A 144179-nucleotide genomic window follows, 5' to 3' on the forward strand; every position below is an offset into this window, starting at 1 on the left:
CACACACACACCTCCCCCGCGATTCTCGGCACCCCACCCCGTGACCCCCCCTCCCGTGATTGACGGCACACCCCCGCGACTCCCCCTCCCATGATTCGCCGCAACCCCCGCCCCGTAACCCCCCTCCCGCGATTCGCGGCACCCACCCCCGCGACCCCCCCTCCCGCAATTCGCGGCACCCCCCCCCCCCCCCCCGCGATTCGCGGCAGCTCCAGAATTAAATTGCACATGGAAAACACTGACATGGCTATGGTCGACAATGAAAAAGGTTGACATGAGTTTTTGAAGGTTTTTTTTCATTTTTTGAATGTTTTCATATTCATTCTCATGTGTCGACATGGACACCAATGAAGTGCCACACTTATGTCAACATTTACATGTGTTGACCTTTCTGTGTTGATTTTTTCTTGTGGCGATTCGCGTCACACACCCCCCCCCCAAACCCCCACTCCCGCGATTCACGGCACACACACACCCCCCGCGATTCTCGGCACCCCACCCCGTGACCCCCCCTCCCGTGATTCACGGCACACCCCCCGCGACCCCCCCCCTACCATGATTCGCCGCAACCCCCGTAACCCCCCTCCCGCGATTTGCGGCAACCCACCCCGCGACCCCCCCTCCCGCGATTCTCTGCAATCCCTCCCCTCCCGCGATTCGCAGCATCCACCCCCCCACAACCCCCCCTCCTGCAATTCGCGGCACCCCCCGCGACCCCCCCTCCTGCAATTCGCGGCACCCTCCGCGACCCCCCCTCCCGCGATTCGCGGACACCTAAGTTGCAATACAGGGCATCTTTCATACAATTTTAACCATATTCTCATATACAAACGTTCACAAATTAAGGGGGCGCAGCCCCTTACGACGGTGTGAAGAGCGCCCGTAGGGCGCGATGAATCACCTAGTATATATATATACACACACATATACACACATTTATGGTTCAGCCCGGCACTCGCTGATATATGCAGCCACCCTGGGTGCCCTCTGGGAAGATTTGTAGTCCTTAACAGCAATACAGGCAGCGGCACTGTGCTTTTAATGGTGCTCGGACGTTTCGGGGTGGCGTGACCCCGTTTTCAAGGCATAAAATAACATATATATGTAAAGTCAGCCTGGTGTAAGTGTCGTGTTTGGCTCTGGTCTGGCAGGGTAGGGGGTAACTGGTTGTTGTAGCAGCAGTAGTTGGTCAGGTCAGAGAGCTTATTACAGCAAGCAGCAGTCAGACGTGTTGTTACTGCAGCTGGGATGGATTAGACATGGAAGCGAGAGCACTGTAATTTGTTCTTCGGGAGGCTTGCCACCTAGCAACAGCAGGTGGGTTAGGCAGCAAGCCTCCCGAAAGTGCTGAGGGATAGAAAGTGAAAAAATTTTTCACTTACCTCTCCCTCTACAGCTACAGCGCCGCTGGAGGCGCGCGCGCGTGCGCGCGCACGCCGCGTCACGTGCACGCGCGCGCACACGTGAGCGCGCCCCCCAAGCGCTGGTCAGATTTTTTCTGTCAGCATGGAGGAAAGCGTTTCTGTGTCTGCCACAGACTCACTGGATATGTCCTCCATGCCTGGCAGTAGTAAAGCGGAGAGAGCCCACAAGAGGGCACTCTCTCATTACTCAAGTGATTCATCCTCTTCTGAGGAAATTCCAGCAAAAAGGAAGAAAAAGTCAGTCAGGAAAGTGGTGCAGACTGACTCAGACTCTGAGGTAAATGAGTCTTCCCATGAAGAGGCAGGGTCACCCTACACCTCAGGGAGCCCTATTCCACGCAGGAAAAGTCTAAAAAAGACTGATAAAATTAAGTCTGCCAAAAAAGGGACCTGTTCAGGTGAAAAACCCCTTTTTCCTGGCATTGCCCGTAGCAGGCAACCTGATAGTGCTCGGAGCAAGCACACATCCCCTGCCCGTAGCTGGCATAACTTTCCTGCCCGTAGCAGGCAGCATGAAGGTACCCGTTTACAGCACAAAGGGTCACCTGCCAGGTCGTCACAGTACTCCCGCAGGAGTAGCCCCCCTCCCCCAGTGGACTGGGAGTCTGAAGAAGTTACCAGAACTTCGGCTTCTTCAAAAAGGGGGGAATATAGTGACATCCAAATGGCCAGAGTGGCGCTAGCAGGAAAGACCCCTCCATCTAAGCTCTATGCTACCCACTGGGCACTGAAGCAAAATTCTGAGGTGCAGAAATTCGCTCAGTTAGCTTTCAGAGCAGCACTGGTTAAGGAGGATGAGTTGGTACTGCGCTCTCATACAGGGCTACCAGACATTCCTGCGCTATTTGCGCCTGGCATTGACCCAGCGCTAATGTCTATTGTGGGTGACAAAAGGCAAAATGACACCACAGACCGTACCCTGAAGAAGATTCAGTACAAGATAGCAGACGCAGCTGGTCCGCTACTATATGTCCTAGACAAGGCAGAAAGGGAAGGTGAAGCTAGCGTCTCCCTGGACGCACTGGTAGCATCTAAAATGGCTCTTCTGAAGGCCATCAGTAGAGCAACACTGATTATAGGACAGACCTTCAATCACATCACAAATACCCGCAGATCCAGATGGCTCACGGCAGCGGGCCTGGCAGACTTAGCCCCTAAGTCTCTAGAATTCCCCAATCTAGAAAATGCGGACTTGTTTGGGCCCCAATTCATAGAAGAGGTCAAGATACGCCACAAGGCAAGGAAATCCTTTTCCGACCTCAAGAAAGGGGGTGACCACTTCAAGAGGCCCTTTCTCCAAGGGGGCCGGACTTCGAGACCCGCGGGTCCGTCCCGAGAATACCAGGGAACAAGAAGAACCCAGACCGGAGGGGTTCGGTAGCAGACCAGCCGATAATTCCAGAACATCGGCAGGAAACAATTGGAACAGCTCCAAGAGAGGCCGAAATTTCGGTAAGTGTACCCACACACACCACATGCCACAGAACTCTGGGCCAAGCCTATGCAGAATGGGAAAGCATTTCCTCAGACAAATGGCTACTAAAGACCATTCAATTCGGGCTGAAGCTCCCTCTACTACGGTTCCCACACCAGTTCAGCCGCATTCCTTGTTCAAGGAAGTGCAGTCCTCAACTAGACGAGGTCCTGGCATTAGCATTAAGCCAGGGAAAAATAGAGCCAGCGAACCCAGGGCTTTCGGGCTGGACAAGTCACTTGTTCCCTATAGCCAAACAGGATGGCTCCGTAAGACCAGTATTAAATGTCAAAGGTCTAAACAGGTATCTCAAGACCAAGAGATTCCGTATGGAGGGCATAGCAGACATTCCATACATCCTGACAAGGGACTGCTTCTGTATAAAGATAGACCTGAAGGAAGCTTTCCATTCTATATCGGTTCATCCCAACCACAGACGTTTTCTCAGATTCGTCTGGAGAGGCAATACATATCAGTGGACTGTCATGGTATTTGGCCTCTCATGTGCACCCTATACATTTACACGGGTAATGAAAGCAGTCATATCCCATCTACGTCAGCGGGGTATCCTGTGCATCATTTACTTAGACGACATATTACTGGTGCACCAGGACAGCGAGATTTTAACGAAACACAGGGACATGACTTTATCTCTCCTGTCCGCCCTGGGCTTCACTCTAAACACACAGAAGTCCGTCCTCGGCCCCACAAAATCAATAACATTCTTAGGGTTCAACCTGGATACCCATTCTTTTTCACTGGCAGTCCCTCCAGAGAAATGGCGGGACACTCAATCATTTATCCACAAGACATTAGGGAAACGCAGACTAACCCTGCGGGACCTAGCCGCAATCATTGGCAAGATGATCGCCATGTCACCAGGCTTTCGTCATGTTCCTCTGATGTGCAGGGAGATGCAGGGTCTCCTCAGATCGCTCCTACACGCTCACTATGCATGGAAAGATACAATATTCCTGTCCAGGAAAGCAAAGACAGAGCTGTCCTACTGGAACACTCTTCCTATCCCTCCTCCTCGTCCCCTGATAGACCCCCCACCGTCTTTGACAATCACCACAGACGCTTCCTTAACGGGGTGGGGAGGCTTCTCACAGGACAAGGCAGTCCGGGGAAGCTGGTCGGCAGAGGAGACACAGATGTTCATAAACATCCTAGAATTGCGAGCAGCGAAACTAGCGTTGAGAGCTCTAGTTCCCAATCACATGACCAACACCCGCATACAGCTGTGCCTAGACAATACAACAGCGGTGTCATACATAAACAGAATGGGGGGCACGAAGTCCATCTCCCTATGCAGGGAAGCCCTAGAGATCTGGGAGTGGGCTACACAGAGGGATATTATCCTAGTAGCATCTTATGTCCCAGGCCAGCTAAACGAGCTAGCAGATTCGCTATCTCGCGAAAGAATCTCTCTAGACTCGGTGGCTCTAAAAAGCCAGGTTTTTCAAAAGATAAGAGAAGCATTCGGGGACCTAGAAATAGATCTCTTCGCCAGTCCCACAAACGCCCAGATCCCACGGTTCGTGTCCAGAATATGGACCGAGGGAGTCTGGAGGATGGATGCAATGTCCTTCCCTTGGACAGACCTTCGGCACCCTTACGCCTTCCCTCCCCCAGCCCTTCTCCTGAAAGTCCTTCAGAAGATCAGGGAGGACCGGGTACCCCACATAGTTCTGGTATACCCTGTTTGGCCATCCAGAGTGTGGTTTCCCCTAGTCAACCAACTTCGGATCGGCCCGAAGATCCCCCTGGGGCTGTCCAGGGATTGCTTCCAGGGAACCTCAGACATACTAGAGACCCTTCCCCAGTGCATGTGGATGGCAATATTATTGGGTTGCTGACCGACCGAGCCCTAGCATCTCCCACAAGGGCACTAATTAATGCGTCTTTAAGACCGCGAACTAGATCCAGATACGGGGCCATTATCAAGGAATTTGACACATGGAGAAGCCAACGCAGCCTACAGACGCGGGGCTCACCTCTCCATCTAGCCCTAGACTTCCTAGCATCTAAATACCAATCAGGGTTAGCCTCTGCCACCATAAGATCATACGGCTCGGCCTTGGCTATTTTAGTTCCTAATCTAACGAATAATAAACTTTACCTCCGACTTCTGAGAGGCATCCACCTTTCCAGGCCCCTCACACCAAAGTATTCTAATACCTGGGACATAGAGCCATTCCTTACATTCTGGTCTTCCCAAGATACAGTGGAGGACATAATCTTACTCTCCCGCAAGTTAGCATCCCTATTAGCCCTGGCCATAGCAGCAAGAGGGGCTGAGCTAACTCTAATCCACATAGAGGACCCGTGGTTATCACGTACCCCAACAGGTTACCACATCATCCTGAAAGGGCATACAAAAACTTCGTCCTTTAATACACCAATAGTGGAATTCGACATCATTAGGGATCCCACCGACCCCAATATTTGTATATCTACATGTTTAGAACTGTACCTGGCCCGAACGGCGCTCATTAGAGAGAACATCTCCCAACTTTTCATCACCTGTAGGAAACCCTACCGCCCTGCTAGACCATCCACCATCAGAGGGTGGATAGTAGCTTCCATGAAACAGGCGGGTATAGACACGGACCAATTCAAAAGCCATTCCCTGCGGGAAGGAGCGGCTGCCACTAGAGCGGCCGCGAAAGGCATCCCCCTGCATGCGATTATGCGAGCAGCAAGATGGTCCTCCTCCCGTACCTTTGCAAGACACTATTGGAGACCAACCGATCTTCAGAAGATCGAATTTCTCAGAGCAACCACCAGGTATGTGGTAGTCTGCCCACCTGCTGTTGCTAGGTGGCAAGCCTCCCGAAGAACAAAACACTGGTTTGCAGGAATCTATGACCTGCAAACCGGATTTGTTCTAGGGAACAGGATTGCCACCTAGCAACAGCTCCCACCCACCCACCCTTGGTTGGCACCAAATGTCGCTAGGTCTGGCGCTTCCTCTGTTAAATTAGTTGGTCCTAAAGATCCTTCTCTCTTCCCATCAGGCGCACCGAGGGACCAAAAGAAGCCACAGGCACCGGCCAATAAGGATCAGAAGTGACCTCCATCACTCAGTCGGCGGCTAATCCTCAGGCTGCAATCAAGTTTCTTATACACATTCAGCTCAGGAAGCTCAATCTCCCTTTCAGAGAGATAGTCCTATTATCTAGTTAGCCCAGTTTCTCAGAAGGGCTCCCGGTTTCATGTTAATAAACCTTTTTCTGGTTTCAAGGCATTACGGGTTTTTGAGTCTTTGTTACCTAGGTACCCGTTAGGAGTAGACCTACCGGGAGGTCATCTTACCTTCCCATATTCTGGAAGGACAGGTTGCCACCAGTAACCTTCCGAAAAAATCTGACCAGCGCTTGGGGGGCGCGCTCACGTGTGCGCGCGCGTGCACGTGACGCGGCGTGCGCGCGCGCGCACGCGCGCGCGCCTCCAGCGGCGCTGTAGCTGTAGAGGGAGAGGTAAGTGAAAAATTTTTTCACTTTCTATCCCTCAGCACTTTCGGGAGGCTTGCTGCCTAACCCACCTGCTGTTGCTAGGTGGCAATCCTGTTCCCTAGAACAAATCCGGTTTGCAGGTCATAGATTCCTGCAAACCAGTGTTGTATATCAGTCATTTACATGGTGCAGGGTATTGCCTGAGGCTGTAATTACATGCTCACCTGTCCCACTACGGGAGGAATGCAAATGGCCGTGCCCTCCTTGTGCCACGCTCAGGCTGGGCAGGAATATGTGGCAGAGTCTGGCTCCCGTGGATGTCCGTGCTGTGCAGCTGCCGAGCTGGTTGGGGGAGGTGGGAGGCAGAGGAACCTCTTCAGTCAGTGTGCTACAAGGCCCAGAGCACTGGAACAAGGGATTGGGGCATGGGTGGGTGGCTGCTTCATCTGCTGTATTAGAGGAAGTGACGCGTTTCCTCTCTTAGGCAACCAGAGACTTCGTCAAAACCTGCTGCATGGGGGGAGGTGTGAGTCATGCTGCACAGGGGGAGAGAGGTGCTGGGGTGCAATTAACACACTGTCATGGGAGGAGGTGTGAGGCATGCTGCACGGGGGGGAGGTTCAGGGGTGTAATTAATACACTGTCATGGGGGGAGGTGTGAGGCATGCTGCACGGGGGAGAGAGGTGCTGGGGTGCAATTAATACACTGTCATAGGGGAGGTGTGAGGCATGCTGCACAGGGGGAGAGAGGTGCTGGGGTGCAATTAACACACTGTCATGGGAGGAGGTGTGAGGCATGCTGCACGGGGGGAGGTTCAGGGGTGTAATTAATACACTGTCATGGGGGAGGTGTGAGGCATGCTGCACGGGGGAGAGAGGTGCTGGGGTGCAATTAATACACTGTCATGGGGGGAGGTGTGAGGCATGCTGCACGGGGGGAGGTTCTGGGGTGCAATTAATACACTGTCATGGGGGGAGGTGTGAGGCATGCTGCACGGGGGGAGGTTCTGGGGTGCAATTAATACACTGTCATGGGGGAGGTGTGAGGCATGCTGCACGGGGGGAGGTTCAGGGGTGTAATTAATACACTGTCATGGGGGGAGATGTGAGGCATGCTGCACGGGGGGGGAGGTGCTGGGGTGCAATTAATACACTGTCATGGGGGAAGTGCTGGGGTGCAATTAATACACTGTCATGGGGGGGAGGTGTGAGGCATGCTGCACGGGGGGGGGAGGTACTGGGGTGCAATTAATACACTGTCATAGGGGAGGTGTGAGGCATGCTGCACGGGGAGAGAGGTGCAATTAATACACTGTCATGGGGAGGTGTGAGTCATGCTACACGTGGGGAGAGGTTCTGGGGTGCAATTAATACACAGTCATGGGGGAGGTGTGAGGCATGCTGCACGGGGGGGAGGTGCTGTGGTGCACTATCATTGGTGGAGATGTGAGGCATGCTGCTTAGCATGGGGGTAGGTGCTGGGGTGCAAATAATACATTGTCATTGGGAGAGGTGTGAGGCATGCTGCATGGGGGAAGGTGTGAGGCATGCGGCATGGCAGGGGGGGGCAGGTGCTGTGGTGCAAATAATACACTGTCATTGGGAAAGGTGTGAGGCATGCTGCATGGGGGAGGTGTGAGGCATGCTGCACAGGGGAGAAGTGATGGGGTGCAATTAATACACTGTCATGGGGAGGTGTGAGGCATGCTGCATGGGAGGCAGGTGCTGGGGTGCAATTAATACACTGTCATGGTAGAGGTGAGGTGTGAGGTATGCTGCATGGGGGAGGTGTGAGGCATGCTGCACAGGAGAGAAGTGCATGGGGAGGTGTGAGACATGCTGCATGGGGGGAGGTGTAAGGCATGCTGCATGGGGGACAGGTGCTGGGGTGCAATTAATACAATGTCATAGGGGGAGGTGTGAGGCACGCTGCATGGGGAGAGGTGTGAGGCATGCTGCATGGAGGAGGTGCGATGCATGCTGCACAGGGGAGAAGTGATGGAGTGCATTTAATACACTGTCATAGGGGGAGGTGTGAGGCACCCTGCATGGGGGGCAGGTGCTGGGGTGGTGTGAGACATGCTGCTTGGGGGGATGTGTGAGGCACGCTGCATGGGGTAGATGTGAGGCACGCTGCATGGGGTAGATGTGAGGCATGCTGCATGGGGGGAGGTGTGAGGCACGCTGCATGGGGGAAGATGTGATGCACGCTGCATGGAGGTAATAGTGTTATTAATCACCTATGATATTATTCAGTCACCTCTGGTTACCTTACTGATCTGATTAGGAGACTACAAGAATAAATCTGGGTACACATCTATACAATCTGCGGGCCGTTCCTCCAATCTGGGACGAACGGCCGTTTGATTGTATAGGTGTGTACGCTGTCCCGATTCCTGCTGTACGATCGATAACCGGACAAAAACCATCCATACTCGGTCGGTCGAATGTTCAGTGTTGTTCATTATTCATCCAACTGGACGGGCCCATATCGGAAAAAAGGGCAGTGTGTCCGCACGTTCGATATACTGGCCGTTCTTGTAATTATACTCCCAAAGCTGAAATGCACATGGAGCAGGGCCACTGGAGCACAGGTGCCAGGAAGCACGGAGTAGGTCCACTGGAGCACAGGTGCCAGGAAGCACGGAGTAGGTCCACTGGAGCACATGTGTCTGGAAACACGGAGTAGGACCACTGGAGCACATGTGTCTGGAAACACGGAGTAGGACCACTGGAGCACATGGGCCGGGAAGCACGGAGTAGGACCACTGGAGCAGAGGTGCCGGGAAGCACGGAGTAGGTCCACTGGAATACAGGTGTCTGGAAACACGGAGTAGGACCACTGGAGCACATGTGTCTGGAAACACGGAGTAGGACCACTGGAGCACATGGGCCGGGAAGCACGGAGTAGGACCACTGGAGCACATGGGCCGGGAAGCACGGAGTAGGACCACTGGAGCAGAGGTGCCGGGAAGCACGGAGTAGGTCCACTGGAGCAGAGGTGCCGGGAAGCACGGAGTAGGTCCACTGGAATACAGGTGTCTGGAAACACGGAGTAGGACCACTGGAGCACATGTGTCTGGAAACACGGAGTAGGACCACTGGAGCACATGGGCCGGGAAGCACGGAGTAGGACCACTGGAGCACAGGTGCTGGGAAGCACGGAGTAAGTCCACTGGAGCACAGGTGCCGGGAAGCACGGAGTAGGTCCACTGGAATACAGGTGTCTGGAAACACGGAGTAGGACCACTGGAGCACATGTGTCTGGAAACACGGAGTAGGACCACTGGAGCACAGGTGCCGGGAAGCACGGAGTAGGACCACTGGAGCACATGTGCCGGGAAGCACGGAGTAGGACCACTGGAGCACAGGTGCCGGGAAGCACGGAGTAGGTCCACTGGAATACAGGTGTCTGGAAACACGGAGTAGGACCACTGGAGCACATGTGTCTGGAAACACGGAGTAGGACCACTGGAGCACATGTGCCGGGAAGCACGGAGTAGGACCACTGGAGCACAGGTGCCGGGAAGCACAGAGTGGGTACAGCTTGTGCACTGGTGCCTGGAAGCGTGGGATGAAAGCAGCCAGGGCACAGGTGCGGATAGCTGGGATCTGCAACGGTGAAGGTAGTCCTAGGTGCAGGTAGTCACTGGTGCAGGCACTAAGACACACAGATGCAGGTGGTCACAGGTGCAGGAACTTGAGCATGCAGATACAAGTGGTCACAGGTGCAGGAACCGGAGTACGCAGGTACAGGTGGTCACAGGTGCAGGAACTGAAGCACGCAGGTGCAGGAACTGGTGCACGCAGGTGCAGGTGGTCACAAGTGCAGGAACTGGAGCATGCAGGTTCAGGAACTGGTGCACACAGGTACAGGTGGTCACAGGTTCAGGAACTGCTGCACGCAGGTGCAAGTGGTCACAGAAGCAGGAACTGGTGAACGCAGGTGCAAGTGGTCACAGGTGCAGAAACTGGTGCACGCAGGTGCAAGTGGTCACAGGTGCAGAAACTGGTGCATGCAGGTGCAAGTGGTCACAGAAGCAGGAACTGGTGAACGCAGGTGCAAGTGGTCACAGGTGCAGAAACTGGTGCACGCAGGTGCAAGTGGTCACAGGTGCAGAAACTGGTGCATGCAGGTGCAAGTGGTCACAGAAGCAGGAACTGGTGAACGCAGGTGCAAGTGGTCACAGTTGCAGAAACTGGTGCACGCAGGTGCAAGTGCTAGAGGTCACAGGAGCTGCAGCCAGGGTGGTTCAGATCTTGGGAGCCTGTTCAGGGAGAGCTCCTTCAGCATGGAGTTTAGAAGCGACTATGCACAAGCAAGGTGTCCATGCAGGGCCGGAGGATAACCTCTCAGAGCAACACTGATTGGACAGCCGGTTATTGGGAATGGCAATACCGGGAACAGTCTCTGGATGAGGCCAACAGGGAACTTGCATGATTCCATTCTACTGGTAACTATAGAGTTAATGGCTGAGTCAGAGCTCACCCAGGTGCTCATTACTAGCACAGGTTCAGATCAGATGGTAGTCCTGCTGCAGCAGGCTGAGATACACAAGACTGACAAGCAGGTATGACAGGAGAAACACACAGAGTCCAGGCAGGATTGTGATAATCTGAAGTCACTGAACAGTGAAGGTGTCAAAATTCTGCATGGAAATTCTCAGGTCTATTGTGTTAGCAATGGAACCAGGGGACTACATGGTGTATTTAGACATTCAAGACGCCTATCTGCATGTCCCCATTGCTTTGTCTCACCAGCAGTTCCTTCTTCAGAATAGTCAAGGGACTCATCCTCTGAGGTTTCATCTCCTATTTACTTTGACAGAGACCGAGTGCAATACATTACCCTAGTTCACCGATATATGTCCGTGAAAGAGTCAAACCCTGCCTATGGTATTACTCTAACAAATATAGTTGGATCCTTATTCTACAGTCAAATAATCCCGTGCTGCAGAGCTTGAGAACCTTTACTGAAGCCATTTTTAAAAGATGTGCTTAAAAAACCACCACATACAGGTCATCCAAGTCATCCACGCAAAATCAAGTTTCTAAGGATCAACATGGTAAGGCTTCCAAAACTCACAGGAACCCCAGCTCTTTGAAGTCTGTACCCAAGGATATAAGAATCGGGGTGTACATAATTATCCACTATTGATGTTCATTCGCTCAGACTTTCCAGTTCACAAGTTTCAACTTCTGCTCAATATTCCAGCTCTTCAATATGTGGTGGTTCTTCTGCAGTATGTTATCTCAGAGATCCAGCGGGAAGTTCCAGGTCGACAAAGAAGGGTTCAACTCTTTCTCTCGATCTAGACTCAGATTATGATTTTGACATCACTCCCTTCTTTGGAGGTCCTGTGATGCTTTAAAAATGCTTCTCTGATTTAAAGATTCCATCCCCCCCCCCCCCCCTGGAAAGTCAAGACGTTCTCATAAGAAAAAGAATTGTTGTAGATCTTGATTCCACTTCTAGGAAGTTCATTTTATTCTGTGATTTCCTGTTAACCCAATTGAAGGATTTCTAGATTCCTGAACTCCAATGCGGGTGTCTGGAGTCCACCCATAAGGGGGTACTATCACAGATCAGCCTCAGTCCCATGTGGTAGGCGGCGGGTGTACGTTAGCAGACCTCAGGCAAAGGGACACATGTTATAGGATGGTGGAGCGCTAATAAATGCTATGACCAATTGGGTATTACAATTTATTAATAATAAAAACTGATGTTTCACATAAAAAAAGCAATTGCATATAAAGACATATTAATATGGCTGAAGTTCAGCCCAGTAGTACATATATAAAATCAATAAGGGTGTGCAGCCTGATATTGCGTAATTGGGAAATATCAATAATTGGATGCATATAATGAACTCCATTCATCCTGAGGGTCTAAATGACCAAGTGGAGCTCAATGTATGCTTATGAATTATATTACCCTTTTGATATATTTTATCTAATTTTTGATCATTTAAGAAATGCTAGGATACGATATGAATATTTTCTCCTACTGATTATATATATTCTTCATATGAATATATATACACAATCATCAAAAAAGTCTATTAATTTTGATTATTCCTTTTTTTTTTAGTATTTACTTATATATATTTTATATTTTTTATTTATAATGATAATCCTTTTATATACCTATTCCCATTACAATCTGAATTGAATATTTGGACAGGAAACAAATCCTTTACACATTATTGTCACCCTATATATATATGTTATGATTCCTGATTATATTTCCCTTTTAAAACATGAGACTACCAAAAAATCTGTATATGTAAACAAAAAGGAATGTTATGTTGTATTGATGAGGATCCTATCCTCTATATAGACTATGACACACTCCCATGTATTCTATCATGCTCAGAGTGTGTCACGATCTATACACAAAACGGAGTTTGTTTGGTTACTATGGTAACCCGTTATGACCATATCAACGTGAAAACAAAACAACTGGTAGGAATATAGATCTCCTTATGATAACCTCAAAATTGTGCAACAAGTAAAATAAAAACTCTTTCTGCAGGCCAAATATAAGATCGCATTTTAGATTATATATACATGTTTAGAACCCGGATATCCGTTTACAATAATATGCGGTCCAAAGCCAGGAAGGACATGGTGTCCCGAATTACTGCCCCGCAAGTCGGATATGACGCGGCATAACCGGAAGCCGGAAGTCCGAGCCGCCGCCGAAGATTTAAACTATGTCCCAGTTTATGATGGACATGGAAATATGCGATATCACTGATCCTCGTTTTCATGTCACGCTATGTCTCTCTCTTCCTAATAATACTCTATTCCTCAAAACGAAGCAAAACGGAAAGATATCAATTCCGTATCTGGGAATACATGCGTTCCATATAAACCGGAAGTTGGACGCAGCGTGCGTTCCAACGACCGGAAATGGAACGAGTAAGAACTTTATGATGAAATTTTGAATGTATATTGGCGCTATAAGCGGATCCTAACATATTTGACACTGCCTCCTATTGTTTACCAACAATATATTATATGATATGACCTTCTTTATGATTATATATGCATTATTTTTTATATTTTGAGTGGACCAATTGGGTAAATGTATGAAATGTCAAATGTTTCACTTCCTGTATGGGGGTATATAAACCCTGACTATCCCCATGCCATTATGCCTTTGATAAAGTTACCTGTGGGTAACGAAACGCGTTAGGCAAGGTGTGACAGCTCTGTTTTACCTGGGACTTCAGACAAGGACCATCTCACTTGGACCAACTCTCTTTTGATTCCCCACCCAAGCGACCCCCCCCCCCCTTGGGTTACAAGCAACTGGATTATACAAAGGGACACCACCACCTGAGAATCACCGGAAATTTCCCTAATTTGAGGACTGAGACCACTGTTTTCATCAATAACAGGATCAGGCTACAACCATCTCCGGTCAGGTTTATGGACACCCGCCATTCCAGCTCTCCCTACAACATCTGGGAGCATACCCCCTTTTTCCCAATTTGAGAGTCGAACTTCTGGAACAAGTGAGAATTATTGTCTTAAAGTTATTGATATTTCCCAATTACGCAATATCAGGCTGCACACCCTTATTGATTTTATATATGTACTACTGGGCTGAACTTCAGCCATATTAATATGTCTTTATATGCAATTGCTTTTTTTATGTGAAACATCAGTTTTTATTATTAATAAATTGTAATACCCAATTGGTCATAGCATTTATTAGCGCTCCACCATCCTATATATTGTTTGTTTCTCTTTTGCTTGGGGGCCTGACCTCCCCACGGTGGTAGCAGCTTGCCAAATCGCTCACCTCAAAGCGCCTGTCATATTATTCCACCTAGGTGGCGTAATAATTAAAAGGGACACATGTATACACATAATAAATTACAATACATAAAAATACACAAATACCAATGTTTATAATACAGAGTTGGACAATAATAAAACCAAAGACAAATACAACAAATATGAACTGCAAATTACAGAAACATAGATTCTCAGGATAATGCAAAACTACGTGATGCGTCATTTAATTTACATTAGTGTGTTCCATGCTATCCTTTCATTCAACCCCTTAGGGGACACAGTGTTTAGCTTATAAATCCACATTGCCTCTAACTTTAGAAATTTGTTATTGCGATCACCACCCCGGATCGTTTCAGGTACCTGGCCAATGATAAGATACCTTAATGTACATAATTGGTGGTTATTCTTTGAAGTGTGTCTCTACTGGCCGGTCATTAGCTTTGCTAGTCAGTGTACCTTAATGGAAGACCTATGGAACGCATGGCATGTCATTTTCCGTCCATATTTGTTGTATTTGTCTTGATTTTATTATTGTCCAACTCTGTATTGTAAACATTGGTATTTGTGTATTTTTATGTATTGTAATGTATTATGTGTATACTTGTGTCCCTTTGCCTGAGGTCTGCTAAAACACGCCCCCCGCCTACCACACGGGACTGAGGCATCATGTTGCTATGCAACATACAGCTGATACGGCCGGATGATGTGATCTGTTCGTGCCGTGTACACCTGTAGCCGGTTTCGTGATTGCTGGGCGTGGAGGGCGGTGGATACAGACTCGGGTGCACGTACATAAGGTGGTTTGGAGTCATTGTGTATGCCTGTTCTCCTGATGAAGGGGCGAGATACCCCAAAACGTAGAGAAATAAAGTTATCTTTTAACAAAGTCCTGCAGTGCCGTGCTTGGATCCATTCTGCGGTGTGGTTCCCTACTATATATATATATATATATATATATACTTGGAAGGGCCGGGCACAACCACCGAATATCCGTTGCTCGTCGGGTGCCCTCGTCGACGGGGGTATGTAGACGTTTCTTGTAGTAACGCGGCACTCCAGACAACTTTCCACGTGCAATAAAAGTTTTATTGAAGCATCTCAGCAACGTTTCAATACGACAGTATTATCATGATAATACTGTCGTATTGAAACGTTGCTGAGATGCTTCAATAAAACTTTTATTGCACGTGGAAAGTTGTCTGGAGTGCCGCGTTACTACAAGAAACGTCTATATATATATATATATATATATATATATATATATATATATATATATATATATATAGTAAGCTTGCAGCAGGGCCCTCTAACCTCCAAGTCTGTATGTCGGTCCCCAGTTTTTTTAATCACTGCCTACTATTGTAAAGCGCAACGGAATCTGCTGCGCTATATAAGAAACTGTAAATAAATAAATAAATATACACACACACACACATATATATAAATATAAGAAACTGTAAATAAATAAATATACACACACACATACATACACACATATATATATATATATATACATATACATATACACATACACACACACACACACACACACACACATATATATATATATTTGGCAGACAGATCTACTTTCCATTCTGACCAGAAACGGAATCTTCTGTTCTGCCTTCTGCGTTTCCAAGGGACCATTAGATATTGTGGACCCCTATCATTGGACCGGGTCCAACACAGAATTTTCCTCATTAAACCTAAAAACTGAGCAAAACCCCAAGACCCTTAAAGATTGGGAACACACCGGGGCTACTTTGACCCTACAAAAGGGATAATTCGGTTAATCATTCCTGTGAAGAGAAGACTACTACAGCCCTCACACAAGATATTAGACGCCTGTATATATATTGAATTTTCCTTAGTACTAAACCCCTGATGAAGTCTTTTTCAAGACGAAACGCGTCGGGTTGCTTGTATTTCCGAAAAGGATATCATTTCCAGATGTGAAAATTATCTAATAAAAAGCACACTGTTTTTTTAAAAATATTTGTACTGTTTTTGTATTTTGACAATCTATTGGTGGTTAAAAAGCGCTCTCTATACCTCCTTTCTTTCTATATATATATATATATATATATATATATATATATACATATATACACGTAGTGTGTTTTGTACCTTGCTGATTCGTGCTTACGGCGTGATCCGAGAACCGTGGGACCCCGGGGAACTATGCAGTGCTGTAATCGCTGCCTTTCTCAAGGTGGAGATGACCACTAGGCAAAATTAATTACACGCATGACCCCGGGATCCTCACAGTCATAGCAACTGATTTAGTCTGAGTTTCATCTGGAGGACAGCAGACAAGAAAGGACCACAGCAAGCAGGGAATATAATGTATCTCTCCTTGTACTGAGCAATCCCTGATTGGCAGGTAGACTCTGTGTTTGTATTTCAGCACCAGTAATAAAGATATATAAAGAATATCAGTAATCCTTTTGCAGAATGAAAATTAATTTTTTTAAAGTCTTTTTTTATTATTGGTTACCATTACAGGACCACCTAACTATCTGTAACATGTAGAAGAATGTACAAAGTATTATAGAAAAACAAAGTCTATAGTTATACAATCGGTAACAGAATCCCATTTATCCAGATCAGCTTCTATTCCCCTGTTCTGGGGACAGCTACTAGTAATATACATGGTTATTACAGATATTGTTATATCACCGTCCTTCAGTCTACATGCAGGTTATATCGCTATATAGTGTGTCATAGTAACGTGTATACTGTTACTGTGCCGCTATATATATATTATGGAGGATGTTAGTATCGTCTATTACACAATGTGCTCTCCATCAGACCTGGTTAATAACATGATGTGAGAAGCAAGGATGTACTGTAACCCATAGCAACTAGATATCCTCTATTAGTATAATGTCAGAAACCTAACAAATGTTAGTAATCAAAGGGAAAAGGGGAAGTTTGCTGCTGCACTAAATATTATATCTAAATAAGATATATATATATATATATATTATCCACGGTATAATTTCCCGTCAACAGGCATCCAGCTCTGTCTATGGTTTGAATGGATAGGATCCATGGCAACCGGACACCGCACACAGCGTCCCACAGGTATCTATGTCGACTGCCCGCTCTGCTGGCCGGACGTCATCCCAGAGCACGCACCCGGAAGTGGTGCGCGGGGAGGACCCGGAAACACTCTCCGGTGCGTGAGGGAGATGCCGGGACACCTGAAGCTGGGTATGTGTTTATTTCCTATTTCAAGTCACTTTGCATTCATTGTTTGCCCTGTTCACACCTTGAAAAAGAGGCCCAGTAGCCTTGAAACGTTGGATTTTTGAGACACTTTTTCACTAAAGAATTATCTTCACTTTTAAACCCGTGAGTGCCGCCCTTTCATTTCCTTGCTTGTATATAAGGATATATATATATATATATTTATAGTATCCTCAGTATAATATATGTGAAACAATCTTATCAGTCACAGACAAGGTAATGTAGATAGACCGAGAACAAGAGGAAAGTACTCTCTTTTTTTGTGGGGCACTCTTGTGGTTTTGTAGTTTTTAAAACATAACTTTTAATTATTATGCGATAATTAAAATATTAAGCCAACAAACAAGACAAGAACATAATGTATACATAAAAGAAGAGTTGAACCCCAATAATTTGTGACCCAATAAGGTCAATTTTTTATAGGGTTAGGTATTTACTGTGAGCTTGCAAAAATATCATCTATATAATAAGTTCAATAGTGTGTGTGTGTGTGTGTCTGTCGCATTGCGGACACACCGTGGCACTCAGGGCTGCCAAATTTGGCAACAAGGTACCTCTGGACCCCCCTTCGAAGCCATTTTTGGGAAATTTCATTTAGAAATTTAAAAACACCAAGGTTCAATTTACCTTGATTGATGATCTGGAAAAACAGATGACGAATGAACACCACCACACTTAGGGCCTTATTTTGGTTCACTCTTTCTGACAAAATACTTCTTAGATGGACAAAACCATGTGCACTGCAGGGGGGCAGATGTAACATGTGCAGAGAGAATTAGATTTGGGTGAGTAATTTTGATTCTGTGCAGGGAAAATACTGGCTGCTTTATTTTTACACTTAAATATAGATCTCACTTTGAAGTAAAACCCCACCCAAATCTAACTCTCTCTGCACATTTTGCATATGCTCCCCTTCAGTGCACATGGCTTTGTCCATCTAAGAAGGATTTTGTCAGAAAGAGTGAACCAAAATAAGGCCCCTGATGTCATTGCTGGTATTGAGTATGAACATTCTTACATTATGGTGGAGACTTTATATACATACAGTATACCTGTGGTATACACGTTTACATTCTACACACACAGTACACCACATACATACACAAAGGGGGTTATTCTGGTTGATTTGCAAGGATGCGGCCCCGCACCCTTGCGAGTCCATCAGAACCTGCCCTGCAAATGGTGGTACGCCTGCCCACCCTTCGCACGCCAGGGTTCATTTACATGTGCAGAAATACGGCTGCGCACTTGACAAACATCGGTCCCTGTGCGAATGAACAGAGCTGAATAAGGTCCACAGCCCACCACACACACACACACACATATATATATATATATATATATATACGTAGCACACCTCACACTTTTACAGATTTGACAGATACCCACAACACAACGCACACATACATAACACACCACATGCAGTTTAATACACACCCACATACACTACAACATACACCCCAAAACAGTACAACACACACAAACTTAAAAACTGGACAGATACAGGAACACAGACACACACATATATACGTAGCGCACCTCACAGAATTACACATTAGACAGATACACACACAACACACACCCAAAAACAGTACAACACACACTTAAACATTGCACAAATACACAAACACATATATATGAAGCACACCTCACATACTTACACATTGGACAGATACACACAACACATACACAATCAGTACAACACACGCACAAAAACATTACAACACACACAAATACACAGAACACAAAAAATAAATGTATCATAGGTGCTAAACCTCAGGAGCGGATGTGGAATTCCTCAACACACACAAGCTATGAAGTCAGGAGCTCTGTGTTTCATACAACACCGCCCCTGCTGTCATTGAGTATCAATGCAAACACATTCTAACATTATGGTGGAGCTTTCAACAAATTACAATCTTGGCCCATTGGTGCAGCATAAGACGAAATTTTACAGCAATTTTGTAAATTCAAAAACCCCCAAGGTTTTCCCAGGACACATCGGGCAGGTCACCTAAAGAACAATATTGCACATATCATGTGATAAATATAACCTGAATCTGTGAGCAGTAAATTAGCTTATGGTTTCACTCCTGACACTTGTCTGGGAATCATAGAGAAATAATAATTCATATTACAGTGATATCTACGTCTCAGTTGTTTGCCTTGGAGACACACGTGGTGACCGTCATTACCCGGCTCCTGCATGATGTCATCCACGTGCACCTGGGTCTGTGTATTGAACGGAGGTGAGTACGTCGCTGGTTGGACAGGTGAGCAGGTGTGTCCGGTTTCCCTTAATTGTCTATGCCATATATATCTGATCCTGGGGCCAGTTTATTCATGCTCCTGACGACGGTGACAGACAACCGAAACGGCCGTCGAGCATGGATAATCTACCTATGGACGTCCATCCTGTGCTGCTGTCGATTATGGTATACTTGTGAATACTTGCATTATGGATTCTGCTATAACAGACTGCACCTTTTTGATGTAATGGACTGTCCACTTATTTGAAATATAAAAGACTTTTTTCATTCGATGAAACAGAATGTGCTTGCCTCTGATTCTAAGTCTACCATATTACAGTGATACAAATGTAAGAATGTCTGTACTTAGGTAGGGCTTAGTAATTGGAAACCTAAAGCACAGATTAAATATAATCTCATTCTCAATGAAATAACAGCAATAATTGCTGCAATTTGAATGTCTGTCACCCATTAGGAAATATAAATACTACTGCATGGTTTCTAATAACCGGTAGTTCTTTACCTGCTCAAAGAGCAGTGGCACACGTGGGGAAGGGGGGGGGGTCTGCGTAGGAGTCTAAAGGTCCTAAGCTGAAAGCTGAGGGTCCCCTCTTTCCATAGGTACAAGAATTTTAAAAATCGGCCCCTGGGAACCGGAGATATCTGACTACAAAGCAGTGGTCCCCATCCAAGCCTGTTAATTGCTCAGTGGCGGAACTCCCGGAGGCAATGGAGTCATCTGCCGCTGGGCGCCAGCCTTAGGGGGGACACTGGTCTGGCTCCATTGCCTCCTGAAGTTCCAAGCCAGCAGGGCTGGAGACTCCGCACTGCCCCCCCTCCCCCTCCCTTAGCAAACCGGTAATTGTAAGCTGTAGCTGCGCTGGGTCCCTGATATGCAGGAGCGGTGATCCAGGCAGCAGTGAGCGGGTCCCCGCCCCTTCAATATCGCCGGGGACCCAGGCCGGAAGTAGTACTTCCCTGGCTGCCGCTATCTTCCTCCAGGGCTGTGTGGGGATGATGTGGTGGTTGGCACTGTGCAGCAACAAAGGAAAGACAGACCCCGCTGGCGCTTTGGGGAGCCAGTGCTGGCAGAGCGGGGAGCGCCTGGTCGGAATGCTGCTAACCCCACAGGCATCTGCAGGAGCTGCCTGCTTAAGCAGCAGAGACGGTCATCAGTCCTGCGCCTCCTTCCCTCCCACCCAGCTTAAGCACCTTCTCATTATGTGTCCCCAATGCTTAAAAAGAACACTTCCAGCCTGTCCCCTTAGCTGGCAGCTCCACTGAACTTCACTTAGGAAACGGCCGCCGCGGAGCTAAGGTGTGTAGCTCTCCTATGATTAGCTGTGTGTCGGGAGTCTGAATCAGCCAGCCCAGCACTGTGTGCAGTGCATCCCCTCCCCGTGATAAGTACGTCCTCCCTGCAGCAGCAGCATGAATCCACTCGCTGCAGAGGCAAACCATAACTATACTATGCCCTGCAGCATAATCCTGTCTCCCCCTGCAGCGTAATCATGCCTCCTCCTGCAGTGCAACCCTCCTCCCTCACACCAAACCCTTCTACACCCTGCAGCCATGCCGTCCTTGTCACTGCAGACTCAATCCCCCTCCCCCTGTAACCCGAATCCTATTAGCCCTGGGGTTTTGTAATCTGCAGCCCTGCTCCACCCTTTCCCCTGCATAAACGGTTCTACCCCATGCAGAGTTCCCTTTATGCAAACTGAATTCCCCTTGAAGGTAGAAAATGTTCTCACCCCTGCAGCCACAATATCCCCCCCCCCTCCTGTTTTCTTTCTGTACGCAGACTCCCTCCTATCCGTACATGTGCTACTGTATTCTGCGCCATAAAGAGTGAGCAACATGAGACAGACAGTGCTGGGACAGCTACTCCCCAGACCCCAGTCTTGTGGTAAGTTCAACCTGCATATAAATACAGCATGTGTGTGTGCATACAGATGACTGTATTTACAAAGGTTGCAAATTATATATCTATCTATCTATCTATCTATCTATCTATCTATATATATATATATATATATATATATATATATATATATATTATATATCTATATATAGATATATGTCTATCTACAGATAGCTATAGATCTATATCTATCTATATATAGATATATAGATAGAGCTGTTTGGCAGTCCATTGTGTTTTTTTTTTTTTACATTTGGTAGTCAATGTTTGCAATGTTGCACATTTTTTTCCCTGTGGGTATATAATTGGTGTGCTTTTTATTTTTTAACCATCCGCCTGTGCCCCCTTCTCGACACCCATCCGCCTGTGCCCCCTTCCCCCCCACATATCCACCTGTGCCCCCTTCCACTCCACCTCCTTCCTCTCCACCTGTGCCCCCTTTGTCTCCACCCTTTAAAATTTTTGTATGCGGCCCACAAAGTTCTAGTCATGCCCCTGCCGCTAGGGCAGCAGAGAGCAAGGAGCCAGGCAAGCTGTCTGCCTGCTGTGATTATTATTATTTTATATGTAGTGGCTGTGATGCGATTGCAGGGGGGGGTTATATCTGTGACTGTAGGGCAACAAATTGATTAATGCCGGCTCAGTGCATCATACTTAATAAAGTGTGGGGGGGCACAAACCAAAATCTTGCCTCCGGGCGCCTGGGACAAACTTACGCCACTGTAATTGCTCTTCCCAATCAGATAGTTCAGGTTCTGTGTGACGGAGTTTTTATGAGGGTACATTCCAAAAGCTGGGACTCTCTCTCTTTGAAGTACACTAGTAGCTTGTATCTACCAGAGATACCAGCTTTCCAGCAGCTGGTTACTGCTCCACCTCCACACACCTGGTATGTAGTTTTATATACTCATTGGCAGATTGCTCTGCCTCCTGAACTCTGATCCCCTAGTTCCTAATACCGTTTGGTAGGTGGGATTCTCTAGTTTTCAATTCCATTAAAATCTAAGAAATCTTTTGGGAACTGGAGATATCTGCAGTCAAGCAAGCTGTCCTCCCACCAGAAAATTATGAATAATAAGCCCACTCCACTATACACCCATAGGCGAATCTAGGGGGTGGTCCGGGGGTGCACCAGACCACCCATTAGCCCATTTTGTAGCTGAGGGATGGGGCTTTCCAACAAGCCCAGCCCCGTGTCTCTAGCACCCTGGGAACCGGAGATACTGCCAGGCAAATCTGGAACATTTCCCTAAAGGATAACATCGACCCGCTAATTCCGACCCCCACCCAGTTCAACGGCTGCCAGTTCCCCCTTCGGCATCACTTGAGGTTGATCTCAGTCGAACCCAAATCACTGGGCCTTCAATCTGATACCAGGCTTGCCTGGCATCATCTGAAGCAAGTCATCTAAAGCAAGCAATGAGTTAGAACTGGAATGAAGTTTTAAAACCATCTCTCATCTCCTCTGTACAGGTACATGAATGCCATTTTCCAAAACCTGATGCTTTTCATTTAAAAGAACAGTCTGCAATGGGAATGTGTTTTGTTACTGGGAGCCTACAACATCCCCCACCTTTAATCAGATAAGATGAGCAATGTGTGCAAACTCCAACCCCTCCCCCTGTACCAGCTGACCCATACTTTCCTTTAAAATGGGACATTTGGAAAAGCCTGGCCAAGGCTTGCCTGGCATCATCTGAAGCAAGTCATCTAAAGCAAGCAATGAGTTAGAACTGGAGTTTGGACTGGATTTGGACATAAACCGAAACACTTCCAAATTTTATTTTTGCTTTTCCCTATCTCAGCCTCTGAGGAAAGCTATGTATTACTCTTTGTTTTACGGTTTCTTTACCATGATCATCATCATATACCTCTGCCCCCACTGTATGCAAAGCCTGTATGCTGTACATTCTCTGGTTGCACACCCCGCCAGCAACAAGCTGGCAGGGTGTGCCAGCTTTGGAAGAAAAGTGCTACATAAATACAAATATTATTACTGCTGCCTCTGAGCAGCATGATCAAGATGGCGCTGCTGATGGCTGCCTAGGAGCTGTGCAGCTCAGCCAAATATGTTCCCTGTGTGATAACTGTACTATCTGCTTGTATTGTTACCTACCTGGCTGTTTCGGCGACCAGTGGCGGCGCTGATGGCTGCCTAGGCACTGTTCAGCTCGGTGGGTATGTGCTCCCTATGTGATAACTGTACTGTCTCTGCTTGTATTGATACCTACCTGGCTGTTTCGGTGACCAGTGGCGCTGCTGATGGCTGCCTAGGCACTGTTCAGCTTGGCGGGTATGTGCTCCCTGTGTGATAACTGTACTGTCTCTGCTTAATGTTACCTTCCTGGCTGTTGCAGCGACCAGTGGCGCTGCTGATGGCTGCCTAACTCGGCTGTGCAACTCGGTGGGCATGTGTTCCCCACATGTAATGTCTTAATGTAATGTATGTAATGCCTTCTCCCCCCCCCCTTCATCCCTGCTTGATGCTGCACTGTAAATCCACAAAAAATTCCTAGTGTACGCAAGCATACATGGCCAATAAAGTTGATTCTATTCTATTCTATATGGGTTAATTGGTTCCAGGGATATTGAGGTTAAACCATTTTTTTTCTTTTCTTAAATTTAATTTCATGACTGTTTATGTTCTTTGAGGGCAGATTTCTCTGGAACCAAACAGCTCAGTTTCACGGGACCAAAATCATTCAAAGCCAACTCAAAAGTTCTTCAATATGATACTGGTCTCATGTAAATGGGTCAGTTGGTTCCGAAGATATAGCTGGTTGGTTAAAGAGGGGTAGGGAGAGGGGAGTGGTTGTCTCTCCCCCTCACACCAGAAAATAGCAGGGACTAGGCTGGTGTATAAGGGGTCAGCCTGGGAATGTCCCTGCATGTTCCTGGGACCATATTCCTGGGTAAATCCCTTCATTTTCTGTTGTGAAAGGGGTATTATTTCAAACAGCCGTGACCTGCAGTGCTCTGAATACAGCCGGGCAGCCCCCTGCTCTCTGCCCAGCTGTCAATGACTGTCACCCCTGCAGCTTCCACTCCAATTTTTCTCCCCGCTTTCACCTCAGCCTGCCCCCCCTTTAATCATGTGGTGCCGGCGCCCGGCGTGCTCCCCCGACGTCACGCACAACAACAGCGCGCACAATATTTAAAATGTCCACTCGGCTAGAGGGGACACCAGGAGGGGAGTGGGAGTGTGCTCTGCGCTGCGCTCTGCTCCTCTCCCCATAGAAGCAGCTGCGCCGCTCTCCATCTCTCCCTGCAGCAGCGAAGGCTCATATAAAAATTTACAGTAAGTGGCACTTTTGGGGGCATTGGTTAAGGGACGCTACAAGTAGTGGTATGTGGGGGCATTAAGCATAATGTGTGGCTTAATGTGTAAGGGGCATTAAGGTGTGCAGCATCATGTGTAAGGGGCATTATGTGTGCAGCATCATGTGTAAGGGACATTATGTGTGCAGCATCATGCGTAATGGGTACTAAGGTGCGCAGCATCATGTGTAATGGGTACTATGGTGTGCGGCATGTGTAATGGGTACTATGGTGTGCGGCATCATGTGTAATGGGTACTATGGTGTGCGGCATCATGTGTAATGGGTACTATGGTGTGCGGCATCATGTGTAATGGGTACTATGGTGTGCGGCATCATGTGTAATGGGTACTATGGTGTGCGGCATGTGTAATGGGTACTATGGTGTGCGGCATCATGTGTAATGGGTACTATGGTGTGCGGCATGTGTAATGGGTACTATGGTGTGCGGCATCATGTGTAATGGGTACTATGGTGCCATCAAGCAAGAACGCCCTAGCAGTGAGCACGTAGGTGGCAAATATGTAATGGGCATTACAGTTTATTATATTGTATGTAATGGGCATCATGATGTGTGGCACAATGTGCAATGGGCATTATGGTGTGTGGCCTTATGTGTAATTGGAATTACGGCATGTGGCTTTATGTGTAATGGGTATTACGGAGTTTGATAAAATGTGTAATTGGCATTACTGTGTATGGTCTAAAGTGTAATACCACACCCCTTTTTGTGATGCCACGCCTCCGTCCCATGAGGCCATGCCCCCTTTTGGCAAGCGGCTACGCCGTGCAAAGTTCCCCCTGCTATTATTTCTAGTTCTGGGACCACCCATTACCATAATTCTATATTTCCCTATGTATACACCCCTCCTCTGCATATTAAACATCCTCTACCACCCTGGAAGTTATGTATCAGGGCCCCTTCATGTATCCCATTACCCCCTTCTCCCACATCTGTGCAGTAAAGGGGTAATTGGTGGAATTTTACTGATCCAAGCCCTACATGCTGAGCGGCTGATATAATAACCTCTACCACCCGTGGGACATCAAAGCTTCCCCCACCCCTACCTCTGGAGGATCGGTAGGGGCCCCAATACACTGCTATGCCCAGGGGTCTACTGCTGTTGACGCCCCTGTATGTATATATATATATATATTTTTTATATTATTATTTATATACATTTGGTCTATCTATAATACTTTAACTGACCCGGCATATACTGGGTCACCTAAGTGTTCATCTCTGTGCTTTGCTCTGCCCCTCTGGAAACCCCCTTCTGAAAATCCTGCGTTTGCCCCTGAACAGGGGAATGTAATTATATATATATAATCATTGCTTTAGGTTTCCAATTACCTAAGTACAGACATCCTTACATTCGTATCGCTTTTTTCTCTACCATACCCGACAAGGGTCAGGAGTGAAACCATAAGCTCATTTACTGCCCACAGATTGAGGTTATATTTATCCCGATAGGTGCAATATTGTCCATGATATTTTCCCAAGCTCGCAGCAAATACATTACCCTACAGAGCAGTGTTTTTCAGTGTTCGTGCTCCCAGATCTCGAGATGCCCAAACCAGTTTACAGCCTCCACCAGTTCAACTGATATTTACTGGTCTCTTCTTTCCATGCAAAGGGACAATGTATTTTATTTTTGTTACATGTGGGGACTAGTGTTATTGTTTTGTATATGGGGGCCAATAGGTTTGTTTTTTATCGTGTGGGGGCCAATGTGTTGTGCCCTGTGGGATCTCATGGTGTGCCTTGGTAATTTTAATATCTTATTTAGTATGTCGCAAGGTAAAAAGGCTGAAAATCACTGATCTGGACAATTGACCTTATTGGGTCACAGATAATTGGGGTTAGCTTCTTTTATTATACATGCATGTTCTTGTCTTGTTTGTTGGGTTAATAATTTAATTAATTATAACATTATAATAAAAAGTTAACTTTTAAAAACTACAAAACCACATATGTGTGCCCCACAATAATTAGAGAGTACTTTCCTCTTCTTCTGTCTATCTACCCAACAATGTAATGATGATTGGTTACTATGTAATACAGATATTACATAGTATTCAGAGAGACTGAGGTAAGGCAGCAACATAGAGGCATGAGGGAAAGAATACTTTGGTATAAGAGAGACCAGGAGAGACCTGTGGGGTGGAACAAGGTCGCATACAGGGTGTAACTACAGAGAGTGCAGGCGATGCAGCTGCTTGGGGGGGTCCCCAAAAGCAATCCCATGGCAACCTCTAAAAAGGTTTTTCATTTTTATTTGTAATCACTGCTTCCGCTTCAGATCCAGCCATCGTATGTACAGGGAGGGAGGCAGAGCATAGCAGTGTAGGTACAGGGGGGAGGCAGAGCCCAGCAGCAAACATACAGGGAGGGAGGCAGAGCCCGGCAGTGTAGGTACAGGGAGGGAGGCAGAGGCCAGCAGTGTAGGAACAGGGAGGGAGGCAGAGCCCAGCAGTGTAGGTACAGGGAGGGAGGCAGAGCCCAGCAGTGTAGGTACAGGGAGGGAGGCAGAGCCCAGTAGCACACATACAGGGAGGGAGGCAGGGCCTAGAAGTGCATGTACAGGGAGGGAGGTAGAGCACAGCAGTGTAGGTACAGGGAGGGAGGTAGAGCCCAGCAGTGCAGGTACAGGGAGGGAGGTAGAGCCCAGCAGTGTAGGTACAGGGAGGGAGGCAGAGCCCAGCAGTGTAGGTACAGGGAGGGAGGCAGAGCCCAGTAGCACACATACAGGGAGGGAGGCAGGGCCTAGAAGTGCATGTACAGGGAGGGAGGTAGAGCACAGTAGTGTAGGTACAGGGAGGGAGGTAGAGCCCAGCAGTGCAGGTACAGGGAGGGAGGTAGAGCCCAGCAGTGCAGGTACAGGGAGGGAGGCAGGGCCCAGCAGTGTAGGTACAGGGAGGGAGGCAGAGCCCAGCAGTGTAGGTACAGGGAGGGAGGCAGAGCCCAGCAGCGTAGGTACAGGGAGGGAGGCAGAGCCCAGCAGCGTAGGTAGAGGGAGGGAGGCAGAGCCCAGCAGTGTACGTAGAGGGAGGGAGGCAGAGCCTGGCAGTGTACGTAACAGGTAGGGAGGCAGAGCCCAGCATTGTAGGTACAGGGAGGGAGGCAGAGCCCAGCAGTGTAGGTGAAGGGAGGCAGAGCCCTGCAGCATACGTACAGGAAGGGAGGCAGAGCCCATCAGTGTAGGTACAGGGAGGGAGGCAGAGCCCAGCAGTGTAGGTACAGGGAAGGAGGCAGAGCCTAGCAGTGTAGGTACAGGGAGGGAGGCAGGGCCCAGCAGAGTAGGTACAGGGATGGAGGCAGAGCCCAGCAGTGTAGGTACAGGTAGGGAAACTGAGCCTAGCAGTGTAGGTACAGGGAGGGAGGCAGAGCCTAGCAGTGTAGGTACAGGGAGGGAGGCAGGGCCCAGCAGAGTAGGTACATGGTGGGAGGCAGAGCCCAGCAGAGTAGGTACAGAGAGGGAGGCAGAGCCCAGCAGTGTACGTAGAGGGAGGGAGGCAGATCCCAGCAGTGTAGGTACAGAGAGGGAGGCAGGGCCCAGTAGAGTAGGTACAGGGAGGGAGGAAGAGCCCAGCAGTGTAGGTACAGGGAGGGAGGCAGAGCCTAGCAGTGTAGGTACAGGGAGGGAGGCAGGGCCCAGCAGAGTAGGTACAGGGAGGGAGGCAGAGCCCAGCAGAGTAGGTACAGGGAGGGAGGCAGAGCCCAGGAGTGTAGGTACAGGGAGGGAGGCAGAGCCTAGCAGTGTAGGTACAAGGAGGGAGGCAGAGCCCAGCAGTGTAGGTACAGGGAGGGAGGCAGAGCCCAGCAGTGTAGGTACAGGGAGGGAGGGAGGCAGAGCCTAGCAGTGTAGGTACAGGGAGGGAGGCAGAGCCCAGCAGTGTAGGTACAGGGAGGGAGGCAGAGCCCAGCAGTGTAGGTACAAGGAGGGAGGCAGAGCCCAGCAGTGTAGGTACAGGGAGGGAGGCAGAGCCTAGCAGTGTAGGTACAGGGAGGGAGGCAGAGCCCGGCAGAGTAGGTACAGGTAGGGAAACTGAGTGTACATAACAGGGAGGGAGGTAGAGCCCAGCAGTGCAAGCCCCATAACAGCTGCATCTCTTGCATAGTATAGGTAGAGGGTCCAGCCATGTCTATATGCCCCTTCCTGGCAATCTATTACCCCATAAGGCTTCTGTCTGTCCTCCTAGTCACCTGTCCGTCCCTCTAACCTCCTTATGGTGTTCTCGCCATACATTTGCCTGTATGCCACATCCCATTCTATTTGTACATTTGTTTGTCTATGCCTCCTTCTATCCATCTATTCCCCCATATGGTGATCTGTCCCTCTGTCTATACCCCTATATGATTCTCTGTCTGTTCATGCCCACATATGGTGCTCTGTTTGTCCATTTGTCCGTCAATGCCCTAATATGTTGCAATGGTAGTCTATCCACCAATGCCCTGTCCATCCACCCCCGCCTTTCAATCTACGCCTCCACTCCTGTCCTGTGTTGTACTCAATCTCTCCTGCTCACTCCTCGACCGTCATACTCTCTCATTCTTTTTCTATAAAAACCCTCCTCTCCCTATCTAAATCGCTCCTCTCTCTCCCCCACACCCTTTCTCTCATTTCCACCTCTCTCCTGCTCCCAAGGGGCATTGTAAGGAAAATGGCTGGGGGTCAAGGAACTTCAAGATTTTGCTAAGGGGCCCACAATGTTTGTTACTCCCCTGCCTGTAATCCAGAACTATAAGCTCTGCCAGTCAGTAATTACAGTACTGTACAATAACTCTCAACTGGATAATAAGCTTTTTCTTCTACTAGTCCCAGCATAAGCAGAACAGCTGTATATTAAACAGCTCAGTACTGGCACCAGCAGAACAGCTGTATATTACAGAGCTCAGTACTGGCACCAGCAGAACAGCTGTATATTACAGAGATCAGTACCGCCACCAGCAGTAGAGCTGTATATTACAGAGATCAGTACCGGCACCAGCAGACCAGCTGTATATTACAGAGCTTAGTACTGGCACGTGCAGTATAGCTGTATATTACAGAGCTCAGTACCGGCATCAGCAGAACAGCTGTATATTACAGAGCTCAGTACCAGCACCAGCAGAACAGCTGTATATTACAGAGCTTAGTACTGGCACGTGCAGTACAGCTGCATATTACAGAGCTCAGTACTGGCACCAGCAGTACAGGTGTATACTACAGAGCTCAGTACTGGCACTAACAGTACAGCTGTATATTACAGAGCTCAGTACCAGCACCGGCAGAACAGCTGTATATTACAGAGCTCAGTACCGGCACCAGCAGAACAGCTGTATATTACAGAGCTCAGTACTGGCACGTGCAGTACAGCTGTATATTACAGACATCCGTACCGGCACCAGCAGACCAGCTGTATATTACAGAGATCAGTACCGGCACCAGCAGAACAGCTGTATATTACAGAGCTCAGTACTGGCACGTGCAGTACAGCTGTATATTACAGAGATCCGTACTGGCACCAGCAGAACAGCTGTATATTACAGAGATCAGTACCGGCACCAGAAGTACAGCTGTATATTACAGAGCTCAGTACCGGCACCAGCAGAACAGCTGTATATTACAAAGCTCAGTACCGGCACCAGCAGAACAGCTGTATATTACAAAGCTCAGTACTGGCACGTGCAGTACAGCTGTATATTACAGAGATCCGTACCGGCACCAGCAGAACAGCTGTATATTACAGAGATCAGTACCGGCACCAGAAGTACAGCTGTATATTACAGAGCTCAGTACCGGCACCAGCAGAACAGCTGTATATTACAGAGCTCAGTACCGGCACCAGTAGTACAGCTGTATATTACAGAGATCAGTACCGGCACCAGCAGTACAGCTGTATATTACAGAGCTCAGTACCGGCACCAGCAGACCAGCTGTATATTACAGAGCTTAGTACTGGCACGTGCAGTATAGCTGTATATTACAGAGCTCAGTACTGGCACCAGCAGTACAGGTGTATATTACAGAGCTCAGCACTGGCACCAGCAGTACAGCTGTATATTACAGAGCTCAGTACCGGCACCAGCAGACCAGCTGTATATTACAGAGCTCAGTACCAGCACCAGCAGAACAGCTGTATATTACAGAGCTTAGTACTGGCACGTGCAGTACAGCTGCATATTACAGAGCTCAGTACTGGCACCAGCAGTACAGGTGTATACTACAGAGCTCAGTACTGGCACTAACAGTACAGCTGTATATTACAGAGCTCAGTACCAGCACCGGCAGAACAGCTGTATATTACAGAGCTCAGTACCGGCACCAGCAGAACAGCTGTATATTACAGAGCTCAGTACCGGCACCAGCAGAACAGCTGTATATTACAGAGCTCAGTACTGGCACGTGCAGTACAGCTGTATATTACAGACATCCGTACCGGCACCAGCAGACCAGCTGTATATTACAGAGATCAGTACCGGCACCAGCAGAACAGCTGTATATTACAGAGCTCAGTACTGGCACGTGCAGTACAGCTGTATATTACAGAGATCCGTACTGGCACCAGCAGAACAGCTGTATATTACAGAGATCAGTACCGGCACCAGAAGTACAGCTGTATATTACAGAGCTCAGTACCGGCACCAGCAGAACAGCTGTATATTACAAAGCTCAGTACCGGCACCAGCAGAACAGCTGTATATTACAGAGCTCAGTACTGGCACGTGCAGTACAGCTGTATATTACAGAGATCCGTACCGGCACCAGCAGAACAGCTGTATATTACAGAGATCAGTAGCGGCACCAGAAGTACAGCTGTATATTACAGAGCTCAGTACCGGCACCAGCAGAACAGCTGTATATTACAGAGCTCAGTACCGGCACCAGTAGTACAGCTGTATATTACAGAGCTCAGTACCGGCAACAGCAGAACAGCTGTATATGACAGAGCTTAGTACCAGCACCAGCAGAACAGCTGTATATTACAGAGCTCAGTACCAGCACCAGCAGAATAGCTGTATATTACAGAGCTCAGTACCGGCAACAGAACAGGTGTATATTACACAGCTCAGTACCGGCACCAGCAGTACAGCTGTATATTACAGAGCTCAGTACCGGCAACAGCAGTACAGCTGTATATTACAGAGCTCAGTACCAGCACCAGCGCAACAGCTGTATATTACAGATCTCAGTACCGGTACCAGCAGAACAGCTGTATATTACAGAGCTCAGTACCGGCATCAGCAGAACAGCTGTATATTACAGAGCTCAGTACCGGCACCAGCAGTACAGCTGTATATTACAGAGCTCAGTACCAGCATCAGCAGAACAGCTGTATATTACAGAGCTCAGTGCCGGCATCAGCAAAACAGCTGTATATTACAGAGCTCAGTACCGCACAGGTAGAACAGCTGTATATTACAGAGCTCAGTACCGGCACCGGTAGAACAGCTGTATATTACAGTACAAGCAGCCCCATCACCTCTGTCTGTAGTTATACTGCAGTTCTAGTTCCTAAGAAAGAGACCGTCCCTAAGAAAGAGAACGTCCCTAAGAAAATGCCCCCAAGTCAACTTGTCAGACCGCTCCTGTCTCGATCAGGACTGATTTTAAAAAACACTTGTCAAAGTAAAAATTGTATTCATAGAATGCATATTGAATGCATATTGTGGTAATACCCGCTGCATTCAGGCCCTCACAGCAAGTCCAGTGATCAGTATTGTCTTTCTAGTAACACTACCTGCATTCATAGCAATTTTAGTTTCTCTCTTGTGTGACTCCTCTGATGTAGGACAAGATGTGACTTCTGGGAAAAACATTTGCTGCATTCAGAACATTTATATGGCTTCTCTCCTGTGTGACTCCTCTGATGTATGACAAGCTCTGACTTCCCTGAAAAACATTTGCTGCATTCAGAACATTTATATGGCTTCTCTCCTGTGTGACTCCTCTGATGTAGGACAAGATGTGACTTCTGGGAAAAACATTTGCTGCATTCAGAACATTTATATGGCTTCTCTCCTGTGTGACTCCTCTGATGTATGACAAGCTCTGACTTCCCTGAAAAACATTTGCTGCATTCAGAACATTTATATGGCTTCTCTCCTGTGTGACTCCTCTGATGTAGGACAAGATTAGACTTACTGGAAAAACAATTGCTGCATTCAGAACATTTATATGGCTTCTCTCCTGTGTGACTCCTCTGATGTAGGACAAGATGTGACTTCTGGGGAAAACATTTGCTGCATTCAGAACATTTATATGGCTTCTCTCCTGTGTGACTCCTCTGATGTAGGACAAGAAGTGACTTGTGCGAAAAACATTTGCTGCATTCAGAACATTTATATGGTTTCTCTCCTGTGTGACTCCTCTGATGTAGGACAAGATGTGACTTGTGGGAAAAACATTTGCTGCATTCAGAACATTTATATGGCTTCTCTCCTGTGTGACTCCTCTGATGTAGGACAAGATGTGACTTCTGGGAAAAACATTTGCTGCATTCAGAACATTTATATGGCTTCTCTTCTGTGTGAATCCTCTGATGTTGGACAAGATGTGACTTGTGGGAAAAACATTTGCTGCATTCAGAACATTTATATGGCTTCTCTCCTGTGTGAATCCTTTGATGTAGGACAAGACCAGACTTGTGGGAAAAACATTGGCTGCATTCAGAACATTTATATGGTTTCTCTCCTGTGTGACTCCTATGATGTATTACAAGTTCTGACTTCTGGGAAAAACATTTGCTGCATTCAGAACATTTATATGGCTTCTCTCCTGTGTGACTCCTCTGATGTAGGACAAGATCTGACTTCTGGGAAAAACGTTTGCTGCATTCAGAACATTTATATGGCTTCTCTCCTGTGTGACTCCTCTGATGTCGGACAAGATGTGACTTATTGGAAAAACATTTGCTGCATTCAGAACATTTATATGGCTTCTCTCCTGTGTGACTCCTCTGATGTAGGACAAGATCTGACTTCCGGGAAAAACATTTGCTGCATTCAGAACATGTAAATGGTTTCTCTCCTGTGTGACTCCTCTGATGTTGGACAAGATCTGACTTCTGGGAAAAACATTTGCTGCATTCAGAACATTTATATGGCTTCTCTCCTGTGTGATTCCTCTGATGTCTGAGAAGATGTGATTTACATGTAAAACCTTTGTCACACTCAGAGCACACATGTGGTTTCTCTCCTGTGTGACTCCTCTGATGGATGAGAAGATTTGATTTACATGTAAAACCTTTGTCACACTCAGAGCACACATGTGGTTTCTCTCCTGTGAGGCTCATCATGTATGTGGTGAGAAACAAATTAGTTGCTGAAGGTTTCTTCTATCCAGAAAATAAAATTGCCTTTGTTCCTCCTCCTGTATGGAGATATGATGTATGTAGTTGGCTTGATTGTCTCTTTCCACGTCGTCTTCGTTAGAATCCTGCTCCTTATATGTCCTGTAAGAAAGTTAATATGTAAAAGCATAATGGTTACCAGGATAACACTACTTTTTATTGTATAAGATATATATTTATACACAATAGCAAATAGTCACTGACCATGATAATACATTTGTGTATAGATGTGTCCACACACACCCAGCCTCCTTGTCTGTTAAACAGCACTTCTAGTCCCGCCATGCCATAATGGGACTGTATTATTATTGTTATTATTATTATTATTATTAATAAAATGCATCTTACATGCAAACCAATGTGAAAAGGACGCACAAGCAGATTTTGCTAATTAAAATATGTAGAATGCCTACATTGTGTCTATATAAGAATTGCTAGTTTAGTATTTTCCAGTTTTTCATACGCAGGTACAGCAGCGGTCACACACAGTGTATAGGAATGCAACATATTTTAATAAGCAGAAGCTGCTTGTGTGTCCTATTTGCATCACTTTGTGAATATTATTCATTTAACAAAAAAAGTAACACGAAAAGACACTTGCCACTTCTGAGTTATAGGGGGAAATTGACTAAGAATAGGAATACAAACATTCGTAGTCGTATTCTTAATTCGAATGCTTACAACTGGCATCGCCGTCATATTGCATTTACAAATTCATATTCTAGAGGAAAATTTACTAATCAGTTGTATTTGACAGATTTGTATTTTCCGATGGCGCATGGATATGTATTTTTGGTACTTATGTAGTAACTGGGCTGCCGATTTTGAAATCGGGTCCATCGCATCGCACCCGACCATATCGCATGCGATGCGATGCGATGCGATGGACCCGATTTTTCCATAGGATTCAATGTTAAAATGGACTGAGTCCATTTTAACATAGAATTCAATGGGAAAAGGGGTCCTTTTCATACCCCTACTATCCAAGTGGGCATGGAGTTGGATATAAACCTGTGGCGAGCGTAGCGAGCCACCGAGCCCGAAGCGTGGCGAGCGAAGCGAGCCCCGCGAGGGGACACAGAATACCGTCCCCTCGCGGGGCTCGCTTCGCTCGTTACGCTTCGGGCTCGGTGGCTCGCTACGCTCGCCACAGGTTTATATCCAACTCCATGCCCACTTGGATAGTAGGGGTATGAAAAGGACCCCTTTTTCCCATTGAATTCCATGTTAAAATGGACTCAGTCCATTTTAACATTGAATCCTATGGAAAAATCGGGTCATCGCATCGCATCGCATCGCATGGTCGTATGCGATGCGATGCGATATCGCATCGCATCGCATCTGATTGTATGCCTTAACTTAAGGCATACAATCAAAAAATCGGCAGCCCAGATACTACATAAGTACCGTATTTTTTTCCAATATGAATTTGTATTTTAAATACAAATTTGTATTTTTAAATAGAAATTCATATTGGGAGCCTGCACTGATCAGTCAGATCTGTGCAGCCTGCACTGATCAGTCAGATCTGTGCAGCCTGCAGTGTAAAAAAAAAAAGCAAATTAAATAATTTTAAAAAATGGCATGGGGTCCCCCCCCCCACGGCCTTAACCAGCCCCACGCTCAAAGAGCCAGTCCTGGTTTTAAAAATCAAGGAACAAACTGAATAGGGGTTCCCTCTATTTTTTAAAACCAGCACCAGGTCCAAGGGCCGGTCCTGGTTCCCAAAATACGGGGGACAAAAATGAGTGGGGGTCCCCCATATTTGAAAAACCAACACCAGGCCCAACTAGCCAGCAGGGTAATGCAACAGCCAGGGGGAGACTTTTTATACAATTCACCCCTGACCAAAACATTAACCCCCTGACTGGTCAGCCTGGGCAGGGGTCCTGGGGTAGTGGGGATCCCCCCAATGAGCCCAAACATACAGATACTAACCTATCTTGAGCCAGTAGGTAGCTCTGCGTCCATCTGTCCATCCCTGAAGAAATCCATACTGTACGGTACCTGTGGAAGGAAATTATACTTACAAGGCTCCTCCGTCATAGATCGGTCCTCTACCAAAGTAGCATCCCCGGGACTTGACAAAACAGAAACACGATAAACCCGAGCCACCAGACTGAGGAGAAGCAGCACAATGACTTTGTTTACTTTGTGCGGCTCTTACTCTCGAATGCCAATATTGGCCACCCAGCGGCCAATCAGGAGCCACTAGGCGGCCAATATTGTCATTGGGGAGGAGGAGCTGCAGGATATAAACACATGGCCAGCTTCTCCTCTGTCTGGTGGCTTAGGGGTTTTTTTTGCCAAGTCCCGGAATGCTACTTTGGAATGAAGAGGACTTGATCTACGCCGGAGGACCTGGCGAGTATGGATTTCTGCAGGACCGGACGGATGGACAGATGGATGCAGAGCAACCTACAGGCTCAAGATAGGTAAATATCTGTATGTGTGGGCTCTGAATGTAATAAAGTTTTATTATTCTGGTGTGTCAGTGTGGTTTTTTTTTACTATTGGTTCTGCGGTGGAACCAGTGGCGGATTCAGGGGGGGGCACCCGGGCACGTGCCCCCCCCTGTCAATTCATTTTGTAGCTGAGGACCAGGGCTTTCCAACGAGCCCAGCCCCATGTCTCTAGCCCCCCGGGAACCGGAGATATCGCCTGGCAAATCTGTAACGTTTTTTCCCCATAGGATAATATGGGACCCATCAATTCCGACCCCAACCCGGTTCCGACGGCTGCCAGTTCCCCCCCCTGGCATCACAGAAGCTTGTGGTTGATCTCATTCAATTCCAAATCGCTGGGTCTTCAATATGATACCAGTATGGTCTATATCAGTCAATCGGTTCCAGAGATATTACGTGTAAACTAATTTTTTTTATTTTTGAAATGTAATTTCATGGCTGTTCATGTTCTTTGAGGGCAGATTACTCTGGAACCAAATGTTCCAGTTTCACTGGACCAAAATCATTCAAAGCCCACTCAAAAGTTCTTCAATATAATACTTGTCTCATGTAAATGGGTCAGTTGGTTCCGAAGATATAGCCGGTTAAATAAGATAACTGGTTAAAGGGGGGGAGGGGTGGTTTTCTCTCCCCCTCACACAAGAAAATGCAGGGACTAGGCTGGTGTAAAAGGGGCCAACCTGGGAATGCATTTTCTGGAGTGAAAGGGGTATTATTTCAAATAGCTGGGACCTGCAGTGCTCTGAATACAGCCAGGCTCTGCCACTGTCAGTGGCTATCACTTCTGCCTGGCGGCTGTCCCCCATTTACCGCGAGCATGTATTCCCCTTGGAAATGAGCATGTAATCCCACATGGCAATGAGCATGGAACCTCTGGCAATGAGCATGGAACCCTTGGCAATGAGCATGTAGATAAGCAGCACTTATGTAGCATAATTTTTAATAGGCATTATGGTGTTTGACATAATACATAATGGATATAATGGCGTGTAACTTAACGTGTAATGGACATTATGGTGTAAATGTTTAATGCGCGCCTCTGGTGGACAATGTTCCTGTTTATGAAACGTATTGTGAATTTTGGCTTAATCTGTGTGGCATTATAGGAATTCTGGCTCAATCCGTGTGGCATTATGTGAATTTTGACACAATCCATGTGGCATTATGTGAATTTTGGCTCAATCCGTGTGGCTTGATGTGAATTTTGACACAATCCATGTGGCATTATTTGAATTTTGGCTCAATCCGTGTGGCATTATGTGAATTTTGGCTCATTCCATTTGGCATCATGTGTAAGGGGCAAGTATAATGGGGTCTAGTATTTGGTTGCATAATGTGTAGAAGTTGTATATGGTGTTGTAGACTACCCTCAAGGACACGCCCCCTGTTGAGTGGACACACACCCTTTTCCGGAGCTCGCCTTCGGCACGCGCAAAACTACATCCTTCATTTTTGTCACCATGGTGGGCCTGCTCACTTAAAATGCCAGGGCCTATTTTTAATCCCATTCCCACCCTCTCTCTGCCACTCTCTTAGCATGTACACTGGCACCACTAACACCGCCCCCCCCCACCTAAACCCTCTTTTATCATGGTGCCCCCCCTGTCATTTTATCCTGGATCCGCCCCTGGGTGGAACAGAGTCACAGAAAGCCCTTTTATGGGCTGCATGCTGGGACTTGTGGTTCTCCAAGTCCCAGTATGCAGTCCAGACTTGCTGGGACTCATAGTTCCACAGCAAAACCCAATAGTTTCATTCTAATTTTACACAACAATCAGCTCAGTACCCACAGCGGGGACAACGGGGGTGAGTAGGTAATTCTGTAGGGGGGACCCCTTCATTGGGGCCCCACTCCCCCAGGACCCCTGCCCAGGCTGACCAGTCAGGGGGTAATGCTTTGGCCACGGGACCTTATATAATAAGTGTCCCCCAGCCGTGGCATTACCCTGCTGGCAGGTTGGGCCTGGTGCTGGTTTTTAAAATACGGGGGACCCTTACTCATTTTGTCCCCTGTACTTTGGGAACCAGGACCGGCCCTTGAGACTGTTGCTGGTTTTAAAAAATATGGGAAACCCTTCTTCAGTTTGTTCCTTGTTTTTTTAAAGCCAGGATCGGCTCTGTGAGCCTAGGGCTGGTTATGCCCATGGGGGGGGGGACCCCATGCCATTTTTAAAAATATTTATTGTTCTATTTTCTTTACACTGCAGCCTGCACGGATCTGACTGATATGATGGATCTGACTTATCCGTGCAGGCTAAAGCCAAATACGCCTGGAAAATAAAGCATATTTTCCAGGCGTATTTTACCGCCAATTAGCAGCCATATCCCGCTAATTGCCAATAAATACCGACCATATTGAAAAATACAGTCGGTTAGTAGATTAGGAATCAGCATTCTTTTGAATGGTGATTCCTATTCCTTTTCCTTTTTTTCAATGGTGTATACATTCGTATTTGTAAATACAAATGTGTCATCAATACGAGTACGAATTGGTGTATTTTTGGCATAGTAGATGCCAAAAATACAAATACGATTAAAAAATTAAGCTACTACAAATACAATTTCTTTAGGCGTGTTTGCCTTAGTAAATTTCCCCCATAGTGTACTCACATGTTATGTGTAACCCAATTTACGTTGAATGTATGTGGACACATCTTTGAGTCATACTTGCCTATTTTTGAGACTAGTTTCAGGGAGATTATAGTTGGTAGTAGAATTTTGCACAGCGCCCCATTGAAGGGGCGTGTCATGCTCCACCCAAAGGGCGTGTATAGTTCAATATATATAAAGAGATTGTGAATGTGGCAACTAGAACCCTTGGTGTGTACTGCTACATCTGAGAGAAATCTTTTAAAATTACTTATTACTTATTTATTAGCAGTTTCTTATATAGCGCACACATATTCTGCAGCGCTTTACAGAGAATATTTGAACATTCACATCAATCCTTGCTTACAATCTATATTCCCTACCATATGTACACTCACACACAGACATTCTAGGGTTCATTTTTGTTGGGAGCCAATTAGCCTACCGGTATTTTTTTGGATTGTGGGAGGAAACCGGAATACCCAGTGGAAACCCACACAAAAGTACGGGGAGAATATACAAACTCTGCACAGTTAGGGCCATGGTGGGAATCGAACCCATGACCTCAGCACTGTGAGGCAGTAATGCTAACCAATACACCATCCATTATATGTAAATGTAGATGAGCCCCAAAGCCATTAGTAAGAAATACTATACTTGGTAAAGTGCTGGGAAATGATGATGATTCAATGTAAATGTATCTGTGTCTCATTCCTCCCCCCCCCTCCAAAATGTAACAGTGTAAAGTGAGCTACAGTAGGTGAAATGAGGGAGATTGCTAGACAAATGAGGAAGAGAGGGAGGTTTCTGCTAATTCAGGGAGTCTCCTGCACAATGCAGGAGTGTAGGCAACTATGCTTTGTGTTAGCAAATTGCTGGGACTCTATTTGCAATCACACGTGCACGGGGCCGCAGGCAGGGGGGTGCACTGGGTACAGCTTTCCCAGGCCCCGGCCTCTGGAGGGGCCCAGGCCGCTGCCCACAATGGCATGGTGCCACCCCCACCTCCCTCACCAGGCACTGGTGGCCCCCCACCCGGCACGCACAATACAAAGTGCAGCCTGCAGAGCACCGAGCCTAGGAAACAGAGAGGCTCGCCGCTCTGCAGGCTGCACTGTGCAGCGTGCGCTCCGGACCTGACCATGGAGGCTGAAGGAGTCGGAGGGTGATGCCGCGATGTGGGAGCGGTAAGTAATGAGGAGGGGGGAGGCGGGTGCGTGTGGTCACGCGGGGGTTGCCATGGATATCATGCTGTGCTGCTGGTGGCCCGGACTGTGGGTCAGTCCCGGACCCCAACATTTCTAATGGCGGACGTGCAGCACAAAGACCTCTACCCTCCTACAGTATACACGGTTTATTATTGTGTCTATAATTGTTGTATAATCTTTATCCTCTGACCTGAGATGTGCAGAACATACAATACTGACCATACACGGGTAACACATGCTAGTGATCCAGTCCCCACTGCGGTCAGCTGATGCAGCAGGATGTCACCACACTCTCCGGGCACACCATGGAGATGGGGACAAAGTGATCATCTCACAGTCACTCAGCTCAGTGTGATGTGTGCAGAAGAATCAGGGATCATGCAATTCTATCTTACAGACATACATGGCGACTTCGTTTTGGGGGCGGGGCAAGACGGGCATCACCAAGCCCCGCCCCCATGACAAATAGTCACATTCATTTGCGGGTCCGCAGATGGGAGAGAGGCTAAAATGACACAAAATTTTAGCCCCGCCCCCTCCTCGTGGACCCACGAAATTCAGAGTTTTGTACTGCAGGGAAGGGAGGAGCATGGGGCTGTGGCGTAATGCGGGAGACTTGCCCACCTTCCCGGGGGACACGAATTAGGAAGTAGGCCTTATCCACTTCCCCATATAAGGAGAGTACCTTAGTCTCCCATTTTCACTTTACACCTGCAGTGGAGCAAATCGTGTGTCCTGAGTGGTAAGTGTGAAAGTGCACGGTGCACATATGTTTATATATATATATATATATATATATATATATATATATATATAGAGAGAGAGAGAGAGAGAGAGAGAGAGAGAGAGAGAGAGAGAGAGAGAGAGAGAGAGAGAGAGAGAGAGAGAGAGAGAGAGAGAGAGAGAGAGAGAGAGAGAGATATTCTGTATGTATATTCCATTTTTGTATCCACTACTACTTCAGTTATATTATATGTGGCATTTGTTAAAACTTTTCTGTGAAATGTAATACACCTCCATTGTAATTGATTATTTGTGCGGACATATGTCCCTTTGATGTCCCTCATTGGGTCTTTTATATTGTATTCCAGTAGGATTTCACTTTCACTGCTGGAAAATTCCTGTTTTTAAATACCCACCCTTATCTTATCCTGCTGATACGGTATGTGTACACCTGTCAGACAGGTTTCTCTCCCCCTCTTTCATGGATTCTGTATGTGCCCTGGGTTTATGCATTGCACCCGGGGTTTTGACAATTATGCTAATGTCTCTTGGTATTATTACTATTTCGGTACCTGTGGGCCGATGAATGATTTTTCTTGGAATAATATTTCCTGCCACTGTTTATTGGTAGGTACATATATTCGGATCCTCTTCTTTTATTGCCTGTTCAGCTTTTTCTGATCATCTTCCTCTTTTTTATGTAATGAATATGGGCTTCAAGTTGTAATTGATTGAATTTATGTACATCCACAGAATTTTTTATACATTGTTTGATGTAAGGATTACCCTTCCGTATCAATTATTTTTATGAGTGGGTATGTATTTTACTCCTCGATTATATTGATTTATTATTTTTCATTTTGGAATTCTATGGATTTGAATATTTATAGTCTGCCCGTGTTCTTTTCTGTACCACTTTTAGCATGGCCCCTTGATGTTGACGAAACGCGTTGGGCTCTTAATAAAGAAAGATTATTCGAACGAAGTCTACGTTTTATTGACATCTGAATTACACTCCAGAATAATTGTGATATCATTGTGATTGTATGCAATTGCTAGGTGGTGCAATCTGAGCGCACTCTGAACAACCCCCTTTCTTTCATATATATATATATATATATATATATATATATATATATATATATATATATATATATATATATATATATATATATATATATATAGGCAGAGAGAAAGTGTGAGTCCACACCAACTACTGTAACCCAGAGGCTATGTGAGACAGTGAGTGATGTAAAAACCTGTCAGCAAGAGACGTTTTTACAGGGGAGCAGCGCTCAGCCTTCCAGGGTCAGCACAGCAGTGAATATGGCTGCCAGCCTCTGGGAGTGGAACTGGAAGCGCGAATCTGCAGCAAATAGGCGCCCAGCAATGAGGTGAACTGGCGCCTAAATAAGAATGAAGAAATCTGCTCCCCCAACCTAGAGGTATTGTCTCTGTAGGAAAATGGAACAGGAAGCCTATCCACTGCAACAAAAGATAATAACAATCAAAACTGAATAGATATAGGCAGAAAGATGAACATAGCTAGCACCAGGAGAAGCACAAACTAAACTTTAAGAGCTATAAGTGCAAATGCTAGGAGCTTAGGAAATAAAATCCCAGAACTAATTGCAATAATGACAAGGGATGAACTGGATATTGTGGCTATTACAGAGACATGGTGCAATGAAAATCATGACTTGGACATAGCTATACCAAGATATACTTTATTTAGGAAGGACAGAATGGGAAGAATCGGAGGAGGGGTTGCAATATATGTGAAAAAAAATATATAAAGACTACCTTAATACAAAGTATTGAAGAAAAAACTGAGGCCCTTTGGGTGACCATAGAAACAGGGGAGAAGGCGATTCTTCGTATAGGGGTGATCTACAGACCACCAGGTCAGGAAGAGGAACTAGACAAGAGCCTATTGCAGGACATCAATAAAATGGCATTAAAAGGAGAAGTGATAATCATGGGAGACTTTAATCTACCTGATGTAAACTGGGAGCTGCCTGTTGCAAGTTCCACCAGAAGTAGGAACATGCTGAATTCCTTGCAAGGAGCAACCCTCCAGCAATTGGTGAGAGAGTCCACTCGTATGGACGCAATATTAGACTTAATACTTACAAAAGGTGACAGAATATCTGACATAAATGTGGGTGAGAATCTGGGATCCAGTGACCATCAAACAGTATGGTTCAAAATAAAGACAGAGACTCACTCATCGCACACAAAAACAAAGGTGTTAGATTTTAGGAAGGCTGATTTTGTAGAGATGGGAAACTCTGTAAGGGATTCTTTTGCAGAGTGCAATTCTAAAAGCAACAGAACTTTGTGTCAAAAGAGTTAGGAAAAACACAAGAAAAAGGAAGCCATTGTGGTTTGCAAAAGAAGTAGCAAGTATTGTGAAAGCAAAAAAGTTGGCCTTTAAGAAATGTAAGCAGACGCAGAAGAATGAGGACAGAGAGGTGTATCTTGTTAGACAGAAGGAGGCTAAGAAGGTAATCAGATGTGCAAAAGCACAGGCTGATGAAAAAATGGCCCAATCAGTGGGTAAAGGAGAAAAACAAAAAGTGGAATAATTAGACTAATGACAGAGAGTTGAAGTTTTCTTAAAGGGAGACAATGTAATAGCAGATAATATTAATAATTATTTATGCTCAGTATTCACTGCTGAAAGAGAGGGGAAGGGGCCACAGTTAAGTTGCAAGTATAGTCAGAAAACTGAGGGAGAGACAAGTACATTTACAGAGGAGAAAGTCCTCACAGAACTCTCAAAACTGAAAATGGATAAATCAATGGGGCCAGATGGGATACATCCAAGGATACTAAAATAGCTTAAAGGGGAGCTGGTAAAACCAATAACCCAATCCGCACCAGATTTTTTATTTGTTAGAGCGCTGCTATACACTTTCTCTTTTTTGGTAAAACCAATAACAGAATTATTCAACAAGTCACTAGCTACTGGAGTAATCCCAGAGGACTTGAGAAAAGCAAATGTAGTCCCACTACACAAAGTGGAAGCAAGGAAGAGGTAAGCAACTATCGACCAGTGATCCTTACATCAGTAGTAGGGAATTTGATGGAAACACTCTTAAAACAAAGATTTGTAGAATATCTCAAAACCAGCAATTTACAGGATCCAAAACAGCATGGGTTTACTGGGGGAAGATAATGTCAAACAAATCTTATTGACTTTTTTGACTGGGTGACTAAAGTAATAGATCAAGGTGGGGCTGTAGATGTAGCTTATCTAGACTTTAGTAAAGCTTTTGACACTGTCCTACATCGCAGACTGTTAAATAAACTTGAAAGCTTGGGATTGGATTCTAAGATAGTTGAATGGATACGAGCGTGGTTGCAGGACAGAAAACAGAGAGTTGTAGTAAACGGAGTACAGTCAAAGGAGGGAAAGGTTACAAGTGGAGTACCCCAGGGATCTGTACTTGGACCGATGCTTTTTAATATCTTTATTGGTGATATTGCAAATGGAATTGAGGGTAAAATGTTCCTTTTTGCAGATGACACAAAGGTATGCAACAGGGTAGACACACCATAAGGGGTAAAACAAAGCAATGAAGAAGGCAAGTCAGATGCTTGGTTGCATAGGGAGAGGTATCAGCAGTAAAAAGAAAGAAGTAATAATGCCACTGTATAGGTCATTGGTACGACCTCACCTAGAGTATTGTGTTCAGTTCTGGAGGCCATATCTCAAAAAAGGCTATAAATATATTAGAGACTGTACAAAGAAGTGCAACTAAAATGGTGCATGGCCTACATCACAAAACGTACCAGAAAAGACTAAAAGATCTTAATATGTATACTTTAGAGCAGAGAAGGGAAAGGGGGGACATGATAGAAACTTTCAAATATATCAAGGGTTTTAACAAGGTACAGGTGGGAGACATTCTTCACAGGAAGTGGAGCAACAGAACACGAGGACATGCACTGAAACTAGACGGAGGAAGGTACAGGTGGGAGACATTCTTCACAGGAAGAGGAGCAACAGAACACGAGGACATGCACTGACACTAGAGGGAGGAAGGTACAGGTGGGAGACATTCTTCACAGGAAGAGTAGCAACAGAACACAAGGACATGCACTGAAACTAGAGGGATGAAGGTACAGGTGGGAGACATTCTTCACAGGAAGAGGAGCAACAGAACACGAGGACATGCACTGACACTAGAGGGAGGAAGGTACAGGTGGGAGACATTCTTCACAGGAAGAGTAGCAACAGAACACAAGGACATGCACTGAAACTAGAGGGAGGAAGATTCAGGGGAAATTTGAGGAAGAATTACTTCACAGAAAGAGTAGTAGATAAGTGGAATAGCCTCCCATCAGAGGTGGTAGAGGCATATACAGTAGTACAATTTAAACATGCTTGGGATAGGCATATTGATATCCTTACAAAAAAATAAGGATCAAATATGGTTTGAGGTAACATGTTTAAAAAAGGAGCAGACTAGATGGGCCAAGTGGTTCTTATCTGTCGTCATATTCTATGTTTCTAAAGCTGTGGGAAGGGCCGCAGGCAGGCGCCACCTCCTCCTATGCTGGACTTCCCCCACCAGTAACATGGAGCCTAATGTAAAATGGAGGACAGTTTCCCTCTCTGGAAATGCCTCCAGCCTGCGCTACCAGTCCCCGGTGGTCTAGTGGAATCACTGCTGTGGGAGGCAGTGTCCATGCCAGCGCTGTGAACTACTCCCCACTGGATCACAGTCACAACAGCGATTTGTGGTCTCACTGAGAGTGCTTACCCTCCTGCTGTCTGGCCACGCTGCCCAGGAAGAGATGCGGTGCCCAGCGGGCTGTCCGGGTCCCTGTCTTCCGTCCACTCTCCTGTGCACACCCTGGGGGTGACAGGAGGTAATGGACGCCGGTGGGTGTGTCGGAGCGGCAGCGCTGCAGGCGCAATGTCAGCAGCGCTGCCCGCTCAGTGTAAAAATAAGAAAAAATTATTATTATACAAGTTGTTACATTATTGGGATGTAAGAGGCTCTTCTCTCTATATATACCTATCCAGGAGTCTATTTAATGATGAAGACTGGCATGGATTTACATTGCTATTAAGCAAATGCTCTTCTACAATAATTGCATTGTAACTGAAAAACGCTTATTTTGGCTGTTTTGAGTGACTTTCAGTTGAAAATGTCCTAGTGTATGGTCCACCGATGGCAGATTAACGATGATTTTACAGGCATTACTAGCGATGATGGCTGGTTTCTCAGCCATCATCGCTGAGTGTGTACGCACGGCTGCCGGGCTGAAAAAGGAAACCCTTTCAGCCTGGGTAACCGTCCTGCCCCGTTCCCCTGCTCCCCCAACCCGCAGTGTACCTGGCTGGACTTCTACTCCCTCCCTGCTCCATATTTTGACACTGCACAGAGCAGGTAAAAGAGGCTGCAGACTCCGTCCTCCCCGTCCAGTCGCCCGCCTCGCAGTGTATGCTAGCAGGGCTGATCCCCTTGTGCTCTCTCCCCTGCTCCATTTTGTGACACTGACTGCATGGAGCAGGGAGGAGAAGAGGCTTCTGTTATGATTATCGGAGGTAACCACAGAACCCAGGACCCTACGTGTCTCCCCGTGTTCAGCAGGCGAGTGCAGTGCTAGGCTTCAACGTTAGAAGGAGCTGATTATGCTGGCTCCAACCTCGATACCCCCAGGTCTTAGTGTGAGACAACAAGTCCACCGAGACGGAGAGATAACAAAAGGTGGAACTAACTAAAGCTGAGGGTAGAGTAAAGTCTACGGCCTCTGGGAGGGATCTGGGAGCAAAACTCCACAGTAACCCCTGGGCAGCAACAATGCTAGAAGATGGTATCAATGAGTATATACAAATATAATACACAAGATGATAAAGTAAATAACAACAAATGCAACAATGCACAAGGTGACCCCGGAGAGAATAATAAAATAGAGACAAGTGTGGTGACAAGCTGAGGTGGTGACAAGCCCAGGAGATAAGTAACAGACTGGAAGATGAGCAGGCAGACTGGCAAGGTGGCAGGACCAAAGCACAAAGACCAGGAACACACTGACTGAGGCACTACTAAAGAAGGCACACAGGACGCTATAACCGGCGCCATACTGAGGGAGAAAGTGCCTTAAATACCAATCACCCCGCCTACAAGCGTGGGTGACGTGAGCCGCCTGCGGGAGAATCGCCTGGATTCCTGGTGGAAGTTTTGGACGTTGCTTAGCAACGTCCCCGACGCTCCTCTGCCCTGCTGCTAGATGCCGGGCGGAAGTTCGGGGGCATTGCCTAGCAACATCCCCGCAGCATCCTAGCATTGCCACAAGGAAGATGGCTGCCACCAGCTCCGGTCCCTGAGCCTGCAGCGTGATCGCTGAAAGCAGAGCTCAGGGACAGAGAAAGGATGCGGCGGCAGCGGCCAGAGCATCGAACAGCTTCCTCACGCCATCTGCCCTGCCCACTGGCCCGCCCCCCTAAAGGCAGTCAGTACAAGTGAGTAGCCACTGCAACCAATGTAACTGACTAGTAGTAGTAGTACGTTTATTTATAAGGCGCCACAAAGTGTCCGCAGTGCCGTACATAGCCAACAAAAAACAAATTACAAGGTAACGTACAGGGTGTGTTGAAAAATACAGTATAAATAGGGGTATAGCTGGTAGAACTAAAATCAGCATCATTTCAGAAGTAGGTGTCAAAATTGTCGAGGAGACTAAAGATGAAGTAGAGGAAGAGAAGAACAGGACAGGAGCACAGGTGAGGTAATGAGGTAGGGTGAGTACGTGAGGAAGGAGGACCCTACTCATAAGAGTTAACATTCTAAAAATAGGTGGGTGGACGAACGAAAAACAATAGGATAAGTAGGAACGGATGGGAACGGAGGCAGGATAGGAGGATCAAAAGAGGTTAGGAGGAGGGATAGGCTAGTCGAAAAAAGTGGGTTTTGAGGGAGCGCTTGAAGGAGGTAAGGGAATCAGAAAGCCTGATGGGTGGAGGGAGGTTGTTCCAGTGCAGGGGGGCAGCGCGAGCGAAGTCTTGGACACGGGAGTGGGAGGAGGTGATTAGGTGAGAGGTCAGTCGGCGGTCAGCGATGGAGCGAAGAGGACGGGAGGGAGTGTGGATAGAGATCAGTGAAGAGAGGTTAGGAGCGGTGGAGGAGGAGAGCGCCTTGTAGGTGGTGGTGAGGAGTTTAAAAAGAACTCGGAAAGGAATGGGGAGCCAGTGAAGAGATAGACAGAGGGGGGTCTCTGTGGGACTACCCACAATATATACATTGCTGGCACAGGCCAGCAATATATATATTTTCACCACTGCCACCAATGTATATTTATGTAAGCACCACTGCCCATCACTGTTTATAAATAATAGTCAGTAACATATACATTGCTGGTGCAGGCCAGCAATGTATACGGTACCGCCACCACTGCCCACCAATGTATATTAGGTTATGGCGGTAATGTATACATTGCTGGCACAGGCCACCACCACTGCCCACCAATGTATATTATGTTATGGGGGTAATGTATACATCACTGGCACAGGCCACCACCACTGCCCTCCAATGTATACTGTATAGAAAAACCGGTAATGTATATACATTGATGGCACAGTCCCGCAAGGTATATACATCACCAGCTTATTCCTATTATATATTGTTGGCCAGTGGTACCAGTAAATTATACATTCTTGCCTGTGTGATTAAGGGGAAAATCATTTGATAGTGAATGGTTTCTACCTATGTGTACGGCAGCAAATGAAATCGCAGCTGTGCAGATGGGAGGGATTTCACCCTGGTGGTGTGGCATGGGGCAGGGTTTACCTGATCACTGGGCTCTGAATATACACAGCCCAATGATCAGTTCTGAATCAGGCCCCAAGAACAAAAACGCACTGAATAAAATGGCCCCTGCTCCCACCCTTGGCATTCAAACCCCGCCCAAATGTAAATAGCCTTATAATAAAAGATTTTTAGCAAAGTCTTTTGCCTCTTGAAAATCTCTTGCTCTTTGGGTAAAATAGCCCAATGTGTACGCACTACTTTGGTGACAGATATATCCATCAGAGATTTTGGCAAAGTCTTTTGAAATGAAAATCTTCTAGTGTGTATGGGCCTTTAATGATATTTTGCTTACATTATCAGCTGGAAACAAATGTTTAAAACATTCTACTAACACAGACACTACTGGTGTTTCATACAACAGGGGAACCTGTCAAGGGCGGAACTACCATAGGTGCAAGGGGTGCAGCTGCTATGGGGCCCAGAGCGGCAGGTGGCCCATCTTTGCTGTTTAAGTAATATGTTTTACATATATGTATCACCATCTAGTATATGAAGACACACAAATAGCAACTTTAACTTTGAGACAGCTGATAAATAGCTGAACATTCTTACTATTAAAAGGGAAATGATCCCACACACGGTTCTCGCACACGTGCTGTTTAACACGCGCACACACACACCTCTCACTTGTTTGTCTTATATGTGTTTTTTTTTATACTTTGCTTGTTTTAAAAATGACTCATTGAAAGCTACTTTTTATTGTAATTTTCGGTACTTGTTTCCTAGCACGGCGCCCAGATTTCCTACGTACAGCACCGTAGGCAGGGCTATTTTTGTGCAGGCTCTAGCAGGAACTGTGGCCCTTATTCTAGTTCACTCTTTCTGACAAAATATTTCTTAGATGGACAAAACCATGAGCACTGCAGGTGAGGCAAGTGTAAAACCCCACCCAAATCTAATTATCTCTGCACAAGTAACACCTGCCTCACCTGCAGTGCACATGGTTTTGTCCATCTAAGAAATATTTTGTCAGAAAGAGTGAACTAGAATAAGGGCCACAGTTCCTGCTAGAGCCTGCACAAAAATAGCCCTGACCGTAGGGAAATCGCATCCTATGGCCATTGTACCCCACAAAATCGCATGGCATGGCATCGCATGTCCCGCAAAATCGCATGCGATTTTATAGGGTGTGCGATGCCATGACACTAGCTGTACAATAATATCATTGTATGTCCCAAAAATAGGTTTAACGCACTATCCACGGCACCCCGAAGCGTGGCGAGCACAGAGAGCCCCTCGAGGGGCGGCAGAACGCGTCCTCCAACTGTTTCATTACCCCACTAATCCTGTCGGGTTACTTTACATAGGATACAAACAAAATTATTTGTAAATCCACTGGCGAGTGTTAACACAAGATAAGTATGACCACTTACACAATGGTACATATACTTTAGGGTAGAGCTTCCTTAGATCTAAAAGAAAACTCAAACACAGAAAGAAACCATAGTGTAGTATTGTTGAGATATGAATGAAATGGTGCTGTTTAATCAGGTCACTCACATTTCATAAGTAAATATGCGCATATCAACAAGGTCTTTATCTCTCTCTCAATCCAACATGTTCCTCCAATTTAACGTTCCCTGGGGACTCGATAAGAAGGTATATAGTGCAACACCGTTTGTCAAAATTTAAAATAACAATTTATTGGTTACACTCACATGTGATCGATAAAAACAAGCAAAATACCCATTCAGGGTGACAGGATCCAAATACTGTGCCACGGAGATCACGCAAACAACCCTCTGGATATCCGACCAGCGGTCCTCAGTGGGGATGCAGCTCCTTCCAATGGCCTCAGGATAGGGTCCGTTCGGTGGTGTTCACTTAGCTTAAGCGCGCTTTCGGGCAGGAATTGCCCTTCATTATAAGCTCCATGTATTCCGCGTCCACTTGCCACGCTTTGGGCTTGGTGGCTCGCTGCTCTCGCCACACTATATAAATTCAACTCCACGACGACGTGGATAGTGGGGTAATGAAAAAGTCGGAGGACGCGTTCTGCCGCCACTCGCCACGCTTCGGGGTGGCGTGGAGAGTGTGTGTGTGTGTGTGTGTGGGGGGGGTGCATTAAACCTATTTTTGGGACATACAATCATATTATTGTATACCTAATGTCATGGCATAGCACCCCAGAAAATCGCATGCGATTTTGCGCGAGGTGCGATGCCATGCGATGATATGGCCCTGGGGACATAAGTGCAGTGAATAAATTAACAAAAAAAATTGCATCGCATCGCAAAAATGGCATGCGATGAGATAGCCTGGGGACACAAAAGAAGTGAATAAATTACCCCCCCCCCCCCCCCCCAGATGCCTGAACTTACTCCAATGCTCTGCAGAATGGGGTATTTTGGATTATATTTAGAAACCACTCATTACTCCGACGTCGGAATCCCAACTGCTCCCTCGTGGGGGTCCACGACCCCCATAGAGGGAGAATAAAATAGGTGGCGAGCGCAGGGGTGAGGCACACTGCATGGGGGGAGGTACTGTAATTAATACACTGTCATAGGGGAGGTGTGAGACATACTGCATGGGGGGAGGTTCTGGGGTGCAATTAATACACTCATGGGGGGGTTGTGAGGCATGCTGCATGGGGGGGGGGTGAGGCATGCTGCATGGGGGGAGGTCCTGTAATTAATACACTGTCATAGGGGAGGTGTGAGACATACTGCATGGGGGGAGGTTCTGGGGTGCAATTAATACACTCATGGGGGGGTTGTGAGGCATGCTGCATGGGGGGGGGTGAGGCATGCTGCATGGGGGGAGGTATTGTAATTAATACACTCATGGGGGAGGTGTGAGGCATACTGCATGAGGGGAGGTGCTGGAATGCAATGAATACAATGTCATGGGGCGAGATGTGAGGCATGCTGCATTGGGGTAGAGGTTCTGGGGTGCAATTAATACACTGTCATGGGGGCTATGAGGCATGCTGCATGGGGGGGCAAGGTTCTAGGGTGCAATTAACACACTGTCCTGGGGGGAGGTGTGATGCATGCTGCACAGGGGGGGGGGGGTTAGGGTGCTGGGGTGCAATTAAAAAACGGATTCACCTACTGCAAATATATATATAAGAGGAGAAAACAAACAGATGGAATATATTGCGCTGGTGAATTGGGAACAGTAATAATTTTCCTGAGTCCCTATCACGCCTCTCACAGGACACATAGGAAATAGGTAAAATAAGGGAACTTTATCAAATCGTACAAATAACTAAAAACAATCCAAAATAATGAACCAAACATATATAAAAGTACATGAATAATGCAGTTATACATCTGTGACCAGTGACGGAGAGCCGGCCACCTTTATGACTATACAGAGAGCCCCAGATGGCAATCGCAGGGTTAATAGGCTGCTATCCCAGCTCTAAAGGTGCCCATACACAGTACAATTATTGTATACAATATCACATCGCATCGCATACGTTTTGCAATGAGATGATTTGAGTTCTAGTACAAAAAGTATGTGCAGCATCTCATCGCACCCAACAATTATACCGTGTATGGGCACCTTGAGTTCTGTGATGTAATTAATACATTGCCATTTGCACTGAGAAGTTATAAAGCAAAGTCAGCCTGGTGTAAGTGTCGTGTTTGGCTCTGGTCTGGCAGGGTAGGGGGTAACTGGTTGTTGTAGCAGCAGTAGTTGGTCAGGTCAGTGAGCTTATTACAGCAAGCAGCAGTCAGACGTGTTGTTATTGCAGCTGGGATGGATTAGACATGGAAGCGAGAGCACTGTAATGTATATCAGTCATTTACATGGTGCAGGGTATTGCCTGAGGCTGTAATTACATGCTCACCTGTCCCACTACGTGAGGAATGCAAATGGCCGTGCCCTCCTTGTGCCACGCTCAGGCTGGGCAGGAATATGTGGCAGAGTCTGGCTCCCCGTGGATGTCCGTGCTGTGCAGCTGCCGAGCTGGTTGGGGGAGGTGGGAGGCAGACAAACCTCTTCAGTCAATGTGCTACAAGACCCAGAGCACTAGAGGCAGGAAGAGGGGGGGAGTGGGGTGTGGGTTGGTTTTTCGGATGCTTTGCCTGCTGTATGGGCGAAAGTGACACATTTCCTCTATTAGGCAACCAGAGACTTCCTCAAGACCTACTGCGTGGGGGGAGGTGTGAGGCATGCTGCATGGGGAGAGAGAGGTGCTGGGGTGCAATTAATACACTGTCTTTGGGGGAGGTGTGACGCATACTGCACAGGGGGAGGTACTGGGGTGCAATTAATACACTGTCAAGCGGGGAGGTGTGAGGCTTGCTGCACAGGGGGAGAGAGGTGCTGGGGTGCAATTAATATACTGTCATGGGGAGGTGTGAGGCATGCTGCATGGGGGGAGGTGCTGGGGTGCAATTAATATACTGTCATGGGGAGGTGTGAGGCATGCTGCATGGGGGGAGGTACTGGGGTGCAATTAATACACTGTCATGGGTGGATGTATGAGGCATGCTGCGCAGGGGGGAGAGAGGTGCTGGGGTGCAATTAATACACTGTCATGGGGGGAGGTGTGAGGCATGCTGCACGGGGGGGAGGTGCTGGGGTGCAATTAATACACTGTCATGCGGGGAGGTGTGAGGCATGCTGCATGGGGGGAGGTGCTGGGGTGCAATTAATACACTGTCATGGGTGGATGTGTGAGGCATACTGCGCAGGGGGGAGAGACGTGCTGGGGTGCAATGAACACACTGTCTTTGGGGGAGGTGTGAGGCATGCTGCACGGGGAGAGAGGTTCAATTAATACACTGTCTTTGGGGGAGGTTTGAGGCATGCTGCACAGGGGGAGGGGTGCTGGGCTGCAATTAACACACTGTCTTTGGGGGAGGTGTGAGGCATGCTGCACAGGGGGAGAGGTGCTGGGGTGCAATTAACACACTGTCTTTGGGGGAGGTGTGAGGCATGCTGCATGGGGTGAGGTGCTGGGGTGCAATTAAACACTTGATACCTTTTTACAAGGGTTTTAAAAAGGTACAGGTGGGAGACATTCTTCACAGGAAGAGGAGCAGCAGAACACGAGGACATGCACTGACACTAGAGGGAGGAAGGTACAGGTGGGAGACATTCTTCACAGGAAGAGGAGCAGCAGAACACGAGGACATGCACTGACACTAGGGGGAGGAAGGTACAGGTGGGAGACATTCTTCACAGGAAGAGGAGCAGCAGAACACGAGGACATGCACTGACACTAGGGGGAGGAAGGTACAGGTGGGAGACATTAGTCACAGGAAGAGGAGCGACAGAACACGAGGACACGCACTGACACTAGAGGGAGGAAGGTACAGGTGGGAGACATTCTTCACAGGAAGAGGAGCAGCAGAACACGAGGACATGCACTGACACTAGAGGGAGGAAGGTGCAGGTGGGAGACATTCCTCACAGGAAGAGGAGCAGCAGAACACGAGGACATGCACTGACACTAGAGGGAGGAAGGTGCAGGTGGGAGACATTCCTCACAGGAAGAGGAGCAGCAGAACACGAGGACATGCACTGACACTAGAGGGAGGAAGGTACAGGTGGGAGACATTCTTCACAGGAAGAGGAGCAGCAGAGCACGGGGACATGCACTGACACTAGAGGGAGGAAGATTCAGGGGAAATGTGAGGAAGAATTACGTCACAGAAAGAGTAGTAGATAAGTGGAATAGCCTCCCATCAGAGGTGGTAGACGCAAATACAGTAGAGCAATGTAAACATGCTTGGGATAGGCATATTGATATCCTTACACAGAAATAAGGATATAATATGGTTTGAGGTAACATGTTTAAAAAAGGAAAGCACAGAAGAGATGGTAATAACAATTGTGCGCGATTAACACAGCGTGCAGCTTAAATACATACACCCAAGGGTTAACATCCAAAATAAACCCAAAGTACAAACGTGAAAACAAAAAGAAGAGGGTGCATACAATAAAGCGCTCAATGTGAACCTTGGTTCCATACAGATTGTAAATGTATATTACAGACTCCTTGTAGTTATCCAATGCCAGACCAGGAGGATGTCTGTAATGATAACCACCTCCTCACACAATAGATTGTGGTTGAGGTAGTAGAACAGAAAGGAACAATAGTGCAAAGTATCTTTGATAAAAGATGGATTTAATAACAGGCAGGGCCGTCTTTTCGTATGGGCTTAATGGGCACTTGCCCAGGGGCCCCAAGTGTATAAGGGCCCTATTCTGATAGCTGAGGATCCCCTTTTTCCAGGGATACCAGGATTTTGAAAATCGGCCCTGCGGAACTGGAGATATCCAACTTCGAAGCAGCAGTCCACATCTAACCTGTGAATTGCAATTCACAGTCATATTTCTCAGGTTCTCTCTGACTAGGGCCCCCATTTACCATTGATTGCATTTACAATGCGATCTGGGTGGAATATTACCACCCAATGCAATAATTTCGCCCCAATGTATTACCTGCTAGGCGCAGGGACAGAGCTCCAAAAAGAGCCCGTCCCTGCGATGCCTGGAGCCGGAAGCCGGGGGTCTGCGCATGCGCGGTTACGCGCTGACCCCCCCCCCCCGCGACCCTGCTGACCGGATGTGTAGCCATAGGCTACAATGGGCTATCACCATATCAGAATGGCGATAGCCCAGGGGTGCGAAGCCGGGCTGCCCGATGTTGATACATCAAGCAGCTTCGCATCCCCCATAGGTTTCTATGGGGGATGCAAAGCTGCTCGATGTATCAACATCGGGCAGCGCGGCCGGCGGCGCTGCAGGGGGGGATCGCAGCAGGGATCGGAGATTTCTGCCATGGTCCCCTGTGATACATTAGGGGGATATTTAATATTTGCGGTTAACCCCCGATAACGGGTGTTTTCGGAAATTTAGCAGCAAATATTGGTTGATAAATGTGACCCTTAGAGTTTTTCAGAGAGTATATTCCAAAAGCTGGGACTCTCCCCTTTCTGTTGACACTAGCAGCTTGTCTGTATCATGCCCAGAACCAGAGATTTCAGCCTTCCAGCAGCCGGTCCCTGCTCCAGCTCCAAACGTCTGGTGTACAGTTTTATATTTTTGTCAATGGATTGCTCTGGCTCCTGATCTCTGATCCCCAAGTCCCCAGTACCTCCTGAAAGTTGGGACTCTAGGTTTTTATACTATTGAAGGCTAAGAAATCTATTTCCAGATAATGACTATATCTACAGTCAAACATGCTGCCCATCCACCGGAAAATGACGAATATTAAGCCCACTCCATTATCCAACCCTCCCCTGCGTATAAAACACCCCTTACCTCCCTGGAAGTCATTTACAAGGGACCCTTCATTCAGCTCAGTGCCCCCTTCCACATGTTAAGGTGAGTACACATGGGTGCAATTTCATGTAAAATCGCTGGGAATATGGTCGCTGAGCGACCATATTGCCAGTGATTTGGAGCGCAGCTGGTGATAAATCGCCAGCTGCGCACTTCCGTGTGCACTGCCTAATGGTCACTGGTCGCAGGATCATGCTCCTGCGACCAGCGGCTTTCCCCGGTGATCGCTGTGCCGGGAGGTCAGCGCCGTGGAGATCAGCATTGATCTCCCCAGCCCCGTGCGGCTGCTCCCTCCCTCCTCCCATCAAAGTGACAGCAGCAGCGTCTGCTGCTGCTGCGCTCCCCCTCCGCCCCGTAGCAGTGTCTCCTTTTCATCGCTGATGAAAAGGAGACACTGAGCAATATGATTGCTGGGGATATTTTGCTAGCAATATATCCCCAGCAATCATATTACCCCGTGTGTACACAGCATTAGTGTTCACCCTCCCACCTCCTGTGCAGTAAAGGAGTAATTAGCAGAAGTTACTGCTCCAGGTCCTACATGTTGAGTGGAAGATAGAGCACCCCCTGCCACCCGTGGGACATCAAAGCTGCTGCTGATAGCACCCCCACCCCTAGGAGGGGAGAATGGGTAAGGGCCCCAGTGCATTGCTTTGCCCAGGGGCCCACACTGCTGTTAAGATGGCCCTGATAACAGGTCCACACTTACAAAAGGTAGACGGTTACAACAGCATAGGACATGACTCCTACAAGGCTCAGATGAAATTTTAGGCAGGCTCAGTCTCAGGGTCCGGGCACCAGTCCGGAACAGGGGATGGAACCACCGCAACAACCTGGTGATGACCTTGCTTCTGGGGGGGGGGGAGGAGTGCATGGAACTAGATGAACTAGACTACATTATTACACACAGAGCAGGCATTGTAATACCAGCTCATTGTAGGAGTTATAGTCTTGTAAGAATCATATATATCAGATATGTTTAATAAATCAAATTATTTTAGAAAAGCAGTAAGTTATCCAGCACCCTTATAGTGACATGTTTATTGTTTCGCTCTGCAATATTAATCCCATTGTGGTTACTATTTAACTTCCATAATATGTGAGTACAATACCCAAATTCAGAGTAATGTAATGTCACTTTTTTTTGCTTTTAAAATACAGTAATTAGAAAAAAACATGTCCTTTGCCCCAATGTAACTGACCTTAGAGATAAAGGGCGGTATTCAATGAGGCAGTTTCGCCAAGTTTTATGGTGAATCTGTGATTTTTTCGTGTGTGTCGGCGATTTTTGGAGCTCCAAAAGCGAATCACGCTATTCAATGAGCTATATTCGCCGATGGCGACCGGCGAATGAAGGACAATTCGCCATATGTTATTCGCTGCAAATCGCCGGGCTTTGTCAATAGGATTTTTCATTGGGATTCGCCATGATTCGCCAATAGTGTATTCAATGAGAAGTTGGCGAATCTATTTCTTGATTCTTCTCGCCGTTCTTCACCGAGTTTCCCTCGTCATCTTTTTATGGTGAACTTTTATATGAACTTTTGAAATAATTGGTTTTAAGTGTTCAATTTAACTCTGCAAGTGTAATCTAATATTATTTGCTGCCCTTGTGTGATTTTATGGTTGTAGAAGTGCTATATAAATATGTATTTAATTTTTTCTGGTATTTTTTTTTCTCCCACAATGCATTGTTATTACCCATGATTCACCTCAATTACCCATGAATCACCTCCCCACCTCACTCCTTTGTTTGGCCTTTGAGGAGATTACACAGCTTTTGCAGTCTGCTGTATTGGAATCGTTTTTTCAGGGTAATTTGCATTTTTTTTGCATTTCACTGCAATTTCTTAAACACTGACTACAGTAATGGAGCTGTTTAGGGATACGCCGGATTGGCTGAGATTCGCCGTTAGGGTCGGCGAATCTCAGCCACGTTGAATAGGTTGACTCGTCGAGTTCCGGCGAATCCCCATGCATGGCGAATCGCCGCAAAAAAGCCGGCAAATTGATGGCAAATCTAAAAACAGTATCGCCGTGACTGGCGATAAAAGTCATTGAATACCGCCCAAAGTAGAGAGTTTGCAAAGTAACCAGTCAGCTTCTGCATACCCTCCAACATCTGAAGAATGGAAATCTGTACACACCCGAAAGGGGGTGTGGCCATGAGTAAAGTGGGTGTGTCCACTGGTAAGGGGGCGTGGCCATCCTCTTTTCGTATTTGTACGAGCTGGGCATTTAAAATAAAATAACCAGCTGATTGCTGTGATGTGTGGGCCACATCACTGCTGGTGGCAGGCCTTTGACAGGGGGTGGGACGCCCGGCACCGGCCCGCGCAATGCACGGGAACAGGTGGGGGAGAGCCGGGGAGCCGACAGCGCACCACAGGAGGCATACCACAGGGAGGGAGCCAGGAGAAGGAAGCGGCGCACATGAGAGTGACTGAGACTGTGACGCCAGCTCAGGCATGTATAAAAATCGGTACATTCGGTACTATTAGAATTTGCCGGTTCAGACTGTTAAAAAACGGTACTGTACCGGCAAATTCGGTACAGTTGGAGGGTATGCTTCTGTCATTTATCTTGCACAGTCTAAGATGTGACAGAAGCTGATTGGTTGCTAGGGGTAACTGCTCCACTTTATGTATTATGAAGGTTCATACATAGCCATCTTTGTCTTTTGGAGTAAACAGAGCTACAGTATATAACATGAAGCAGCCAGCACTGTGTCTTTGGCTGATAGCGAGTGTAGCTTGTGACTGGGGGAAGGAAACATGGCAGCATAGTTCTGCTTCATACACACAATACATGGTAGCTCAGAGGCAGAGGCGTAACTAGAACTTTGTGGGCCCCATAGCAAAATTTATAATGGGGCCCCCCCAACTCAGGTCTCTACCAGTGCGCATCCCGCCGTGTGTGGTCACCATTAGTGTGAACAAATGTGCCCCTCCAATAGATATTTTCTAAAATAAAGAATGGACACATTCTATAAAAAAGTGTTTGGCCTCGCTTCAAAGGGTAAAGCCCCTCACAAATTATGCGACACACCGCAAAGCCCATTACACATTATGAGACACACCGCAAAGCCCATTACACATTATGAGACACACCGCAAAGCCCATTACACATTATGAGACACACCGCAAAGCCCATTACACATTATGAGACACACCGCAAAGCCCATTACACATTATGTGACACACCGCAAAGCCCATTACACATTATGTGACACACAGCAAAGCCCGTTACACATTATGTGACACACAGCAAAGCCCATTACACATTATGTGACACACCGCAAAGCCCATTACACATTATGTGACACACAGCAAAGCCCATTACACATTATGTGACACACCGCAAAGCCCATTACACATTATGTGACACACCGCAAAGCCCATTGCACAATATGTGACACACCGCAAAGCCCACTACACATAATGGGACACACCGCAAAGCCCATTACACATTATGTGACACACCGCAAAGCCCATTACACATTATGAGACACACCGCAAAGCCCATTGCACAATATGTGACACACCGCAAAGCCCACTACACATAATGGGACACACCGCAAAGCCCATTACACATTATGTGACACACCGCAAAGCCCATTACACATTATGTGACACACCGCAAAGCCCACTACACATTATGAGACACACCGCAAAGCCCATTGCACAATATGTGACACACCGCAAAGCCCATTACACATTATGAGACACACCGCAAAGCCCATTGCACAATATGTGACACACCGCAAAGCCCATTACACATTATGAGACACACCGCAAAGCCCATTACACATTATGTGACACACCGCAAAGCCCATTACACATTATGTGACACACAGCAAAGCCCGTTACACATTATGTGACACACAGCAAAGCCCATTACACATTATGTGACACACCGCAAAGCCCATTACACATTATGTGACACACAGCAAAGCCCATTACACATTATGTGACACACCGCAAAGCCCATTACACATTATGTGACACACCGCAAAGCCCATTGCACAATATGTGACACACCGCAAAGCCCACTACACATAATGGGACACACCGCAAAGCCCATTACACATTATGTGACACACCGCAAAGCCCATTACACATTATGAGACACACCGCAAAGCCCATTGCACAATATGTGACACACCGCAAAGCCCACTACACATAATGGGACACACCGCAAAGCCCATTACACATTATGTGACACACCGCAAAGCCCATTACACATTATGTGACACACCGCAAAGCCCACTACACATTATGAGACACACCGCAAAGCCCATTGCACAATATGTGACACACCGCAAAGCCCATTACACATTATGAGACACACCGCAAAGCCCATTGCACAATATGTGACACACCGCAAAGCCCATTACACATTATGAGACACACCGCAAAGCCCATTACACATTATGTGACACACCGCAAAGCCCATTACACATTATGAGACACACCGCAAAGCCCATTACACATTATGAGACACACCGCAAAGTCCATTACACATTATGAGACACACCGCAAAGTCCATTACACATTATGTGACACACCGCAAAGCCCATTACACATTATGTGACACACCGCAAAGCCCATTACACATTATGAGACACACCGCAAAGCCCATTACACATTATGAGACACACCGCAAAGCCCATTGCACATTATGTGACACACCGCAAAGCCCATTACACATTATGTGACACACCGCAAAGCCCATTACACATTATGTGACACACCACACAGCCCATTACACATTATGGGACACACCGCAAAGCCCATTACACATTATGGGACACACCGCAAAGCCCATTACACATTATGTGACACACCGCAAAGCCCATTACACATTATGAGACACACCGCAAAGCCCATTACACATTATGTGACACACCGCAAAGCCCATTACACATTATGAGACACACCGCAAAGCCCATTACACATTATGGGACACACCGCAAAGCCCATTACACATTATGTGACACACCGCAAAGCCCATTACACATTATGGGACACACCGCAAAGCCCATTACACATTATGAGACACACCGCAAAGCCCATTACACATTATGTGACACACCGCAAAGCCCATTACACATTATGTGACACACCGCAAAGCCCATTACACATTATGAGACACACCGCAAAGCCCATTACACATTATGGGACACACCGCAAAGCCCATTACACATTATGAGACACACCGCAAAGCCCATTACACATTATGGGACACACCGCAAAGCCCATTACACATAATGGGACACACCGCAAAGCCCATTACACATTATGGGACATTATGGGACACACTGCAAAGCCCATTAAACATTAGGCAACAATTACAAACTTACCGCGTTAATTCTTTTTCTGTCCCACGTTGCTCTTCAGGCAGCGCGGCTCCTCTCTGCTTCACAGGTGTGGGAGTATGAGAGGCCATTCAATAACGCAACAGTAGCAGGAGTGGGGGGCAGGTGTGCGTGCTGCTGCAGGGCCACCATCAGGAGGTGGACAAATGGGACTGGTGTCTCAGGCCGAAAGACCCCCGGGCGGCATAGCAGGAGATTGTGGAGCCAGATACAAAGCTCCTGAGCTTCAGTAGACTGGTGTTACTTCCGCCCCTAGGACTGTCTGTCTCTGCTCTGACTCAAGCAGATTGAGGACTGACTGAGTCTGGCTGACAGCGCAGCAGCATTTTGAATGTGCCGCTCTCTTGAAGTCAATCACAGATCACGTACAGGCAGCCAATCAGGATGAGTGACTGCCGATCTGTGAGCAATGATTAGTTCACTCACTGACAGCAGCAAATTCAAATTGCCCCTGCGCTGTCTCCCTAAGTATGGCTGTCAGACTCAGTCCCTGATCTGCTTGTCAGAGCAGAGACAGACAGTACTACCACTACGGGCGAAAATAGCAGCAGTCTCCTGAAGCTCAGGAGCTTTGTATCTGCATCCATTGTTTCCTAGTGGGGACTGCACTATAGCACGAGGAGCCTGGAGGGAGGTGGGGGTTGTAGGCGGCGGGGAGGGTAGGGTATCGGCGGCACCCGGCGGGGAGCGGGAGGTGGCGGCCGTGTCTCTCTGTGGACATAGCCACCACCGCACATCACTGGGATGCATCAGTCGGCTGTCCATCAACGTCAGTACCACTGCCCTGCCTGCGCTAGGCAGACAGTCCCTCCTCCCTGCAAGTCTCTCTTCCGGACTAGCGCCCCCGCCCGACTCCTTACTCTGCTTGCTGCTCTCTCCCCTCCGGCGAGCAGCTTACACTAATACAGGCGGCCGCGGCTCCCTAAAAAAAATACAAAACCTAAGTACGGTGCAGGGGAGTGCTTGCTGTTTATCGGGCCCCCCAGCCGCCGGGCCCCATAGCAGCTGCATCCCCTGCACCTACGGTAGTTCCGCCACTGCTCAGAGGTACTGTACTTATTAGGGCTGTATAGTCAGAGATTAGTTCAGGGATCTGTATGAATCAGTGAACTAATTGAACTACTGAACTATTTGCAGGACTCATGAGTCATCAGGAGAATGTAGTTCATTTGGATCCACAGAGTCCAGACCATGTCTGAGCTCAGCACTGCCATCTTTGGCAGCTACCATGTACTGCCTCCTGAGTATTGCATGAGAGCTTATAACATGGCTGCTGCAGAAGCACCTACACAGGTCCCAGCAGAAGATTTAGCACAGCAGTAGCTCAGGACCCAGTACCAGAAGCAGCAAGTGTTTGGACATCTGGACTAATAGTATAGTGATAGAATCACAGAAAGGTGAGCAGTATGAGCACACATGCTCAATCACAGACACACCACACTATGGGCCTTATTCTGATCGGTGCGGCCCGATCAGGAATATGCGGCCACGACCGTGCAGGCGAATCCCCGCCTTCCATACGGATCGCCACCTCCGTCCGTACGCGGATATGTGGCGATCCGCATGAAATTGGATGGGGATACGCCTCCTCCGTCTTGGGAGCAGCCCCTGCATTCGATGGTCGCCGAACATCGAATGCAGGGCCGCACGCTCCACCAGATCCCGCCAAACAAGACCACACGGACACTTGTCCGTGTGAAATCATGTATGGGGGCGGGCAGCTGACATCCGGCGATGTCAGATGCCCGCCCCCTACACACGCGTCACAGCCTCATTACCATGCATACGCCCCGCGTTTGCATGGGAACGCCCATGAAACGCGGGGCGTATGCATAGGGTAATGAGGCTAAGTAGCCCCTCACGCCCCTCTACGCCCCCTGTGCGGCGTATAAAGAATACGTGCGGTGAAATCGCCTGCACATGCGCAGAGTGACCTCTGCACATGCGCAGACGATAACCATCGGCGGGACGTACGCATGCGGAGAAATCCGCACCGATCAGAATAAGGGCCATAGACTTTGGCTAGGCAGTGCAGATTTTTCCTTTATTAGATCTGTATTTGCTGGGCTTTGTTGTACTTTTAACTTTAGATTCAGGAAGGAAAGATACAGGTACAGTAAATGAGCCTTAACTGCTGGGCTCTGTCTGTCTGTGTGTTACACATCCCACTTGCTTAACCCCTTGAGTGGTGGGTTTTGCTGGGGCAGGACAAACCTACCAGGGCAGGTTTTTCCTGCACCAGCAAAACCCACCACAGATCATAAGGTGCTCCCCCCCCCCTCACTTTCACTCCAGCGTTAGTGCTCCGGAGCTCCCCTGCCGCCGCTTCCAAGTTCCCCCTGCCGCCTGTCAATCATCACGCAGGCGGCAGGCTCGGGGATGTTTCGCGGTGGCCCGGGAGGACTCGGGCGCCTGCGTTCTCCTGAGTCCCCCGAGCCGTCCCGAACATCCCCGAGCCTGCCGCCTACGTCATTGCTCAAAATGACAGGCGGCTACAGGCATTTTAGAAGAGGCTGAGCTCCGGCGTACGATCGCCGGAGCTCAGCTACAGTGAAAGGTAATTGGGGAGGGGGGCTCAAGAGGTGGTGCGCCAGTGGTGCACACCTGGACACCACTGGCGCACACCTATTTGATATTTGTGGTATGCCCGGAAATTTTCCGGGCAAGCCCGCTGCGGCAGCACAGCTTCTGGTCCCTATGGTGCAAGATAAGGAGTGGCGCCCCAGCTCTCCCTGTCGGCTATACTAGAGAAGTGTTTCGGGCCGCAGCATGTCCCTTTTTAGCCCCACTTACTCCCTTTGCTGTAGTTAAGTAAGCGGGATTGCAATACTGCGCCGCTGAGAGCAGCTGTAACCGTTATGAAGGTTGCCCTGTAGCAATGGCCGTGGCCCCCTTGATCTGTGAGCTTCCAAATTAAGCTTTGTTTCATTTAGAAGGAAAGGGCCATGATGTCTAGCTGTAATTGGCTGGCGTGACTGCGGCTCTCTTTCAAGCCTCCTGGATCTGCGGTGTAGTCGCATTGGACCCCCCCTGGCCATGCCGCCCTCCTGCACTTATTGCTGTGTCCTTGCTTGCTTGCCCGCCTACTGGCATACCTGGCTGGCTGTGCGCTTGGGAGCCCTGGCCGTGCTACTTACTCCCGGCCCCTTCCTATAAAGAGTGGCTGGCGTGAGACCCAGGGCAGAAATGGAAGAACACCAAAAAACCTTGTCTTACCACTGGAAGGGCCGTCTCCTGCTTGCTCTGCCTCGGCTGTCCACTCCTCATCAACCTCCTTGTTCGATTTGGATTCGATTTTCAATTCCTTCCACGTTTCCTCTAGCAATTTGTCATCTGTGGAGACATGTGACTGGTCCCTGTCCTACTGCCCTCACACTTCCCTAATGCTGTAGTTATGTTCATGCCTATATAGTGCGACCCGTGGAGGGTGGGGGGTATGGGGGGTGGGATCAAATTGATAATATGGTATTGAAACATATGGCCATATCCGCCAGATCTTTCCGCCATGGCTAGCGAATAACAGGCAAAAGGATGCTATAATCCCGATGTACGTATTCCTGCAATTGCTACTATCTAAGTGTTAGCAGTGATTCATATTGTTCCCATATTACGTAGTGTGTTCCAGGGAACCTTTTACCCCTAGCTCCCTGCCCTGGATCTGAAATCCCATATTTCCTTCCACATGGACGCATTTGCCCATTAAAACTCATTTTGTTGTCCGCACCCAATGAATGTACAAGTATGAGTGTGGAATATTATAATTGGGAGTATTGGTTATTAACATAATGCTAGCGGTTTTAGCTTTACTTATGTTGCTGCTTGCGACATAGGCCCTTATTCTGATCTGTGCGGAAATTCCCGCATTCTTACGGAGCGGTCCGCACGCCACGGCGTTTTGCCGCATGCGGCCATCGTCCGTCGAAACGCCCACGTGTCCTCCGCATTCGGACGGACTCACTCTTTAAGAACAGGGCGTGTTTACGGACGACATACAAAGCATGCGTGTGCGGGAGAAACACTCCGATTCGGCACGGTATTACAGAGTATTACAGGTATGCTCGGGAATACCGCATCCGAACGGGAGCCAAGCGGTGCTACCGCACGTAAGCGGAGTATTTACGCCAAACAACCCACTATGAAGTATCTTCTGCAATACATCACATGACCCACTTATTCAATTACCTATCCTCATAAAAAACTGCTTATTTGGAACATGTCGAATACACATGTGTATTGCTAGTATTAATATTCTGTCATGTCCATTGTTAGCAGTTTTAAAGTGTCTGACAAGTACAGCATATGTGGGGGACTAGTAAGGTTTCCTTGAAGCAGCAATGGTTTCAATTAAAGCACTGACAAGCGTCCTATTAGTGAGTAATGAGTAAGAGTAGATTCTATTGGGTTCAGGTGTTAATGGTTGTAGTCATTAGGCGTACGTTCGCCTAGCGCATGAACGAGTGGTGTCCGCAAAGCAATAGTACACTTGTGGACACCGCACATTTCTGCCCTTTTTGATCGCGTGCATTCGGAGTGGTTTCCGAATGTACGCCCCCCAACATAAGTGTACTCCCCCGTGTCCGCCCATGTTTCCGCCCCGTTTTGCCCACTTTGAAACTACGCCCATGTGTCATTCCGCATGACGCCCATAATACGCCCCTATTTCCCGACAGATAGCGGTGAACAGTTTTGGACGGGATTTGGCCGAACTGGTACCGAGTCAAGGCGTGGCACATGCGCGTAGCGTTCTCCACGCATGCGCAGACGCCATAAAGACGCGATCCGTAAGTACGCGGTAAAGTCCGCGTCAATCAGAATAAGGGCCATAGTCGGGAAGCAATAGCGAATATCTGAGCGGAAAACTAACTACTCTATGTCCATGCACATAACTTCTGTGTTTTGCTGCAAAACATGCCATCATTTTTTGCCATTGCTCTTAATAATTGTAGATTTGAGAAGCAGATGGCATGTCTTCTAACCTAGAATATAGCTAATCTGACCCTTCAAGGCTGTTGCTCTTAAATAACTCATTATGCATTGCCCTTTGCTCCTACCGTCATAGTATGTAATCTATTTATCATGCCGTTATAAAGACGCAACTTCCAGACCGATGAGTGGAGAATGGTGATCCCTGAGGCCAACACCTTTTACTGTATGCCTAGGGATTGCGGCTGATCTTATTGAGACATAAAACACCAAGGGCAAACATGTCCATTATAGAAAGCGAATGCTGATAGTGGGCCATATGACAGAATATCTATAGATTGTAAGCTTGCAGCAGGGCATCTGCTGCGCCATATAAGAAACTGTAAATAAATAAATAAATATGCAAACTTGGCAATTATAGAAGGAAATTGCAGTTAGTGGGCCATGTGACAGCATATGGGCAGTAAGGTGGTACAGTGTATAGCATCACTGCTACTAGCAGGGCCATTGAATAGCTGACATTCCTTGTCTACCCCTTTAACACCTACTGTATCAGCATGTTTTCCTGTTTTATAACTGTAACAGTATATAAGTCTAAGGCCAGCTGTCTTGTAGGTGGGCTATTAAACTTGGAGCCCCCTATCTGCATATACATCTATGTGGTCTCAACCAGTGGTGACCCTCTTGCGATTGGTACTCTGGGACAACTAGGCTACTTTTGAGAACTAGTTTCAGGGAGATGATAGTTAGTAGTAGAATTTTGCACCCCCTGAGGCGGCGTGTTGTGCCCCATCCAAAAAGGGGCATGTCTAGTTCCATATACGGAGAGATTGCACGGTGCCCCCTGAGGCGGCGTGTCATGCCACATCCCAAGGGCGAGTCTAGTTCCCTATAAGGAGAGATTGTGCACGTGGCACCTAGAAGCGTGGGTGTGTACTGCTACATCTGAGGGGAATCTTTTAAAATGCCTTGTAATCTAATGTAGGTGAGCCATAAATCAGTTATTTTAGGGCCAAATGTAACAGTGTAATGTGTGCACCCAAATGAGGGAGACTGCTCGTATATAATTTAACAATGGCTTTACATATAGTGCATTTTCCTCGTTCTGTTGTGTCTTCCCGTGCCACGGAGTCTGCTGCGCTATATGAGAAACTGTAAATAAATGAATATGCCTGTGTGGGGTTTGCCTACTGTCACCCCCTGCCTGTGAGGGCCTCCTGCGGGTACTCAGGCACAATCTAAGACATGCTGTTTGGTTAATTGGGCAGACAGGATGGGCGAACGGATGTGTGTAATACCTTAGCTACCCCTGGGTCAACCAATAACTGTAACAGCCTCCTGAGCACCATAAACTGCACCCTCCGAAAACATGTTGGTATGTTAATTGGCAACTAGATGGGCCATCAAATAACTGTACTACCTTAGCCTCCCCCTTAACACATACATATTAGCATGTTCTTGTTCTCTAAATTGTAAGATCAGTCTCATCGCCATAGGGCACTCCAAAGGGGTTAATGAACCACCCTTGCTGCTGCATGTCTACTTTAGGCACCATTTACGGTGGCCCAGTGGATCCTGCTGGGGGACCGGGAGCCCTGACCTGATCCCCCCAAGGCTCACCCCTATAAATATAGGCTTCCTGTATTACATTGCATTTTGCTGTACCTCCCCCCTCCGGCTCCAAGTTTTCCTGCTAAGTGCCAGCAAACCGGAGCTTGCTGCTCCTTTTCCCTGTGGACGTCTGCATGCTGCCTTGCATTCCTCCTCCCCGCCTTTCCCCCTGACCGTACTCGTGGCCCAGAAGCAGGCGGAGTACCTGGGTGCCCGTATTCCCCATGCCCCCCAGCCGCGTCTCTGACCTGGTCACAGTAGAATGTGCCACTGCCCGAGGTCTTGGGTTGGAAGGAGCAGACAGTGTGACCATGCCTGGCGCGGACTTCCTGGTGCCGTGCGGTGTGCCGCTGCTGCAGCTCCGCTCCCCCACTGTCGACTGCCGCGAGAGCTCTCCCATTTCCCGATGCCACTGGCCTGGCTGGTGACTGGCGCCCTCCTCCTCCCTGCCGCAGCCGGAATGGCTCTCCCATAATCCGGCCAGGGAACGGAGGTAAGAGGGGACATGGAGGCAGCGACACCGGTGATGTGTCCGTTGCCGCAGCACTGCCCGATAAGGTACGTGGAGGGGGACGCTGTATGCCAGCAGTGGGACGATGCAGGGGAATCTGCGAAGGCTGCGAGGGTGAGCGGACAGGCCCGGCCTCCCCAGCAAATCAAGCGAGTGGCTGGGACCTGCACTGCGGGTGGATTGCCATCGTTCAGGGGTGCAGGCGGGCACACAATTAAACAGTTGGACTAATCAATTTGGACTGAACAATCTGGGCACGCAGACTAACAACCAAAGTTCTCCCCCATATGTTTTGTAATCCTGAGTGTAAAGCTAGTGTATAACCCCTTGTCCCTAAAGGTTAGCTAAACAGTCTACCTAAATAACCAATGTCTATAGATCAAAGGCTAGTTACATAGCCTAGGGCTATATTCTACAGCAGGGTCAGGGAGGGGGAAAACAAAAGCTTCCACTCACCAGAAATTCCACAGGGAAAAGAGGAAGACTCCTCCTTCCCTGTCCCTTTTATCCCAGCTAACTGCCCTCCCCTGCTTTCCTATTGGCTCCGAGTCACATGCTCCGTGGTGTACACACAGCCTTGGATGTTTAATTCACTCCTTTCCTATGGCAGTCATTGCGTTATTCTTACTTCTTGGTGAACTAAATGAACTAATCTTTGGCAGAGCAGTGATCTGCACCATTTCGTTCACTTTGAAGATTAGTTCATTTCGAACTAATCATTCATGAACTACCCATCACTAATATACACTCCTGTTATATTGCTCATATATTGAGCTAATATACATCCCCTGTTCCGGACTGGTGCCTGGACCCTGAGACTGAGCCTGCCTAAAATTTCATCTGAGCCTGTTGCTGTTTTGCCTTGTAGGAGTCATGTCCTATGCTGTTGTAACAGTCTACCTATTGTAAGTGTGGACCTGTTATTAAATACATCTTTGGTACTTGTGTATTATCACAGCTCCCACGATTTCCTTCTTATGGGATCTTATACAATTTAAAATTGTATACCATTGTATATGGCACGGGTGTCAAACACAAGGCCCGCGGGCCAAATCCGGCCCGCCAGACCTCGTCATGTGGCCTGCGTGAGGAAATAGCACGCAGGGGCAGTGTGTCTAAAACAGGAGTGCTGCGGGCCGCATCCACGTCCGTGGCCGCCTTACCTGTTCCTCCACTGTCGGCGGCCATGTTCCTGTAGGCACATATGTATGCGGCTACAGAAACAAGGCCGCCGGCCTCCACGGCTGCGTGGAGGAGGGCCCGGCCGCCTGTTCCCTCTGATGCCCGGCAGTGACAGACACTGGGTGGGGACGTCATGACGATGACGCCGCCCGCCCATGCGTCTGTAGAGAAGTAGGAGCAGGCAGGGAAGCTGGACCGGGAGTCAGGGACAGTGTGACAAGCTGGAAGCCGCAGTAGCTGCAGGACAGACGGAGAAACAGTAAGTGAGGATGAGGATCACACTCACAATAAAAAAAATATATACATCTGTTGTTTCCTGAGTTGTCCCTGTGTATAATAATAATAATAATGCCATGACACCACAGGCTGCTCCTTCTGTATAATCACTTATGTGTCATGGCATTACTTTTATTATATTATACAGGGGGAGCAGTCTGTGGTGTCATGGCATTATTATTATACAGGGGGAGCAGCCTGTGGTGTCATGGCATTATAATTATACAGGGGGACCTACAGATACAACCGGCCCTTTGAGGGTGACCAAACTGCTGATGCGGCCCCCGATGAATTTGAGTTTGACACCCCTGGTATATGTCATATGATGAGATTTTAAATTGTATAAGCACACTAATGGGTGCTTTCCAGGTCAATTGGCCCCACTATAAGATTTGTAATTGTATAAGCACCCTAATGGGTGCTTACAATGTTAAATGCACCCCCACGCCACCCCCACTATCAACACCAACCCGAAGCGTGGCAAGCGCAGCGAGCCCGGGAGGGGCGGCGGTACGCGTCCTCTGACCTTTTCATACCCCCACTATCCATGTCGGCGTGGAGTTGATTTTATATAGTGTGGCGAGCCCGAAGAGTGGCGAGCGGACGCGTAATACTTTACATGTATTACGCGTCCCCTCGCCACGCTTCGGGCTCGGTGGCTCGCCACACTATATAAAGTCAACTCCACGCCGACATGGATAGTGGGGGTATGAAAATCTTATAGGGGACCAATTGACCTTGAAAGCACCCATTAGTGTGCTTATACAATTTAAAATCTCATCTCATCTCATTGTATGCCATATACAATGGTATACAATTTTAAATTGTATAAGATCGGGTCCCATCGCAGCACATCTCATCGCATACCATCTTAAGCCTTATGGTATGCAATGAGATGGGAGCCGTGATAATACACAAGTACCACATCTTTTATCAAAGATAATTTGCACTATTGTTCCTTTCTGTTCTACTACCTCAACCACAATCTGTTATGTGAGGAAGTGGTTATCATTACAGATATCCTCCTGGTCTGGCATTGGATAACTACAAGGAGTCTGTAATATACATTTACAATCTGTATGGTACCAAGGTTCACATTGAGCGCTTTATTGTATGCACCCTCTTCTTTTTGTTTTTATGTTTAAAAAAGGGGCCGACTAGATGGGCCAAGTGGTTCATACCTGCTGTCAAATTATGTTTCTATTGGAGGGAGGTGTGAGGCATGCTATATGGGGTGGGTTGAGGTGCTGGGGTGCATTTAACACATTGTCATGGGGGGGTGCGAGGCATGCTGCACGGGGTGGGTTGAGGTGATGGGTTTCAATTAATACACTGTCGTGGGAGGAGGTGTGAGGCATGCTGTACGGGGCAGGTTGAGGTGATGGGTTTCAATTAATACACTGTCATGGGGGAGGTATGAGGCATTAATACATTGTCATGGGAGAGGTGTGAGGCATGCTGCACAGTGGGGAGAGAGGTGCTGGGGTGTAAGTAATAAACTAACATGGGGGAGGTGTGAGGAATGTTGCATGGGGGTAGGTGCTGGGGTGCAATTAATACACTGTCATGGAGGGGAGTTGTGAGGCATGCTGAATGGGGGGAGAGGTTCTGGGGTGCACTTAAAACACTGTTATGGGGGAGGTGAGAGGCATGCTGCATGGGGAATGTGCTACAATTAACATACGGTCATGGGTAGAGAAGAGCGTGTCCGGATTCAGGGAATCCGAACACCCCCCTATTCGAGCACGTTCACGAGCCTGTTCAGGTTTTCCCTCCCCGACTTTCCCTCCCCACGTCTTTCCGGCGCCCGCAAGATCCCGCTGTTGAATCTCGTAAGATCCGGATGTCACTACAACATCACTATATGTAAATAAGGATGGCCGTGCTCACTCTCCCGCCCCGCTGTGCAACCCGTGTGGTGTAGTAGTTCTACGCTGCTGTAGTGACTCCCTGCGTGGTGTAGTAGTTCTACGCTGCTGTAGTGACTCCCTGCGTGGTGTAGTAGTTCTACGCTGCTGTAGTGACTACCTGCGTGGTGTAGTAGTTCTACGCTGTTGTAGTGACTCCCTGCGTGGTGTAGTAGTTCTACGCTGCTGTAGTGACTCCCTGCGTGGTGTAGTAGTTCTACGCTGCTGTAGTGACTACCTGCGTGGTGTAGTAGTTCTACGCTGTTGTAGTGACTACCTGCGTGGTGTAGTAGTTCTATGCTGCTGTAGTGACTACCTGCGTGGTGTAGTAGTTCTACGCTGCTGTAGTGACTACCTGCGTGGTGTAGTAGTTCTATGCTGCTGTAGTGACTACCTGCGTGGTGTAGTAGTTCTACGCTGCTGTAGTGACTCCCTGCGTGGTGTAGTAGTTCTACGCTGCTGTAGTGACTCCCTGCGTGGTGTAGTAGTTCTACGCTGCTGTAGTGACTCCCTGCGTGGTGTAGTAGTTCTACGCTGCTGTAGTGACTACATGCGTGGTGTAGTAGTTCTACGCTGCTGTAGTGACTACCTGCGTGGTCTAGTAGTTCTATGCTGCTGTAGTGACTCCCTGCGTGGTGTAGTAGTTCTACGCTGCTGTAGTGACTCCCTGCGTGGTGTAGTAGTTCTACGCTGCTGTAGTGACTCCCTGCGTGGTGTAGTAGTTCTACGCTGCTGTAGTGACTCCCTGCGTGGTGTAGTAGTGCTACGCTGCTGTAGTGACTCCCTGCGTGGTGTAGTAGTGCCACGCTGCTGTAGTGACTCCCTGCGTGGTGTAGTAGTTCTACGCTGCTGTAGTGACTCCCTGCGTGGTGTAGTAGTGCTACACTGCTGTAGTGACTCCCTGCGTGGTGTAGTAGTTCTACGCTGCTGTAGTGACTCCCTGCGTAGTGTAGTAGTGCTACACTGCTGTAGTGACTCCCTGCGTGGTGTAGTAGTGCTACGCTGCTGTAGTGACTCCCTGCGTGGTGTAGTAGTTCTACGCTGCTGTAGTGACTCCCTGCGTAGTGTAGTAGTGCTACACTGCTGTAGTGACTCCCTGCGTAGTGTAGTAGTGCTACACTGCTGTAGTGACTCCCTGAGTGGTGTAGTAGTTTAAACTACTACACTGCTGATAGTCTGACTGTGTTAGTGTAGTGTGGTTGTACACTGACAGTCTGTACTGTGCTGTATATTATTTAATTATCCATGTAGTCTGTGCCTGATATAGATTAATTTACCTGTCCTCCAGTGTCCTGAGCTCTTGCAAACATAGAGCACCTCAAGGGATCTGCAGGAGGCACATTTGCATACGTGGGACATCAATATCCTCCAAATCGTCTTCAGACCCCATCAGCCAGTACAACAATATGGAATGGTAATATACAAACATTAAAATCTTGGTACTTATGTAGTATCTGGGCGTCCGATTTAGAAATCGGATCGCATCGCATCGCATGCGACCAAATCGTATGCGATGCGATGGTCAAGATTTTTCCATAGGATTCAATGTTAAAATGGTCTGAGTCCATTTTAACATAGAATTCAATGGGAAAAAGGGGTCCTTTTCCTTTCCCCACTATCCAAGTGGGCATGGAGTTGGATATAAACCTGTGGCGAGCGTAGCGAGGCGAGCGTAGCGAGCCCCGCAAGGGGACACAGAATACTTTTTAAGAAAATATGCGTTCGCTCGCCACGCTTCGGGCTTGGTGGCTCGCTGCGCTCGCCACGCTATATAAAATCAACTCTATGCCCACTTGGATAGTGGGGAAATGAACAGGACCTTCTTAACATTGAATCCTATGCAAAATCGCATCGAATCGCATCGCATCTGATTGTATGCCTTAAGGTAAGGCATACAATCACAAAATCGGCAGCCCAGATACTACATAAGTACCAAAATCTTTATTCAGTTGGAACAGTGTCACCTCATATAATTTTACAGCAAATACAGCTCAAGTTTTGACTTTATTGTATTCTTTTGTTTTAATTATTTTTTAATTGTGGTTCATATTAGTAATACATTTTTTTCTTTATTCACATTTTAAAATATTTTTAATTAGAACGGTGTATTGATTCAGCCAGTGCTGGCACATCTTTTCTTTTTTTTACATATACCTGTATTTAGGTATATGTTAATTGTTAACATATGTTAACAATCTTTCTTATTTCTTTCCGGGCCTGAGGACACTTCTGCCCTGGCCTCCTGGCCTGAGGTCCCTAATGCCCTGGCCTCCGGGCCTGAGATCCCTGATGCCCTGACCTCCGGGCCTGAGATCCCTGATGCCCTGACCTCCGGGCCTGAGATCCCTGATGCCCTGACCTCCGGGCCTGAGATCCCTGATGCCCTGACCTCCGGGCCTGACGTCCCTAATGCCCTGACCTCCGGGCCTGACGTCCCTAATGCCCTGACCTCCGGGCCTGACGTCCCTAATGCCCTGACCTACTGGCCTGACGTCCCTAATGCCCTGACCTACTGGCCTGACGTCCCTAATGCCCTGGCCTCCGGGTCTGAGGTTGTTCCAGCCATTCATGTTGTGCCTTATTTACCTGAGACACCAGTCTTGCCAAAAATGCCTAAAGTTACTGACTAGTCGAAGCTTTCCAAAGTCCCAGTTTCATCACAGTCATCTGAGCATAGTCACAGGCAGAGTTAATTCCTTCTTCAGAATCGTCAAGGGACACATTCTCCGAGGTTTCATCTCCTATCTACTTTGACAGCAACCTAGTGCAATACAGTACCCTAGTTCACCAATATATGTACATGATAGAGTCAAATCCTGCCTGTGGTATTACTCTCACCAATATAGTCAAACACTTATTCCTGGCCTTCAGGAGTGAAGCTTCAGAATGGGCAAATAGAGTCCAATGATCCAGTGCTACAGACCTTGATGACCTTTACTGAAGCAGTTCTCAAAAGATTCACTTCAAAAACTCCCCATACGGGTCATCCAAGCCTTCCACACAAAATCACGTTTCTAAGGATCAACATGGTAAGGCTTCCAAAACTCACAGGAACCCCAGCTCTTTGAAGACTGTACCCAGGGATATATAAATCGGATATACATCCTTATCCACTATTGATGTTAGTTCACTCAGACATTCCAGGTCACAAGTTTCAACTTCCGATCAATATTCCGGCTCTTGAATTTCTACAATATGTGTTGTTATTCTGCAATATGTTAGCTCAGTGATCCAGTGGTAAGTTCGAGGTCGACAAAGTGTTCAGCTCTAACTCTAGATTTAGACTGAGATTCTGACTTGGATTAAGGGCCTTATTCTGATCGTAGCGGCCAAACGTGCGTATGTTCAACAGAAACAACGTCAAAGGGGAGTGGCGTACAATTGAGCGTACGCCAACGTACACGGACGGGCCAGCCCTTACACTCCGACAACTGGCGTACAACTGAGCGTACGCCACCGTTTACGGACGTCTCTCGTCCGTCTTCACGACGACTTCTTGCGGAAATCTGAGCGTACGCCAGCTTGCACGGACGGGTCTCTATTGTTTTCAATGGAAAACTCAGCTTATGTCACCGCTCGTGAGAGTGAGCGTACGTCCGTGTACGCTGGCATACCCTTCACATATATGGACCTGCAAATCTTGCCTTTCAACTACAATTCTGTCAATTAATTAATTATTCTATTTGTTATTCAATTATTGTTTTCTATTAACTCAATTGTCTACCTTAATAAAGACCCTAATAAAACAACATTTTAACCCTCATTACATGTATATTTGTTATGTTCTAATGTGGCATTTTAATCACTATCTATGTGTCCCCATATTGCTGTTACTTTTAAATCAAGTAATGTTGGTGTTTCTGTATATGTACTAAATTATGTCCATAATTAGTTTGTCCAAAATGTGTAACATGTATACCTACCCTGATGTTATGTGTGATGTTTTAATCGAACAACATTAAACATTCATGCATTTTCACTATGTGTTATTTTACTCAAAAACACACACATTCACACATCAATCATTACCCCTTACCTCAAATTACAAATATAACTTACATTACACATCTGTATGTACCTACCCTTACAAGCCCTCTAACATATTTATTATTAAAAACACAGGCAATTTCTAACAGAATTTAAACTTTTATTTGTAACAAACATAATAAGGGGGGGGGATAAAAATAAATTAAATGAGGGCCTCCAGTTGCCCAAAAAGAATAAATAAATAGAGGAGGGTCAGGAACATTTCCCTCATGATTCTGGCCACCTCCTCCTGGTGCTGTTCAGTGTCTGTAGTGAAGGGATAAAAAAAAAAAATTAATATATAACATACACAAATGTTTGTTGTATTTGTACATAATAAAAAGTTGTGAGTTATGTGTGAAGGCCACATACATTTTTAAACTACATTGAAGATGGGTCTGCTGTAAACACAGTACTAAAAAATAATATGTTAACACACACATACTGTACATAGTAAATAACATTAATTAAATTACTCCTTCTTGGATGAATGTATGCTGTATCCCAATTGGTAGTTTGGTTTTGGGGGACTCTCCTCTAACCTCACAATTAGGCTGTGCTATTTAAGGGTTATGACATTGTTGCGGCTTAAGCACTCCTTACTATTTGAAATTTAGGACATTGCTGTACAAATTATAGGCCTAAAGCTATGTTTGTAAAGCATGCATCCGCATGGCCTCACACACTATTAACAAAACAATCTATAAATTTATGTTGCACATCATGCTGGGAACTGGAGTTACCCAACACATGGAGCCACATAACTACAACACCACTAATGTCGGATATCTCATTGGATGTACTGTTATGTCAATTATTCAAGGGGTGAGGCATGGCCACACTCAAAAAAACCACCAAGGGGACCCTTGTTCCTGGAGAAGGACAGGCCACACCTCATGGTCGCCCTGCAGTGATATGTTGCAACTAATGTTGATGTTGGATACACATATGTGGTTGTTGTGATTGTTTATGTGTAGAAATGTGTAGGTAAACATTAGACACATTATTTACTTACGGCTACTTGAGCCATCCTGGTCGCCGCTGGTTGGGTGTGCGAGTGGGGATTGGAGAGGTTTGGGGGTGGGTGGTGGAGAGGTGTAGGGGGGTTGAAAATGGGGTGGGGAGGGGGTGGGGGTTGGGGAGGGGGTGGGGGTTGAGGAGGGGGTGGGGGTTGAGGAGGGGGTGGGGGTGGGGGTTGGGGAGGGGTTGGGGGTGGGGGTTGGGGAGGGGGTGGGGGTTGGGGAGGGGGTGGGGACATTTGGTGGGCCCCAGCTTGACCCATTGTCTCCTCTTCTTCCTCCTCCTCTTCCTCCTCCTCTTCCTCCTCCTCTTCCTCCTCCTCTTCCTCCTCCTCCTCTTCCGGCTGCTCCTGGGCTGCCTGGTCACGGGCTGCCTGCTCCCGGGCTTCTATGCGGGCTCTTGCCCGTGCTGAAATGTTCATGTTGATGGCATAGAAATCGAAGATTGGGTTTCATAAAAAAGGGGGAAAGAAAAATTCACATTAGTCATGCTCATAACCTTCCACATTATCATTGCTGTTATATTTCAGACATTTATCATGCAAACTAATTGATATGCTACACCCAAAAACTGAGCAACTACTTAACCCCCCCCTATACACCCCCTATACACCCCCTATACACCCCCTATACACCCATATACACCCCCTATACACCCCATATACACCCCCTATACACCCCCTATACACCCCCTATACACCCCCTATACACCCCCATACTCAGGAACATATTTTTAAAAAGTACAGAAAACATTGCAAAAAAACGCAGTCATACTAGTAAATAAAAACTTACATCGGGCAATATGGCGGCGAAGTGAGCATAGCAACACTGGCTGCCGCCGGCGCAGGTCAGACCAGCGCCGCTCAAGTTGGCCCAGGTTTCTGTTGACGCCGGTCCGGGCGAAAATTAGCCGGCGGGCAGCATTATATGCCCGCCGCTTGTCAAGATTTGACACATAAGGGCCCCTGGGCCCCAGGCGGCGGTCCATGACCTCAACCAAGGCCAATAGCTCCTGGGTAGAAAACGCCCTAGCCCTGGATGAAGTCATAGTGGCAATGGCGCAGTTATTAATTGCAGGTACATATATAACTTTTGGTGCTTGCTGATTGGTGTAAAAAATTGTTTGTTTAGTATTAACTTTATTAATCCTTCTTACATGAACAAACTGGATGCGAATAGAAACTTACGCGGACCGTTCCGATATACACACACCATAACCAACAGCATGCATTCAATGTATAGAGAGGAACTGTATATACAGTGTGCGAAAAAGAATACACGCAAGCGTCTACTAATAAATACGCTGCTAAAAGGGGCCCAATGCAACATGTTGGTGTATGACAATTTCAGACTCATTACATATGTAAGGAAAGCATTATAACGTGATGTTTTGAAATGTGACTCACAAAGCATACACGAACTCAAACAGATACCAGCTGACAACACTCATCATTGGAATGACAGGTGCACACATTTCACGATGTAGCACACAATGCTCCACAACCTGTGTATGTGCATATACAGGTGATTGATCAGGTGCGTGGAGACCTGCGTAATTTAAGCGGCAATTATCGGCGGGAAATATCGGCGTAAATTAGCAAGTACATTGCGGGGAAAAATATACGCCCCCTTGTTCATGGCGGGAGATTAACATATAAATATTCAGTCAGATGCAGGCCAGAATTGCTGCAAACATGTCTAACTCAGACGATTCCGCAGCTGAGGACGCTCTGCAGAGAGCACAAGCAGAATCCCTGCTTGAAGCGTTACAGAAGAGGGAACAGGAGCGGAGAAGGAGGGCTCAAGAGAGAGGTAGCCTGCCAGACCAAGCGGGCCCCTCACTAACAGGCCCTGTTCAACCTCCACCAGCTCCACAAGGGCCAAGCAACCAGCCAGAACAAGAGGTTGCATCTCTCCAAACAGGTGTGACCCAGCAGGTGCATGGTGAGAGAACTGGGGCCACCAGAAAACGAGCTGCAACATCTAGGGTGAGGACTGAGCAGGATACCACCTCCAAAAAGAGAAACCCTGCATTTGTAGAGGCAGAATTAAGAATTTTAGTGCCCAGAGCACGTGAATGGATAGAATTGCCAATCAGGAAGCCGGGTGCCAGTGCAAGGAGAAACCTTTGGGACAAGATAACAGAGGAAGTGAACCAGGTGTCACCAGTGGTCAGAAAAGGCAAGTGTGTTTGTCCCCCTGATAATGTCATATGTGTGTACATATGTTACATGTATGTTTTGAGAATAATAGAAAGGTGTGTTTGTAGACAGTGCTACACTTCAATGTCACATGTGAACACAACCATGTCTAATAACCCACATTGATATATGAAACATGCACCATTGGTGTGATGTGAGGTTATGGGCACAGTTCTGCTCATGTGAAGTATGTGAAGTATGTGATGGGACAAGAGAAAGTGTGTTTTGGAAAGAGTTGTTGTAAAGGTGCCCATACACGTTACAATTATTGTATACAATATTGTATACAATATCGCATCTCATAGCATATCGGTTTAGCGATGAGTACAAAAAGTATGTGCAGCACATACTTTTTGTACTAGATCTCATCTAATCTGATCTCATCGCAAAACCGATATGCTATGAGATGCAATATTGTATACAATAATTGTAACGTGTATGGCCACCTTTACATGTTCCATATGATGCAACTGAAACAAGAATGAGCAAACTGTGCACATGTAGCTGGTGAGAAACTACACATCCCAGTATGCCATCCCATAGTTAAATGACTCCATAATAACCACACTGTCAAGCTATGGTGGAATGTGTAGTTTCACAACAGGTGGAGGTGCCTAATTTGGCCAGGGATGATGTCATTTCTGCATAGTGATCTATGTATGTGCATTTAGTGGCCTAATGAATGAGATGAGACACTGAAATGCCTCCTTATGGAGACATTAATGTGTGTGTGGGACACATATGGATAAAAATCATAAGATCACCCACACTAGGAAATGTAACGTAGTCATGATGTTCACTAGCACAGTGGTGCACATATCTCATGGTGATATTTGTATTTTTAAACTTGTAGGTGGACCGACTTCAAAAGTACACTGAAGAGGAAGATGACTGACCGGTACAACCACAGCATGTCCACCGGGAGAGGTCCTATGCCCGATACTTTGGAGTATACCCCCCTGGAGCAGGACGCCTTGGACGTCATTGATGTGGCCGAGGTCAGGGGGATCTCCAATATGGACAGTGAGCTCCCGGCGGAGGTCTTTGATGCTGCTTTTGATGGTAAGTCACAGTAATGCATTGTATTTTGAAAGAGATTTTTTAGTGCGTATGTGATGGTGACATTGTTTTCAATTATTATCCTAGCAGAAGCAGAAACCCAGGATGTACCGGCAGCATCTTCCTCTGCAGAGCCACAGGTGGAGCAAGTGGTCCAGCCTCCACCAAGAAGACACCCCCAGCCCCAGCCACAGGAGACATGGGATGAGAGCATGATGGTGACGCTGGAGAGGATCGAGCAGCAAGGGGTGGATGCTGCGCTCCGTCAGCAGCAGATTGGGGAATTTTTGGAGGATTGGAAGGCCACAAACAGGCAGCAGTGTGAGGCCTTCAACCGCATTAATGACACTCTGGCGGCTGGCATGCAAAACATTGGCCAACACCTCAGCCGCCTGAATGACATTCTTGCGGAGCTGCTGCCCACCGCCAGGTCCCTAAGGGACAATCCCCCATCTGCTTGCCCACCCTAAGCTGCTCCCCAACCTTCCACCTCTGCTGACCCTCCTGTGTCCACTAGGGGAAGACGCCGCAAGCCATCTGACCCAAAGGCCCCTGTCCCCAAGGCCCCATCTAAAAGGGGGAGAAAAGGGCCCAAATAATGAGACCTGGTTCACTTCCTCTGTGGTTGGACCCCAAATGTTTAAATTGCACTGGACATCCACTTCCTGAGTTGGCCATCTATCCATTTTCATGCCATGGGCATTAAAGTTCTTATTTTGACCTCTACAAATGCAGGATAAATTTTTGGTGGTGTGTATCTTGCTTAGTATTCACCCTGGTTGTTGCAGTACGTATTCTAGTGTCCCCATTTCTTTCACCATTGCATTTGCAGGGTAACACATGTTTGGAGATATGCAACCTCTTGTTCTGGCTGTTTTTTTTATTTTTGTGTCTATTTTATTTGTTTATTTGATTTATGACATGAAAGTGTCAAGCTGTGATGCTGAACAGCAAATAAATTTATTTTACAAATTAAATCTAAATTGTGGTATGTGTAATTTCTTGTGTGAAACAAATACTAGATTTATGTGTACTTACTGACCAGGGTATTTTTGAACATTTGTTGAAGTGTGGTCGAAGTTTCCCATGTGTAACCCTCTCCATGGTCATTCCCATGTTCCTATCCAACTTTTCCCTGCTAATTAGTTTGTGTCAGCACATGTGCAGAGCAACTTAATAGGTGAGAAAGCAGTTTGTGTGCAGGTGAGGTAGCTCCTACAGTAGTAGGTAAAAGCAGGTCCAGAACAATGCTTTCCTCATGGAGTGGGTGAGGCAGACAAACAAGGGTCAAAAGGTACATTTGTGTAGGAATGCATATGTGTCCTCCCTAAAAAAAGATGTGTGAATCGGCCAAACATGATAAAATTGCTTGTGAAGAAACATGTATAAGTTTTTAAATATATATGATTTGACAGTGTCATAAGCAGATGTAGGAATCCTTTGTTAGAGAGATGTGAGTGCAATAATGTGATTGGTGGCATCTTACATCCAGAGTGTAGTCAAATCCAATTCATAGCAGATCAGATAGTGGTACAGTTCTGTATTTTGGGTACTATACAAAGATTGTGTGCAAAATAGTGGGCATGGGCTTAAAACATTGCTGAAACATCCTTTGTAGGTGTTAGATGTGGTTTATGTTATTGTATCCTAAATACAAAACCTATGTTTGTATTAGAGTGAACACGTTGACACATGTCGACTTGTGTAGATTGAGTGTGCTACTGTGTAAAGTCTATGAAAGCACGTAGTGAATGTGTCTAACTGTTTAGCAAATAGCTACCTTAGCATATATAAGCAGGTCTTAAAAAGATTCTTACCTTAAATTAAACAAACCTTTAAATGTAGAGAAGTATAGAAAGATAAGCTTCCAATGTGTTTGAGTGCTGTGTGTGGCTTGCAGGTAGTGAAATCATGGTTTGGACTTAATAGACTGCAGCATTGCTTATTACATTCAGGTGTATGTGTTTGAGTAGTAATCAGCGTAAATTAGCAAACCCAGGCGCACGCTGGCATGCGGTATCTGTAGGGGTGGTTTGAGATGGCGGTTGGCGGCCGCCTGTTTTGTGTCCGAAATGAACGGTGCCTTAGTCGATCGTGCAGTAGTAGCACCGCTCATTTTTGGTGCACACCCCCGTGTACGCCCATATTTACGCCCATTTTCCCTCATTATTTCGGCCGCTCCCCTCTTCACGCCCCTATGCCGCCCCCAATGCCCGTACACTCGCATATAGGTTTTTTCGCACGTAGAGGCCTGTCCGTAAGCGTTGTGAAGTGTTCGCGCCTGCGCATTAGCGAATGTACGCATGCGCAGATCATAAAAAATCCCGGGACGTACGCGTACGGACCGGCCGCTCCAACCAGAATAAGGCCCTAAGACATCACTCCTTTCTTTGGAGATCCCGTGTTGCCTGAAAAATACTTCTCTGATTTAAAGGTTCCGCCTCCCTCTGGAAGGTCAAGACATTCTCATATGAATAAAAAGAATAGTCATATATCTTGATTCCACTTCTAGGAAGTTCATATTATTCTGTGATTCCTTTACTAGCAGCTCCTGTTAACCCAATCAAAGATTCCTTTACTAGATGCCCAAATTTCAGTGTGGGTGTCAGGAGTCCACCCATAAGGAGGGGGTACGGATCTGCTTATTTCAGTTTAACTGACTTGTAATCTTCTGTCTCTGCTAAGCTCAAACTGCATCCATGCTGCCAATCAGTGTTGTTCTGAGCATTGCTGACTAATTAAACACCTGAGTAAATTCAGCCTGCAGCAGAGATCGCCAGTAACCCTTTGGTGGCCTGTTCCTGGTCTCACATCTGTTTAGTTCTGCCTGAGATTTCTGTATCCATGCCATGTATTTTGGATTACCCTCCTTGCTGTCAGCCAATCCTTGTAACACAGGTGGGATAAATATCCTGCATTCAAGGCCAGAGGTTGCTTTCAGCAACAACACATGCAGACGCCTGATTCCAGTATCCAGTTTTCTAGTTACCTGGTTCAATGCGTTTTCCCTACCAAGCCTCCAAGCTGTATCCGGGCTCCTGTCCAGCTACCAGACTCTCCCCAGATACCACACCTTCACCTCCTTACATAGCACTTATGTGCTTCTTATTTAACACCTACTAACTTTCATTTGTGTGCTGCCCTGGAGTAGTCAGCCTGTGCCGGCATATTGGGGGCCCACACCCCAGACCCATACCCAGTGTTAGGGACCCCCAGTGACAGAGATGCCTTGACGTACGGCCTGGGGGCTTAGCCCTATATCTGCAGATATATGCAACCAAGATCTCTGTATTATCTGATTATTATATGTATATTTCTCATTCAGTGTGCAATAGGGATACAAACTGTTTTTTTTTTTTCCTAACCAGATTTACCCCTCCCTGTTGGCACCTGAATGACAGACCTCTGATTGAGCAGCTTGCCAATAAAAGTGTTCTCCCCAGATACTGTCCAGCTTTCTAGCGGCTCATTGGATGCTGTCCACCTCTCAGTCACTTACCAGACAGTCAGTTTTCAAGACGCTCATCAGACACCATCTGCCTCTGAGCCATTTACCGGATGTTCCTTAGTTATTATTTCTATTATTCCAGCATTCCCCAGATTCAGCTACCAGCATACCTTTACAGGACCATTCACTATCCACCACTTCTCACCACAGTCATAACTGAGTGCACAAAAACCCAGACGTGACAAAAGGCCATTACTCACTACTCCTTTTTTTTTTTTTTTTTTACTTCAAATCTTTATTATATTTTTATCATCCATAGTACATAAGAAAAACATAACATAAGATATACCAACATACAATACATTAAAATCCAGCTTAGATATATATACAAAATAGACTTCATTAGCTCTTTGCGCCTGTTCCCCGTCACTCCACTTTTTCTCGAAAGGCCGCGCTCGCAGCCTCCAGCATGGCATGCTAGGTCAACTACTATACTTATATCTTGTCAGTTAATCCCTGGCTGTAATTATTCCCAGAATCTATCTCATGGGTTTATATATCGAGACCGGTATTTAAAGTAACGAGCTATCTATACATATTTTAACCCAGTTAGATACATTGGATGATTGCATTTTACTGCCTGCAAAATATCTCAGCCCCGACTGGTTTATACCACTATGCCGCACCTATTATATCAATATTTGGTTTGTGAAGCTTGTGATGCTTGTGCACTTGAAAAAGAAAAGAAAAAACGAAAAAGAAAGAAAACAATTATATATATATATATATATATATATATATGTTAGTACTATATAGTGAGGTATTCATACCATATGACTTTTCTCATACAATATTGAATTAAGACTACTAACAAACCTTTTAAAGGGATATAGTGACCGGAGCGAATCAACGCCCCATTAGTCTAATTGTGTCCAATGATTATTATACTAAATCGTTATATTTCATAATAAACAATCCCAACCCCACGATGACCCATCCCACCATACCCTAACCCTAACCCCCCGTTCAGTGGTTAGTGACTCTGTCCTAAAGACAATATACCTTAAATTAAACATAGTAATATGAGGAATTAATCCATCTGTGCCATATTAATTTAAATTTGGTTAACGTGCTACGGTTAGCGTATAGTGATTGCTCCTGTCTGCTGATGTAATTCACTAGTGCTACCCAGTGGTTCAGCTCGGGGGCAGCTTTAGCCATCCAATTTCTGCCAATTATGACTTTCGCCAATGCACATAGATTGTTAATGTAGGTTTTCTCGTTACAACAAATAGTATCACCCATTACACCCAATAGGCAGCACTTAACAGACAGTATCTCCTCCCTTACCCCTGTGTCTACTAATACCTTTTTAACTTCTTCCCAGAACTTTGCCACACTCTGACACTCCCATATCAAATGTATAAAAGATCCGGTAGGATCGCTGCACTTGGGGCAAGTTGCGGCAGCTTTACCTGGGAATTTGGTTAATATTTTTACAGTCAGGTAGGATCTATGGAGTATATACAATTGCGTTAATTGGACCCGAAGGGAGTTTGTGGCTTTATTTGTAGATTTCATTGCTTTCAACCAATTTTCCTCACTAAGTTCACCCACATCTTGTGCCCATTTATCCCGCAGATCCATCAATTCGTCTTTATGCACTTCTTTACCCATTGTCTTATATATCCTAGAGACTAACTTTTTTTTATTGCTAGACATTAATATAGTTTTTATTAAAGAGTCCCCGAAAATCGGGGCATCTTTAGGAAAGTGTGACTGGATTACACTTCTTAATTGTAGGTATCGGTAAAAATGTGTCTGGGGCAAATTAAATTCTAGTTTTAGTTGAGAGAATGATTTAAGCCCCGTTGGAATAAAGATCTGATGTAGTTTAGTAACCTCATAGGAGTGCCAGGCCTCGTTGATCTGTAGGTTAGACACTTCTTGGTCTGTAAGTTGATCCACAATCCGAACTTCTCTATCTAAAAAATCTACGCCCATTATTTGGTCTACCTCTTGCCAGATTTTAATGGCCTGTACCATTAATGGCGGGTCGATACTTTTTAATTCCCCTAATATGATTCTCTGAGCCGGGCTGCCTCCAGAGATTGAAAGGGAGGACAACTTATTGGCGTACTCCCAGCCAATTTCCCCCTGTAGGAACCAAGTTCTTAATTGAACTAGCTGGGCGGCCAAATAATATCGCCTCATATCTGGCAGACCCAGTCCTCCTTCACCATTACCCCTCGTCAATTTATTTAAGCTAATTTTATGACGCGCTCCGTTCCAGATAAACGCAGCTATAATACTATTAAGTTTCCGGAATAGAGGTTTCGGAAGATAGATAGGGGATTGCTGAAAGGTATATAGAAATTTGAGGAGAACTGCCATTTTTACCAGGTTTATTCTCCCTGTAACAATCAGGGGAAGTTTGGACCAAGATTTAATTTTATCCTTTAACCATACAAATAAGGGCTGAATATTGAGTTGGACGTATTCACTAGGGTCCCAAGATATATTAATACCAAGATATTTAAAAGTTGTAACCCATTTCAAAGGTTGGGCTGGTAGTGGAGACTGTCTCAAAGACGGGCTAACTGGGAAGATAATAGATTTAGACTTATTTATTCTGAAAACTGTATAATCACCGAAGTTGTCAATCAACTCCAAGACCACCTTAAGGGACTTTCTATGATCCATTAAATAGATTAAGAGGTCGTCGGCATATAATGAAACAATATCATTACTGCCGCCCAACGGGAAGCCCATAGTTACTGGGTGTTGCCTCAGCAGGCAAGCCAGAGGCTCAATTGCCAGGGCGAACAGGACAGGGGAGAGGGGACACCCCTGTCTCGTCCCCCTGGCAAGAGCAAAAGCTGGCGATGTCCATCCATTTACGGTGACCCTCGCCCTCGGACCGGTATATAAAAGTTGTATCCATTTAATGAACTTTGGCCCCAGTCCGAACGCGCAGAGCACCGCCCAGAGATAGGGCCACTCAATAGCGTCGAACGCTTTAATTGCATCAAGCGAGACTATAATTGAGCCACCGTTGTCCTTACTGATAGTCTGAAGATGGGTATAGAGATGATGTATATTAATAGAAGTATCTTTACCGGGCATGAAACCTGATTGATTATGGTGAATTAATGTAAGTATATGTTGGTTTAGACTATACGCAAGTATTTTTGCCAATATCTTGGCCTCAGCAGAAATCAGAGATATTGGCCTATATGAATCAAGATCCCGGGCCGATTTCCCGGTTTTTAAAATTACAACAATTTTAGCCTCGGACTATGGGCCTTATTTTGGTTCATTCTTTCTGACAAAATCCTTCTTAGATGGACAAAACCATGTGCACTGCAGGGGGGGGCAGATGTAACATGTGCAGAGAGAATTAGATTTGGGTGAGTAATTTTGTTTCTGAGCAGGGAAAATACTGACTGCTTTATTTTTACACTGCAATATAGATCTCACTTTGAAGTAAAATCCCACCCAAATCTAATTCTCTCTGCACAAGTAACACCTGCCCCACCTGCAGTGCACATGGTTTTGCCCATCTAAGAAGGATTTTGTCAGAAAGAATGAACCAAAATAAGGCCCATTGTTGGAGGGATGGTGCCGTCAGCGAAACAGTTATTAAGTGTCTCCAAGAGTAGCGGTGCTAAAAGGTTCCGGTACTTCTTGTAAATTTCCATGGGGATCCCGTCTAATCCGGGTGCTTTCCCACTAGTTGAGTCATCGATTGCTTTGACAACCTCGGTGATCATCAGGGGGGATTCTAATTCTGTCCTGGCATCTTTATGTAGGATAGGGAGAGCAATGTTAACCAAAAATTCTTCAATCTCAGTTGGACTGTGCTGTAACTGGGAAGTGTATATCCCTGTGAAATATGACCTAAATGCTTCGCCTATTTGTGGGGTGGAGCTTACTAATTCCCCCTTTTCATTTATGATAGAACTAATGGTTTTAGAGGCTAACTCCGCTCGAGACAAGTAGGAAAGGTATTTACCTGACTTATCAGAATAACGGTATTTTACCTGGGTTTTATGGAGCATAATTTTGGCGTTTTCTGCCTTTACTGCCTCTACCCATATACTCTGAGCCTTTAACCAGGACTGAAAAGCACTATCGGTGTTATTAGACAGATATTCAGCTTCACTAGCCATACTAATTTCTTCTTTCTCCTGAATTGTCTTTCTACATTCTTTCTTAAATACAGCTATACATTTCCGTAGGGTTCCCCTCAGATATGCCTTAAAGGCATCCCATAGTATTGCTGCCGAGGCAGAACCTTGGTTGACCTCCCAATATTCCCGCCATTGTTCTTCCAGGTTCTCACTACTATCAATATTATGCAACCAGTTAGAATTGAAACTCCAAAAGCTGCACCCCCGATCGGTGTTCAGAGAGAGTTCCATATAGACCGGAGAGTGATCTGAGATACCTCTCGATCTATATTCGATCTTATGAACTTGGGGGGCGAGGCTATTGGAGACCAATATATAATCAATCCTGGAAAAAGTGGAATATGATGTAGAGAAACATGAGTATTGACGAGTGGAGGGATTTTGTATCCGCCATGGATCCACCCATCCGACATTTTGCATAAAGTTTGCCAATCCCCTGTTACCTCGGCCTGTTCCACTATTACCACTTCTCCACCGATCTAATTGAGGGTCCAGAATGTTATTTAGATCACCCATACAGATGACCGGGGAGTTAGGAGAGTGGGCAGCAAATTCAATAGCTTTAGTAAGGATTTTATACGAGAAGGGAGGTGGAATGTAGATAGACAAAATAATAAATGGAGAATCCGCAATTAAACAATCTAAAAAAATATAACAACCCCCTGGGTCAGACCAAACCCAATTGCATGTAAAAGACAACGTTTTTTTTATCAACAATGAAACTCCCCTAGCAGAGGAAGTAAAGGAGGCATGGCAGGAGTATCCAACCCATGGTTTCTTTAGGGCCATTTGTTTCGCTCCCACCAAATGAGTTTCTGTCAAAGCAACTATGTCTGGGGCCATTTTTCTTAGACGATTCATAACTAGGGAGCGTTTTATTTTACAATTCAGTCCCCGGACATTCCAGGTCACTATTTTAATATTAATACCTAAATTGTTAACCCCTGCCATACCTCCCCATTAAATGTATCCCTACAGCAGGGTAACGAGTCAACAGGCGCAATGCATCTATACCTGGATTTACACAAAAACAATACAAACTGTACATAGACCCCCCCAGTCCCCTCCCCCCTCCCTGTATACCTCCCAGTGCTAGGCATACCTGATCTATATCTATCCCCCCTCCCCCAAAAAAAAGAAAAGAAAAGAAGAGAGAAAAATATATACACAAGTATCGAAACAGGAAGGTCTTTCGACCCCTGATAGCTGATAAGAGAAGGAAGAGAAAAAAAAAAAAAAAGAAATCGGGCCACCAATATGCGGAAGAGATCCCCCTAGCTATTCAATTTCTACCAACATGTTTGGCTAAGCCTCTGCCAGTTGTCGAGAACCAGGGCTATTAACGTCAAGCCATTTTAAAGCTTCCTGTGGAGTTAAGAAAAATAGAGTCTCGTTGTTGTAGATCACTCTAAGTTTCGATGGAAACAGCATTGAGTACTTAATACTCTTCTCACGGAGTCGCCTTTTCACGTCAATAAACCTTGCTCTGTCTTTCTGTACCTCTAAGGCAAAATCTGGAAATACTGCGATCTGAGTTCCATTAAGCATCAGTGGACCCTTTAAGCGTATTAGACGTAGAAGAGTGTCTCTGTCCTGAAAGTTCAAGAACCTAACAATTAGGGTCCTTGGGGCAGATCCCGGAGGGAGTGGTCTGGGGGGTACCCTATGCGCCCGCTCTATGGCGAATTGCTTTGAAAACGCTTCCTGGCCAAAGGATGTAAGTAACCATTCTATTATGAATTTTGGGGCATCGGATCCCTCCTCCTTTTCAGGGATACCCACAAAACGCAGGTTGTTTCTGCGAGATCGACCCTCAATATCCAGCAATTTTGCCCCCATCTCAGTTACTTGTTGAGACAGTCTATCAACTTTTTGGGTACAGTTACTGCTGTTGTCCTCAACGGCTGATATCCGTAATTCAGCTGCACTAATCCTTTCTATTGTTTTTTGTAGGTCCAGCTTAATCGAGGATATGTCAGTTTGTAAATCCTTAATTTGGTCAGACAAACGTTGTTCTGATGTATTAATTGCTTCTAATATCTGTTGAAGGGTATTATCTGGTGCAGGTGAAACTGGCTTGCTTTTTGCGGGGGTAGTTTGCGGCGTGGTGTTAGGAGTCTGTGACGCATTGCCCCCTTGTGCTCGGGCAAACTTTTCCAGACGAGCGGCAGCAGTTGCGTTACCAGTCTTGCCCATTTTTATAATTGAATTCGCTGGTAGTCCCAGCCAGATTATCGTCTTGCGACAATATACCAGTAAAGCAGGTAGGGGAGGCTATTCCCTACACACGGGGCCCTGCCTCGGTTTTCGCCGCTGGGATACTATCCGGAGGGGACTATACAGACAGCTTCGGTTTTACATGTGTCTAATTAAGAAACAATAAAAAAAAATTCAGACTTAGACTGTGGTAGGCAGCTTACGTTATATATGCCTTTGTAGTATATGAGGATATGAGGGAGTAAAGAGAGGACCCTCTCACCGTCCCCGACTCCGGGCACCTCTATCTGGCTGTATTTAGTCACCAACTTGATGGGCCAATAAGTCGTATATTACTACTCCAAACACCAATGCCACTCCCCAATTAAATGTCCTTAGCTTTTTTATTTTGGCATCTGTTGTGCAAATAGTATTATACAGTCACCGGTAGTAAATAATGAAGTTATACTGCACCAGATTGTTGAATATTCAGTTCATCTGAGTGATGGCTGGCTGGTATATACAATCTTCGAGCGGCAGAAAACCTTCTCACTGTCTCCCATGCTTGCAGCGCCTGTATTGTCAGCTTTTTCAGCAGAGTCCCGGTGCCATATGCTGTTGTGGTCTCTGCAGGGAGCAGCCAGATATACCACGCTTTTACTCCGTCTGTATCCCTCTCACACCTCTCTGCCAGATCGTCTTGCTGCAGGTTTGGGGAGTAGATAGTGAGGTGAGACCCTCTCACTGTCTCACCCTCACGTTGCTCCGTCTGTGCCGCACACTCGCCTCTTGCCCAAATCGTCTTACTGCGGCTGGGGAGTAGATGGTGAGGTGAGACCCTCTCACTGTCTCACCCTCATGTTGCTCCGTCTGTGCCGCACACTCGCCTCTTGCCCAAATCGTCTTACTGCGGCTGGGGAGTAGATGGTGAGGTGAGACCCTCTCACTGTCTCACCCTCACGTTACTCCGTCTGAGCCGCACACTCGCCTCTTGCCTCTTGCCTGAATCGACTTGGAGCGTCTCTCTGGCCTGGCTCTCTCACTGCCCGGCAATGCACAGAAGCGGGCGGGCGTGTAGTCGCGTGTGACGCAACCTCCGGGAAGGGAAGGGTAAGGATGGTGCACCACTGGCTGTGACAGTGTAGTTCCGTCTGACCAGCAGCACGCCAGCGGGTACTCCAAATACTACGATAGGGGATATTTGTGCGGCTAATCGCACGTTATTGTGCCAGTATACCGGTATTTCAGGATCTTCAGTGGCTTAGTTTGGCGGATTTTTACATAGCCCGGGGAGCTCTCACCTCCACCTCACTCACTCCCGCACCGCTGTGGCCCCGCCTCTTCCTCCCACTACTCCTTCTTCTAGATCTTTTTGCTGCCTTTGACACTGTTGATCACACTCTTCTCATACAAACAGTATACTAGCTATGTCTTAATGATAAAGCCCTTTCCTGGTTCTAATCTTACCTATCTAATTGCTCTTTCAGTGCTTTTCTGATTCCACATCTTCACTACCTCTGTCAGTTGGAGTTCCGCAAGGCTAATTCCTCTGCTTTTCTCAATCTATACCTCATATTTTGGTAAACTAATCAGCTCATTTGGATTTCAGTATCACTTGTATGCGGATTACACTCAAATCTATCAACCCCAGAGTGGTCACCAGTGGTGTTGGGCTGAGTCTCTGAATGCTTCTCTGCCATCTCATCTTGGATGTCTTTTCGCCACCTCAAACTCAATATTTCCAAAACAGATTAATTATATCCCCACCAGCCAAGAGCAGTTACCATCCTGATATCTCCATAACTTGACAACTCGACAATCTACCTTACAAGCTCGCTGTACAGGGTTCATCTTCAACTCTGAACGGTCCTTTGTTCCCCACATTCAATCTGTCTCCAAATCATGTTACATACATCAAAAAATATATACAAAATATGTCACATGTTATCTTACACAAGACACTACTAACTATCTAATCCCTGCACTCATTATATCCTACATTGAATATTACAATAGTCTACTAACTGGTCTTCCTAAAATCAGACTCTTGCCACTGCAATCCATGTTGAATTCTGACGCTAGGCTGATCTTCCTAGCAAGATGTTAATCTGCTGCTGATCCGCTCTGCCAGTTTAAAAAAAATATTCAATATAGAAAACTTCTAATCACATAAAGCTATCAACCATGACCACTCATGACAAACTCACATGTCATCTCACGGCTCGACTACTGCAATGTTCTCCTCACCGGCCTCGCTCAATCCAAACTGGCTCCTCTCCAATCTGTCCTCAATGCTGCAGCCAGGCTTATCTTCCTCTCCCGCCGCTCTAATTCTGCCACTCCCCTTCAACAAAATCTGCACTGGCTTCCTTTCCCCTACAGAATCCTCTTCAAACACCTCACACTCACATACAGGGCCATCTCTAATTCCATTGCTCCATATATCTCTAACCTCATCTCCATTCATACACCCTCCCGCCCTCTACGGTCGGCTGACGACTGTCGTCTCTCCTCCACCCTGATCACTGCTTCCCATGCTAGAGTACAGGACTTTGCCCGTGCTGCACCCCTTCAGTGGAACGCACTCCCTCGCTCCATTAGACTCTCCCCGACCTTGCAAAGCTTCAAACGGGCACTGAAAACTCACCTATTCATCAAAGCATACCCTTCCACTGCATAAACAAGATGGTTCTCTGACCCCTTGCCTGTTTACATCCTGCTATCTAACCACCACCCACTTGCTTGCACCTCTTGTAATCTGTCTGTCTGCCCTTCCTACTAGATTGTAAGCTCCTCCAAGTAGGGCCCTCTTCCCTCCTGTTGTCAAAGCCCTCATCTCTTCACATGTCACTCACAGCTCTCCTATACTCCAACACTCAGTGACCATCTTTGTCCGCATACTCATCTCCATCATTGGCATCTAGCCTCTAGTTGTATGTTGATTGAGTCCTCACTACTTATATCCAAGCTGTAATGTGTATTGAACTGTGGCGCTCTTTATTTGTACTGTATTCTTGTTATTTATTCAATGTTATGCCAAGCTTTGTCTCCCTGTATTGTTCCTTTGTACGGCGCTGCGAAACACTTGTGGCGCCTTATAAATAAAATTATAATAATAATAACCATACTACATCAATGTATATCACTACTTATCTCTAAATATCTTCCAACTCGATCACTCTGCTCTGCACAAGATCTGCATCTGTCTTCTATATGGATTACTAGCTCCCATTCACTATTACAGGACTTTCACCGGGCTGCCCCACTCTATGGAATGTCCGTCCACGCACAATAGGACTCACTACTAGACTCCAGACCTTCAAGCGTTCCCTGAAAACTCACCCTAACATATTTAAGTTCCACACGCATAACCATCTAAGGCACTTATGTATCATATAGCTTTCCTTCTGGTCTTGGTGGGACTGCTAAGCTATTACTGGTGCCTGTCCTTGTGTTTCTCTCCTATGTCCCTGTAGATTGTAAACTTGCAGCAGGGCCCTCTTACCTCCAAGTCTGTTGTTACCCAGTTTGTACTATCATGGGGCATTATTCTGATCGAATCGGCGAAACGTGCGTACGGTCCGTCACACCGTGTTTCCCGTATGCTCACGGTGAGCGTAAGTCCGCCCATAGAACAGCCGCACATGGACGGTCACAAACATCGACAATGGGGAGTGGCATTCACTTGAGCATACGCCACCATGCACGGACGGATCTCCCTTAGCCACTGATACCTGGCGTACATCAGAGTGTACGCCACAGTGTACGGACGGAAGTTCATAGCAGATATGAAAGTGCATAATGTATGTTCTTGGGAAAAAATATACAGATTGTGTGCAAAATAGTGGCCATGGCCTTAGGACATTGCTCCACCATTGCAAGTAGAAATTGAGACCAAAACCATCATTGTTGCTCTTAGACGTGGTTTATGTGTTTTTTTCATAATAAAAAAACTGGTATGTTTGTGTTACCGTGAAAAAGTTGACACATGTCGACTCCTGTGAATTGAGTGTCCTGCTTTTAAAGTATAAAAATACTTTCTGAATGGGTGTAGATGGTTATAAAATAACTACCTGGACATATATAAGCAGGTATTAGAATGAATATTAACTAAAATTAAAGTGTAGAAAGATACGCTTCCAATGTGTTTGAGGGCTGTGTGTGGCTTGCAGGTAGTTCTTATGGGATACAGGGAAGTCGTTCTTAACGATGGGGAAAAGAGCATATCCGAAGGAGACAGGCACATATAAAACTTTATACCGGGTGTACTGGCTCCTCCCCTCTGCTCCCCCCCCTCCAGCCAGTTAAGGGAACTGTGCCGAAGGAGAAGAACAGTATGAGAGGAATATGTGTAATATTTACCGTGGGGAGATTCATCCAGCACACCCAACATACATTCAACGTACATAGACCACATTAGCGACCACAGAACCTGGGAAGTCTAAGGGCCTAAGAAGATGTCAAACATGACAACTTTTTTGAACTGTGTTCCAACTGGAACAATGTATAAGAATTATCACTTAAGTGACAATCTACACTCGTGAACCTTTAAGGTACACGATGTAACAGTAAGTTACCTTGGTAACCTACACCCTTATGTCCGCAAGGAACAAAAAGGGTAACAGAAGGACCCAGTATTGGTCCACATCTCACAAAGTGAGCAAGGCAAACCTCCGCACAGAGGCGGGCACCCTGTATCCCATAAGAACTTCGAGAAAAGGATTTACCGGTCGGTATTAAAATCCTATTTTTTCTATCATTCTTATGGGATACAGGGAAGTCGTTCTTAACGATGGGGATATACCAAAGATATCAGAACGGGTGGGATTGTGTGGAACCTATTGCCGCAGCACCGCTTGCCCAAACTGAGTATCTTCAGTGGCCAGAGCGTCAAATTTGTAAAACTTGACAAAGGTGTGTTGGCCTGACCATGTGGCAGCTCTACACAATTGTAAGGCCGATACTCCTGGGGCAGCCGCCCAGGAAGTCCCCACTGAACGAGTTGAGTGGGCTTTCACCCCAGTAGGCATAGGAAGCTTTGCTACCACATAAGCCTGTTTAATGGTTGCACAGATCCAGCGTGCAATAGACTGCTCGGAAGCAGGACGCCCTATCTTTTGGGCATCGTAGAGGACAAAAAGTCCATCAGTCTTGCTAATCCTCGCTGTTCTCCTGATGTAGACACGGAGAATCCTTACCACATCCAAAGATGTTGGCACCTCAGAATGAGGCCCACTAGCAGGAACCACAATTGGCTGGTTCACATGGAACGCAGACACCACTTTGGGCAGAAAACGCGGATTAGTGCGTAATTCTGCCCTGTCTTCATAGAATATCAAATATGGGCTCTTGCAAGTTAATGCCCCTAGCTCAGAGACCCTCCTAGCCGAAGCTAGGGCTAGTAAGACCACCGTCTTACATGTCAGATATTTCAGATCAATTTCCTCCAATGGCTCAAACCAGGAGGATTTTAGGAACGTCAGAACGACATCCAAGTCCCATGGTGGAGTAGGGGCCACAAAAGGAGGCTGTATATGCAATACTCCTTGCAGAAATGTCTGCACTTCAGGTATATTAGCCAGCTTCTTTTGGAAAAAGACAGATAGTGCAGATACCTGCACCTTCAAGGAGCCTAAACGTAGGCCCAGGTCCAGACCTGCTTGAAGAAATCTAAGAAATCTTTCCAGTTTAAACTCCGAAGGAGTAAACTTTTCCTGTTCACACCAACCCACATATCTTTTCCAGATATGGTGGTAATGTGCAGCCGTTACCGGTTTTCTTGCACTTGGCATAGTTCTGATGACCGAAGTGTGAAATCCCTTCTGTGTCAGGATCTGCCGCTCAACTTCCAGGCCGTCAAACGCAGCTGTTCCAAGGCCTGGAAGACGCATGGTCCTTGCATGAGCAGGTCTCTTTGCAGGGGTAGGCACCACGAGTCCCTTTGTAGACTTAGAAGCTCTGGGTACCACGCTCTTTGTGGCCAGTCCGGAGCCATCAGAATTACCTCGGCTCTGTCTCTTCTTATCTTCCTTAGCACCCGAGCCACTAGGGGAATCGGTGGGAAGACATACACCAGGCTGTTGAACGTCCATGGTATGGAGAGGGTGTCCACTCCTTCTGCCTGAGGGTCTCTTGCCCTGGAGAAGTACCTGGATACTTTCCAATTGTTTCTTGATGCCATCAAGTCTACCAGTGGGGTCCCCCACGAGCCAGCAGAGAGCTGAATACCTGGTGGTGTAGACTCCATTCCCCGGGATGGAGCTCGTGGCGACTGAGGAAGTCTGCTTCCCAGTTGTACACCCAGGGTATGAATATGGCCGAGAGAGCCTGACAGTGACTCTCTGCCCAGGACAGGATCTTCGTTGCTTTCCTCATACAGGGCCTGCTTTTGGTCCCGCCCTGTCTGTTCAGGAATGCCACAGTAGTGGCATTGTCTGATTGGATACGGACCGCCTGTCCGCTGAGGAGAGGGGCCGCCTTCAGAAGTGCGTAATACACAGCATGTAACTCCAGGTTGTTGATATGGAGGCGTGTCTCCCATAGGGTCCATTTGCCCTGAAAGGACTGAACCATGGTCACTGCACCCCATCCCATGAGGCTCACATCCGTGGTGACTAAGACCCAATCCTGGATGCCAATCCGATGCCCTGCCAGTAGGTTGGGCGTGTGGAGCCACCACTGTAGCGACAGTCTGGTCCAAGATGACAACACAATCCGCCGATGCATCTGGCGGTGTGAACCGGACCACTTGCTCAGGAGGTCGAGCTGGAAAATCCTGCTGTGAAACCTCCTGAATTGGAGAGCCTCGAAAGAGGCTACCATCTTTCCTAACAGGACAATGCACTGGTGCACCGTCACCTGGGGGGGTTTCAACAACTCTGTGACCAGCTGTTGAATGTCTACCACCTTGTCCTGTGGCAGGGACACTCTCATGAGAGCCGTGTCCAGCACCATCCACTGGAACTGAAGTCTCTGTGAAGGGATCAGAGAGGACTTTGTCAAGTTCAGGAGCCAACCATGACCCGACAGGGTCTGTATGGTAACCTGTAAGGCTGCCTGCAATTCCTCTGGCGACCGCGCCTTTACCAGCAGGTCGTCCAAGTATGGTATCACACAGATACCCTTTTTCCTTAAAACCACCATCATCTCCGCCATCACCTTGGTGAATATGCGCGGGGCTGAGGACAGGCCGAACGGCAGTGCGCGGAACTGATAGTGATCGTTCAATAGCGCAAACCTCAGGTATTTCTGATGAGGGGCCCATATTGGGATGTGAAGGTAGGCGTCCTTCACGTCCAAGGACGCCAAGAACTCCCCTTCCTCCAGTGCGGCTATCACGGCCCGCAAGGACTCCATCTTGAATTTGGTTACCTTCAAGAAGGGATTCAGGGATTTTAAATTCAGAATTGGGCGTACTGACCCGTCCGGTTTTGGGACTACAAATAAATTTGAGTAATAACCCTGTCCCTTCTCTAGGGGAGGGACCGGGGTTATCACCCTGGCCTGTACCAGCTTTTGGATTGCTTGCTGCAACACCACTTGGTCCTCTGGGTACGCTGGAATGCCTGATTTGAAGAACCTCTGGGGTGGCTGTACTGCAAACTCCAGCTTGTAGCCGTGCATAATAAGAGCCTGCACCCAAGTATTGAGGCACGAGGCTTCCCAAACATGGCCGAAGAATGCCAGTCTGGCTCCCACCTCTGCCGGAGCTAATGGTGGAGCCCCACCGTCATGCTGCGGGTTTACCTGCAGCTGCCCCGGATGGCCGCTCTGAGGTGGCCGAAGCAGCAGGCTTCCTGAATTTATCCCGGGAGCCTCTGGCAGCATTTGAACCACCCCTGGCTTTAGGGCGGAATTTACTTGCCCGAAAGGACTGCTGGGAGTGAGATTGAAAAGGACGCTTTGGCGCCTGTGGGGTTGATGGCAGGAAAGTGGACTTCCCTGCCGTGGCTTTAGAGATTAACTCATCTAAATCACTCCCAAACAACCTGCCGCCTGTGAAGGGGAGGTTTTCTACACTCCGTTTGGAGTCCGCGTCAGCTACCCACTGCCGCAGCCAGAGGGATCTGCACCCTGACACCGCCATGGCTGAGTTACGGCCGTTAATGGCTCCTAACTCCTTCTGCGCTTCACACAGAACTTTTGCAGTGTCCTGAATATGGTGTAATTGTTCAGACACCTGTGTTACTGTCATGTCACCCAGAAGACCTTCCTGGATCTGGGAGGCCCACGTGTATATAGACTTAGCCATATAACAACTTGCTAAGATGGGACGCTGACACGCGCCACTAGCAGTAAAAATTAACTTAAGGGTGTTTTCAACCTTTCTGTCCATGGCGTCTTTCAGTGAAGACGACCCTGGTACTGGAAGCACCATCTTTTTAGCTAAGCGAGACACAGAAGAATCAACCTCCGGTGGCTCCTCCCACACCTTACGTCCCGCAGGATCAAAAGGGAACGTGGCTCTAAATTTCTTAGCCACTTTAAACCTCATTTCTGGGTTTTTCCATGCTGACTTGAAAGTACTTTCCAGGTCAGACTGCTCGGGGAAAACCACCTGTTGCTTTTTCTGAGTAGCTAAGAAAGCATGCCCTTCAGAGGATTCAGCTAAGGGAAGATCCAACACCTCCCTGATTGCCATAATTAATGGCTCTGTGCCCCGCAGCAGTGACTGTGAAGCATCAGGCTCCTCATCACCTGCGTCTGCATCTCCCACATCATCATCCCCATCATCAGCCCCAGAATCAGGGGTTTGAGAGGGGGCACTTCTCTTACGAGTATCCCCAGGGGTAGGAGTGATTATATCAACTCTGGCAGACAGGATAGCAAGCTCCCTCTGTACTCTCTGGGTCTGTGCTGCAGTAGCAGTTAACTGTGTAGTTACAGTTTCAAGCATGGCTTTCATCCCTTTTGCCCAGGCAGGCTCCTGTGAGCTGTCCTGTGTGCTACTCTGCTGCCCAGTAAGCTGTGGGGTAACCCCACTACTTTGTGGGGACATACATGTCTCACAAGTAACCTGTGATGAAGATGCTGGCACAAACTTATCACTGCACACCATACATGTAAGTTTCCTCACCATTGTGACAAACAAACAGTCTCCCCTCACACACAGCGCAAACACAGTGGATATGCAGTGTGATTTATCTAGATAATTAATGTGTAGTTAGATCTGATCATGTACAGCTTAACAAGCTAGTGGGGTGGTGTACAGAGGATAATGGAGGGGACCAATACACCAAACAACCTTAGCTCTCCGATTATAAGAGCTGGTAAAACAGTACAGTAATGTTAACAGTACTTTACAGTGTATGCAGGCAAGTGTACAAGTACACAAGCGCTGAAAACCTGAAGCTGTCTCTGCCAGCAGATTCCCTCTGATCCACACCGCTGAGGAGTGTCTGGAGCAGTATAATGGCGTTTCCAGCAGGCAGGGAAGAAGCAGGTTTTGGCGCCCTCACAGAGCTTGGTCCCACTCTGGGTAAGCTCCGCCCAGCGTAATGGCGCCGGAGCTTACCTGCGTTTTATACTGAGACTGACATTGGGGAATGTCCAAACCTCTTTGGCAACTGCCCTGGACAATACGGGAGGCAGTACCCTGTCCCAGTGTAGGCAGGGGGTTGCGCGGTCCCTGTGCAGGGCACCGCCGATACCGCCATCTTGCTGCACAGTAACCCGGGGGCCCCCGGGGTAATACTCACCACTGACGTCTTCAGACTGGACTAGGGGTGTGCAGCATGCCAGGGGTGTGCGCGCTGCAGCGCAATGCCCGCGGTAACAACACCCACTCAGGACGGTGGTCCTGTGGCAGGGACAGCTCTGTACCTTGAAGTGGCCAGCAGCTGAACCCTTCCCCTAGTCTCCCACGACGCAGGAATGCTGTTAGTCCAAACAGCAGCCCCAAAATAATAAAGAAATTAAACAGAAGATAAAACTCTCTGGAGCTCTTCCTGATGCGTGCTTCTCCTGAGGCACAGTTCTCAAACTGGCTGGAGGGGGGGAGGAGAGGGGAGGAGCCAGTACACCCAGTATAAAGTTTTATCTGTGCCTGTCTCCTTCGGATATGCGCTTTTCCCCATCGTTAAGAACGACTTCCCTGTATCCCATAAGAATGATAGAGAAATAATGGTTTTCACTTAATAGCCTGCAGCATTGCTTATTACATTCAGGTGTATGTGTTTGACTAGTAATCAGCGTTAATTAGCAGGCCCAGGCGTCCACTCTCATGCGGTAGCTCTAGGGGTGGTCATGGGCACTCTCTGGCGTCTGCCTGTTTTTGTGCCAAAATGCACAGCGCGTTCGCCGATCGAGGCGATTGTGACCCCATGCATTTTGAGTGCACACCCCCGTGTACACCCAGTTTTCCTCATTATTCTGGCTGCTCCCATAAAAACGCACACATGCCGCCCACAATGACCGTGCTCTTGCGGACAGGTTTTTTTACACGGAGAGACCCGTCCGTGAGTGGTGCGTGGTCATCACACATGCGCAAAGCGAAAGATACGCATGCGCAGATGAAATAAAAAAAAACCGATCCGACCGTGTACGGTCCCACCGCACCAACCAGAATAACCCCCACAGTGTACAATTGTAAAGCACAATGGAATCTGCCTTGCTATATAAGAAACTGTAAAAAAAAATGCATAGGAAAGGTTCTTATCTGGAGGAATATTGTATTATTAGGCAGTACATTGTACAGGGACAGTAAGGCCCCATACATATAAACAGTTTTTCAAGTTATTAAGGCAGCAGAAATATCAGATTCTTACCTGATAATGTGTTTTCTTCTACTCCACCATGGCAGCCATTACAACATGGGTTCCTCCCCCGTGGTTAGTGACAGGAAAGGGAAAAAAAAGACACCATCCCCCTATATTAGGGCGCCTCCTCCTTGGCTCAGTGTCTTTTGACTTTTCCAGCTTAAATAAAACACAGTTAGTACATACCAGCATAATACAACACATTGGGTCGGGAATATATGCTGCCATGGTGGAGTAGAAGAAAACACATTATCAGGTAAGAATCTGATATTTCTTCTACCTCCCCATGGCAGCCATTACAACATGGGTACTATCCCAGCAGTTACCTCACTTGGGAGGGGAAGAACCATAGGTTAACAACATTAATTTTTTCATATATATACACAGATAATCTCCTTTTTTTTTTATATATTACCGCACTAAGGACTTTCCTACCGAACTTCGCGTCTGCCGAAGATAGGACATCAATCCGAGAGTGCCTGGTAAACGTATGGATGGAAGACCACCCTGCCGCTTTACACAGATCTACTGCCGAAGGCTGATTCCTTCTCAGCCCACGATGAGGCCACTGCCCTAGTAGAATGTGCTTTGAGCCCCATGGGCGGTTCTTTTCCTCTGATCTCATATGCTTTAATTATGCATAACCTGATCCATCTTGCAATTGTGGCCTTTGAGGCCATATGCCCCTTGTTTTTTCCACTTGTAAGCACAAATAGATTCTTTGCCTTACGAAAACTCTTGACTCTTTCTGTATAAACAGTCAATGCCCTTACTAGGTCTAGCTTGTTCAACCGATCTTCCTTCTCATTCCCTGGATTCATACACAACGAAGGCAATACTATTTCTTGATTAAGATGAAATTCCGATACCACCTTCGGCAAAAACTTAGGATTTGTACGTAATACGACTTTATCACTAAAAAAATTCAAAAATGGCTCCTCAGCCCATAACGCCTGCAGCTCGGATACTCTCCTCGCTGAGGTAATTACTACTAAAAAAATAACTTTCCAGGTAAGAAGACTTAGATTAATCTCTTCCAACGGTTCGAATGGCTCAGCTGCCAACACCCCCAATACTAGATTCAAGTCCCATGGTGCCATTGTTGCCCTGACTCTCGGTCTTATTTTCTTCGCCGCCTGAAAAAAACGGCGTACATATTTATTGTCAGCAATTCTTCGATCCATCATTGCTCCAAGTGCTGCCACCTGTACTTTAAGTGTATTGACTGCTAGTTTCATTTGTAAACCTTTTTGCAAAAACTCCAAAATAGAAGAAATTTTCTTTGGAATCATTTGATTCTCACGACACCAATAAATGTATTTCTTCCACACTTTATAATAGGACTTTGAGGTTGAAGCTTTCCTTGCCTTCAGAAGTGTGTTTATAACATTCTTTGAAAACCCTTCACTTCTTAAAGAGTTGACCTCAACCGCCAGGCCGTCAGCCTCCAGGCCTGCGGCTGTGCCTGATGTACTCGGCCTTGTATCAGAAGGTCCGGTGTTGACGGGAGTGTCCATGGTTCGTCTACCGCCATCTGGAGAACTTTGTTGAACCAAGCTCTCCTTGGCCAAAAAGGCAATATTGCCAGAACTTCTGTCCTCTCTCTCTGGATCTTCCTGAGTAATTTCGCAATGATCGGGAAAGGTGGGAACACATATGCCCTTGCCATGTCCCAAGTGGCCGTCAACGCATCTATCTGTGATGCTTGAGGTTCCTGAAACCTTGAGAAAAAAACTGGAACTTTCCTGTTGGCTGCTGTTGCCATAAGGTCCACTTGTGGAACCCACCACCTGTTTGTTAATGCTGAAAACACTTCGTTGTTGAGTTCCCATTCGCCTGGCTGACATTTTTTCCTGCTCAGCTCGTCCGCGACTTGGTTCTCTTTTCCTGCTAGAAAAACTGCTATGATTGCTGGGACTTTGGTTTCTGCCCATTCGAACAGCTCTGTTACACCTTTCATAAGTTGACGACTTCTTGTGCCCCCTTGTCGATTGACATATGACACTACTGACTGATTGTCGGATCTCACCACTACTTCTTTTCCGACGAGCTCTTCCTGAAAGAACTGACAGGCTAGCACCACTGCCTTCATTTCTCTCAAGTTTGAATGCGCCTCTCGCCAAACTTTTGACCACTCGCCTTGGGCCACCTTTTGTCCGCAGGTTGCCCCCCATCCTGACTGACTGGCGTCCGTAGTCACTACAATTTGTTCGATTGTTGCAAACGATTTGCCTTTTTTTAGGCGGTTCTCGTCCGCCCACCATTCTAGGTCTGACCTTGCAGCCCTTGTTAAGACGATCCTTTGTGAAAGATCCTTGCTCTTTCCATCCCACTGCGCTAGGAACGCGTTTTGTAATTTTCTTGTGTGCCACCTGGCCCACTGTACTGTATCTAGTGCCGCTGCCATGAGGCCTAGTACTGTCATACAGTCTTTTGATGACACCACCATTTTTTTGGACATTTCTCTTGCCTGGTTTACAATTTTGTTCCTTCTTTCTTCTGTTAGTTTCACTGTCATTCTTTGAGTGTTTATCACCACCCCTAAATATTTTATTTGTTGAGTTGGAGTCAAATGGCTTTTTTCTCCATTGATTAGCCACCCGTGCTCCTTTAGACACTGGATAACTTTTTCTGTGTCCCTTTTCGCCGCTTCCTCCGATTTTGCCACTACTAGAATATCGTCTAGATATGGCCAAAGGGTAACACCTTCTTTCCTTAGTTTTGCTATCACTACTACCAAAACCTTGGAGAAGGTTCTCGGCGACGTGGCCAGGCCGAATGGTAGTGCCGTGAATTGGTAACAAACGCCTTGTATACAGAATCTCAGGAACTTTTGGTGTTTCCAGAAAATGGGGACGTGTAGGTAGGCATCTTTTAGATCTATAGATGTCATATAATCTCCCTGCCTGAGATCCGGAAGAATTGATCTGATTGACTCCATCTTGAATGGTCTGACTATCACAAATTGGTTCAGTTTTCTTAAGTCCAATATGGTTCGAAAACCTCCTGTGGCCTTCTTTACTATAAAGAATCTGGAGAAACAACCGATCTGCCTTTGATCCTTTGGCACAACTTCGACCACCTTTTGTTGTAACATTAGATCTAAGCTTGAGAACAGCGCTTCCCGTTCTTCTTTTTCTCTGGGGACTGGTGATTCCAGAAAACACCTTCCTGGATACTTTGAAAACTATTTTGTATCCGGTGTGTGTTATCTCTAACACCCACCGGTCTGTGGTGGTTTGTTGCCAGACCTGGTGAAATTGCAATAGCCTGGCCCCTACCACCGGAGTCCTGGCGTCATTGACTATCCTTCTGGAAGGTGGACTTATTGTCCTTTCCTCTTTGGGCTCGAAAATTCATTCTTGAATTCCATGACCCTCTCCTGAATGCTCTCCCTGGCCTATAGGCCCTTGTATCTCTATAGTCTTGTGGCTGAAACCTGCCGGTGGTATTCTTTTTTGCCACCTTGTCTTGGGGCAGCCATACTGACTTGCCCCCCGAAATCTTTGTGATTAACTCATCCAGCTGTTTTCCAAACAAGTAGTTCCCTTGGAACGGTAATGAGAGCAATTTGTTTTTCGACTGGACATCAGCTGCCCAGGGCTTCAGCCACAGTGCCCGTCTAACTACGGCTGTAGTTGCTGCCGCCCTGGCCGCTAGACGTACTGAATCCATGGAGGCTTCGCACATGAACTCAATGGCCAGCTGGATATCCTGAATACTTTTTAGCAAATCAGATCTCCTGATACCGTCCAACAAATCTGCCTCTAACTGGTGACACCATCCCCTTGCCACTCTTGACGTGACCGCCATAGCAGCTGCCGGCTTTAGGGACGCACCCATCATCAGATGCTGTTTCCTTAACCCCAATTCTATTTTTCTGTCCATGGGGTCCTTAAAGATATTTGCTTCTTCAAGCGGAAGCGTAGTCTTTTTAGACAGGCGTGCAATTGCTGCATCTACCTTAGGGGATTCATCCGATGATTGGACCTGATCCTTTTGAAAAGGGTACATTTTCCCTACTTTTAAAGGAACCGTGACCCTCTTGTCAGGCACCTTCCATTCCTCTGCTATCACCTCTTTTAAAGACTGGGACAGAAGAAATGTTTTCCCCTTTTTTTTCTTATCTTTGAACAATAATTCTTGAAGATTCAAATGCTCTTGTGGGTCTTCTATATTAAGGGCTGTATGGATCAATGTGAGCAAATTGTCCACCATATCTGGATTAAAATCTTCTTCAGATTTATCCAGCCCTGTATCATCATCATCGTCAATATTTTGACTTAATATAGGCTCCTTAGCTGGCCCTTCTATGGCATCATCAGAGTCCTCACTCAAGACTGCATGTTTCCTTTTGGCCGTCATTTTAACCAAATCCTCCTTGGTTACAAAAGAACCTGCGAGTGCACTTCTAAGCATCTCCACCAGGCTTGCCATCTGCGCCGGAGGCAGAATCTGAGGCGATTTACATCCATCGCAAATATTGCCCACATGCTTTTCTGGCAGCAAAAGATCACATAAACTGCATTTAGGCACATTGACTTTTTTAGGTTTAGCCTTGGACTTCTTGTCCTTGCTTGACTCTGATCTACAACACAATAAAGAAAAAAATATCTCTTACCCTCAGAAAAAAATCCCTGCAAGCTACACACAAAAAAGAAACAATCACAGGGATAAAGGCTTACCCTGACTTTTTAACAGACTACCGTTTTTCCTCCTCCATGGTATCAGGGGCGCAGCACTAACAATAATAAAAACCAGAGTGAATCCATCATATGGAAAAAAACACTTCACTCCTCTTTGCATAATGAGTGATCCTACCTGCACCACCTTACAACACTAGGTAAGCAAGCTTCCTTAGTCCACAGCTGATAACACAAATACACAGCAGCACACGCTAAACCTATATCAGACAAAAAAAATACATATGAGCCCAGCGCACCTTACAGGTGGTACAGTGGAGGGATAGGTAAGCTAGAAAAAGCAACACCGTTGGTGGCATAGTGCTTACCGGCGTCTCCGCGTCCTCCACGCGTTCTCACAGAACGCTATCCCCCGACTTCCGCCACACTCCGGCGGAAGTCGTCACTCTTATGCGCCGCCGCCTGATGACGTCCGCCCGCTTTCCCTATGGATGAACGCAGGCCCGGCGTGACGCGCTCATACACGCTGTCTATGTGCCACGCCGGGGACGCCACCGCCTGTAGCTCGCCCTGTGGGTCGCATGCAGCACCTGGAGCCGATGCTCCCAGAGGCCAGCTCAACCTCTCCTCCGCCTGCCAGAACGCCGCAGCGGTGGCTTGGGGAGATATCTGCATTTCACAGGGTAAGCCCTACACCTTCACTACCCCGGAAAGGGAAAAAAAGACACTGAGCCAAGGAGGAGGCGCCCTAATATAGGGGGATGGTGTCTTTTTTTCCCTTTCCTGTCACTACCCACGGGGGAGGAACCCATGTTGTATTGGCTGCCATGGGGAGGTAGAAGAAAAATACATTGATATCTATATTGTACTACTTGTATTATCCAAAAGGGTGGCAGTATCAGTGAAACATTGGACTAGGAACAGTGGGCATTGAGTTAATCGTTATTAAGAATTGGCAAAATAAGCGATTATTGAATGGCTACGCATGCGTACTGTTCACAATGCAAAAGCGAGAAGGAAAATAGCAACTGAAAACGATTATGGATTGGTATCGCAAAGTGGCCAGAGGTTGTCTGACAGGAAGAAAGCATGTGGGAGTGGGAACCTGACAATTTCTTAGTGTCAGAAAAATGCAGGAACTTTTAAGAGAGAATCTATGTCGTCTACGCTGGCATAGTACTGCCTGTCTCAGTCACAGGTTAGTGGAAGCCTCGGACCTACCTCTCATTTTCACAGACCTTTCGATGTTTCGGGAGTTGCATATGGATTTGTGAGTGGATAGCGACCTGCGATAGTTTTGGAATTCAGTCGCTAACTGACACAGTCACCAGCAATTTTCACAGATTACCGATCAGGCCCAGGGACATAAAATGGCCAAGCCATAACATTGTCATAACAATTGCTCTTGTCTAAGTGCTTCATCTGGAGGACAGCAGGCAAAAAATGACCACAGCAAGCAGGGAATATAATGTATCTCTCCTTGTACTGAGCAATCCCCGATTGGCAGGTAAACGCTGTGTTTATATTCCAGCACCAGTAATAAAGACATCAGTAGTCCATTTGCTGAATAAAAAGTCATTTTTGGAAGATTTTATTATTGGTTACCATTACAGGCCCACCGAACTATCTGTAACATGCAGAAAAATGTACAAAGTATTAAAGAAAAGTCTATAGTTATACAATTGGTAACAGAATCCCATTTATCCAGATCAGCTTTTATTCCCCTGTTCTGGGGACAGCTACTAGTAATATACATGGTTATTACAGATATTGTTAGATCATCGTCCTTCAGTCTACGTGCAGGTTATATCACTATATACTGTGTCATAGTAACGTGTATACTGTTACTGTGCTGCTATTTATTATGAAGGATGTTAGTATTCGCCTATTACACAATGTGCTCTCCATCAGACCTGGTTAATAACATGATGTGAGAAGCAAGGCTGTACTGTAACCCATAGCAACCAGATATCCGCTATTAGCAGTCTAGTGTCAGCAACCGAACACATGTTAGTAATCAAAGGGAAAAGGAAGAGAGGCTGCACTATATATTATACCTACATAATATTTATGTATATACAGGGGCCCTGCTCAAAAGAGAGGCCAAATGGATTTTTACTTTGGACACCTGTAAACCAAAGGGATTCGACGATAGGCTAAACATGAGTGTCTTTGGGTTCAAGTAAATAATGGCAGAGGGATTACCATAACCAGCTAATTAGTAATTTACAGTAACATCCGTATATAGAACATCCCATAGTATTTATATGTTAGGCAGTCAGCATATGGAGACCTGTAGAGGCTGCAGGAGTCTGTGTAGCACTCTTTCACATGTGCAGGGATAAATATACCCCGCACTGAGGCTCCAGCTGGTCTAGCGCACTCATATACATCTGTTTTGAGAACAGTCTTATTAAGCATAGTATATGTTCTTCACCTGTATGTTTATTTCATTTTTTATTGTTTTTTGTAGACAGACCTCCCGTCCGTGGGAAGGCGAGCCCGGCGCATCCTGGATCATAAAGAAAGCCGTTACCCAGGTAACGTTATCCAGGCAACCAGCCGGAGAGACGCTGCAGCATAGCAGCACATACGTCAGCCCTAGCAACACCCGCCCCCACCACCCAGCTTCCGTGTACACCGGAAGTTCGGGGAGATGCCAGACCACGCAACTTAGTCTGTGAATAATCACTTGTCATGTACATTTGGGTATTTATAGCACACATTGTTTGTTTGAACTGTTGCACTGTTAACCTTGAAAAAGGGGAGCACGTACCCCAAAAGGTTTGTATTAAACTTTTGCACCATTTAAATCGTGGAGTGCCACTGCTTGTCTGTATTGGATGATTATATATATATATATATATATATATATATATATATATATATATATATAGTGTGTGGTGCACTGATAGCGCTTATATTCACTTAGTGTGTCCCAGTATTTAATCTGGTATGTGATTTTGAAAGTGGAAAATAGTGACTGCAATGATTATATTACATCAAAATAATAACTAAAAGAACACTCCAGAATTTAAACTGTGTCGCCAGAAGTCATCAATAAGTCCTGATTTCCACAGGACCAAAAAGGTACGTAAAAAGGTGGTATGGCTTCTGCGCCTCCAGTGTTCTAAAACAATCGGTGCTACAACAATCCTTCTAGGAATATATAAATGCGCGTACCAGCAGTTAGCTGAGAATTTGCATGTAGCAGTATCTCTCTCCTTCCCTTTTCCTTCCTCTTTGCCCGTCTCACTGGAACATATCCGACATCGGGGAAGTATTAGGGGGAGCGGGTAATTATATATTCAAGAAGTAGTGAATATGTGACTTTTGTGATAAAAAACTCAATGATACAGGTGCTTGTGTTTAAAAAGTATATAGATTGGTGAACAACGCCACCTAGTGGTTTATACTATTTGCACAAAGTGATCACCTTTGTGAGAAAAGGTATTAATAAGTTTGTTAATGTAAAACTCACACTTGGATTATATATATCCAGGTGGTCTTTTCCGGCCAGTCTCATCCGCACCCCTTAAAACAAAAAAAGTCTCCTTATCAGTCTCCTTCTCATTGTGCTGCTTTGGCTGTGGCTGTAGAACGTTATTAACCAGTTCAATGATCCCACTAAAGGGAAACCACTGTGACACTTGGGGTTTTTGTTCTTCTTTCACCAAGTGTCAGTAACGTTACACCTGCCCCACATCGTGTAGTGTAGTAACTCCCCCTCCTCCCTCCCCTATACAGGGAGGCAGGGCCCGGCAGCGTAGGTGCAGGGAGGGAGGCAGGGCCCGGCAGCGTAGGTGCAGGGAGGGAGGCAGGGCCCGGCAGCGTAGGTGCAGGGAGGGAGGCAGGGCCCGGCAGCGTACGTACAGGGAGGGAGGCAGGGCCCGGCAGCGTACATACAGGGAGGGAGGCAGGGCCCGGCAGGATACGTACAGGGAGGGAGGCAGAGCCCGGCAGCGTACATACAGGGAGGGAGGCAGAGCCCGGCAGCGTACATACAGGGAGGGAGGCAGAGCCCGGCAGCGTACATACAGGGAGGGAGGCAGAGCCCGGCAGCGTACATACAGGGAGGGAGGCAGAGCCCGGCAGCGTACGTACAGGGAGGGAGGCAGAGCCCGGCAGCGTACGAACAGGGAGGGAGGCAGAGCCCGGCAGCGTACGAACAGGGAGGGAGGCAGAGCCCGGCAGCGTACGAACAGGGAGGGAGGCAGAGCCCGGCAGCGTACGAACAGGGAGGGAGGCAGAGCCCGGCAGCGTACGTACAGGGAGGGAGGCAGAGCCCGGCAGCGTACGTACAGGGAGGGAGGCAGAGCCCGGCAGCGTACGTACAGGGAGGGAGGCAGAGCCCGGCAGCGTACGTACAGGGAAGGAGGCAGAGCCCGGCAGCGTACATACAGGGAAGGAGGCAGAGCCCGGCAGCGTACGTACAGGGAAGGAGGCAGAGCCCGGCAGTGTACATACAGGGAGGGAGGCAGGGCCTGGCAGTATAGGTACAGAGAAGGAGGCAGAGCCTGGCAGTAAAGGTACAGAGAAGGGGGCAGAGCCTGGCAGTAAAGGTACAGAGAAGGGGGCAGAGCCCGGCAGTATAGGTACAGGGAGGGAGGCAGAGCCTGGCAGTGAACATACTGGGAGGGAAGCAGATCCCGGCAGTGTACGTTCAGGAAGTGAGGCAGAACCGCTTGTTGTGCAGAATCCAGAAGCATGGCTTCACCTGCAGTAGTGGTGACGGGACTGTGCACCTGATGGATGTGGCACTGTACAAGCACAAATCGGGTACATATTGTGTGGCTTCATCTCCCACCTCACTCCCAGTAAGTACAATGTTAGTACAGCCAGACACAGAAATAGTTTTTTCCCCCAAGCAACTTCCATAATAAACTCAAAAAGGTGAAAGGTCAGCGATTCCACCCCCACTGCACTAATCCCGGAACTAGGAACATGTATGTAAATACAACCGACGCCCGCCCCCCCAAGTAATGATCCTGTATTATATTGGTCTGTTATGTTTGTACTGTACACTGTGTGTGAGCAGTGGTTATTGGAAACAAATTCCCTGTGTATTATGTATGCTGTACATTGATATACTTGGCAATAAAGTGATTCTGACTCTGTATGGTTAGAGGGTCCAGCCATGTCTGTATGCCCCTTCCTGGCAATCTATTCCTCCATATGGTGATCTGTCTGTCCTCCTAGTCACCTGTCCGTCCGTCTTTACCCCCTTATGGTATTTTCACCATACGTTTGTCTGTGTATGCTGCCTCCCATCCATCTATTCCTCTATATGGGGCTCTGTCTGTCTCCTGATCTAGTGCTCTGTCCATCTGTCTATCAATGCACCAACATTAGTCTATGGTGTTCGGTCCGCTTGTCCACACATTCCTGTGTCTAGGCCCCTCCCATCCATACCTCTGAATGGTGTTCTATTTGTACGTTTGTCTATGCCTCCTTCTATCCATCTATTCCCCCATATGGTGCTATGTCCATCTGTATATACCCCTATATGATTCTCTCTCTGTTCATGCCCACATATGGTGCTCTGTCTGTCCATTTGTCTGTCAATGCCCCCATAGTCTATCCGCCCATGCCCTGTCCATCCATCCCCCCATCTAGGCTTCAGCTTGAGTGTTGTACTCAATCTCTCATGCTCACTCCTTCTCCGTCTCGCTTGCTCCTTTCTTTTTCTCCCTGATACTCTCATTCTTTTTCTATAAAAACCCTCCTCTTCCTTTAACTTGCTCCTCTCCCCCCACCCTCTCACTCCCGCCTCTCTCCTGCTCCTAAGGGGCATTGTAAGGACACAGGCTGGGGTCGGGGAACTTTCAAGAATTTGTCAAGGGGCCCACAAAGTTTATGCTGCACATTCTGACTGTCAGATCTTATAGTTCTGGATTACAGGCAGGGGAGTAACATGCCTGTAATCCAGAACTGTAAGATCTGCCAGTCAGAAATGGAATCCCAGTACCGAGTGGCTCTCCAATAATTCAACTGGATAAATCAGCTTTACTTCTACTAGTCCCAGCATAAGAAGGATTGCTATATATTACACAGCTCAGTACCAGCAGAACTGTACTTTGCAGAGCTCAGTACCAGCACCAGCAGAATAGCTGTATATTACAGAGCTCAGTACCGGCACCAGCAGAACAGCCATATATTACAAAGCTCAGCACCAGCAGTACAGCTGTATATTACAGAGCTCAGTACCGGCACCAGCAGAACAGCTGTATATTACAGAGCACAGTAGCAGCAGCCCCTGTCTGTAGTTCTACTGCAGCTGTAGTTCCTAAGAAAGACCGTTCCAGGGAGAAAATGCCCTCATTTCCATTTGTCAGACCGCTCCTGTCTTTATCATACTAATTTTTAGAAAACACTTGAAGAAAAAATTGTATCCCTTGAATGCATATTGTGGTGATACATGTTCTTTACTTATGAATCCCGCTGCATTCAGGCCCTCACAGCAAGTCCAGTGATCAGTATGGTCTTTCTAGTAACACTACCTGCATTCATAGCAATTTTAGTTTCTCTCCTGTGTGAATCCTCTGATGAATGACAAGAAGTGACTTGTGGGAAAAACATTTGCTGCATTCGGAACATTTATATGGCTTCTCTCCTGTGTGACTCCTGATGTAGGACAAGATGCGACTTACGGGTAAAACATTTGCTGCATTCAGAACATTTATATGGCTTCTCTCCTGTGTGACTCCTCTGATGACTGACAAGATGTGACTTGTGGGAAAAACATTTGCTGCATTCAGAACATTTATATGGCTTCTCTCCTGTGTGACTCCTCTGATGTAGGACAAGATGTGACTTGCGGGTAAAACATTTGCTGCATTCAGAACATTTATATGGTTTCTCTCCTGTGTGACTCCTCTGATGTCGGACAAGATGTGACTTACGGGTAAAACATTTGCTGCATTCAGAACATTTATATGGCTTCTCTCCTGTGTGACTCCTCTGATGTAGGACAAGATGTGACTTGTGGGAAAAACATTTGCTACATTCAGAACATTTATATGGCTTCTCTCCTGTGTGACTCCTTTGATGTAGGACAAGATGTGACTTCTGGGAAAAACATTTGCTGCATTCAGAACATTTATATGGTTTATCTCCTGTGTGACTCCTCTGATGACTGACAAGATGTGACTTACGGGTAAAACATTTGCTGCATTCAGAACATTTATATGGCTTCTCTCCTGTGTGAATCCTCTGATGTAGGACAAGATCTGACTTATGGGAAAAACATTTGCTGCATTCAGAACATTTATATGGTTTCTCTCCTGTGTGACTCCACTGATGTCTGACAAGCTGTGACTTCTGGGAAAAACATTTGCTGCATTCAGAACATGTATATGGTCTCTCTCCTGTGTGACTCCTCTGATGTGTGACAAGACTTGATTTAATGGAAAAATATTCACTGCATTCAGAACATTTATATGGTTTCTCTCCTGTGTGACTCATCTGATGTATAATAAGCTTTGACTTCTGGGAAAAACATTTGCTGCATTCAGAACATTTATATGGTTTCTCTCCTGTGTGACTCCTCTGATGTAGGACAAGCTTTGACTTCTGGGAAAAACATTTGCTGCATTCAGAACATTTATATGGTTTCTCTCCTGTGTGAATCCTCTGATGTATAAGAAGCTGTGACTTCTTTGGAAAGCCTTTGTCACACATAGAGCACACATGTGGCTTCTCTCCTGTGTGACTCCTCTGATGTTGGACAAGGTCTGACTTTTGGTAAAAACATTTGCTGCATTCAGAACATGTAAATGGCTTCTCTCCTGTGTGACTCCTCTGATGTATGCACAGCTCTGATTTATTTATAAAGCCTTTGTCACACTCAGAGCACACATGTAGCTTCTCTCCTGTGTGACGCCTCTGATGTAGGACAAGATTTCGCTTCTGGCAAAAACATTTGCTACATTCAGAACATTTATATGGCTTCTCTCCTGTGTGACTCCTCTGATGTCTGAGAAGCTGTGATTTATATGTAAAGCCTTTGTCACACTCAGAGCACACATGTGGTTTATCTCCTGTGAGGCTCATCATGTATAAGGTGAGAAACAAATTAGTTGCTAGGATTTTTCTATCCAGAAAATAAAATTGCTTTTGTTCCTCCTCCTGAGGTTCAAGGAGATATGATGTATTTAGTTGGCTTGATCGGAGAAAAATTTCCCTTTCCACGTCGTCTTATTTTGAAGCCTGCTCCTTATATGTCCTGTAAGAAAGTGAATATATAAAAGCATAACGGTTACCAAGATAACTCTACTTTTATTGTATAAGATGTATATTTATACACAATAGCAAATATCACAGTCACCAATAACTGATTTTATATTTGTGTAGAGATGTGTCCACATACACCCAGCCTCCTTGTGCGTTAAACCGCCCTTCTTGTCCCACCATGCCATAGTGGGACTGTAGCACTGAGCGTCTTCACAATTAAAATGAATCTTATTTGCAAAGGAAAAATGATGCACAAGCAGCTGCTGCTAATTAAATTATGTAAAAAATTTAGATATGTGGAATGTCTATATCAGTGGTTCCCAAACTTTTCGAATCACGGCTCCCTATAGTATCAGAAATGTTGTGATCAGTAATGTGGTGAGGGACAGGCTTTGCTTCGGTTTGTCCTCAGATTTTATGATTGGTGGCCACAAGCACTGGTTTTGCCTGTTACATTGACCATGAATAATTTGAATTGGTCCTGGACCAGCATCCCGAGGCACACAGTTTGGGAACCACTGGTCTACATAAGAAATACTCCTTTAGTGTTTTCTAGGTTTTCATACGCAGATACAGCAGTGGTCACACACATTTATATATATGGTAATCCTATATTCTAAGCAGAGGCAGCTTCTTTGTCCTATTTGCATCATTTTGTGAATAATACGCATTCAACAGAAAAGATACTTGGTGCTACCGAGTCAACCTGCACTCACATGTTATGTGTAACCAGACTTGTGGTGAATGGGGGATAGATGTATGTGGATACATCTCTGTGTTCCCAAATTGCTGGGAGTCTATTTGAAGTCACACGTGCAGCACAAAGACCTCTACCCTCCTACAGTATACACGGTTTATTAATGTGTCTATATTTGTTGTATAACATTAATCCTCTTTATGTGCAGAACATACACTACTGACCATTGGTAACACATGCTAGTGATCCTGTCATCCCTACAGTCAGCTGATGCAGCAGGATATCACCATGCTCTCCGGGCACACCGTAGGAATGAGGACAAAGTGATCATCTCAGTTATTCAGCTCAGTGTGATGTGTGCAGAGGAATCAGGGATCACACATTTATATGTTACAGATCTGGGGAGGTTTGGTGCTTGGGAATCAGATATAAAAAATAACAAAATTTGTATTATGAAGTAAGTAATATGTAATATACTATGATGGAACTGTCACCTAGATACCCCGTTATATACACTAACCTAACACACTGTCACCCAGGAGGCTCTTGGGCTCTCTGATCACTGCCTGGGTCCACCTGTTTCTTACCTACAAGCAACTAGTAAGAGCCGCCAAGCCGACAAGGAGGTGGACTAGCGAAGCTGAACAAAACCTGCAAGCATAATTTGAATGCACTGACTGGAACGTTTTTGAGGTGGCCACAAAGGATTTCAACGACTTAGCCGAGACTGGGGCAGATGTATCATAGCAGCGCTTATCGCGCCGCTATGATACTTCCTGCTTCGCCTCAATAGCGAGGCGAAGCAGGAAGGGACATCGACAAGATGTATTAACATCTTGTCTGCCGAAGCGGGGGAGCGTTAACTCCCCCCTTCAGCGATGTCCCTTTCTGGAGATAGCGCATCAGTTAATACTGATGCACTATCTCCTGTCCCCCGGCCGGCCGCACTGGGCATGCGCGGGATCTCGCTGTTCACGCGAGATCCCCAGCGCAGCCCGGACCTAACAGCAGGGACAGCGCTGTCCCTGCTGTTTAGATAGGGCTTCGCCAGCCTGATGCTGGCGAAGCCAAACCCGGCTTCGTGCGGAACGGTCAGCGATGCTGACCGTTCATACATTGGGCCTGCTATCATTTTGATAGCAGCGCCGATATGGACAGGGGCGCATAGCGCCCCTGTCCATTACCGCATCCCGGCACGATCATACATGGGGGAGAAGCGGTATCAGTGCACATAACGTGCGCTGATACCACTTCTCCCCCATAACGACGGATTATACATCTGCCCCACTGTTACGGTGTACGTCAAATTCTGTGAGGAACTGTGTTTACCATCAAAACTTGTCTGCATCTACGCTAACAACAAGCCCTGGTTTACAGCTAAGCTAAAGAAGCTACGCCTCGCCAAAGAAGAGGCATAAAGAAGCGGGGACAAACTCAGCTACAGACAGGCCAGGAATATCCTGAAAAGAGAAATCCGGTGGCAAAAAAAAAAAACAGATACGCGACAAGCTCATGACCAACTTCTTGACAAATGACCCTCAGTCGGTTTGGAAGGGCCTAAAGGCGGCCACCAACTAGCAGAGCAGGGGGGTATACACAGCACAGGGGTAGTGTATATAAGGATAAACCAGGACAGCATACACACACTGGTGGCACAGAGAAAGGGGTACACACAGCACAGGGGGTAGTTTATATGAGAATATAGCAGGACCCAGTATACACACACTGGTGGCACAGAGCAGGGGGGTACACACAGCACAGGGGTAGTGTATATGAGGATATAGCAGGACAGTACCCAGTACACACACACACTGGTGGCACAGAGCAGGGGGTACCCACAGCACAGGGGTAGTATATATGAGGATATAGCAGGACAGTATACACACACTGGTGGCACAGAGCAGGGGGTACACACAGCACAGGGGTAGTGTATATGAGGATATAGCAGGACAGTACCCAGTAAACACACACTGGTGGCAGAGCAGAGGGTACCCACAGCACAGGGGTAGTGTATATGAGGATATAGCAGGACAGTTCCCAGTATACACACACTGGGGGCACAGAGCAGGGGGGGGGGGGGGGTACACACAGCACAGGGATAGTGTATATGAGGATATAGCAGGACAGTATACACACACTGGGGGCACAAAGCAGGGGGTACACACAGCACAGGGGTAGTGTATATGAGGATATAGCAGGGCAGTATACACACACTGGGGGCACAGAGCAGGGGGTACACACCTCACAGGGGTAGTGTATATGAGGATATAGCAGGACAGTATACACACACTGGGGGCACAGAGCAGGGGGTACACACAGCACAGGGGGTAGAGTATATGAGGATATAGCAGGACCGTATACACACACTGGGGGCACAGAGCAGGGGGGTACACACAGCACAGGGGTAGTGTATTTGAGGATATAGCAGGACAGTATACACACACTGGTGGCACAGAGCAGGGGGTACACACAGCACAGGGGTAGTGTATATGAGGATATAGCAGGACAGTATACACACACTGGTGGCACAGTGCAGGGGGTACACACAGCACAGGGGTAGTGTATATGAGGATATAGCAGGACAGTATACACACACTGGAGGCACAGTGCAGGGGGTACACACAGCACAGGGGTAGTGTATATGAGGATATAGCAGGACAGTATACACACACTGGGGGCCACAGAGCAGGGGGTACACAGCACAGGGGTAGTGTATATGAGGATATAGCAGGACAGTATACACACACTGGTGGGGTGGCACAGAGCAGGGGATACACACAGCACAGGGGTAGTGTATATGAGGATATAGCAGGACAATACACAGTATACACACACTGGTGGCACAGTGCAGAGGGTACACACAGCACAGGGGTAGTGTATATGAGGATATAGCAGGACAGTATACACACACTGGTGGCACAGAGCAAGGGGTACACACAGCACAGGGGTAGTGTATATGAGGATATAGCAGGACAGTATACACACACTGGTGGCACAGAGCAGGGGGTACACACAGCACAGGGGTAGTGTATATGAGGATATAGCAGGACAGTATACACACACCGGTGGCACAGAGCAGGGGGTACACACAGCACAGGGGTAGTGTATATGAGGATATAGCAGGACAGTATACACACACCGGTGGCACAGAGCAGGGGGTACACACAGCACAGGGGTAGTGTATATGAGGATATAGCAGGACAGTATACACACACCGGTGGCACAGAGCAGGGGGGTACACACAGCACAGGGGTAGTGTATATGAGGATATAGCAGGACAGTATACACACACCGGTGGCACAGTGCAGGGGGTACACACAGCACAGGGGTAGTGTATATGAGGATATAGCAGGACAGTATACACACACTGGTGGCACAGAGCAGGGGGGTACACACAGCACAGGGGTAGTGTATATGAGGATATAGCAGGACAGTATACACACACTGGTGGCACAGTGCAGGGGGTACACACAGCACAGGGGTAGTGTATATGAGGATATAGCAGGACAGTATACACACACTGGTGGCACAGTGCAGGGGGTACACACAGCACAGGGGTAGTGTATATGAGGATATAGCAGGACAGTATACACACACTGGGGGCACAGAGCAGGGGGTACACAGCACAGGGGTAGTGTATATGAGGATATAGCAGGACAGTATACACACACTGGTGGGGTGGCACAGAGCAGGGGATACACACAGCACAGGGGTAGTGTATATGAGGATATAGCAGGACAATACACAGTATACACACACTGGTGGCACAGTGCAGAGGGTACACACAGCACAGGGGTAGTGTATATGAGGATATAGCAGGACAGTATACACACACTGGTGGCACAGAGCAAGGGGTACACACAGCACAGGGGTAGTGTATATGAGGATATAGCAGGACAGTATACACACACTGATGGCACAGAGCAGGGGGTACACACAGCACAGGGGTAGTGTATATGAGGATATAGCAGGACAGTATACACACACCGGTGGCACAGAGCAGGGGGTACACACAGCACAGGGGTAGTGTATATGAGGATATAGCAGGACAGTATACACACACCGGTGGCACAGAGCAGGGGGTACACACAGCACAGGGGTAGTGTATATGAGGATATAGCAGGACAGTATACACACACCGGTGGCACAGAGCAGGGGGGTACACACAGCACAGGGGTAGTGTATATGAGGATATAGCAGGACAGTATACACACACCGGTGGCACAGTGCAGGGGGTACACACAGCACAGGGGTAGTGTATATGAGGATATAGCAGGACAGTATACACACACTGGTGGCACAGAGCAGGGGGGTACACACACAGCACAGGGGTAGTGTATATGAGGATATAGCAGGACAGTATACACACACTGGTGGCACAGAGCAGGGGGATACACACAGCACAGGGGTAGTGTATATGAGGATATAGCAGGACAGTACCCAGTATACACACACTGGGGGCACAGAGCAGGGGGTACACACATCACAGGGGTAGTGTATATGAGGATATAGCAGGACAGTATACACACACTGGTGGCACAGAGCAGGGGGATACACACAGCACAGGGGTAGTGTATATGAGGATATAGCAGGACAGTATACACACACTGGTGGCACAGAGCAGGGGGTACATTACACCGCAGCAGAGGCCGCACATTCTTTCCTCCCAGCACACACTACGCTCTCCCCAGCTGAGGACCAGGGGCCCCGCACACACAATAGCACTCACCTCACGTACCTCAGAGATTCCCGCTCTCCCGAATCATGAGTTACCCGCGCTCGGCAGACGGTCATGGCAGTGAGCAGGGGGCGCGCTCGGCAGTCAGGGCAGGGGGCGTGTCAGTGTGCCCACTACTCTCCTCCCTCTACCACGTCCTCCCGCCCGGTCTCCTCCCCTTTCTCACTGATTTCCTATTGCTCCCTTGTGCTCACAATCTGCTCCCTCCTCCTGTGGATTCCCGCCCACCATCCTCCCCGGCTCTTGTCTCCCCGCCCAGTCTCCTCCCCGTGCGCGGCCCCTGAGCCTGACTGCCCGGGCGTGCGCGGCCCCTGAGCCTGACTGCCCGGGCGTGCGCGGCCCCTGAGCCTGACTGCCCGGGCGTGCGCAGCGCGGTCACAGGAGGAGGTCGGAGTGCTGAGCGGGAATCTGTGAGGTGAGCGCCGGGTTCTCTGTGTGTGCGGGGTCTCTGGTCATCAGCTGTGTGTGCGTGGGGGGAATGTGCGGCTGCTGCTGTGTAATTGGCTGCTCCCTCTCCTAGCACCAGTGTGTGTATAATATATACTGTCTCTACACTATCTAGTATATACTACCTCTGTACTGGTGTACTCCATGTTACATGCCACCCCTGCTCTGGTGTTACCCCATGTTACATGCCACCCCTGCTCTGGTGTTACCCCATGTTACATGCCACCCCTGCTCTGATGTACCCCATGTTACATGCCACCCCTGCTCTGGTGCACCCCATGGTACATGCCACCCCTGCTCTGATGTACCCCATGTTACATGCCACCCCTCCTCTGGTGTACCCCATGTTACATGCCACCCCTGCTCTGGTGTACACCATGTTACGTGCCACCCCTCCTCTGGTGTACCCCATGTTACATGCCACCACTGCTGTGGTGTACCCCATGTTACATGCCACCCCTGCACTGGTGTACCCCATGTTACATGCCACCCCTGCTCTGGTGTACCCCATGTTACATGCCACCCCTGCAATGGTGTACTCCATTTTATGTGTATACTATATATAAATGTGTGTGCCATTATATAATATTCCCCTGCGCTGGTGGAAACCCAATGTCACCCCATTACCCTGTGTGACGCTGTGTACGTAACCCAATTACCCTGTATGACGGTATTAGTGTACATCCGGCAGCGTGTGACGCTTTGTACGTAACCCCATTACCCTGTGTGACGGTATTAGTGTACATCCGGCAGCGTGTGACGCTGTGTACGTAACCCCATTACCCTGTGTGACGGTATTAGTGTAAATCCGGCAGTGTGTGACGCTGTGTACGTAACCCCATTACCCTGTGTGACTGTATTAGCGTACAACCGGCAGTGTGTGACGCTGTGTATGTAACCCCGTTACCCTGAGTGACGGTATTAGTGTACATCCGGCAGTGTGTGACGCTGTGTATGTAACCCCATTACCCTGTGTGAGGGTATTAGTGTACATCCGGCAGCGTGTGACGCTGTGTACGTAACCCCATTACCCTGTGTGACGCTGTGTACGTAACCCCATTACCCTGTGTGACGGTATTAGTGTACATCCGGCAGTGTGACGCTGTGTACGTAACCCCATTACCCTGTGTGACGGTATTAGTGTATATCAGGCAGCGTGTGGTGCTGTGTACTTAACCCCATTACCCTGTGTGACGGTATTAGCGTACATCGGGCAGTGTGTGACGCTGTGTACATAACCCCATTACCCTGTGTGACGGTATTAGTGTACATCCGGCAGCGTGTGACACTGTGTACGTAACCCCATTACCCTGTGCGACGGTATTAGTGTACATCCGGCAGCGTGTGACGCTGTGTACGTAACCCCATTACCCTGTGTGACGGTATTAGTGTACATCCGGCAGCGTGTGACGCTGTGTACGTAACCCCATTACCCTGTGCGACGGTATTAGTGTACATCCGACAGCGTGTGACGCTGTGTACGTAACCCCATTACCCTGTGTGATGGTATTAGTATACATCGGGCAGTGTGACGCTATGTACCCCCATTACCCTGTGTGACGGTATTTGTGTGCATCCGGCAGTGTGTGACGCTGTGTACGTAACCCCATTACCCTGTGTGACGGTATTAGTGTACATCCGTCAGCGTGTGACGCTGTGTACGTAACCCCATTACCCTGTGTGACGGTATTAGTATACATCGGGCAGTGTGACGCTGTGTATGTAACTCCATTACCCTGTGTGACGGTATTTGTGTGCATCCGGCAGTGTGTGACGCTGTGTACGTAACCCCATTACCCTGTGTGATGGTATTAGTGTACATCCGGCAGTGTGTGGCGCTGTGTACGTAACCCCATTACCCTGTGTGAAGCTGTGTACGTAACTCCATTACCCTTTGTGACAGTATTAGTGTACATCTGGGTGTATATGAGGCTGTGTTGCTGTAGGATACTATATATCAGGCTATATGTTCACATGCCAGGCACTGGCTCAGCCAGTTGGTTACATACAGCCGGCTCTGCCGCAGCTCTTTGCTCTCTTTTGCCGCTGATGCAGTCTCCTACTACTGGGGCCCTGCTGCCTCCTGCACTGTCCAGCTCCTCACACAGCTCCCTGCTCACTCTCTCAGCTGCAGTTCTTGTCCGTGCGCCATTAGGGGACATTCCGCTGTCCCTGTGGATGAGACAGAGAGTTGGCGAGTGGAGTGCGGGTGATGTATATTTACGCACACCACTATTATTTGGTGGCACTCGCAGACTTCGGAATTCTCACTGAATTAGACAGTCACTTCATATAACATTTTGGTTTATTTCAGCCGTTGTCAGATATAAAGACAAAAGGTTCTAAAGCTTTAAGGCCCCCATCCACTAGGGCGAAGGTATCTCTTGCGGTACCTCACATGCGATATTCCGCCATCTCACTCGATGGCTCCCAAGGGACAGGATCGCATGTGGTACATTGTATGCATTCCTTTTGCATACAATGTATCGTGTTTTAGTGTTCATTCTAGCACCCGACAATATTTGAAAACCCATGCAGTTCCTCTTCCCTGCCTGGGGTGTCGCTCTTTTCTGTAGTGCTTCTAGCACAGTGTGGTCTGTATATCAGCACTGATATGCAAACCCAACCTGTGCTAGAAACACCACAGCAGACAGCGACACCCCAGGCAGTGAGGAGGAACTACATGGGTTTTCAAAGATAGCGGGTGCTAGAATGAACACTAGTGTTTGATCCTAGCATGGGCTGCGACAAATATTCATGGCAGCCTGTAGAATCTGTGATGCGCCTCACATTGCATTTGCACGTAAATGACAAGAGATGTGCCACTTCTAGATTCCTCCAGAAGGGTAGAGGTGGCTCCAATACGTAGAGGGGTTCTTTGACAAAGTTCCATAAGGCCTCAGCCCCTGCAGCCCAGGATCGTAGCTCCGGAGCTACCGCATCCAAGCCCTCTGCATGACTGCCCAAACCCACCACGAGTCTTACAGGAGGTGGGTGCTCATCTACTACACAATGCTCAGGTGTGGGAGGGGTCTTGTACCAATCCTTGGGTAAGGACTCTCATTTCTCAAGGCTACAAGCTGTAGTTTGCAAAGCAACTACCACACAGGTTCTTCAAATCAGGCCTAACGGCCTTGATAGAGAATCAGACCACGCTGTTGAAGGCGATACAGAAGTTACTTCTGTTTCGGGTAATTAACCCTGTCCCCCCTCAGAAGAGGGGCAAGGGTTATTACCACAACTTATTTGTAGTACTGAAACCGGACGGTTCGGTACGTCCAATTCTAAACTTAAAGTCCCTCAACCCATTCCTAATGGTGACTACTTTCTGTATGGAATCCCTTCGGGCGGTCATAGCAGGACTAGAGGAGGGACCTACACATCCCAATATGGGCCCCACATCAGGCGTTCCTGTGGTTTGCCATTCTGGAGGAGCATTATCAATTTCAGGCCTTCCCCTTTGGTCTGTCCACTGCCCCCCGCGTATTCATGAAGGCCAGGGCTTAAAGTGGTCATGCAGTGATGGGGGAACTAATTTCTCTATGCCACCTAATTACCCCCACCCCCCTTCCCCTCCCCCCATTAGGCAGAGACAGGGCCAGTGGTAGGGCTTTTGGAACCCCCCTGCAAAGTAGAATGCTTTTTTGTGAAAATTACTGTGCAGGGCCAGTGTGGAGGTTAAAATGTTCCACCTCACCATTAGAGGTGGTGGAACTCTGTTCCTCCCCGTTCCCATGCTTGCGGACAACCCGTGGAGCCTTCAGGAAAGAGACTAGCTGGTACTTGTGTATTATCACGGCGCCCACGATTTACATCGTAGGACATTGTATCTTTCGTATCGCATCGCATGCGATCATATCGCATGCGATGCGACCAGATTTTTAATTGTACAGGCATCCTGATGGGTGAATCCTATGTTAAATGCACCCCCAGACCCGATATTTGATTGTACAGCCACCCTGATGGGTGTATACTATGTTAAATGCCCCTCCCCCCAATTGTTAGATAGTGTGGCAAGCCCGGCAAGCGGCTGCGTAATACATGTGAAGTAAACCTCTTCCCCTCGCGGGGCTCGCTCTGCTCGCCACGCTTTGGGCTCGCTGTGCTCGCCACACTATATAAAATCGACTTGACGTGGATAGTGGGGGTAGGAAAAGGTCGAAGGACACGTACCACCGCCCCTCGCGGGCTCGCTGCGCTCGCCACGTTTCGGGTTGGCGTTGCTAGTGTGGTGGCGTTAACAATGGGGGAGCATTTCACAATAATCACCCATCAGGTTGGCTGTACAATTAAAAATCTGGTCTGGTCGTGCATTTGACATAGGAATCACCCATCAGGGTGTCTGTACAATGTAAAATCGGGTATGATCGCGTTGCATCGCATCACATGCCATTATAATGGCATGCGATGCCATCTTAAAATTGTACAGTGGGCCCTTAAAACCCTCAAATCGGGTCCCATCGCATACCTTAATTAGTGGTAAATGATGCGATGTGCGCCGTGATAATACACAAGTACGACTTGATTACTCAAGGTCCCTGTGTCTGCCAGGCCTTAGAGCAACTACGTTTAATGGCCTGGAGGTTGAGCAGCAGATTTTAGCTCACAAGGGACTGCATGCATCAGTCATCTCTACGATGACTCAGGCCAGGAAGCCGGTGACTTCTACACATTATCACCACATTTGGAGGAGATATATGGGCTGGTGTGAGCAGTTGAAATTTCCACCAGCAGAATTTAATACCCCTTTCACATCGCACTTTTAAAACGGTAAATTGCCGTTTTTTTCCCTTTTTAAAACGTTTAAGCCTGCACTGTGAATGCACCACAGCCGATTTACCGTTTAAAGTTAACTGGCATTTCGAACCGTGTAAAAAGCAGAGTCCTACACGGTTCCTTGCCGTTTTTTGTGCAATGTGAATGTGTATGAAACGGTATTTCAGGCAAACAACACAAGCTACAGAGCAAAATGACAGGCAATGTTGACACACTGGCTTGAAACGTGTTCGTGATGAACCGGTTTGACTGCTATGTTGAATGCGACTTAACCGGTATTTAAAACGGTAATCTGCGGCAATGTTAAGGCTCTGACCCGTTTTAATTACCGTTTTAAAATACCGGTTTTTAAAACGTGTCGGCGATGTGAAAGTGGTATAAATTAGACCGCTTCCTATATTTTTTGCAGTCTAGCTTGGAGTTGGGCCTGCATTTGGGTTCCTTAAAGGTACAAGTTTCGTCCCTCTCCATTTTCTTCCAGAAGAAATTGGTTTCCTTGCTGGAGGTTCAGACGTTCCTGCAAGGTGTGTTGCATATTCAGCACCCCTTTGTGCCACCTACGCCTCCGTAGTGAGGCTTAGACAACCTCCAATTCCCATAGTTGTCATGGTTTGAACCTTTGAACTCGGTGGAGTTAAAATTCCTGTCATGGAAGACTGCAGTTCTGTTAGCTTTGGCTTCAGCGTGGCACGTTTCAGAGCTTGGCACTCTGTCTTGCAAGAGCCCATACTTTATATTCCATGAGGATAGGGGGGAGTTGAGAATGAACCCATGGTTTCTTCCAAAGGTTGTTTCGACCTTTCATTTGAACCAACCTTTTGTGGTTGCAGCCGGTGGGCCTCACTCGGACATTCCTGCTACATTGGATGTGGTCCGAGCACTCAGGTTGTACGTCTAGAGGGCGGCTCGGCTTCGCAAGACAGATTCTCTTTTTGTTCTGTACGATGCCCAGAAAAAAGGTCATCCGGCCTCATAGCAATCTGTTGCTCGGTGGCTTTGTACTTCTATCAAACAGGCCTATGCTGTGGCTGGCCTGCCTGGCCCTGCAACAGTTAGGGTTCATTCTGCCCGGGTGGTAGGATCATCCTGGGCGGCTACATGGTCGAGCCAACATACCTTCGTCAAGTTTTATAAATTTCTTGGCTTTGTACTACTATCAAACAGGCCTATGCTGTGGCTAGCCTGCCTGGCCCTGCAACAGTTAGTGCTCATTCTACCACGGTGGTGGGATCATCCTGGTCGGCTACATGGTTGAGCCAACATACCTTCGTCAAGTTTTATAAATTTCACACTATTAACAAGGAGGACATTCAGTTTGGGAATGTGGTGCTGCAGCAATCTACGCACGTTCCCGCCCGTCCTTGAAGCTTGGGTATAATTCCCATATGTTGTGATGAATCCCCAATATACCATATGGATGATAGAGAAAACATCTCGGAGTCCATATGGGTTATTGGGCACCCGCCACAGTGCGGGATCTTGCTGCCTTGTTGGTCCTGAATAATGGATCCTGTTACTGTTCTCTTTAAGTTACAGTGTGTATTTGCCAAAAACATACTTGCCCATTTGTTTGTGTTATGGGTGTGCTGGTTGCATATCACCACATTTAATACATTATATATGTTAACACATCGTTATATCCTTTTCTCATATACTTTCCATTCCTTTGTGCAGTTTTCATGTTAACTGGCTTGTGGGAAGGAAGTAGAGGGGAGGAGCCAGTACACTCAGTCAAAGAGCATTTATGTGCCTGTCTCCTGCAGATACCTCTCTTCTCACATAAGTTATGACGAATCCCCAATATCCCATACGGACTCCAAGAAAAGGATTTACTGGTACGTAATAAAATCCTATTTTCAATTATGTATCTTGCAGTAGTGCCAGTCACATATCATGTCCTCAGTAGTGCTGGTATGTCCCCAGTGTTTTTAGTAAGAAAATGTTTTTTTTTTTTTTCACTTTCTGGAATGTATGGTTTTCGGAATAATTTGGATAAGGGATACTCAGCCTGTACCTATTTTCATACTACATGTGTGAATAATGCTTAAGCATTACCTACTGTATACATTATAATCTCCAAGCAGCATGAGGCAGCATTGCCCAAATTATTACTGAGCAAAATAACTACATTTAAAAAATGGAACAACCATGAATAATATCAATCAACAAGAAGTCATTATTTATAGACTACAATTATATTCATTGGCCTTGGGCAAGATAAATTGTAACAATGAACAGCTGTGGAATATAATTAGTCTACACACTAATACATGTTTCGGTACTTGTTTCCTAGCACGGCGCCCATCGCATCGTATACCATAAGCCTAAATATGGTATGCGATCGGACCCGATAAAATCGTATAGCATCGTACAATGGCATACAATGTGATGGTACACAATTTTTTTATTGTACAACCACCCTGATGGGTCCTTACAATGTTATATGGCCTCCCACTATCAACGCCAAACTCGAAGCGTAGCGAGCGGCGTCGGTACGAGTATTCCGACCTTTTCATACCCCCACTATCCACATCGGCGTGGAGTTGATCTGGTCAACGCGCTCGCCACACTATCTAAAGTCATCTCCACGCCGACGTGGATAGTGGGGGTATGAAAAGGTCGGAGGCCGCGTACCGCCGCCCCTCGTGAGCTTGCTCTGCTGCTTTGGGTTGGCGTTGATAGTGGGGGTGCATTTAACATTGTAAGCACCCATTAAAAATCACATCGCATGCGGCTATATGGCATGCGCTGCATAAGATGCCATAAGATGTAAATCGTGGGCGCCGTGCTAGGAAACAAGTACCCATGTTTCTTTTCCAGTATAAAGCTTTATCTTGTGGTTCTAATTAGTTACACTGAATCCTGCTTCATGGGCACAACACAAAATGGGAGTCATGTGGATAACATGGCTCCCAACTCTCTCCGGTTTATATAAACTTGTCCAATCCTCAGGACAATTGCACAGTTTCCAATGTTGGGGATACTGCACATGTGTATGACGGGTACTGTGATTGCATATACCTCTACCTGATTGACGGGCAGAGCCTTGGGTGTGGGTGATCAGGAAATGGGGACGTGCTTCCCCAGTGTGGTGACATAAAGGACTGCATTGCAAACTCAGTTTTGTTGGTCTCGCAAGCCGCCATAAGACTGCAAGTCTGAGTAAGGTCAGACTATAAGGATCGTAAAGGCCATGGGAGGAGTGTTAGTGGCTGAAATGGACATGAAAAGGCAAACTGTCACAAACCTGGATTGGATGGTTCCTGAAAGTACCTGCAAGCTCCAATCCCCAGTCTCCAGAAACTGTTACATGACCCAGCTGCAGTCTTGTGCGCAGCCCCCCAATCAGCAGTCACTGAGAGGGTCAGTCAACTGCTGCTCCAGCCCATATCCTCTGCATCTGAGGACATGCTGGGCAGGTGTCAGAGGTTCAGAGCAGCCAGGAGAGCACTCTTCATTCCTCCCGGCCTCCCCCTGCCCAGTCCACCACTGGACAACCCTGTCTGCCAGCGAATAGCAGGCAGCGTGACACTCACCCAGCCAGTCGTAGCGCTATTACAGTGATGTTAGCCCTGTTATAGTTCTATCTATATATATATATATATATATATATATATATATACATATAGCTTGGCTGTACTGTAGTACAAACAGTGACACTCAATGGGTTTTTTGAAAACGTGTATTGTAACTCTCCAACGTTTCGGGGACTAGCCCCTTTGTCAAGGTGCAGGAACAACCCATTGAGTGCCGCTGTTTGATTGTACTACAGTACAGCCACGCTATATATATATATATATATATATATATATATATATATATATATATATATATATATATATATATATATATATATATATATATATATATATATATATATATATATATGTGTGTGTATATATATATATATATGTGTATATATATATATGTGTATATATATATATATATATATATATATGTGTATATATATATATATATATATATGTGTATATATATATATATGTGTATATATATATATATATATATATGTATGTATGTGCGCTGACACTAATAAAGTCCGTTCCCTTCAAGGAACTATAAAGTTCTTTTGAAAATCCACACCAATCCGAATGTAGTGGGTGCAGCTCCCCTCCAAATGACCCGATTCCCACGGGACCTTCAATGTACACACCACCTAAAACAGATAGAGGGGGCGCTTCATGGTGTATTAACGTTTATTAAAAACGTGGAAATCACTTTATTTAAAATTTCTCCCACGGAGAAGATAATACCCGTACCGAATATTTCATCCGGTGTGGGCTAAAATACCACAAGGTTTGTCACATAATCCACTGGCTCAACAGCATGCTCAAAAGTGTGCAGTGTACAACTCACGATACCGGAGGGGAAACACCAGCAGGCACGATCGTTCCACAACACACCGGCGCCTCAGCGTCTTAGCAGCGGGCTAGAGTCCAGCAGGTACAAGGATGCGTCACACAGACCACGCCCCTACGTGTTTCGTCAATGGACTTCGTCAGTGGGGTGGTCTGTGTGACGCCGCATCACCTATTTATACCAGAAATTTTAAATAAAGTGATTTCCACGTTTTTAATAAACGTTAATAAACCATGAAGCGCCCCCTCTATCTGTTTTAGGTGGTGTGTGTGATATATATATATATATACAGGGTGCAATCCCTGTCCTGGGATCAGGCACAGGGGAAGGAAAACGGCACTCGCGGATTTTTGTAATTATATTTTATAAATTTATGGTGACATCAGATGTCACCATAAATTTATAAAATATAATTACAAAAATCCGCGAGTGCCGTTTTCCTTCCCCTGTGCCTGATCCCAGGACAGGGATTGCACCCTGTATCAAACGATATTAAGGGCACCGCGGTAAGTGACTACATCGTCCGGAGTGCCGAACAACACAAAAGATTATATATATATATATATATATATATATATATATATATAATACAAGTATCCACCGAGATTCCTTTACATATTTATCTCTCTAACAGTAGCTTTTGTTTTCACCACACCAGTTTTACTTTGACAGTTGTTTTCCCACGTTTTCATTCACAGTTTTTTTTCGCTGTCAGCCCTGCCATAGTGACGTCGAGTGGACACTCCCCATCGGAGGCGGCTCCGTGAGGTCTGCCGAACCGGAAGTCCTGTGCACCGGCTGCTGGCGTCCTGTATGCACGCTACTACTACACTCTATGTCTATATAGTCTCCTCTGAGGTAAGATACTTTTGTGACCACATATTGCACAATGTAATTATTGTATGGACCTGATGAAAAGACCGTTATTTTGGTCTTGAAACGTCGTCGAACTGCACCTTTTTTTCATGATTTAATACAAAGATTTATCTGATTTGAAAAGTCCGTTTTGAGTGCCGCCTCTTCTTTCTGCTTTGGGACCTGTAAAGGAATCTCGGTGGATACTTGTATTGTATACTCCTATGTGGAAGGCACCCCGGCATCTCTCCATCGGTCCTGAGTGCCAATCCCTACGTTCTCTATATATATATATATATATATATATATATATATATACATACATACAGCCTCCTGTAGTTTGTAGTAGACTGGGTGCCCGCACAGAGAATAAATATATATACACATTGGGTGTGCGGCACTCCAAAAGTAGTCAGATTAAGCAGGTAAAAGTATCCACTTATTTGCAATGTTTCAATGTCATGGAGACATTGTCATCAGGCTTAAGGTTCTTAAGCCTGATGACAATGTCTCCATGACATTGAAACATAAATGGATGCTTTTACCTGCTTAATCTGACTACTTTTGGTGTGCTGCACACCCTCTGTGTGTGTACATACACACACACATATATATATATATATATATATATAATGTGTATATGTGTGTGTGTGTGTGTGTGTATGTATGTATGTATATATATATATATATGACTGAAGTGTATCTGACTATACAAATTGGCGGCACTCCAACGGATTTAACTTGTAAATAAATTCAGACCCACAGCAGTAACTAGTCTGACGTTTCGGTTATTTATTAACCTTTTTCAAAGACAACATGTACAATGACATAAAACTTACTTTATAGATGAGTTCACCCGTGCTCACTCCCTCGTCCACCACGTCTACGTCCCGACCGCGCATGTGAGTGACGTCATTGGAACTACGTCCTCTGCCGCATCCAACAGCCGGCCGGCGGCATTACCGTGGTAACCGGGGAAGCTGAAAAGAAAATGTGAAAAAAGACACCGCTTAGACACCGTGAGCAGGCTGGATCAAGATGTTATAACACATTGCATAGAATATGATTGATCATAATGAGTTGCAAACATATGAGCACTGCAGATCACGAAGATGACATAGCTACAAATAGTTGAATGCATATAAGTAATATATGGAAAAAAGGCTAATGCATACAAAAGTTCAATAAGAACAACATAACAACTATATGCAAAATATAAGAAAAATGACGAGAAAAAATGTTTAACTGATGAAGAACATCACCAACAATGTTAATGGAATAGATGACTACTTAATGTCCAGACAAAGATCATTGTATCACAGAAAGCAATTGAGCGAAGAATATTCATTAGGTCCCGCTGGAGCCACCACATTAAGTTTGAAAATCCATTTTGCTTCTAATTGAAGCAGTTTTTTGTCCCGTCACCACCACGTATACTTTGTGGGACCTGATCAATCATTTTGTATTTTAAAGTGGGGAGACTGTGCCTCAATACTCTAAAGTGCCTGGCCACAGGTTGTTCCGATATTTCTCCTTCAAGCGCATGTTTGTTTGATGACCGGTGCATGGTCATGCGTTCTTTGAAGATCCTGGTTGTTTTCCCCACATACATGAGCCCTCATGGGCATTTGATGATATATACCACATATCGGCTCATGCATGTGAATACCTTCTTGATTTTATAACGGTATCCAGTATCTGGGTGTGTAAAGGTATCGCCTTGCTCCAGGTAACCACAGGTCCTGGGCAGCGATAGTTGCCTGGTTTTCTCATCAAAAAATGTGTTTTCTTCTGTTGGCCCAGACCAGTTACATCAGTTGTCACCAATTTATCACGGAGATTTGCTCCTCGTTTGTAACATGGCATTACTTCTTTGTTGCGCAAAGCCGGTAGGTCAGGATCTTGTTTAACCAGTAGCCAGATGTTTTTCACTGTATTCACCAACACGGAGCTACCTATCGAATACGTGTTGATGAATGGGATTTTATCCAATTGGTTGTTTTTATCCTTACTTAGTAGAGTGTCCACTCTGTTAATTGACAAGGCCCGATTCTTTGCATGAACTAGAGCTTCGTGTTTATATCCTCTATGTTCAAATTTTTAATCATCTCCATATGCTCTGCTGCTGTCTGTTCATTGCTGCAGATTCTCCTGGCTCTCAGCATCTGGGAGAATGGCAGTCCCCATTTGGCCGCAGGTGGATGGAAGCTGGATGCTTTGAGAAGCGTATTACGGTCTGTCTCTTTATGGAAAAGAGATGTTGGTTTTTTTTTTTAATTATTCTTTATTGAAATTTTAGACATATAAAAGACAGACATACATCAATTCATAAATATAACAGAATTCACATTCTGGGATAGATGGATTGTCCAGTTTTATCCAATCATAGGGATCATAATCCCCTATTCCCAGTATTCAATGTCTTACAAGACATACAATCAGTTTATTACAAAAAACACTTAAAAACAAGACACACCTAAAACACATATATGCCCAGACTATTTTACTTCCTATCCTCTATCTCTCTAGTTTTACTACTTCTACTTCCTCTAACTCTGGCTCACGATGTTTCTTAGTGGAGAGGTACCTCTTTTCTTTTTCTCTTCTCCTCTCTCCTCTATATCCTTCCCCAAGCTAGTTGTGCTGCTGTCACCCAGAGTCACTATATCTCATATGGTATGATGGACTATACCCTTCTCCTCCTTCTCTCTTTTGGACAGGCCTCCGTATGTATGTGTTGCCCGTATTGGCCATCTTTACTTTATTTCTGGTTAGAATTTTCTAGATGTGTTAAATTAGTGATTATAACATTATATTTTTAAATCTTATATTTTGTGGGACTAATTTTATCCTTGTGTTAACAGTGTTTCCCCAAGAAGGAGAGAGAAAAAAAAAATATATAATTTCTCCCTCTAATTACTCGTGTTTTTATTACTTTCTTACTTTATTCTATCGGTCTATCCACCGACTCCAAATTTTAATAAACTTACTCAGTGAGTTCCTATATATATATATACATTTCTCGTGTTGAATTGTGTATTCCACCAGTGCTTTCCAACCTTCAAAATCTGGTCCCGTATCTGCCAACCAGGTCCTCGCTATCATTACCTTGGCCAGGGCGCATACATTATTTATAAGGGCCTTATCCTCCTTCGTTTGAGACACATCGTTGTTCATATTCAACAAACAGCATCTATTTGTTAAGCACGCTCTATTAATACCTAGCTCCCCCAGGGTTTGTATTACCTTCTCCCAAAATACCCGAATTTTGGGGCATTCCCAGATCAGGTGATAGAATGAGCCCGGTGATAATTGACATTTTGGACATTCATCAGATGATCTGGCTCCAAACTTCAGTAATCTTGTTGTGGTCAAATATGCCCTATGTAGTACAAACAGCTGCACCTGCTGTACTCTAATGGAGTTTGTAGCCCCCGGGACCGCCGCCATTGCCCTCGACCAGTCATCAGATTCTATTGGCCCTATATCCTTTTCCCATTTCTCACGCGTATCTTGTAGTTCTTGTATCACACCCCCTTCCACTGATACTAGCTGATCATAAATAGCTGAGATTAATTTGTGTTTTTTATCTGACCTGAGCACCTTTTTGAATGGTGATATCCCAAATGTCGGGGGCCCATCCCTGAAGTAGGCCGCAAGGGAATTTCTCAGTTGGAGGTACCTAAAAAAATGTTTAGTGGGTATCGCAAATGCTGCCTGGATCTGGCTGAATGACTTAAGTACAGCCCCCTCATATACCTGAGACAAGGCCGTCAACCCAAATGGTTCCCAAACTTTAGCCACCTGGAGGAACTCAATCCCCTTCAGGACAATCGGGTCATTTAGGGGGTGTTCATCATCTAGCACGCGGAACCCCATCCACTTATTAGCCTCCCGCCATATTTTAATTGCTTGTACCACAATGGGAGCATCTTTCTTACTTATTTGGCCCCTTACTAATTTCTGCAACGGGGAAATCCCTCTTTCGGACTGGGAGACTAACTTCACTATCCCCCTATTCTTCGCCTCTGGACTAATCCAGTCTTCTAATAACGTCAACTGACTAGCCATGTAGTATAGTTTGAAATTGGGCAGTGCTAACCCCCCTTTATCTCTCTTTTTAGTTAAATATTGTAGTCAAAAGAGATGTTGTTAACCGATTATCACAGACTGTGATTTGCACGTCCAGGTAGCTTATGGTGGATGGGCTTTGACATGATGTAAACTTGATGTTGCTGTCTGCAGTGTTGGCATGTGACAGAACTACATCCAAGTCTTCTCCCCCCCCCCCCCCCCCCCCCCCCAGTCCAGACAAGCAGGTTGTCATCTATAAATCGCACGTACAGTGCAATGTTACCTTGAGCCGCTGGATGGGAAAGGATTAATTTGTTTTCCATTTGGAACATGTATGCGTTTGCTACGCAAGATCCCATTGCGCAGCCCCGACGCTGAAGGTAATACACCCCATCAAAATAAAAATAATTTTGCTTTAAAGTCAGCTCCAATAAACGTAAGTAAAAGTCTATGGCTGGACCTTTGTATTCAGGGCAGTTCTGTATCAAGTTTGCAGTGGCAGAGTCCATCCTGATGGGGGATGTTGGTGTAAAGGCTCACCACATCAAGTGAGCACAGGATGATAGATTTAGGTAGTTTTTTCCAGGGCTTCTAATCTCAAGATGAGATCCGTCGTATCTTTGAGAAAAGATTCTTGTATCTGCACGAATGGCTGGAGATAAGTGTCCAAAAACTGAGATATTACATAGTATAATGATCCTCTGGTGAAGATAATCGGCCTTCCCGGCGGACTTGTAGCATTTTTGTGCAGCTTTGGTATGGTGTAAAGAAGCGAAGTCATCAGGTATTGGTTTGCAATGCCTCTGCACACTTCTGGCTGATGACCTGATTCTCCATTGCTGCCTTTAGGATGTCGTCCAACTCTAATTTAAACTTTTGAGTCGGGTCACCCACCAGACGCTCATATACCACGGGGTCGGATAATTGCTTGTATATATCCAATTTGTAAAATTCCACATCCAAAATGACCACTGCACCGCCCTTATTTGCAGAACGTACAACAATGTCCTCGTAAGATTGTAATTGTTTAAGGGCATATTGTTGATTTTTGGTCATATTGTTGCGCCGCATATGACATCACTTCCGGAATGGGCAATGACTGCGAAACAGGCTGAATAATACAGTAAAAAAGAGCAATAGTGCGGCGCAAATAAACAAAACTTGCCGGCACTGCGGGACTGAATCTGTCAGCTCAAACCAAGCGCTTTAAGTGCGCTGAACCGCAACTTGCGGTTCAGTGCACTTAAAGTGCTTGGTTTGAGCTGACATTATTGCTCTTTTTTACTGTATTATTCAGCCTGTTTCGCAGTCATTGGCCATTCCGGAAGTGATGTCATATGCGGCTCACCCTGGAACGCGGAAGTAAGTAACTCATTCATTCTGAGTTGAGTTTTTGGCGCCCTTTTGACACACACACAGGGGATATATAAATCACATGACCAACAGTGGTTCCTTGCTTCACCTGTCATGGATGCATTGGTTGTCTAACTCCTGAAGACGGTCCTGCTAGGACTGAAACGCTAACGTTGAGTATCAAGTTTTCACTGTTGCATATGAAAAATCCAATACACAGCTGATTTTATTTGCATGAACCTGGTCTGGAGAGTGAGTCTTTTTTCTTGTATGTCTGTATGTGTATATATATATAATGTGTATGTATGTATGACGGGTAGTCGGCACTCAGCTCCTTATTGGTTATGGCCCCGTCCCATCAGCAGAGTCCAGCGCGCCGGACAAATGACTATGTGTACAATCGTCTGCGGCACTGGGGACTATAAATAACTCACACAACGACCAGCTTGGAGGTTGACATTTCAGCCTTTATCAAGGCTTTTTTCAAAACAGCTTACAGCCTCCAAGCTGGTCGTTGTGTGAGTTATTTATACATTGAGCGACTGTGGGGGGCATGTAAATGGCGAAACAAGCGCCAAAGAGGCATCTCCCGCAAACATTTGGATTCGTACTTGGAAGAGTTCATGTGGAGGAAGACGCTGGGCGCTTCTAATCCCTTTAGCCGCATTCTACAAGCTCTGACACTGCTTCCCAAAGCAAATGAACTGCCTTCATAGTGACTCTATTAGTCTTCATTATTCATTCACTATCTTTATTATTGTTTCACTTGATTTCTGTGTATAAATGTAATTAATTAATGTGTTATCTTTATGATTAATTATTCAGTAAATTTAAAGTTCATTGTTAACACGTCCTTATTACTGTGATAGAAATCTGGTATGGCAGGTGTGAATGTGTTCCTAAACCCCCCTCCCCACTATCCACGCCACCCCAAAGCGTGGCGAGGGGCGTCGGAACCTGTCCTCCCCACCTTTTCATACCCCCACTATCCACGTCGGCGTTTAATCTGACAATTGATCTGTAGATGTATGGCCACCTTTAGATTTGTGTTATTTTGTTTCTGTGCAAGGTAAATACCGGCTGCATTATTTCCTCTGCCTCCGCCATGGCAGCCATCAAGAATGGGTATCTCCCTGCTGGGTAGTGCTTTGGAAAGGAAAAAAAGACCTCTGGCTCCTATAAGAAGGCTCCTCCTCCGAACACCAGTGTCTTTTTTTCCTTTCCGGGTAGTGCAGTGCATGTGGACACCAGCTCACCTGTGTAGAGACTGTCGCTCCCTGCAGCAGCTCTGGCTTCATGCAGAGGAGGAAGGAGTGTAAACTCCGTAATGCCGAATGCGGGCCCCATGGGGTAGCTATGCGGCGGCGTCCGGGGGGAAGAAAGCGGTGGTCAGGCACGGGTGTTGTCGGCACACGCTTCTCCTGCCCTGGCTCTGTGCTAAGGGCGGGCGCCGAGTAGTGCGCGCGGCGTGTACACAGAGGAGGCGCGTCATTAGGGCGCGACTTCCGGTACGCGTCAGGTCTTAGGGAAGCCGGCGTTGGTGTCACGCTGATCTGAGGTCTCGGCGGCAGGCAGTGAGCGTCTAGCAGATCGGGCGTGAGGGAAGCGCTGTAAGGAGGAGCGCACTACTCATAATGGAGGAAGACAGACAGTCGGGTACAAAAACGGGGTCAGAGTCTAGTAAGGACAAAGGGAAAAGCAAGCAGAAGAAAGTGGTGCTCAGCAAATGTACAGCATGTGATAAAACGCTGCCGGATAAGCATATAGGAACAGTATGTGAAGGCTGTAAAGCGTCTCAGATGTTTTCCCCGGCTCAAATGTCGAGCTTAGTACAAATGCTAAAAACAGCCCTGGCTGATACTTTCGCACCTAAGGAGGATTCGGGCAAAACGCCCATCAAGCGGAAAAGCTTTGTGTTAAATGAGGATACGGAAGATTTACCGGGTCAGTCCGCCGGCCCTAGTACGCTTGGTGGGGGTTTGGATGATGAAGAGGAGGAGGATCCAGGTCTGGACAGATCGGATTCAGACTTTAATGCCGACATGGTCGACAACCTGTTGGTCCGGATTTATAAGGCATTAGATATTGAGGACAAGCAGGAGGATGTGAGCTTGCAGGAGATGCTTTTTAAAGATAAAAAGCAGAAAACTAAAACGTTTCCCCTGTCCCAAACTCTGAGGGACATAATAACAGAGGAATGGAAGCAGCCGGATAAAAGAGTGGCTATTCCGGGGAAGGTTAACAAAATGTACCCCTTTGACAAGGCGCAGGTGCTTTCATGGGAGGAAGCACCGAAGATAGATGCAGCAGTGGCGAGGCTGTCAAAGAAGACGACACTGCCACTAGAAGAGGCCAACGCTTTTAAGGATCCAATGGATCGTAAAATCGAGTTGGGCCTAAGGAAGCAACATCTAATTTCGGGGGCTTCTCTTAAAGCAGCGTCAGCAATGGCGGTAACTTCCAGGATAGTAAGAGGCTGGTGTCAGCAACTCGAGGGAGACATTTTAGACGAACTGGCAAGTTCTGAACTGTTAAAGGTGGTCCAGGATGTGCAGTTGGCAGTGGAATTCATCTGTGAAGCGTCTATGGACGCGGTAAGACTGTCAGCCAGAGCAGGGGCCGCGACAGCTGCAACAAGAAGGGCCCTATGGCTGAAACCATGGGCAGCGGACGTGCAGTCCAAGAATAAACTCCTGTCCATGCCATTTCAAGGGGACTACTTGTTCGGCAAACAATTGGACGAGCTTGTGGCTAAAATATCAGGAGGGAAGTCGGTTTGGCTTCCTCAAGATAAAGGAGGCAGACGAGTACCTCCAGCCAAGTTCGGGAGATTTCAGCCTCAAGACTATAGAGAGTCACGGGCTTATAGACCAGGTAGACCCTATAGAAGGGGATCCTGGGTATCACGGGGCAATTTTCGTGCCCAAAGAAATCGAGACAAATTCTCCTCCAAAAAGGAGTCACAGTGACGTCAGGTCACAAACAGTAGGGGCCAGGTTGCTGAAATTTGCAAGCGTCTGGTCCGGGACCACTGGAGACAAGTGGGTCCAAGAGATAATATCCTCCGGGTACAAAGTGGAGTTCAACAGAGTTCCCGGAGAGTTTTTTGTTCAGTCTCCAATTCCCAAGAACAGGGAAGAGAGAAAAGCCTTAGTGGCAAGTTTGCAAGAAATGCTGGAACAGGAAGTAGTCAGCATTGTGCCAGAAGGGCAAGAATTCCGGGGATGTTTCTCCCGTTTTTTTGTAGTAAAGAAAGCAACAGGAGGGTTTCGTACCATTCTAGATCTGAGGCGACTCAATCAGTTCATAGAGGTGAAATCTTTCAAAATGGACAGTATCAAGTCAGTAATTCTGGATTTAAGTCGGGAAGACTTCATGACGTCGATAGATCTCAAAGACGCCTATTTGCACGTCCCGATTTGCATAAACCATCGAAAATATCTGAGGTTCAGGCTGATGGGCAAAAGTTACCAGTTCAACGCCCTACCATTTGGGCTGGCGACATCCCCAAGAACATTTTCCAAGGTGCTAGTTGTGTTGATAGCCGCACTAAGACAGGCCGGGATAAGATTATTTCCTTACCTCGACGACATTCTAATAGTCGCAGATTCCGAGGAGAAGGCCCAGGAACACACAGACAGAGTGGTGCAGTGTCTGTTGGAACACGGATGGCTGGTGAATTACAGAAAGAGCCAACTGACCCCCACTCAAGAAATAACATACTTGGGAGTAGTGATAAATACAAGGGAGCAGAAAATCTCCTTAACAGAGGTCAGAAGAGAAAAACTAATTCACCAAGTAAAAAACCTAAAAAGAAGACGCGCTGCATCCTCACGAGACTACATGGAGGTGCTAGGCCTCATGGCATCAGCAATAGAGGTAGTCCCTTGGGCAAGATTCCATACAAGAAAACTGCAGAACTGCTTCCTGTTACAGTGGAACAAAAACTCAAAGGACTTGTCCCAAAAAATAATCCTGTCAACAAGGGCCAGACAGGACTTGGACTGGTGGACAGCAGAAAACAGGCTGACAACAGGAAGATATTTTGGCACAAGGCCACAGGTTACGCTGACCACGGACGCCAGCGAAACAGGCTGGGGAGCAACCTGCAATTATCAGGTGGCTCAAGGAAGGTGGCAACAAGACTGGAAAGAAGCTCACTCCAATCTGCGAGAAATGGAGGCAGTGGTCAGAGCCTGCAGGTGGTTCCAGACCCAACTACAAGGTGCAGAACTAATCGTGAGGACCGACAACCAGGTGGTAGTGGCCTATGTGAATCGACAGGGAGGCACACGAAGCAGAGCATTGATGGAGGTGGCCACCAAACTGTTCGAGTGGGCAGAAGCTTGGGTTCTAACCATCACGGCAGTTTACCTTGCAGGGAAGGAAAACGTGGTGGCAGACCAATTAAGCAGGGTGGAATGTCTGCCAGGAGAGTGGGGTCTCAACCAAAAGGTTTTCGAAGAGCTGGTGCAAAGGTGGGGACGTCCACAGGTAGACCTTATGGCAACGTCAATAAACAAAAAAGTACCCAGATTTTTTGCCAGGTTCTGGGAGCCGCTGGCAGAACAAGTAGACGCCCTGTCGGTGCCCTGGGACATAGAGAGGGCTTATGTCTTTCCCCCGATACCAATAATTCAGAAGTTACTAAAGAAACTGCAGAGGGAAAAGATCGAGGTATTAGCGATCCTACCGTATTGGCCTCGCAGAGCTTGGTTCAATACAGTCCAGAAATTGGCAATAGACGATCCGTGGAGGTTACCCTCGACCAAGGACCTACTGGTACAAGGAGAGGTATGCAAGGAACAGCCGGAATCGTGGAAACTGACGGCTTGGCTGCTGAAGTCAGGAGTCTGAAAGCGAAAGGCTTCAGTGAAGGAGTAGTGGAAACCTTGCTGAAGGCAAGAAAGCCGGTAACCATGAAGATATACTATAGGGTTTGGAAGAAGTATGCGTATTGGGCGAAGGAGAATAAGAAAAATCCTCGCAGTGTGGTCACCATACTTTCTTTCCTGCAAGAAGGGTTAAGGATGAATCTCTCCCCGAGTACTCTGAAAGTGCAGGTCTCAGCGATATCTTGCATACTGGATTGGGACATAGCTAAAAACAGATATGTACAAAGATTCATGCAGGCTGTAAGAAGAATTAAACCAAGGGTAAGAAGTCCGGTACCCTCGTGGGACTTGAATCTGGTACTGGGGGTACTAACAGAATCTCCGTTTGAACCACTACAAGAAGTAGCCTTAAAATTTCTGTCGTGGAAAGTGTTATTCCTAGTGGCCATGACGTCAGCTCGTAGAATCTCAGAACTCCAAGCATTGTGGATAAAAGAGCCGTATTTCAGAATGTATACGGATAAAGTAGTCTTAAGGACAAACCCGCTGTTTGTACCAAAGGTGGCGTCAGAGTTTCATATCAATCAGGAGATTATATTGCCCACGTTCTGCGCAAATCCGGCGAACAATAAGGAAAGCAGGTTACATTGTCTGGATCTGGTCAGGGCCCTGTCCATTTACAAGCAAAGGACGGCGGAATTCCGTAAAACCGACAATTTATTTATATTATCAGAGGGAGAAAGAAAGGGGCAAAGAGCCTCTAAACAGACTTTGTCAAGGTGGATTAAAAGCTGTGTCCGACAAGCATATGTCGTAAGACAACAAGAGCCACCAGAAGGTTTTAAAGCACACTCAACGCGGTCAATGGCGTCATCATGGGCAGAGAAAGGATCTGCATCACTGACAGAAATTTGCAAAGCCGCAGGGTGGTCCTCAGCGCACACGTTTACACAGCATTACAGAGTAGACGTCTGGTCTTCCGCAGATGCTAAGTTTGGGAGGAAGATCTTGAGCGCAGCAATAGATTGAAACATGAAGAAACGTTTTATTGAGTTATTCATTATATGGCCGGTGGCCTGTTCCTAAGTTATACGTGAGTATGCCCTCCCTATGAAATACAGTACTGCTTGGGTACGACCCATTCTTGATGGCTGCCATGGCGGAGGCAGAGGAAATACCAGATTATTACCTGGTAATGGGTTTTCCTCTACTCCGCCATGGCAGCGGTATTTCCCTCCCTTGAGTGTAACGCTCAGAAAAGGGGGGTGTATGTGGAATAATGATGTTCCTTTGTTTTAAAGCTGAAGAATGTAAGACACTGGTGTTCGGAGGAGGAGCCTTCTTATAGGAGCCAGAGGTCTTTTTTTCCTTTCCAAAGCACTACCCAGCAGGGAGATACCCATTCTTGATGGCTGCCATGGCGGAGTAGAGGAAAACCCATTACCAGGTAATAATCTGGTATTTTTACACTGCAATTTAGATTTCAGTTTCAACACACCCCACCCAAATTTAACTCTCTCAGCACGTTATATCTGCCCCACCTGCAATGCAGCATTTGTTTTGCCCATTTTGAGAACAAATTTGTACTGGGATCAGGTCTGATTAAGGGCTATTATGCAGTGTTATATTTCACACAGTGTCACTGAAATTCCATTTAGAGTATTTTTGCTTCTTCTATTAGAAACATGTTCAGGAGAAAACACACAATATTCACAATTGTGACCATGAAAATGGGTCAATTATTAGGGATTTTTTCTACCGCCAAAGTCAGTCACTTTGCACTAGGACAAGCTCGTACTCTCTTTTACTATGCTAAAGTATATTAATGAACCACTCTAAGACATTCTGACATAATTATAACTAGATCGGAGCATCTTCATAGGTTTCGTTATTTTCACCTAAAAAGTGAAACTTATTGGGTGAAATGTAATAGGATGAGAGATTCAGAAAGTGAGAGATTTGGTAAGAAATCTCCAGGTTTTTTAAAGTGGCAATCATTTACACAGCAAAACCAGATTGATTTTGCAGTATAAATAATTGCCGCTTTAAAAAACCTGGAGATTTCTTACCAAATCTCTCACTTTCTGATTCTCTCATCCTATTACATTTCACCCCAGGCCTCTTGCCAGAACAGAAGATGTTGACTCAGATAAAAAAGCTTTTGCACGTTTCTTATTCAGGTCAAGTCACAACTTTTCCACACTAGCCGATTTTTTAATTTCTCAGTTTTTTCACTTTGCCCTAATATATATATATATATATATATATATATATATATATATCTATCTATATATATATATATATATATATATATATATATATATATATATATATATATATATATATATATATATATATATATATATATATATAGATAGATAGATAGATACCAGGAAAGTCCGGCACTCCCAGGGTTGAATGCTGCTTTCAAATGCTGCGGTGCCTTCCTATTGGGAAACCCAGATACAGAGAAGCAACGGAGGCGGCACTCATCAGTCTTTGCAAATAAAATCTTGTTTATTCCACTTAAACAAAAAATTGAGGACTATGAAAAAATACACCTCAATGCTTTGGCTCAGGACTCTGACAATGATTGGATCAATCGGATCCAGACACAAATGGAGACATATCGCCGTGAACTTGTTGCTTTTAAAAAAGAGAAACTTCGAAAAGTTCAGTTGGATTATGAACAACGTCGAGTCTATGACTGGCTGAGCACTAATCGCCAATCCAATTACCAACGTCCATACAGAAAGAGGGCACCCAGGTCCAGGTTTGGTGACACGGACGCATCCAGCACCTCAGCAAGTGATGCGGAACCTGGTAACCGACGGGCAAGATTCCCTTTAGGGACCAAGACCAGAGCTATGTTGGCCAAATCAGGGCAAGGAATACCAGAAGGGCCAGACAAAACTGCCGGCAAAAAAACAACAAAGAAGGGTGCGGGGACCAAGAAGAACTAGTATTCAATCTTTCCTCCACTGCATTGACTAAAGCTGAAATGGAAGTCCTTTCAAAGGGGCATTCATTTGTCCCAACTGCACCTAATGATCCCTTCAGATGGAAAGTGGATTCGTACAAATTCGGCAGATCTTTACGTCTAAAGGACTTTTTTGGTCGTCACACAACGAGCAGGGGTAAAGATGACAGACAGGACATTCCACCGCAACTCAAGCAGATCTCTAAGCGCTCAACCTTTGACCCGCAATCGTTTAACCCATCAATCAGAACTTTTTCACGATTGGTGGACCAGCTGGGTGAACCTGCAAAATCCCCTCCAAATCTCCACCATAATCTGTCTCAGGCACAACGGTCGGCCCTCAAGGACCTTTCTTCACGTAAAGACATTGTGATACGGGGGGCCGACAAAGGCGGAGCGGTGGTGGTACAGAATCTGGGAGACTACCAGCGTGAGTGCATTAGACAATTATCTGATAGCACTGTATATACATTGTTGAATTCTGATCCTACTGTGGGGTATAAGATTGAGTTAGATAACATTTTGTCCACAGCTGTCACCAACGGTGACATATCTGAGAGCTTGAGTAAATCTTTGATTGTTGAATGTCCTCTTACACCATTGTTTTATACCCTGCCAAAGATACACAAGGGTTTGGTGGATCCCCCTGGCAGGCCTATAATATCTGCCAGGGGATCACTCTACCAGCCTATTGCTGTATTTTTGGACAGTATCTTGAACCCCTGTATTCAGTTATTACCTTCGTACTTGAAAGATACTTCCTCCCTTCTGGTTATGCTCAGGGATCTGGGCACATGCCAGGATTTGACCAGGGTTACATGTCTCTGTACAGCAGACGTGACTAGCCTCTACACCTGCATCCCTCATGATGCAGGTGTAGAGGCAGTCCGTATGATTATATCTAATTGTCCTACCTACGTTGGGCCTCCAATTGAATTTTTTCTTTTATTGTTACGGCTTGTTTTAACAAGGAATTATTTCCTGTATAATGGCAAGTTCTGGCTACAAGTCTCCGGGTGTGCCATGGGATCGGCGGTCGCTCCGGCGTATGCCAACGCCTTCATGTATCAGACGGAATCTCAACTTTTCTTTAGGCATGATGTCATGCAATTGAAGGCAGAAGTCTGCCTATACCGTCGTTATATCGACGATCTGTTGATTTTTTGGTCTGGGGACATGGAGGC

The 144179-nt window shown here is 46.7% G+C and overlaps 1 protein-coding gene, 1 long non-coding RNA gene and 1 pseudogene across 2 annotated transcripts; 1 reads left to right on the forward strand and 2 right to left on the reverse strand.

Moving 5' to 3' along the window:
- Nucleotides 1–22019: 22019 nt before the first annotated feature.
- Nucleotides 22020–53029, reverse strand: LOC146054606 (uncharacterized). Its single transcript, XM_083168080.1, has 2 exons — nucleotides 52854–53029; nucleotides 22020–34342 (listed from the first exon to the last, which is right to left on the reverse strand). The coding sequence occupies exon 2, from the start codon at nucleotides 34184–34186 to the stop codon at nucleotides 32636–32638; it is 1551 nt and encodes a 516-aa protein (XP_083024206.1). The 5' UTR covers nucleotides 34187–34342; nucleotides 52854–53029; the 3' UTR covers nucleotides 22020–32635.
- LOC146054607 (uncharacterized) lies at nucleotides 47497–108333 on the forward strand. Its single transcript, XR_014468285.1, has 3 exons — nucleotides 47497–47706; nucleotides 73378–73503; nucleotides 108105–108333. It is a non-coding gene; the product is annotated as an uncharacterized LOC146054607 (long non-coding RNA).
- Nucleotides 108334–112137: 3804 nt separating this feature from the next.
- Nucleotides 112138–113683, reverse strand: LOC146054605 (uncharacterized; annotated as a pseudogene).
- Between the last annotated feature and the right edge of the window lie 30496 nt (nucleotides 113684–144179).

The sequence above is a fragment of the Crinia signifera genome, unplaced genomic scaffold (assembly GCF_055691185.1).
Source record: "Crinia signifera unplaced genomic scaffold, ASM5569118v1 HAP2_SCAFFOLD_270, whole genome shotgun sequence".
NCBI classification, from domain to species: Eukaryota; Metazoa; Chordata; class Amphibia; order Anura; family Myobatrachidae; genus Crinia; species Crinia signifera.

Coding starts and splice junctions, on each gene's coding strand:
- LOC146054606 (XM_083168080.1), bottom strand. CDS start 34,186: ATGATGAGCCTCACAGGAGAGAAACCACATGTGTGCTCTGAGTGTGAC.